Genomic DNA, 132,833 nt, shown 5'->3' with positions numbered 1-132,833 from the left:
TTTATTAAGATAGTAAGTAGGAAAGCTGAGAGGGAAGGTGTAGATGGAGCAATTTGTTACCCATTTTCCAAAATGGCTTTAAAAGTCAAGTGTATTATTGTTATTATTTCCATGGCCATCTCTGCACTTTTGTCTACTTTCTAATTGCTTAATAGCATCAAAATATGTTTAACCACCTTAAACCTATTTTATACACCAGCATACAACAATGGACAGCAGGCATCTTGATAAGAGTGCCTGTTGTGAATATGAACAGTGTGGATAATTCAATATCATGATGATGAGTGACTTGCAATTATATTCTGATTTGATTTTAGTAAAGAGGTGTCCAATGATAATGTAGTAGAATAAAATAAAATAAGCCTTGTTTTAAATGTATTGAAGTAAAAGTGAAAGTTGTGATGAGTAGGCTATAAACTCAAGTAAAGTATAGAAGTATACCTGTATACCACTGGTATTTCTGCATTAATTAAATCCTGGTGTCCTACCTATTCTGAAGAAAATCTGGAGACTGGCAAGTCAGCCACTGTATAATGGCTTTAATATTCTTATTTTTTAAATAGAAGATTTGCCGCGGACATGGACAAGTCTTGCCACGGACAAGTCTTGTGTTTCCGGTCCAAATCTGTATACCCTGCATGTGTTACCCAAATGTGTTGCAGAGTCAATGAAATGGAATCGGAATATGAACTGGAACAGGAAACGGGTATGCCACCATTGGAATACAGTTCAAAACACGCCTATTCAAAACACTACTGATGACCTACAAGGCAACCAAGTCCACCAGTCAGCATGGCACCCCCTATCTGCAGGATATGATCAAGTTCATGTCCAAAGGTTGTCTGTCTGTCTGTCTGTCTGTCTGTCTGTCTGTCATCCCTTCCATATGGCATCCCATGGTCAAATGCTCCAATTCTCTATTCTGGCTCCTAAGCTGTGGAATGACCCCTGTATTTAAGGAAAATATTTCGATCTCAGTATCCACATGAAAACGGTGTGCCGCCACCGTGGATCTCGGACTAGCCTGTGATGTCAGTCATCTATGTCATACTGTAGATGATTGATAGATTCTATTACATCCGATGTCTATGACATGTTACTATGACGTATGACTCCAAATAGGCAAGGTTTCTTGGACTTCCATTACTAAAGTAATGTGGTTATAATAATAATCTCAGCTGGTAAACTGATGAAGACGATGTTTTCAAGAAATTGAGTGGCTTAAATGATGAGCATGTTGACTCTGTTTGACCTACCTTTGACCTACTGTTTGGTACTGGCAACCAGTCTTTTGGTATAAAAACTATGTTAAAGCTTGTAGTGCAGGAGTTCAAGATGCCATGCAGGGTAGATGGTCCACAGACAGTGCACACAAACGAATGGTCCACTAATGGGTTCGCTAACGAACTAGAAACAGTTAATTAAAGTTTCACTCTCAGGCAGTCTGAGCCATATTGTGTGTGTGTGTGTGTGTGTGTGTGTGTGTGTGTGTGTGTGTGTGTGTGTGTGTGTGTGTGTGTGTGTGTGTGAGACTATGGTGTCTCCAAAAGGGTCCTTGTCCATTATTGATGATGTCATTAAAATATGCACAAGGACAAAACAGGGAAGGCAACAGGAGTGCATGCGTGCGTGTTGGTTTTGGATTCTATTCATTTATACGGAAAGATCTGGGATACATCTAGGAAATCTGTGTACCAGCTGCTCTCCTAACTATTAAATCTCTGTGCCACGGAAATGAAGACACAAACATCTTGATCACACTTGTTGACATTGAGGAATTGGTTCATGCATGAGCAATGGTTGATTATATGCATTTTCGTTAATGTTTACATCTTCCTCTCAACTCATGTGATTTCAGTCATTGCAATTTTATTATTAATTTTAATCAATGTATGTGTGTGTGTGTGTGTGTGTGTGTGTGTGTGTGTGTGTGTGTGTGTGTGTGTGTGTGTGTGTGTGTGCGTGCGTGCGTGCGTGCGTGCGTGCGTGCGTGCGTGCGTGCGTGCGTGCGTGTGTGTGTGTACATGGGGGTGTTTGTGTGTGTTGTGGTGCAGGCGCAGTGCACTGTGATCTAACATCAGCTGACAGGCAGGTTTGAGGCCTCTCTCCAGGGTCTTCTGTGTGTGTGTGTGTGTGTGTGTGTGTGTGTGTGTGTGTGTGTGTGTGTGTGTGTGTGTGTGTGTGTGTGTGTGTGTGTGTGTGTGTGTGTGTGTACACGTGGGCACACGTGCGCACACGTGGGCACGTGCATGTGTTTCTTGCTCTAGTGGTGTGTGCTAATTGGGAGCTCTGTGGGACATAGAGCAGGTCTTCTGTGTGGCTCTCTTCTCTCTCTCACACACACACACACACACACACACACACACACACACACACACACACACACACACACACACACACACACACACACACACACACACACACACACACACACGTCAGGTTAAGCTCAGCAGCTGTCTGATATCTGTTAGCCTTTCTACATTTAACATGAGTCCAGTCTGCTAGCCTCTTCACTAATTCATCCCTCCACCCCTATCTTCCTCTACCCCTCTCCTCCTCTTCCTCCTCTTCCTCCTCTACAGCCACCTCTCTCATGGTGCTAACCTGAAATGACAGCTGGTCTGCAGCCCAAGCAGCCCTTACATCTCACAGGACCTCCACAAACACATGTAGTCAAAACACACACACACACGCACGCACGCACGCACGCACGCACGCACGCACGCACGCACGCACGCACGCACGCACGCACGCACGCACGCACGCACACACACACACACACACACACACACACACACACACACACACACACACACACACACACACACACACACACACACACTTAATTCAAATCAGTTTTGTAGTTTCTTTTGCAACATTTGTCACACACATTACAACTCCCTTCTTACTGGCAACAACCTCGCCCCTTTTGTGTTCCCTTCACTGGCTTCTGTTTCATGCCTGCACCCAGTACAAATCACTGGTGATGGCCTACAAGGCAACCAAGGGCACCCAGGACATGATCCTGCTTAGATCTAAGTGGAAGGCTGTTCAAAAACCTTCCCTAAAACACCCTCAACGCTCCACCCATCCTAGACTCTTCTCCCTCCTGACTCCCAAGCTGTAGAATAAACTCCCCTTGCAGCCAGGACTGCAGACTCACTCCCTATCTTCCACCGCAGTCTAAAAACTCACCTCTTCAGACTACACCTCCTTGTATCCCTTCTTGGCAACTTAATGTTGGTTACTTGTTCACATGTACAAAGAAACAAAGAAAGAAAGAAAGAAAGGAACAAAGAAAGGAACAAAGAAACAAAGAAAAGAGAGGAAGAAGGAAAGAAAGTTGAAATAATAACCTTTCATGTAATATGTGTATGTAGTAATTAAGATGACTTGCCAAGAGTAGTTAGAGCTGTAGTTCAAACAGCAGTTCAGTTAGAAAAGTCATTCATGTTAAGAGAATATACAAATAAAGACTTTGAGTCTGTTTTCACATGGTGTGGAGAGAGAGAGAGAGAGAGAGAGAGAGAGAGAGAGAGAGAGAGAGAGAGAGAGAGAGAGAGAGAGAGAGAGAGAGAGAGAGAGAGAGTGTGTGTGTGTGTAGGGGGTTACAGGTCAGTTCCTTTACAATGTGGCTGACAGCCAGCATATGATCCTGAGGCAGCGTGACAGCTTCCTACACCCACACCCACACACACACACACACACACACACACACACACACACACACACACACACACACACACACACACACACACACACACACACACACACACACACACACACACACACACACACACACACACAGGCCCAGGGATGGATGATAGAGGGATGGAGGGATGGATGGATAGATGCAAGTAGAGAGGGAAAGAGACAATGACTTGAGGGTAGACAGGAGACAGATACAGGGGTCGACAATATGTCAAAGGACTGACAGATGGATGGACGGACGGATGGCAAGCAGGCAGGCAGGCAAAGGTCACAATGAAATATCAAGTAAGGGCAGAAACAGGGAGAAGGGAGTAAATTATTTCTTTTGTTAGCAAACTTGCACTTGCAAACCTGCACTCTCTTGAACTTGAAGGTCCAAGAGATAGAGATAGATTGGGATTTAGACAGACAGACAGACAGCTAGCCAGACAGCCAGCCAGACAGACAGACAGACAGACAGACAGACAGACAGACAGACAGACAGACAGACAGACAGACAGACAGACAGACAGACAGACAGACAGACAGACAGACAGACAGACAGACAGACAGACAGACAGACAGACAGACAGACATCTGCCATTGCAGGGACAACGAGCATGTCACTGCTTTAACCAGATCAGGAAAACAGACATGGAACCCCGTCGTATCACACAGCTGTAATGAGCTGCCATGACGGGAGAAGTCTATGTCATCTTCGCCTCTGAAACAAAGCTGCTTCCTTTCTGTCTTCATCAGCTCTTGAAATGCCTCATTTTCTCCCATCCTCTACCCTCTTTAAGCATTGCCCGGGGCCATGCTTTTCACAGAGCAACCCCCGACACACACACACACACACACACACACACACACACACACACACACACACACACACACACACACACACACACACACACACACACACACACTCAAACCCCGATGGGAGTATGTCAACCTTAACTGATAAGTGCCAGAGAGACTTGGGGTGGGGAGCTGGGAGGTTAGGGGGTGTGGGGGGAGTCCTCTGTTGTCCCAGCATCTTCATCGGAGCGCGATGGCATGCGGCTTTCCCTTCGCTGCTCTGTGATGTGACAAGACACGACTGACATTCCAAAACCGACACAAATCAAAAAGGAGGGAGAGACTTCACACATCGTGCATGCACATATGTGAATGTACACACACACGCGCACGCACGCACGCACACACGCACACGCACACACACACACACACACACACACACACACACACACACACACACACACACACACACACACACACACACACACACACACACACAGACACACACACACACACACACACACGCACACACACACACACACACATACGTACTACACAAATGCGTACAAACACTATCTGACTGCTGACAGGTTAAGACAAGGGAAGAGGGGAGTCTATAGAGTGGGTCTATATTTGTGTTCTGAGCTGAACTAGATTTCAGAAGTAGGATTTCTTTCTTCCATAACTCCGCTATGTATTATTTTGTTGATCCTGTCCTGAGTTGCAATTGGATCTCACGGTTGAGAGGTTGTGTGCATCCCCCGATGATGACACGTGTGTTGTTGACATCTGTGTGATGTTATTCATCTCTACACGCTTGTGTGTTTATAGTGTCTCACTGTCCTTCTCTGTTCACTCAGTCCCACCGAGCTGGCGCACTGACAATTTGTGGAAAATAGATTTGATCCGATTTGACTAAAGTGATGCTGGACAGCTGGGCGGTAGGCATATAATCAACAAGTATACAATGGACTCGCAAAAGATGGAATTTGCCACACTGAGGGGGAATAAATATGAAATATGGATTCATGAAAATTGGCCTTGTTCTAAGAAAAAACATATAAAAGAGCTAGGAAGGGGGATGGAGCTAGATGGCAGGAGTTCACAGTTAGGTCACATTTTGTGCTGAAAACATGTATTTACTTTTATTTTTACCGTGCAGGGTATTACATTGGTCCTGTGGTTTGTTCAGCAAGATCATTTTCATGAAATTTGAAAGTATCCAAATACATAACTAACTGTTGGGTAGAACTAGAAAAGGTCAATGGTCAATCTCACAGTCAAGATCAATGTCTGATTTACCCAAATAACTTGATCACCCAAATAACTTGGTGAGAATGATCAGTAGGCTGCCCAGAACAGATGATTCAGTGACAGTGACCAGTTGCAAAACACTGCAGGATCATTAAAAAACAACCGTTTGGCTCAGAGGGCACTACAGGAACACTCCAGTCAGTATATGTGAAACCTTGTGGCCTCAAAAACGTCTTTAATGATATGAGATGGCACGCATGAAACCATTTCGTTTTAAACTTTTTTTTAAAACTAGCCATTTTAAGATGTGATCTACACAAACACACAAGTACAGTATGTGTGCACGTGTGCGCGCGCTCGCACGCACGCACGCACGCACGCACGCACGCACGCACGCACGCACGCACGCACGCACGCACGCACGCACGCACGCACGCACACACACACACACACACACACACACACACACACACACACACACACACACACACACACACACACACACACACACACACACACACACACACACACACACACACACACACATGCTGTGCATGGAGCATGTTCACTGTGGGCCTTTATCCAAAGCAGAGGTGATGAGTTGTCAACATCACAGCCAGGACCGCAGCACTGTCAAACACAGTCACACACAACCTTTTACCACTAACACTTTTACTGCCAACACCAACACACTAGTAACACGTGTCTACACACAAAATGACACCTGCACCTCCATCCATTGTAACGGTACTTACTGCGTACAATCTGGGAACCCATCGTCAAATAAAAAGGAAAAGCCTTTTTCACTTTTGTATTTGACTTTTGGGGGAGTGATTAAATAAACCAACGATGACTGGAAACCGACGTTTGGTCTCTGCCCTCAGTCCTCCACTTCCGGTGGTGCGCCTATGTTTTCATTCCCACCAACAATATTTCTCCACGGAACACTAACACCATTTCTCCCAAAGAACATGGATCGTTTTGTTTATAAGCCCACTTGTTTCTATGATGAAAGAACAAGTAAAAATTTTACTAACTTTCCGTGGTTTTGTCGGCTCCGAGGGCGCTATTGTTAAATGAGTTTGGGTTTGTTCCCAGTGGGAAGCGAACGCACAGATGTAAATCCCGCCCACTACATTTGATTGGGTAAAGCGCGGCCTGCTTCCTGATCTGAAGGCACGCCCACTTGTACGCCAACGCTCACAAGTTCTGAACGGGGCTGCCGACAGATTCAGTAGCGCAGCTCTGAATCTGTTCTTGAGAGATTATACTGCGTATAACCATTCCACATTCAGATCAGAATAAATTCTTTTTTTAAACAGGCTTGACAGGCATAAACTATTAGGTTGGTTTAATGTGCTCAAAACAAATAATAATGACATGATTTTAATATAATCGACATAATCAAATGAAAGGCCGTTTCTCAGCAGGTTCAACTTAATTAAATCTCCCAAAATAAATAGTCAGCAGTCCTCTAATAGTATTGCTTTCCACATGTCTTCTTCACCAGGACCACAGGTGCAGCTTATGATGAAGTAGACGGACTGATGATATCTTTGCTCAACATGTCTTTAATCGCTCCTGCAGTATATTCCTGTTTCTCTAGTATAGTGACATTCTGTATGCAATTCACTTCAAGTGTTCTCATGGACCTGGGTCACAGTCTTGTCTTTCTACATCCTCCCGTAGACTGCTGGTGTGGAAACGTCCAGTGCTGGGAGGAGGTACTCCAAGGGGCACCCTGTAAACAATCAATGAAGTTTCAAGCTCTGGTGCTTGAGAGGAGGGTATTCAAGTTCGCCTCTTCTGGAAATGGCACTGTTGATCTTGCAATCAGCCAACATAAACAAATCATTATGGCATGTCTTTTAGTCCCTCACAGATCTGGTATCCAGAAGACCCACAACAGTGGTACAACTTCAGGAGCATAGGTAGTATTATAGGTTCTCTAGGTTTGCCTTGTACTTCAGCCAGCTGTGATTTCCTAGGCGTTTTCTTCCCCCCCATGTAAGGTGCTGAGCCCACAACGGTCTTATTCTGCTGCTCTGTTCTTTTAGCTTGTGACCAGTATGAGACTATAGCCTCTCTCAATGTGTGTCCCCACTCTGACCAGCTCATCAACCGTACGCATAGACTCTGACTAAACTTGCCAGCCTAGGGTTGCAATGGAAACATAGAACCCAGGGAACATAGGGATGACCCCCTGTCATCTCTCCCGAATCCACATCTCAGCCTCTGCTTCATAGCTTTCAGAGAAGGAGGTCTCTCAGTTTGCAGCAGTGTACCCGATAGAATAATTAACTACGTCCTCCTGAAAGAGCAGTTTAACAAGATTCAGCGGGTGAGACTTTTTCAACTCTGCCTGGTGAAAATGGCTCAAAGAAACGGACGGAACAACATCTATAGATGGATAGACGCACTGACAACTCACACAAACACGCGCACACATGACACACACATACCCACGCTCACACAGAGTGCATCATGCTTTGTTAAGTCCTTGCCACACCGATGCCAACAAGCACGCACACACACAGTGCATGAGATAGCCGACATGGCAGAGAGTCAGATATGTGAAACAGAGTGTTGGGGAGGGAATCCGTATAGGCGCTGGAGCATGAAAGGCTTTTCTACTATGGATATAATGATGTAAAAAATCTCCTTGAATGTGTCTGTTTTGTATGCGTGATTGTCTTGTGTGGGTGGATGTTTCTGCACGACGCATATGAAGGTAATTTGCAGTGACTCACATCTCACGAGACTGAGTTAAGATACTGTACAATGATAGATGCAAAGGGTAGCTAGATAGGTAGAAAGTGATAAACAGGAGGAGACAAGGCCAAACCCTGGACAGTGCTATGAGAGAAGTGATGTGGATAGTGAACTACAAACAGTGATTCAGGTTTTAAATTCACACTCTTGTTCAGTGGCCTCTATTGTGTGTGAGGTGAAAAGTCTATATGTACACAATCAAAGTGTTAATTGAACTCAAATTGATTTTATAAATGAATGCAACCACGGGTCCATTTGTACACTCTCTAAGTTACAAATGGATACATTAACATACTGTTTATAGACCCTGTGCCCTGACTGTAAGCTACTCAATAGAAGAAGCTGTGTGTGTGTGTGTGTGTGTGTGTGTGTGTGTGTGTGTGTGTGTGTGTGTGTGTGTGTGTGTGTGTGTGTGTGTGTGTGTGTGTGTGTGTGTGTGTGTGTGTGTGTGTGTGTGTGTGTGTGTGTGTGTGTGTGTGTGTGTATACATGTTTGTGCGTGTGAGCATGTATGTAGGCTGAAACAATGGCACTTTTTTTAAAGGTGATATGTTACATGTTAACAATTTCACGAACAGTATGCTCCATCAAATGTCTAGGGAGACAACTCTGGTGTGATATGCATATCACACCATGGTATCCCCAGCGTCACACACACACACACACACACACACACACACACACACACACACACACACACACACACACACACACACACACACACACACACACACACACACACACACACACACACACACACACACACACACACACACACACCACACACACACACACACACACACACACACACACACACACACACACAGGGCACATACCTGTCTCTTTCTCTCCTGTCATCATATTCTCACTTCCTGATTCAGGCAGACATACAGTCCTTTGGGACTTCGGTGCACTCTGTCTGTCTGTCTGTCTGTCTGTCTGTCTGTCTGTCTGTCTGTCTGTCTGTCTGTCTGTCTGTCTGTCTGTCTGTCTGTCTGTCTGTCTGTCTGTCTGTCTGTCTGTCTGTCTGTCTGTCTGTCTTTCTTCCTGTCTTTCTTCCTTTTTTTTTTCTTTCTTATTTTCTCTCTCTCTCGCGGCCAAATGAAGGGGGTGAGGGTTAGAGAGGAGAGGGGAAAGAGGATAGTGGTGTTGGTGAGAGACGTGTGATACAGCCTCAAGCTTGCCTCCTGTGGGAATGGTGTGATGGAGAATGAGAGAGAGAGAGAGAGAGATAGAGAGAGAGAGAGAGAGAGAGGGGGGGGGGGGGAGAGGTAGAGGGAGGTAGAGAAAAAGAGACCATGTCTTGCTTGGTGGAGATACCTGCCCAGAGAGATGGAAGAGCAAGTGAAAGAGACAGAGAGAGAGAGAGAGAGAGAGAGAGAGAGAGAGAGAGAGAGAGAGAGTTAACTCAAAGATCTACATGCTCACAGTGTGTTGCATAACGTGATGCATTGTGAGCTTGTAGATCTGCAATTTTCACTAAATGTTCGTCTAGCCTGCCCAGAATAGAGATGCTAGAGTTCATGTAGTTAAGCAATACTCGAAAATACTCCTTCCTGGACATTTTGGCTAATTATGTTTTATGTTTTCCTGTACAGACCTGGACTGGGCAGTTGGATCCTGGACGGGTGGTAATACAGACGCATTATACAGACAAACAGGAAAAGGGATTTGTTTATATGGATTGAGTGACCCTGCAACGGTTATCCGTTGGGAGATGAAGAGGATATGGAGAGAGAGAGAGAAAGAGAGAGAGAATCAGGAATGAGAATTTTTTTTTTTGTACAGAAGTGAATATACTGTATGGGTAAATAATAGATCCTGCTAATGAATTATTGATTATGGCTTGCATTGATGCATTCCCACCAGTTCATTCAGGAAAAACTAGGGTGGATGATGACTGGAAGGGAAAGAGAGAGATTGTTGTTGCCATGTTCAATTTCAGTTGCCACTCTTCCCTGTCTTTCTCCTCCTACACACACGCACGCACGCACGCACGCACGCACGCACGCACGCACGCACGCACGCACGCACGCACGCACGCACGCACGCACGCACGCACACACACACACACACACACACACACACACACACACACCAGAATTGGACTGAAATAGAGTAAGTGCTTCCTCTCTTACAGTACAGTAGGCCTACAGTATGTGCGCCAAGGTAAGGGCCTTTCTCAGTGTTGCCAGATTCTGTGACAGAAAATAAGCAGCTTGGTCTATGAAAACAAGCCAAAAAGAAGCAACTAGGCTATGAGCACTTTAAACCTACCGGTATATGCGTCGACTATTTGAAAATAGCAGATCTACAAGCTCACAACGCATCACACCGCGTTGTTAGCTTGTAGATCGTCTATTTAAAAAATAATCCGTGGACAAATACATTAATTTGAGGGGGTCCTTGACAACTACCAATATGTACAAGTAACTTTACAGAAGAACAAGCCCAAAGTCGCTTCCAGTACAGCTCCAGACCAGGTCTCACACAGACTTCATGTAATTATGAAACAAAAAGGCTGGTAAACGAGGTGACACACAGACAGACATGTCCAGTGACAAGGCAGGAATCAAACCTCCTCACGACCTCACCTCAGATTTTCCTTTGCACAAGAACAACACTATATCTTCACTATCTAATCAGGAACATCATTGTTGTGGCTGAAAATAGGCTAATTTGTTCTTTGTTGCACGCTCCTTTCAATTAATGTCACTTGATTTATTGAGCAACACTGTATAAATTAGCCTGGGGTGAAAATCATTTTGAACAAAAGGAACAAAGCGCATGCTTGTTCTTGCCAGTTTGTAAACAAGTAGATAAAAACGTCACTTTAGAAGCTGCTGTCCACGTTTGACCGTGGAGTTTCTCATTGACAGGCCTGGAGGTAATTTATTTCAGTAAAAGCTTGTGATGTGAATTCACTGCTCTGGTCATTTTTGGATCCATTGTGGGTTATGCATGTTATATTTTTAGAACAAGGTTTGTCTGTATATGTTGGTTGTGTCCCCACAACCAACATAGCAGCTCAATGGTAACATCAACTCAGATATTGTCGGTAAATGAACAGTCTTAATCTAAATTCAGGCACAATGAGAATTACATTAAAAATGTTTTAATATATTACAAAAAAAGGCTGTTTTGGCTAAACCATCAATTCAGCTGCTGATATACAGTGTATTAAAGTTTACTGCTCATACACACATTGCCCTATGTAATGCATGAGCCCACAAGCTGATAAGTGTCCTACATCACTACCTTTTAGCTTTAATGTCTTACCACGTGCTGTTTTACATTTCTGACAAATAAAGTCTTGGATTGTAGCTTTAAACCAACTTAATGTGGTGTAAAAAAAAAACTACAGTGGTGGGAATAGCATATTATACATATATCTGCAGTGGTTGTGTTGTATGTGGATACAGCATCTTATTTAGATAGGTTAGGATCTAGTATGTTACAGGGTATAGGAAGGAAAAGAAAGACTCTGGAAGACAGCATGCCGCCCAGGACCGCTGGCACATACCAGCCAGAGTCAGGACAGCATGGCACACGTCAACCTTGGCATGCCCTCCCCATAGTCCCCATGGTGCACAACATGAGACCAGCCCATGACCCAGTGAGGGGTGAGGCCTTCGTCTGACAGCCCCCCACCCGTATGACCTTTACCCTGCTTGACCTCCTGGAGGGGCCAATCACCTTCTGGCCAAACAGCCCTGCAGGAGATACAGAACCACACATGGAGCTGCACAAAACAGGCAGAAAATGACACAAATGGATATGGACATACTCATAAATGTACACATGGGGAGAGAGCAATAGAAATGGTAAATGGTGCATTTACCATTGGTCGTCTGTCTAACGGGAAAAAAGGTACTACCTCCTTTTTTGGCATCCTGAAAGGTGAATTTTCAGGGCTGTTTTAAATGAGCCCAGCGAACTGCATTTTTTGAGGGATACTAGTGAATGCATGTCTTCCGGTGAAAGTTCTCAATGCTGGGCAATGGGTGCCTATATATATATATATATATATATATATATATATATATATATATATATATATATATATATATATATATCTCAAGAGTGCACAAATGTAACCAAATGGTCCATTTCGTATACATTTGCACACATTTTTGGGGTTATTCTGGGCTCTCAGAGTTAAATGAAGACTGAGGATTTTACATTGCATAACCATTTGCTTGACATGCCTTTTGAGAGAAGGCCTTGACCTCACCATTTGTTTTCTGACCTCATATCACTGCACAGTTTTATTCACAAGGCTTTGAGGTCATGAAATCAGATTCCTGTTACGCCCTTTCCTGTTCCTGACAGATTGAGTGCTGCGGTCTGTCAGGCACATTATTCATTTGATTTCAGCTGTTGCATGAAATGCCTTTGATTGCTCTTCTCCACCTTGTTTTGTCTAAAATACCAGTCCCTGTGTGCTATGCCATTATGGTCTCTCTCAACTTTAATGAGAATGTTTGAATAGATGTCTCATCCATTTGACCTTCAATACACTTCATTTCATGTCATTGTATCTGGTCTTACATGACTCCCTCTCTTCTCCTTCTCTGAGGGACGTCACGTCTGACTCAATTATTGCAGGACAATGACCTCTCCAAGACCAACTCCAGCACCTCAACAGTCCAGACAGTCCCACTTGGAGCTTTGGCTCCCTCTCGCTTCACCATAGGCATAATAGAATATATCTTCATGATTACATACTGAACAAATGTATAACCGTATCTGGAGGTCAGTAGCGTGGATCACAATTTTGAATTCAAGTAAAGATTTTTTCCAATAACATTAAAATGCCAGCATGTCCAATGATTTTGCAGGGTTATATCAGTAGAAACTAGAAAAAGTGCTCCTCTGAGCACAGGTCTCCGCCAGGTCAGGTACGTTATTGTGGCCTCCTGGTGGCGCTATAATAGGCCAATGTGAAAAGGGTGGCATTTATTCTTAGGTCTTTCACGGCAATTAGACACTGCATTCATGATTTGAGGCATTTTGTTCCAAAAATGTGTTTTGCTAAATTAGACCTGCTGGTGGCGCTATAACAGGCCAATGTGAAAAGGGTGGCATTTCTTCCTCGGCCTAGTGGGAATGTGCGTGTGAAAATTCACGGAAATCGCAAGCTGCGTGCATAGTTTGAGGCTTTTTGTTCAAACGGACCAATCCTGCAAACTTTGGAAGCCAACCATAGGCAATGAGGATGGAATATGGGAAATCGGACAGATTTGTGTTGATCACATGACTATAGAGATACTGTGTACCGATTTGCATGACGTTTGGATAAAATCTGTCGGAGTAATGTTAAAAAAAAAGGGTTTTGCACAAATCGGCCTCCTGGTGGCGCTATAACAGGCTCATGTGAAAAAATTGGGGCAGAGGTTCTGAATTGGCATCCAGGGAGTGTGTGCACAGTTTCGGAGCGACCGGGCCAACGAGATTAGCTGTTCACACACAGACAGGACGGACGGACGGACAGGGGCGAAAACATACTCTCTCGCCATGCCTTTCGGCCTGGCGGAGACAATAAAAGTACTATTTAATTGTGTGTAGTTGAATAGTGTAGTTATGCAAAAAGTAGAATACAAAACTGGTTGATAGCTCTGTGCAATGTTGTCATTACTATAATTTTCAATTTGGTTACCTATGTTTGCTGATAAGGAAAAATGATGTAAAACATACCATTATTTCATATATTTTCTCTAATATACTTTATTATATTTTCTCTTCATGTGAGAAAATATAGATTTTCACGACAGCGAGCGAGACGTCATCAGACAGCGACAACACAACAGCGACGTACCACTTTACGGCAAAACAAACCAGGCACGTTCCTGATGCTCCATGTTTTGTGATGTACGCAGAACAACTTGGCTGAAGAAATACATGTTACATACATCGTGCTAAATCGCTATTACAAACTACTATCGGCGCCGTCGTGGTGGGTTTAAAGGTACATCTAACGCTTGTTTATGTACACAGATACAAGACAGCTAGTCTCATCTAAGACTAACGGAGCTCAGCTCATAGCGTGTATGTGGTGGAAGAACTATTCAGATTATTTACTTACACTACAGTAGCCAGTGGTGGAAAAAGTACTACAAATTTTTACTTGAGTAAAAGTATTAATACTGCAATGTAGAAATACTCTGTTAAGTCTGGAATTCTAAATTTACTTGAGTAAAAGTACAAAAGTATTGGTAATCAAAATGTACTTAAAGTACCAAAAATAGAAAGTACTCATTCTACAGAATATCACATTTCACAACTTTTAAAATGTATAAAAATCTATTGAAAATAGCAGATCTACAAGCTCACAATGTGTCGCATAGCGACGCATTGTGAGCTTGTAGATCGGCTATTTTCAAATGGCTGAAATGTATAAAGGGCTGAAGTGGTTATCTGCAAAGTAACTAAAGTATTAGAAGTAGAGCAAAAGTACTGAAAATTGGAAATACTCCAGTAAAGTAAAAACACCTCAAAATTGTACTTAAGAACAGTACTTGAGTAAATGTACTTTGTAAATGTACTTACTTTACACCATTGACAGTAGCAATACCACAATGTCCAAATACTCTGTTACAAGTAGAAGTCCTGAGTAAAAGTTCTAAAGCATTGGCATCACAATGTACTTACAATACCAGACGTAAAACTTATCATGCCAAATGGGATTGTGAAATGGTTCATTCTGAATGGCCCATTTCACAATGGTATAGATTGTAATTAGAATGTTAACATGTTCATCACTTAAAGTAATGTTGGGGTGGGGCTGATTTTAATTACTGCATGTGCTGCTGGGTAGCTTAACCTATTATAATACATCATAAATGTATCAATTAAAGTATGTTTTTTTAATAATCATTTGAATCTACAAAGTACTAACTAGTACCTAAAGTTGTCAAATAATTGTAATGCATATTTGTATTTTAAAGTGCAATATTTGCCTCTGAGTTGTAGTGGACTATAAGTATAAAGTATGGAAATACTTAAGTAAAGTAAAGTTCCTTAGTTACTTTTCGCCACTGGTCACAGCATTCTTTCTTATATTCTTTGTTTAGGTTGGTCTTAAACTTGAAGCTTCACATCTGCTACCCCGTTCTGCTCTAACGTCGTGCCTGACTGGGCCCATTTCTACCACCATGAATCCAATACGCAGACAGGGAATCCCTCTATCTGTGAGGCGTCTTTTAACAGACATTGCCCCAAAAGGCGATTACCTCTGCAGTGAATGGGATGAAACCGAACCCCAAAGTGTGACCACAGATGGAATTGTGCTGCCCTCCAGAGGAACCGCCGACCAGGAGGAATTCCTCACACCGGCCCAGACACCAGACGATGGAAAGGACCACAGACAGACCCTGGTCTGTGGACTGTGCCAGTCTAAAGCCTCCTGTTATACCTGTCCTCGGTGTAATGTGCCTTACTGTGGCTTGGCGTGTTATCGGAGTCCGGATCATTCTGTTTGCTCCGAGGAGTTCTACAAGGAATCGGTTGTACAGGAACTGAAAGACATGGGGCAGACGGAGGCTGAGGGCAGGAGGAAGATGCAGGATGTCCTTCTGGGTCTCAGGCGAAAGGCAGACAGCCTGGAGGGAGGGATGGAAAGTATTTTAAGAGAGGCGGGCTTTGACTCAGATAGCGATGAGGAGGGGGATGGAGAAGTGAAAAAGAGAGCCCAGATTTTGGAGCTTCTATCCCGGCTAGCTGAGCTTCAACAGTCTGGGGAAGGGAGTGCAACAGAGGTGGAGGGTATTTTGAGAAAACTTAAAGAGCTTGATGGAGAGGAGGGTGGAGACGGGGAGCTGCTGGCTACCACCGGTGAGGGAGAGGGAGACGCTGATGCATTTGAAGGTGGGGAAGAGGAGACAGACTTGGCTGATAGACTCTCAGGGCTAGATCTCGATATGCTTTCGGAGGAGTCACTCTGGGGACTCCTGAACGGTAAGGAGAAAGAGGGGTTTGTGAACCTGCTCAAAGGTGGGGCTCTGGGTGGGCTGGTTCCCCTCTGGAGGCCGTGGTGGGAAGTGCATGACGAGGGAGCTGAGGCACTGGTGAAGGTCCTGGAGGCGGAAGAGGAGAGACAACTGGAGGCAGAGGCAGGAGAAGGGGGAAGCGCTAGCCTTGTTAACACTCTTACTGGTAAACAAGTTAAGATACCGCCAGAAATGGCTCATAATCAGGCTGATTCGGGCAAAAGGTTGAGAGAGACCAAAGGACAAAACAAACAGGACGTGAACAAGGTCATGGCAACAAATTCAGTCTCGCCCAGTGTCCCTCCAATTTCCGTTAAAATTCCAAAGTTGAGTTCCTTGACAGCCAGTCCATCTCCTCTCTTATGCTACGGTTTGGTCAATGCACTCTTTGGCTACGCCTTCACCCTGCACCTTTACAACGGTGACATTGACTCACTGACTTTGGAGTTCTGTGACATGGTTCTGGCCGTGTCTGAAGCCTTGAGCTCAAGTAGGGTGTTCAGCTTCCTTCAAGAGGCCCTAGAGTGCGGAGAGGCAGCCGTCTTGACTGGCGGTTACTTTGACAAGGAGGACCCTGACGCACCAGCCAGGGCAGTGGAAGCAGTAGCTCACATCATGACCGGTAGGAGCAAGACAGACTCTGTTGGATACTGCTTATCAGCCCTGAGTCAGCTCCGCTCAGCTCTTTCCAGGGCCAGAGCAGCTTTGCCTAAAGGAGCTGAGGAAAGAGAAAAGAGACAGCAGCTCTTCCTGGCAGGGAAAAAGTGTGAATTCTTTCAGGCCTGGGTGTCTGACAACGCCTGTGAATTACGTAGACTGGCCATTGGGTTGTGGAACGAGCACAGTAAATGGAGCAGTAAGAGGATTACGTTGGAGAAAGAGAAGAGATCAGTCGAGGAGAGCTGGAAGAAAGGAAAGAGGATGGGGAATAGTGTGTTGATAGAAGAATTGAGACAATAAAGTAATATTGTAATAAAAGAAAATGGTAATATATTTTTTGTGATTTCTCAATGCAACACATGAATCAAAAAGGCATTTCTGTGTCAGATTGTTAAACACAGCATGTTTATATATATGTATTTTTATTTAACAGTTAATATTGTAATAAAAGAAAAATTGGAAGATATTTTTTGTGATTTCTCAATGCAACACATGAATACAAAAATACATATATATATATATGTGTGTGTGTGTGTGTGTGTGTGTGTGTGTGTGTGTGTGCGTGCGCACATTCACAGAGATGAACAGCAGAATAGGCACAGCAACATTTAACCTATAAACTAGCTCATACACTTGACAGGATGCAGGATAGGTGGGCACTAAGGACGTACATTTTTTTTTGTCCAAAATGTTAAAGAATAAAATATTTGAAAAAATGGTCTTAAGTAATGTTAAATGTACATGATATGAACATGCATGGTACATCAATATCAGACATAATTTTATCCTTCAACGTCTTGTTTATGCCTCAAAAATACTGGATATACAGGATTTGTAGCAATTGTAGAAATATTAGACTTTAATTGTTGAATGTTTAAGCATGTTCTAACCATGTATACTTTACTTTAAAAAAAAAATCCAAGTATTTAATTGTTTTACATTTTGGAAAAAATAGCAAATTTATCACCGTGGTGCCCACTCGTCCTTGGTGCCCACCTATCCTGTTACTCATCAAGCACAGTGGTCTCGTCATGTAGTCTTTGAGCGAGTGGTCACGTGGTACGGATGCCCTTCCATAGTGCTGCTGCGACGAAATCAAACATGGCGGCGCTCTTGAGATCAGCCCGGCTCCTCAAATTCTCTCCTTCGGGGCTGCTTCAGATCACCGGCACCAAGCGGAATGGACCGCCGCTCAGCCGGCTGTACGGCGGGGCCGTCGGCGGCAGAACCACCGGGCCGTGCAGCAGACAGGTCGCCTCCGGTGTGGAACATGCGCCCAGGTATTCACACAGGACAGCCCTGCTAGCTGTGGTCCATGCTGCGTGGATCACATAACATTCAGGGGATGTCATTGAGGGTCAATGAATGACAGTTAACCGTTCAGCACGTGCTGTGCAGACAACAATAAGATTATTTATTAATGAAGTGTGTCGTGAAGAGATGTATATTCATTGTGTCATTCAAACGTGTATATAAATAACAAATATGGCCTCCCCTTTTTTTACATAAGGCAACTTGGTCAGGGTTGTGTAACCTAGACTTGTTTTTTTTTAATTCAAAGCCATGAAACAATTAATGGCTTTTTATTTCTTATAAAACGTACCACTATTTTACTTTTTAACAGCATGGGTAACTGTCACTCATGTGATGTGTATAACGTTAGCCCTGTGTGTACAATAATCTCTGCCTCTAGGTTAGCCAGCCACTAGCAAACAGGCCTAAGCTCTCCATGCAGCTAGTCTGTCTACTGATCCCATGGCTCATGTTTTAATGACTTGGCTACAGTTTATTCTGGCTGGCACCCAGGAGCAATATAGTGACTTGTATATGGTCAAGGTCACGGCTCTTGGTAAATAAGCAAGAAGGTCATTTAGGGACAGTGATGCTTGTCGTCATTCAGTGGTTGTGGGTGCAATATACTACAGGACATCATTTTGTACTGCTCAGTGCTCAGGTGGACACTTTGTGTGTATTAACTGATAAAACTTTTATTGTTGATGTAATGTAATTTATTCTACCTCTGTCATTTCTGGCATTACATTATCTCTTACATCCGTGGGCAGCCATAGCTGAGTGGGTACTAGACTAGAGGTCCACGATTTGCCAGCAGTCTGCCCAGTGTAGACGTTTAACCCCTAATTTCTCCCAGAGCACTGCATTAATGGCATCCACTGCTCCTAAAAGTTAGACTGGGTAAATGCAGAGGACACATTTCACGTAACTTGCGAATGTACAGTGACGAAAAAATAACCAAAAGGAGCGTCGTTGGGACTAAATAATAATTGTTGTTATTACATCCCTCATGGCTTTCTCTTCCTCCTCTTTCCCTGAATCCACCGCCTCTCCATCATGCCTTATGCTGTCAGGCAAGTGTGGCCCTGTGCGTCAGGGACCATGCGAGGCTACGCTGTGGCTACAGAGCAGAGGGACGACGCCAGCCTGGGCGTGCGTTCCAAGCAGGCACAGACATTCGATTGGGCCCTGGCCAAGTTGGACAGCTCTGTGAGGAGGACGGGACGCATCACCAAGACCCAGTTGCTCCGCATCTTCCACGACATTTGCAGGACAGGTAGGTCAGGCAACAGGACCGGAGGGACAGTAGGGAGACAGACACCCGGGACGCTACTGTTTAGTGGAAAGTTATCTTTTAAAGGCTGGGCAGGACAGAGTGCAGAACGTTGTTTACCATTATTTCTTTAAAAAGCTGAGAGGACAGAAGAGGTGCAATCTGTCAAGATTAAGTTCTAGGCCAAGAGGAATATGTATGGCCTCTTGGCTGGGAAAATGTCCCATATTTATGCCTTTTAAGACAGGGGTTTTCAACTGATTTTGACCCAGGGACCACCATCCTGACTAATATCAACCTGGGGACCACCACTATTTTGCGTGGTGGGTCCATCATAGACCCACCCCACTTTTTCCCCCGATATCCGATATTCCGATATTGTCCAACTCCTAATTTCCGATACCGATATCAACCGATACCGATATATGCGGGCTTTTTCACCTAAAGTCAACTAATTGTCAGGAACATCACATATCTAATCAAATAAAATGGCTATAATATCAACATAATATCTAAAAAAATACAGTGGTTTTGTTTGTTTTCAATGAAGTGAGTCCTGTGACTCAATGGTGAATTCAATCTTTATTTCAGACCTAGGAAGATCCATATCACAAGAATACAACACCACACAATAAAAAAAAAAAATGCTAATAGCCCACATTGTTCAGTTTCTGACATACAGACATGTGCGCCAATGGTTCCACAGTCTAGAGGTGAACCTGACAGAACTGCATGTGGGGTCCGTGCTTGAGTCCCAGTCCCGCTAATCTTAGATTAGACGTTGGCCTATTTGACAGTGCAGAAGCATAATTGCTTTTATGCCTATAACATTAACGAGCGTCAACGAGTGTCAGCTGGACACAGACAAACACACCTGCCCTATGCAGTGCTCTAATTTGACTGGGGTCTGTCTCTTTTCTCAGCAAAAGCCCTTGAATGTGATGGAATATGATTAAGGATTACTATGATTATGGAAAGCCCACATTTCATATCACACACACCATACAGTGAGAACTCCTGAAACTTATTAAAAGCCAAAAAAATTATAATGATAATAATTATTATTTTTTAATTCTGAATGCATGGCCACTTTGGCCAGGGACCACCTGCAATGCCTCCCCTGCTTTAAGACATCATTTTAATTAAACTTAAAATACCCATGTTGCCTGAGCATCAACTAACCCAAAAACAGTATCAGGCAGGATCCCTGATGTAACTGTACAGAAACACATTTATTCTACAGTGAAAAAGGCAGTTGTCTTGGACAGGTGCAACAAAAAATAATAATTCAGGATGTCGTTTGATTTCTCTTGTTTACTTATTTAAATTAATTCAAATTCTTCCAAACTTATATTTCTCTCTCCCCATCCTTCCTCCCCTTATTTCTTTCGTTCCTCATATCTATATTCTTTCTTCCTATCTTTTTTATCTTCCTGTCTGTCTTGGTATAGGCTATCCTAGTGGTAACCAGGCTCTCCTGCTGTTGCGTAGCTGTGGCTCTCTGCTGCCAGAGATGCCCTTGGCTGAGCGCACAGAGCTCGCACACCGCATCTGGGACAAGCTACAGGAGTTGGGTATGAGAACACACCATAGGACGTTTGGGTGACAAAAAAACCCATCCGCGCATCTCTAACACCCACCCTTCTTTAATCGTCCTGTTATTTACATTGCTGTGTCACATTATGGTAGACCTGGGGAAGGTGTTCATGTTAAACTGTTATAGTGAAATAAATCAGTCGCTCTCCAATATTCTGAGTTAATTTGAATGCACTGCATCACAATGTAATGAAGGAACTATTTTGCTCAGGGATCACTTGGGCATAAAGTACAGAAAATCATATTTTCATCTACATGGAGACTATTTTAGGCAGTCGGCCCCTCGCCATGGCTTGGTTTCCTATTGTTATTACCACACAGTAAATTTTGTAGTGTTAATTTAACTCCCTAATAGTGTTGAAATTAAACAAATAGATGGAATTCCGAAGAGTACAGTTTTCCTGGTTCCGTTATCACTGAGGATGTTACGGTGTACTGTATTAGCATTTTCCCATCTCTTTGTCTAGGTGCATCATATGATGCCAGCCACTACAACGCCTTGCTGAAGGTTTACCTGCAGAATGAGTTCAAGTTCTCCCCCACTGAGTTCCTGGCCAAGATGGAAGCTGCTAATGTTACACCCAACAGAGTATGTATTGCAGGCTACTCACGGCTTTCTTTTGAATACTTTTTTTTGTTTTGTTTTGTTCATTTAATATGAAAGTCTACAGTGAACTGAAAAACATTTTTCTTGAGAGTCCTGGTGCAGAGAAAAACACAAATGTAAACAAATTATTGCAGACAATACAAGACAAAAAAGACCGGCATAGCAATCAGTTTCATTTTTATTTTGTTTTATTACTACTACTATTTTACCTTTCTATCCTATATATTCTTATTTTGTCATCCACACTGTTGAGGAAGTTTGAAGTACAAGAATGTCACTTAATATAATGCTGCTACCAACTGTATTGCATTTTTACGTGGCCATAAACGACTAACAATACAATGGTAAATGATGTATTGAAGAAGTAAGGTAGCTAATTATGTTACCTGTTGTAGGTCAATGTTAACAAATTCTGAGCTGATTTAGTTTTTCTTACACCCTTTTCAGAATACAACCTTTTCAGATTAATATTAATTAATTAATTGAAATGGCAATTTAGGAGCATATGTAGTACGACATGTCATTGTTTTGGGTCTGTACATCATCCATACAATACAACTACACCATGCACGTCATCATTACGATACCATACGATATTGCTTTATTATCAGCTCACACTGAAATGTGTCTTGCGACCCAGCAGCAATGTATGCAACACATAATACACAGATTTGACATAACACAGAAACAAAACAAAATGAATTGCATACATAAAAACATGAAGACGAGAGCGATCATCGTCATTACAATATCAACACATGGGAAGTCAGTCAGTAGACATAATGATACATGATTATGTGTGTGAATAATTTGTAAATAATAACTTTAAAGCAATGAATTATGTTTAAAATTGCATTATTTTGATTATGTAATATTTCATTACTAGCTACTTCTATTTGAACTACCCAGGTGACCTACCAGAGACTTATCGCAGCATTCTGCCAAACTGGAGACATCGAGGGTGCCAGGTAAGATAACAGTTTGTGTAACTGGCATTACCACAGACAAGAATGGACTGTGTAGTGAGACTGACGCTCATGAATGATTATGCACTTGATTGAGACATTAACAGAGCAGCATTTGACAGCATATTTCCTGAACTATTTTTTTTTGCCTACAGCACCATCCTAGGTTTCATGAAGAGCAAAGATCTGCCAATCACTGAAGCTGTGTTCAACTCCCTGTTAACGGGCCACGCCAAAGCGGGGTCAGTGATCTTTAATTACAAATATTTGAAACTGTCAATGGCGCCAATCTCGCATACCACATTATTTTATGTTGGGATGATTTTATTAAAGTGTTTGTGTGTTTTGTGCAGTGACATGGAAAGTGCTGTGAACATCCTTCCTGTGATGCGTGGAGCGGGTATCGAACCTGGTCCAGACACTTATGTGGCACTGCTCACTGCATACGCTGACAAGGGAGATATGGAAAATATTAAAAAGGTGTGTATCTGTTCAGTCAGTGTTCAGTTACAGTACGTATGTGGACAGTTCACAGCTGACTTGTCGATGTCTACTGTATATGTATTGTGCCTTTTGTTAAAGTAAATCTCTTACTTCCACTCCCCCTTGCCTCTCAATCCTCCCCTTTCTTTCTCTGTGTGCCTCTGTCTTTAATTCTCTCTCTCTTTGTCAGACAATGGAGACGGTGGAGGGTGCAGACAGCAGTCTGATGGACAGGGACCTTATGCAGGTGATCTTTGCTCTGGCCATGGCTGGACACGAGCAGCACATCCCAGAGCTGGTGGAGCGCATGAGGCATGAAAGGGGTTATGTACCAGGTACACGCACACACTCACACTCACACTCACGCACACAAATCCTCTCCTCAGACTCGCTCCTCATTTTACGCTGCAATCTGAAAACTCACCTTTTCAAACTCCACCTCTCCCTCTCCTCATTCCTTCACTTCTTGATGTCTATAGACTATTTCGATACATACTCGTTCACATAAGTTGCTATGCATGTCATTTAAATAGATATATAGGGTTTGCTTGTCCACAAATGCTAAGTACTGTACCGTATGCTAGCATGTGGTGCATGTTTAGACGGAGACTAGGATAAGATAAGACCTTTATTGATCCCGCCAGGGACGTTCAGTCGTCAAAGGCAGCGCAGCAGTTAAGATACAGCCACAGGGCAAGAAATGCACTGTAGATACAACAGGGTAAAAGACATCACACTCAAAAGAAACACCATCAATTGATGTTTACCTGGTACCCTAGTTCAGTGGTTCTCAACCTGTGGGTCAGGACCCCCAGGGGGGTCCCCACATGATTTTGGAGGGTTCCCCAGGTGACAGTAAAGTGACAATTTAAGGACTTTAAAGACATTTTTAGGACAAAAAAAAAGGAAACAAAGCATTACTGCATTAAAAGTAATCAACAAACTGTACTAACAAAACAATAATATAAGAAAGAGGCAAAAACTTTGAAAATAGCCGATCTACAAGCTCACAACACCTCGCATTGTGCGCTTGTAGATCTGCTATTTTCGGACCAAGTCAAAACAAAATGTTATGCGATTTAGCATGCAAGTGTGCAGAGGTGCTCACAGGCAGAGGGTAGCCATAGCCTTGTGGGTGCATGTAGTCTAAAGGCAAGAGAAAGGTAGGCGTGTGAATGGGATGCTATGGGTTTGAAACTCTGGACAGCATAAAGAAAATCAGGAATGGGGGAGGGTGAATGAGAAATGCTCTCAAATGCCTCAGCAACTACCATTGAGGTGCCCTTGAGCAAGGCTTGTCTGATGGAATAATGTAAAGCAGAATGTTCTCCTTTCAGTCACAATTCCTGGTTCGATAAAAGGCTAATCAAACAAAGACAAAAGGGAAACGGGTATGTGCGTGCTGTATGTGTATGGATGTGGCTTAAGGAAATGTCCTCTTGTTTCTGTAGATGCTATGAACCTGTGTTTGAGCCTGATCACGCAGGGCCAGGAGGACACAGCCTTCAAAATCCTCAAGACATTCCCCACCTTGCAGGCTGACAACCAGAACTCTGACAGCCCCAACCTGGGCAACTTCTTCCTCAGACACTGTGTCAACATGGAGAAGGTACACGCACGCACACACACACACACACACACACACACACACAATGCAACACGGCAGCTCTGAGCATAACGCTGTGAGCGTTCCGCATAGCGAGACCGCTCATTCATATTATCAGAGAATATTAAGATTTCTGTTCCTTTTTCAGACAAACCGAAAACATTTTGATGAAGCCTAGAATTTGTTTTTTGTATCTGTTTTGAAATACAAATACTGTACATTTGTTAACAAATAATACATGTGAATTGTCTATTCAGAATATATATTTTTAGTTCCACAGCTGTTTTAATGAAAGGCAAAAGTAAGACAACATGGAAACACCAAAAATTACATGTGAACGGTAACTTTGGCAGTAAAACGGTATTACACACTGTTGATCACGTTGTATGCCTATATGAATGGACATGATTTTAAAGCAATTTTGAATGTGTGTTTGTGCATGTGGACCTCAGCCTGTGGAGAAGATTGTGCGTTACTGTGAAGAACTCCAGGATGCCAATCTGCATGCATCACCACTGCTCTTCGCTCTGTCATGTGCTCTGGAGGCCAAGAAGACAGGTATACACACTTCATTCAGTCACTCGCACATCATAAAAAGTACTCACTCACTCACTCGCACAGACAGACACACATATAGACTGACACTATTCCTGTACAGATTGCCCTGCCATCACTATACAAATTCCTCATGGTCATGAAAAGCTGGAAGGAATTTCAGAATGGGGGGGGGGGGGCTTTCAAGATCTGGAACAGAAAGGGGTTTGGACAGGTCATGCCACTTACTGTAACTGGGAAAATGTCTGCTGTTTAGCTTGACCAATAGAGTTAACCAGTGAAGTTGCCACCATTGCACCAAACACTACTGAACTGATTATGATTTATTTTCAGAGTTTTCCTATGAACTGATGAAGGCAGTGAAGCAGCAGGGTCTACCCTTAAGGCCTCACTACTTTTGGCCCCTGCTTGTGCAGCATGTGAAGGACCGCAGCACTGCAGGTAAATACACACACACACATGCACGCCTGGGTGCTATGATACCTCATGCAGCCTCGCCTACTATCTGCTTGTGCTCTGCAATGTGAAACATTTTTTTTTTTCTGGACACAATATTAGGTAGTTGTGTGCTTTTTTCCCCCAAAAATTGTAATCCAACGATTTTTATAACCCATTTTTTTCACCCAGTGCCAATTGCCTAAGGCTAAGCTGTAATCCTGGGCGTTACTCTCCCTCTGCCAGCCTGGGGAGAGCCCCGAACTGAACTCGGGCAAGCACATTAGGTGTGTGCTTGCCCCAAGTTTGAGAGTGTTTAAAAAGTTTTTAAATACAGCTGTGAAAATTTTAATGCCCGCTGTTCGTTTTCACTCAGCTCCACTCTGCTTCACTCGGCTTCCACCTGATTGGCCAACGTGCGCTGTCAATCACAGAACAATGAGCGAGGACGCTGATTGGCTAGTCCATTTTGTGGATTCCGGAAACGCCCAGACAAGCTCTCAGGCCAGACTCATTCCTGAAATCAAATGATATTTCCGGAAGGGGGATGGTTTACCAGGCTACCTGGTGGTATCCTATATCCTATATGTTCAAATTATTTTTATAGAATATTGTTTAGACCAGGGGTCTTAAACATTTTTCAGCCCAAGGACCCCCAAGCTGAGAGACAAATGAAGCAGGGACCCCATACATATTGTATACAATTTTGGTGCAGATTAAACTATTTCATAGATAGTATTACTATTTTCAGATAGTTAACCTTTCAAACCGTAAATATTTAGTCAGCTTGACCATTGGCTCTGTACTTGGTCTGCTCTTTTATCCCTCTACGCCAAATCTCAGAAAATAGCCGATGCAAGAGCTTGTAGATTTTCGGCTAATGTTCCCCATCACACAAAGATTTGGCAGACCCCCTGTAGTAACTCTGAGGACCCCCTAGGGGTCCCGGACTCCCTGTTGAAGACTCCTGGTTTAGGCTGATGCTAGCTTCTTAGTTTACTCGTGATCCTAGTTTACTGAGGCACTACACTGTCTCTCTGCATTTGCTTATTGTAAGTCACTCTGGTTACGTGCGTCTGCTAAATGCCTAAATTGTACATGCTTTTATTTTTACGGTCTTTGAGGGTAATGACTTCATCAGGCCTCTGCCACAGAAAGGGCTTTTAGAAGAGAATTCTCCTCAAATATGAATGAGTGACCCCTCTGGGAGGGATTACACAAATTCAGGGCAGTCAAGGGCAAAGAAGCCTGATCCCTGCCTGAAAGTTAGAAGGCATAATGACACAAACAGAAGTGCGCACACTAGGGGTTTGCCGATATATCGTCCCGCTATATATATCGCGATACGTTTTTGTGACGATATGTATCGTTTTGGGGGGGGGGGAAATATCATTTTATTTTTTTTAGTTTTTTTTTAGTTTTTATAATAATGCAAAAACAGAAGTATTTGCTTGCATTAGCTTTTCCCCCCCAATATATTTTCATAAGCTTTTTTTCCCCCCCATATATTTTCATTAAAAATAAATGCCAAATATGGTATCGATATCGTGAGCCCAATATAGTGTATCGTATCGTGAAATTAGTGTAATTAGTGTATCGGCACACCCCTAGCGCGCGCGCGCACACACACACACACACACACACACACACACACACACACACACACACACACACTCTCTGTCTCTAGAGCGTTGGATTGTAAAGTTTAGAAGAGATTTTTACTTATCAGGTGATGTCAGCCATTCTCTGGACAGATTAAGCCTGCCCCCAAATGACACTGACTCACCCCATCTCCAAATGCTAGTTAATTTTAGCCCTCTAGCTACTGTCTCCTAGGATATGTTCTCGGTGATCAATCATGTATCTAGTCTCGCCCTCAGACTGGAAAAGTTTCCATAGTTCAAAGTTGTGCTCTAAAACATTAATCCTATAAGGAGAGTGGGCAGTACACTATGTTGTGGTGTAGGAGAGACAGACGGTAGGAAGCTGAAAGCGAAACAGCGTAGGAAAGACAGAATTTATTACACCACAAGAATTGAGAAAAGTTTTTGACATAAATGAATTATGACAACTTCACATTGAGTTTGACTAGTCGATAAAGGGGCACTGTGTGTGTGTGTGTGTGTGTGTGCGCGCGTTTGTTTGTGTGTGCGTGAGTGCATTGACTTGGTGTTGACTTGATGTCTTTGCTTCATGGCAGAAGCCTAGGGTTCCCCTAGGGACACTAGGGAGGTTCAGTAGCCCAAGGCATGTCGCATACCAGGGCGTGCACGCGCACCTACCCCTACGCATGCACAGACTAGAGGCGAAAGGGTCAAAGGTCATTTTGCTCCAGTGCCTGCCTGTCCCCAAGTTCTGGATCAAATCTGTGGGCTCTAGTCCCACCCCTCCCCTTGCTTTACCTTTAAATCCGTGTTTAGTATTTGATGAGCTTTGGGGGGAAATCATCTCGGTGACAGTTAAGCGGCGTTGTGAGACCCGACACTCCTGTCAGAATCCACAATGTCTTGCCCGGCGCTCGCTGTCAAACGTGCTCAGTCACAAGCCGGCTCTTAAAACGTCTTATTTATGCTGAGCTCTCACTGTCTCTTTGGGGTTCATTTTTGTTGGCCAGCCATTAATAAGTTATGTATTTTTCCCACTGTCAGCTAATTGACAGCATTTGATCTGGCATGGTACTAGGAGTCGGGATCGACTTGTATCGTATGTGCAGATTCCCTGCTTTGAGTGGAGACGCCTCAGTGCCAGGAGCCCAGTTGCAACACACACACACACACACACAACACACACACACAGTGCTGGTTCTCACCCTTTAACCAACCACGCGCTCTGAAATCCATGCAAACACGATGAGCCGAAACATCCATTTAGTTGTCATGGCACTTAGCGGAACTAAAGCAAGAAGGAAGGATAAGGGGATGACGGGAAATTTCTCTTTTGCTCACATGCACTCACTCGCTCCCAAGCATGTTGGCTTTAGCCCTCATGAATGATACAGCCACTTCTTGTCCTTTCTCTCATTGGCTGTAGAAAGTGTGTGTGTGTGCAGGTGACGTGACTGATGCGGAGTGACTTGATTTCATGTAAATGCGAGAGCTCTGAGGGAATTCACTTTGGATTACGCGCACCAGTGTGCACAGCCCATGAAATATTAAGCGTTGTGTCACTTTTTGTCCACAGGTGTCACTAGCAGGCAGAAGCTGGAGCCGAGTAACAGTAGGGAAGTGGTGGTGGGGGGTGTTTGCATTTTGATGAGGTGTGGATTTGGCGGGTTTAGCGGAAGCATATGCTAGGCCACGCTTCCACCTGCCGCCAGCAAAGCCAGTGCTTGTCAGTCCTCTCGACGTAACGTGCCTTTATTGCTTCTGACACAGTCGAAGGAAAGGAGGAAGCCAGGAGACTTGGGGAAAACATATGAAGGGGGGGGGGGGCGGCAGTGTTGTCAGGTCTTGGGTTTGAAATTCCGCGTGACAGGAGAGATGCAAAGGCCTTCATGTCTGGTCTGCCCCACTCCAAAACCCCATCACTATTTTTTTTGTGTGCCCTCCTCCTCAACCCGTCCACTCTTTTGTTTAGTGCAGCCCTCCCTTCATCTGTTTTAATGGCCACAGCACCGTGGCAGCGGTGGGTCATGCAGTCTTCCATTAACTATGCGCTAGCCTGGGTCATGTTAATTGCCGGGACGAGAGCAAGGGTGTCACCCTGATTAGAGAGGGTGAAAGGGCGGAATAAATGAGCTAGGAAAAAGAAAATGGGACAGATAGAAAAGAGCGCACTTGATGCAGATCAAAACCTCTTTAACCTACCTTCTGTGAAGAGGAATGCTGCTTGGAAATTATATTTTCAAACAACACAACATGTCTCATCGCTACCAAGGTTTACTTTAGGAGACAGACCAAGAAACTGACGTAGGAGAGAGGAAGGGGGGGAGAGAGAAGAGGAGATATGACAGGTACTCATGTCCAAAGATGGAAGAAGATGACAGGTAATGGTTCACTCCACATCCTCATCCTCTCCTCCACCTCTACTCTTGTTTGACAGTTAACCTGCAGACATGAATCTGATGATCATATCTTGTGACCACTGCCATGCAGATATGCTATAACAAAGTATACCAAGCCCTTTACTCACTGCCCACATAGTGCAGGTCTACGTGGTATATCAGGCTTCATCATAGGACAAGTCATGTAGGCCAATGCTGTAGCTTGCCTGGAGCATGCCAAGTGCAATGTATTTTTACCAGCTGCTGCAAAGCCGCTGGTCTATACACAGCCATACCTCAGAGTCATAGATGGTCTTTAAGCCAATGGGGAGACCCACCCTGCTGCCTCATTTGCATCGCGATCGAAGTTAAGCCAATGAGGAGACCCTGCTGCCTCATTTGCATCGAGATCGAAATTTGCATCGAGTTGGTCTTTAAGCCACACACACACACACACACACACACACACACACACAGACTGAACGCTTTGAGGACCCCTAAGGGTCTGTAGGACCCCCAAGGACCCCTAAGGGGGGGGGGGGGGGGGGGGGGCAGGGACCCCCTGGGTATTTTTTTTTTTTTTGTCTGTAGGTCCCCCTGCTCGAAATTTGCGCTGCCTGCTGTTACCCCCCCCCCCCCCCCCAAGGGGTCCAGGGACCCCCTGGGTTTTTTCTGTAGGTCTTCCGAAGGTCTCCAGGGACCCCTAAGGGGGGGGGTCCAGGGACCCCCTGGGTATTTTTTTTTGTATTTCTTTTTTTTGTCTGTAGGTCCCCCTGCTCGAACTTTCATCTGCCTGCTGTTACCCCCCCCCCCCCTCCCTCAAATGCAAAATACAGCATGCAGCTGGTATAATATGACTGTCAGTCATCATTTCTTGTTTTCCTCCTTTTTCCCCCAATTATTTAGACAGCCGGTCGCGATCCTCCATTCCAGAGCTATGGCCGTTGGAATGTGGCTTGTTTTCTGAAAAACAGTAGAAAAACAACAGAAAGCCAAGAAAAATTTACTTGTATAAATCCTTTTACATGAAAGGTGCCTAGCTTTTTTTTGTTGTGATCACGTGATTTCTGGGTGTACTCTTCTTCGGTGGTGCTTGGATTATTCACTGGCTGCGCAGCGCCCCGCGGGGCATACTGCTGACCGTACTGCTGCCCTCATGGGAAAAAGTTGTTTCAGCCCCAGTAGTGGTGGGGCTCTTTAAGGATGGCTGGTCAGTCCTTCCATTCAACATTTTGGTCTTGGAAACTACTGGCTGGATTGTCATGGAATTTGCTGTACAGTCATGCTTCTGAAAGATGAACCCTACTGTTTTGGTGACTCCATGGCCTTTCCTCTGGCGCCACCCTTTGGGGTTGTGTCAAAAAGCACTAAAAAGCGCTTTTTCCCCATCTGCAAATGCAAGGTGCTCTTCTAAAACGGTCATTCAAACAGCCAGACGTGAATGCGCGGAATAGACGCTCGGCTTCATGTACCTCCTCTTAGCAATCATCGAATAAGCATGCATGCCTTTTAAAAAGCTCTCTGACGCACTCTAAACACACACAGGCTTCTTGGTCGACCAAAAAGTGCTGATGATTGAGAAATCTCACGTGAGGCAGGAGAGACGGAATGGCCACATATACATTTATACTTGGATTCGTTCCGGTGTCGCGCACCGAAAATAGTTGATCTACAGGTTCACAAGGTGTGGTTGCGAGACATGTTGTGGGCTTGTAGATCAGCTATTTTCGGTGCGCAGCACTGGCACTCAACAAAGTATAACGGGGCTTTTTTACGTCCGCTTCCCCATTCACTTGTTCTGTATCCGTCTGGCTCACCACCAAATGCATCATGGATTATTCAGCAGGAAAACAGGTGCTCCCTCTCTCCCTTTCATAAAAACACGGCAGCTGACAGGGATGAGACTGGCAAGAATGGACAGAGCAGACGGAACTACGGATGCGTCCTCCATTGAGAAGAGAGGGGCAGATCGCCCGTTTACTTTTTCTTGAAAGTGGGCGGAAGACGGGATAGTGAGAGGGGATGAATGAATGAGTGATCTGGATGGATGGCGGGATGGCTAGATGAACGGGCCAGAGTGGTTCAGGTAGCCCTACCTGGGGTAATGGAGCCCCCGGCCGTGGGTTTTAATGGCGGATAAAAGCACTGGCCTCATCTTTTATTCAGCTAAAGAGAGAGACTGCCAGGTGAACACACGCCTCCCAAGAGGACACAGAAATACAGAGCCTGTGTGTGTGTGTCTCAGAACCTCAGAGTGGAGAGTAAACACCACACACACACACACACACACACACACACACACACACACACACACACACACACACACACCGAGGTGCACTGACCCTGGGAAGCACTTAGCAGTAGTTTGCTGAGGTCTGCATGGGAACAAGGTGTATTGGTCGGTTCTCAGCGGTCATATATAGCATATGGATGCCTTGATATTTATGTCATCACATACACATAGCAACACACTAAATATGGATACGTATGCATTTGAGCATGCGTATACACACACGCACACACATGTTTTGCAAGCTTTTGGGGACATTGCATTGACAGCCGTTCCATATCTCCTAACCCGATTAAACTTTTGTGAAATTCAATTGGGGACACCAATCATGTCCCCAATTTGACAACATTCAAATGGAGTGTGCGGCACACACACACACACACACACACACACACACACAAACGCACACCCACATTAATTTAGGCCCATGTCTTCTATGGGCAAACTCTCAAGCATATGCAAAGTGGCTCCTCAATATGCACACGTGCATGCACACACACACGAGCATTTCAGGGCATATTGAGTGTGAGTTGCTATTCCATATGCATGTGGCTGTTTTGGCCCATTTTCCTGGGGCAGGACCGCAGGGCTTTGCTAGAGAGCAGGGTGATGGGGCAAGAGTCCACTTCAGGCTGTGAGAGCGAAGAGAGTGACTGAATGAATGTGAGTGCATGTATCCACCAGTCCAGCCCAGGGCTGTGAGGAGCAGCCATTAGTATTCTGAGACCGAGTTTATGAATCTGTGCCCAACTCTTCGGGTGAGAGACTGTACGTGTTGGTTTATTTCTTGGACCCAGATTAAAGCACTGCTTCCACAGCTCCAGGCCTGAATATGAGATTGTGTATGTGGGGGAAATGTTAATGTCTGTCAAATGATTGCAACAGTTGCCATTTCTGGACACATTTCTACAGCTATTTGTTTCCAATATAACAAATACAGGAAAGAAAAAGCTGCCAGGAACCCTAGCAGTCTGAACACAAGTTTACCTAAATTGGTTTATTGGCTTATCAACAAAACACTAACCCCTTGAAATATACGTTTTCCATTTTTTAAATACATTTTACAGATGAGATGAGTTATTTATCTAGATAGGACAATGTTTTGTAGAGCGAGACAAGAAGCAATGGGCAAAGAGCATCTCTGGTTGGTTGTGGCAATTATGGTCAAGATTTAAAGCTGTCAGCAGACGGGTTTGAGTTTTAACATTTATTTAATTTTTCTTAATGTGTCCACGGACACTACAACAAAACAATCAAACACGGATAAAGAAAAAGACTGACACATTACATACATAAACAAACATACATAGTGGGAGATATAGTATCTGTCTCTCTACTCACACACTATTATAGATAAAATCAATCCACTCATTTATAGTCTGTACATTTCTTAAGCATTTTTTTAGTTTATGCCTTTTTGGATGCTACTAGTAATAAATACCCTTAATTGATATTTATCCTGCTTTGTACATTCAAGTTCTTCTAAATGAATTTCAACTCAAAAAACTGCTTCCAGGACACTGTGGATACATCTCCAAAATGGAGCCACAGAAGGGCAACCCCAGAAAATATGAAAATGGTTCGCATTACCTCTGCACATGATCTCCAGTCAGACTGATTCGAATACTTAAATTTTTCCAGCTGAATTCTCTCCATGTGGCGGAACTAGTCATTTTCCACTGATGATTGCTTATCCTCCTAACCTATTCTTCCATTGCGTTTTTACATTTTTTTTTGTATTAATCTACAGTATGCCTCTTCTAAAGGGGCATATTTAAGAGATTCACCATGTGTTTAATGGTCTGTAATGCTTGTTGTGTCTGAGAGCATGTCCATGTGTGCGTTGCAGGTGTGTTGGAGGTGTTGAAAGGCATGCAGGAGCTGGGTGTGGCCGCTGATGTGGAGACGTTCAACAACTACATCATCCCAGTCTTCCCCGACAACGACGCTGCACGCCAGACCCTGCAGGTGAGCGTGTGTGTAAAGAGACACCAGGTATTCTTGTGTCCTGTCCAACAGTCGTCCTAACATGCAGGTGTTTCTGTGTTCAGGAGATGGGCTACTCTGTGGACTTAGAAGGCTTTCATTCTTCAGAGATTCGCAAGGTCGCTGCTAGTGACCTAGCAGCACTCTACACCAAATGTAAGCGCACGCACACGCACGCACGCACGCACGCACGCGCGCGCGCGCACACACACACACACTTTCCAAAATAGCTCCAGTGCATCTTAAGACACTCACCATAATCGCCGCTGGTTCGCCTGCGGGCTAATTGAACCAGTGTCAACACACAGAGCCTCCCACCCACCCTCTCCTCAGCGCTCATCAGGCCTTTCAAGACATTAGTCTGTGTGAATGTACTGTATAACGAGATGCAGCAATGCCGCTGAATGGACAGAGCGACAGGATGGAGAAGGATGCTAAATAATGGATGCCTCTGTCTTTTTCTCGCTTTAGTCTCAACTACAGTATATTCCCTCACTCCCCAAGTCTCTTTGTTTCTTCGCCCTGCTAGCAACAAGGCTATAAAGGTGCAGATGTTGGTTGGCCGGTCCGTTGATCCATCCAACAGTTTAGTGTAAAACTACTGGCTGGATTTCTATGGGGTGGGCTTTGCACCTTCATACTCCCCAGATGATGAATCCCCACTGGCTTTGCTGACCGATGGCCTTTCCTGTAGCGCCATGCTGCCACCTCTTGGGCAAACATTCTGCTTGTTTTTAAAGGCACTTAAATATATTTTAGATTTTTTATTATCGTACATGCTACTTTATTTTATTTCACTATAAAGATAACTTTATTTGTTTGGCAAATAAAGTTATTAGATTTAGCTGTTGTGTACAATGTATGTTGTTCCTTCTCACTCCGTACTCTCTCTTTGTCCAGTGTCGGATCCCTCATTCCCTGAGATGGACCTCATTGGTTGGCGAGGCAGTCTCATCACTGGATTCAAAAAGTGAGTCCGTTTGTCCTGTCGCCCGCCTGTGTGTTTTCTTTATCATTTAACATTCCACGTTTCTTCGTGTTCGCCCTCATAATTTGTGACGGGTGTTTAAGGGAGGGCCCCTGGCCTTGTGGAGGTCATCACGGCATATGTTATTTAGATGACATGTGCAACATATCACACCATCTACAGTGTGCACTGCCAGCTGCAGGGAAAGACACGCTCTTCTTCCCACACACGTGCACACAAATACACACACCCCCTCAGATACAGACACAGGCATGCACACGCGTGAACAGACCAATACCTCATGCATATGGAGGCCTTCATCCCTCAGCACTCGGCCCAAAGCACCGTGGGAGATATGCAAATTAGCAGATGCCCGCCACAGCCCCACCACACCCAGAGCCATACTGATCTCACACACACACACACACACACACACACACACACACACACACACACACACACACACACACAGTGTTACCCTTATATGGGGACCTGACCTCTGGGCTTTTGCTGAGGGCACGTTTATGAATATTTACAGTTTAACGCCACATACACATACAGTCAAATGGTGTTCGCTTTGGGGTAAGGCCTGACCTCCGTTTTTTGTTTAGTGTATGAATATTCACACACACACACACACGCACGCACGCACGCACGCACTCGCACACACACGCAAGCGCAGCATCGTAGTTAATTCATACAATCAGATTTCCATTCGAATACTTGGAATTTTGTGTAAAACAACTCAGAATCTTTGGTGAATAATTAGGCTTATTAGCATGTATCAAATCATAAATGGAATAATAATTGGAGTTGGAGTGAAATGATGGCTAGTTGGATTGTGGGAAAACGACTCAAGATGGCTTAAGTTATGACATCATGGCTAACATACTGTAATATGCCTCCCATACTACATATTGTATTTGTTCTTTGTTGAACATCTCCGTTCAGGGGAAACACTTCATATAGAAGTCGACACTGGAATATCTCAATTGTACAAATTTTCTGTGTGGCTTCACTTGAGAGCGCTTGCTTCCTCTGTTATGTTTGAAGAACAGGGTCCTTCAATCGTACTGAATGTGTGAAGGACTCGACACAGACCTTCAGTTTTCTTTGCTGTTCAGTTAATCTGGTGTAAGCAGACATACAGGCATACAGCAAACCCACACAGCAATACATCAATGTATTATTCTTTTGGTATAGCTCAGTTTTTAAAATGAGTATTCTTTTTTTTGTCCGTGTGTGTGTGTGTGTGCTTTGCTCGATTTCATGAAAATCTGTCTGCTGGTTGAAAAGTCAAGCTTTTCTATCATGCAGGCACGTACACATGCATGTGCACACACTCGTACACACTCACACACAGTTCTGTCCGTGTTAGCTTGGATAACGGGGTCATAATTGGGCTTGTCACTTGGGGGAGGGAGTGGTTGTCACTAGGTGTGTGTGTGTGTGTGTGTGTGTGTGTGTGTGTCTGTGTGTGCGTGCGTGTGCACATGCACATGTCGGTGTGATGGGGGACCTGCCCCTGTCAAAGACGAGGTCAGGGGATAATTTAATCATTAAAGACCTCTTCTCCTCCTCTCCACACCATTCTCATCCCTGCCTCCCTCATGTCCCCCCGACAACTAGCTGACAATGCCACAAATGTCACACTATGTCATCATTTAGTTGCTGTGTGGGTGTCTGGGTGAACCTGTACTTGTGGATCCTGTCTTTTGAGCTTTTCTAGTCTTGTATGGTGTCTTGTGCACACCAGAGTGCATCTATCTGTGTTTCTATAGGCCAGTGTAGTGTGCGGTTCCATCATGGTGATGTGTAGAGACATGGCACTTTGTCACTAACCTTTCATGTCTCCAGTCTATATTGCATATCGTCTGGAAACCTTGCATGTCCAAAATCTATGGAGAAAAAAACCCTGTGTTCCAGTGGATACAATGTAGTTATTATTTAGTCTCAAGCTCTTGTTATACTTTTCATTTGTTAAATAATGTATAAAACCCACTCACTGACAGACTTACCCACTTCCAACCTAGTGTCCCTATTATTGCCATGTCGTCATATAGTTTCAAAGATTTTCAAAAAATAAGGAAAATAGCAGTTCTACAAGCTCCTATAAAATAGGCCATTGATTTATGAAAAAATACAAGTACATTTTCAAGGCATTAAATATATTAATTTCAACTACCATGGGGAGCATATTTATTGTTATGCAATAAGCACCCAATTATTTGCATTCATTTGACTCAAACTGCATTTTCATATGGTGAAAAAAACATGTTTTTTTTCTTGTTTGAAAATGAGTGACCAGTCACCAGCTTGATCATACATATATATATGTGTGTGTGTGTGTGTGTGTGTGTGACTAATATCTTGTCCTCTACTGCCCCCTGCAGGTCGGACAATGTGGATGACATGGTGAAGGTAAGAGAACGCTGTCCATGTTGTCTAGATGTTTTTTTCTTTCTTTTTTTCATCACTTGCATTTATTATGAAATGAATGAAAATTAAAACTTGATTCACAAGAAAATAAATCCCCAGATAATATATATACTATCTATTTTATATTACATAACAAAATAAAGTAACAGGTTGCCAGGTTTGCAAGAATATATTTCTGACACATCCTTACTTAACACAGTTCTCGGGGAGTTAAAGTAAAACATAATGTTTAAAATGCTAATTTGGTCACATATGGATACATATGTAACAAAAGTTAATGTCTTATTTTTAGGTTTATTGAAGAGTTGTGCTGAGCAAATCAGTAGCCATGTGTTTTTTGAAACTGTTACAATCACATGTGGCAAGAATCTAAAATATATGATGAACACCATCAGTCAGGCACATACATCTTTACAAGGCCTAATACTGGTACACCGTGTTAAATGAACACATTTGCAGTGTATTTGAAGCTCTACTCTGCCTGTTGAGTAAATACAGTAGCTGACAGTTCTATATTTCTGTCTGTGTGTCCTACAGATTGATTTATGATTATGAGTGTGTCGTATCTCAGAAGCATGTCATAAACGGATGGATGGATGCATACATGCACAGTTTATATCTGTGCATTTATGTCTAGCGACTCTAATCTGTGTCTAAAATTAAAATAATAATAATGTGTTTCAGATCACGGAGTTCCTCTACAACGATCCACGCTTCTGCAGGGAGAACTCCACTCCTATTGGTAAGAAAGCATTTATACACACACACACACACACACACACACTAGGGGTGTGCCGATATATCGTCCCGCGATATATCGCGATACGTTTTCGTGACGATATGTATCGTTTTGGGAGAAAAAAATATGGTTTTGATTTTTTTTTTACAATAATAATAATCAGGCATGCAAACAGCCCCGAGGTGAAAAGGGTGACAACATGTTTTTTTTTTTTCGGGTCAGGTGTCACACTATTGCCCTATTTGGATTCAAAACGGCTATTGTAGCTGAAAAGCTACAAGTTTGCATGTCTGAATAATGCAAAAACGGAATTATTTGTTTGCATTTGCTTTTTTTCTCCCTCATATATTTTCATAATAAAAAAGTGCGTATCGAAATCGTATCGAAGTTGTGAGCCCAATATCGTATCGTTTCGTGAAATTAGTGTATCGGCACACCCCTAACACACACACACACACACACACAAAGTGTCAGTAGCGGTAGACTGCTGACCACCTCTTTTGCCGTCATGAAGCTTGCGTGTCTGCCTTGTTTTAGCCCTGTGTGTGTGTGTGTGTCTGTTAGATCTGTGTGTTTGTGTGCGTTCCTGAGTGTGAGACCTGCTCTCTCTGTCAGAGGATATAGAGCCTGTCTGCTGAGGCAGCACTGAACAGCTAAAGTGTGTGTATGTGGGAGTGTCTGTGTCGCTCTGTATCAGTGTACGAGTCGCAGAGCGTGTGCGCGCACTTCCATGGCCAGCCATGCCGCTACTGGTGTGTGCGCTGGTGGGAGCGATGAGGTGGTTATATGTGTCACATCCCGTTAGCCTGTGTGGGCTGTGTTGGTGTGTGTGCGTGGCTGTCACTGCCAGCCGTGGCATATATCCACTCGCATTGCAAAAGAAGCTTTTGTCAGCAGAATGCACACACACACACACCCACACACACACACACACACACACACACACACACACACACACACACAGTCACTCATACTGCAGAGGTTTCAGAAAATACAAATTGTGTAAATGCATAAATGGATTTGGTGACTGACGCAGCAACAAAAGAAACGCATTCCCGAGACAATTGCTCTGTGTGTTTGTGTCTCCAGAGGCTGTAGCCTACTTTCTCTACTACCTGATCGATTCCATGGGGGAGGCGGTTTTACAGGAGCAGGAAGAGAAACTCAGGCAATACTTCCACAAGCTGAAGGCACACGTATGTACACACACACACACAAAAAATAGCAAAATCTACACATTGATGGATGGAACTTCGCACACACCCACTCACATAGGCACAAATGTAGTCAATAGGTTGACAAGCAAACATGGATACACCCTCTCATTCTCTGTCATGGGCACAGGTGAGGCACATAGACTATGAGATGGATTTGCAGACATATACACTCATACAGTGTGTCTAGTTCATTTCATAACTGTCCCGCTTCGGTATGGCGCACACACACACACACACACACACACACACACACACACACACAGACACAGACACAGACACAGACACGCACACTCATCTACTCTCTTCTCTCCAGAACATTGTCATCCCATACAACGTCTACAGAGGCATCAGGAACATCCTGGCCTCGGCCCATTCCTCAGAGCTCGTGAAGGTACTCAACGCACAAGTCACACACCCTATTGCATGAAGTACTTTATACACAGTCCTAGTGATTACATGTAGCGGTTTGATACCAGGCCTGTTTTGATTTCATCAAATATTCTTAAGCATCATGTGTTTGTACTTCAGGATGTGCTTATTCTGGTGGACCCTAACGACGCAGGAGCTCGTTCCTTTCCCAGAGTCACTGTGAGTCTTGCTATGTTTTTTTGTTTATTTTTTGTACAGTATATACACATGTGCATGCATCCGTCTCAGTGTGTTCTTGGATGACACATGTCTGTGTTTTGTTCAGGGTGTTGAGGGCAAGCTGTCGATGCTGGAGAAGAACCTGGCAGACCTGAAAGAGCAGGACAAACCTCTAGGAGCTGTTCTCAAACAACTCATACTGTTTCTCTGCGCTGAGGATGTAAGTTCTTTCTTTGAACGACCATTCAGCAAATGTCTATTCCCAGCTTTGGCCATGTATCGTACCACATACTGTATATACACACAAAGATACTGTGTACTGTAGATAGACCATTCTTCATTAATTACTTTATCTTTAAAGACCAGACCGCACCAATGCAACTCCTTGCAACTGCCATTGGGGATAATGTTTTCAAGTAGTTGCAATTAGTTACATGTTGCAAGGATTTGCATTGGTGTGGACTGGCCTTTAAATATGGCATTTGTTTACACTTTTTCCATAGTCATTAAAACTTTACTTGACTTGCACTGAATATTTGAGTCAGTGTTGGCTAAATCATTGCGGGGGTTAAAGGGATGGTTCACCCAAAACATTATTTTCTATCAATTACACACCCCATGAAGCCTTGAATTCATGGACATTCTTTAGTTTTTGTTGCATTCCTGATCCAATAATTTGATGACCGGCGGTGTCTCCGGAAGGAGACTTAATGGAGATTCCTTGAGTCGCCGCCGGTCATCAAATGTATATATGTGTATATATGATGCAACATTGACAAAGAATTAAGCTGTCTTACTGTGTTGGATTACCTATCTCAAGCAAGTTTCAAGTCTTTGCAAGTTGATTTTCATACCATACTGAAATGGAATCCAATGGCTTCCCTGAAAGCTAAATACAAACTATGGTATGTTTTTGAAAATGGTCGGTTATGTAAAGTTTACTGTAAGTCATTGTCATTGAGATAAACATCTCAGACACACCGGTATGGCCCTTTAATATCTCTTTGTCAACAATGTCAGGACTCTTTACAGAACCTGACATCTTTGTGTTGGGTCCAGTCAGAATTTGACTTGCTGTACTTGTGGTTTCATCCAATCAGAAACTAGAACGTGCCCTGGAGCTGAAACGGCAATATTACGACGAGATTGGTGCTGGCGGTTATGCTGGTGGATACGCCGCCCTCATCAACCTTTGCTGTCGCCACGACAATTTGGAAGAGGCCATGAACCTAAAGACAGAGCTGTGAGCACCCCCCCCGCCCACACACACACACACACACACACACACACACACCTACATGAATGCGCACAGACAAAACCCATTTCGATAAGATATGATTAGATAAGAGAAACCTTTATTGATCCCCGGAGAGTAATTAAAGTGTAATGGCAGCAACGAGAATTGTGGAATAAACATTAAAATAAACATAAAATAAGATACTGAGCTGTATCTCTGAATGAGACTGAATGACTGAACATAATGTCCAGTCTTTCCATGTACAGTGAAATCTTTTAACTACAGTGACGTCACACCCTAGTAAGCGCTATTAGGGGGGAAGGGAATCAATGTCATGTGAGTAGATATCGCTGTATTCGATGTAGTCACAAATGCAATATGATGCGTCTCAAAGACTTATGTGAATGAATATACTGTACAGTTATCGCTATACACCTATCACCAATGAATGCGAGTAAATATTTTTAGAGTCTCGACAATTAATATACGGTGGAAATGCATGTCTTCGAAAAGATCAGCAGCACTCATTTGGTCCTTTTTAGGATCTTTCTTATTTTGTAGCCCCAGCAGCAGATCACACACGGACGTTTCGGCCAACGGCCTTCCTCAGCGCGAATGATGCAATGATATGCATGTCTATATAACAGTCTGCCAACACTGAATATATGAATAAACAAACTGTATCTGTACAATCTATCAACACTTTAACAGTGAATGAGAATTAATATATTTACGTATCTACTGTATACATATATACTATATACAGTCTGTCGACAGTCCTACACTATTTAGATGAATGTACTGTATGTACACAAACAGTCTGTGTGTATATAAGTACAGTCTCTCGACAGTTATTGTTATCAGGCATCTGTCAAAGTTCAGTAAAGTACATCCTAATAGTCCGTGTGTCTGCTGTCACAAACGACTGTCCAAGTCACTTTCTGGTATGACCTCGTCCTCGCTAGCTCCTCATAGAGGGGACGAGAGAGCTTTACCAAGACACTGTAGCACCCAGCTTCCTCCTCATCCTCCTCCTCCGCAACCACCTCCAGACTCACCAGTTCAACTCCAACTATTGAACTAGTCTTCCTCACCAGCTTATTCAGTTTGGCATCCCATACACATACTGTACTGTATTGTACTCACACATGCACGTAAAATCATATTTACATGCATATACGCACAGACGCGCACACACAGAGTGGTGTTGTGGGTGGTAGCAAGCCATTAAAGATTAACATGAGTAATATTAGGGGAGACATTAATGCAGGGTCCAGTCCACTCTGTTGACTGGCAAAAAAAAAGGAAACCGGACAGGGAGGGTGATAATGTATCCCTGCAGGATGTCGGTGTCAGTGGGGAGTGTTGGGCGGGAGGAGTAGGACGAAGGCTCTAGGTCCTCAACAGCAGTGACAAGTTACAACACAAATGTCTGTGGGATGGAACTAATTGGCATTAGGGATGGGTCAGAATAATCGAATATTCGAATAATAGTTTTTAGGATAAAAACCGAATATTAAAAAAATATTATACTTTTTTCCCCCCTCTCTTTTCCTCTCCATATTTCTTTTCAGGAGTCGGAAGGATTCTTCGGTGGCGCTGGATGCCAATAAATACCTTGCCTTGGTCCAGCTTCTGACTAAGAATGACAGAATGGATGGTAAGTGAACACCTATCTGACTGTATACCCTGGATTAGTTTATTGGTTCCTAGGCTAGTTAGACCACTACACAGAAAAATCCCCCATTGTTAACAATACATTTGTAAACCTTCAGAGTTAAATGAACACTGAGGATTTTATTATGTACCTTCCATGTTTTTGCTCTGACTGTAGGTCTGGCCACAAGTTTTAACTTAAAGGCCTCAAAGTTGTGCGCTTTATAAATAGACCATTTACAATGTACCATACTCGCATAAGTACGCCACTCACTCACTCACTCACTCAAACAAACTCTCTCTTTCTCTGTCTTGTTCTCCATCCATCCACATTAGCAGGCAATTATAAGAATGCCACGGTGGGTTTCCTTCAGCCCATTGAAGACCAAATTACTATCAATGCTGCCGCTTGGCTTTGTGCACACAATGACACGCTAAATGTTTCCCTCGTCGCTCCTCTCCTTACCTCACCCTTCCTCTCCTCTCACCATCTCTCTCTCTCTCCCCTCTCTTCTGGAAGCGTGTCACTCTTTGTCGTCCACCCTAAACCTCCCCCGCACGATACACTCATCCGCGTCAGTGAGAAATGAGAGAGGAGAAAATTACAGGACTGTGTGTATTTTTCCAGAATTACTGAAATCCGCCCCGATGCTAATGGCAGATCATGTCCGCCAAAGTGCTTGAACATTATACACACGCGCACACACACAATTTGCATGTGAATTCAAGCAAATGGCATTTGGCGGAGATGGTGGTTAGTATATGTGTGTGTGTGTTGGGCTGTGTGTGTTGGGCTGTGTGTGTATAGGCGACGGTGGTGCATTGGCCATTAGCCAGAGTGTGGATATGGGGGGGACTTGTCATCCACATTAGCACACATGGCTAACCCTGACGTTAGCCTGCCCCCGCCCAGACGTTAGTCCGCCTCGGCTTCCACCACCATCGCTACTCCAGGCTTGCTTGAAGACCATGCCTCTTGGCATCCCTCTCGCTCTCCCTCTTTCTTTATTTCTCTCTCGAATGGCTTTTTTTTTCTTGCTTTGTTTTTCCCCCCCCTCACATCCCCTCCCACCTCTCACTCTCTTACTTTCCCTTCTTTATCAACCTCTCCAGTCTCCAGGCAACTTTATCCTTTTCTACGTTAGTCCAAGTTTCCTCTCCTGATATTTTATTTAATTGCAGATGGGTCTGATTTAACTTTTTTAGGGGGAGGACGGGGCTTCCAGTTATTGCAGCTGAGCAGGTTGCCCACTTAAGTTCAATTTCAGGGTTGACATCCACATCATTTTGCATGCTTCTACTCCAAATGCTCTTTATCGTCTATCGTCCTCTCCCTCTGTTATCCGACCATCCCCTTTGGTAAAAAAAACTTGTGTGGTGGTGGTGGGGGGTAGCTTGGCTAGCAGTCAATCTGTGGAACATTAGATGAACCAATGGGCTGTGTGATGTTTGTTTATGTGGCCTGCTTGCCCATCCGCATGTGTGCGTGCTTGCATGCATGCGTTTGTGCATGTGTGTCTTGTCTGGCTCTGTTGGCTGACTGCGATGGTTGGATGAGCTGATGGACATGCATACTGGCTAAACTGCGAGACGGAGAGAGTCCAAACAAGGGGGGGGGGGGAGGTGGCTTTGACGGATGGTATTGTAGCTCCATTTGGCCAGATCAACTCCAAGCCAGTGGTCCCAGTCTGATACTGGAGGGAGGTGTGGATGGGTGGATAAAGAGAGTGAGATGTAGTTGGAGAATCTTAGTCAGCGAGAGATCCCTCTTTACTCATAACGCCAGTCCATCAAGGCTACTTTCAGGCCATGTGCCTGATGCCATTTTAGATTGTTTTCACCCTGACCTTTAACCTCCAGAGTAATTAGAAAGTAAGTTCACCACTCATCCGTTGACTAAAAAACGTAAGATGAGCTGCTGGAGCTGAAGAAACACTGTGTAAAAGAGAGAGAACGGCAGAAGCACACAGAGTTTACTGCAAGCTTTCGGTGTGTGACCTTCAAGTAAAATCAATTTATTGACATACAAAAACTTTTTTAAATACAGGAAGGAGGTAGTCTTTGTCAAGGTGAGGAAGCTGCCAACCCTCTTTTTGTTTCTTTGCAATTCTGCCCCTTTCACCAACTCCCCCCTCAAATCTCTCCCTGTCTCCATCCATCACGTCATCTGCCCACCTCTCCTCGCCTGCCTCATTAATTCTGTGACGGCCTTTAGCCCCCGTCGGGTTAACCCGCCGACAGAAAGAGAGAGAAAGACATGAATGCCAAAGCACTCACCGGTGGCCTTGCCTCCCAGTCCTTGTGTGTTGTGGTCCATTCGAGAGTAACTCTGAGGCTCAACGACTGTAGTATTACTAAACTGTGACCGTGACACGTTGTGAGTTGTAGGTCTACTATTTTCACTATGTTTGAAATGGGGCTTAAGTGGTTAATTCATAATGTACTTTTCCCCTTCATATACTGTAAATGTAGTGGAGTACAATATTTGTCTAGTGGAGTGAGTTATAAGTATCCAAAAATAGAACTACTCGGTACTTAAAGGTTCTATGACATTCATTTTCACTTTTTTTTATTTTTTATGTTTTTTGGGGGGTTTTATGACCTCAATTACACCCCAAAAAACTGAACTTTGAACATTCAGTGGATTTTCTGTGGTCTGGGGTTTTCTGAATAATTAGGCTGAAAAGTAATCTGAGATTGGCCCTTGGATAGTGAAGTCACAGGCCATTAATCCCGCCCACTCTCCTCCTTGCCCCTCCCCTCCCCTATCCTTTCCTTTGGGGAGGGGGCGGAGCAGAGGTGATGATTGACAGGCAAAATCCCTCAACAGCGACACCCGCAGGCAAAGATTTCTGTTTTCATTGCAGTTGAAAAGGCTTTAGAAATGTGAGATAAAAACACCTGCAATGGCTCACTAGAGTGGAATTTTTTGTTAAAACTTTTTATACACGTTTGAAGGACTTTTAATGTGTTGTAAAACTGAATGTCATGAAACCTTTAAGAACAGTATGCAAGTAAATGTATTTCGTTATTGTCCACCACTGGATATCCGTCTGTGTTCTCTGCATCTCTCTTCAGCCTTTCTGTTGTTGATTAGTATCTGTGGTGGAGAGCGGCGATATCGCTGTCAGCCCATTAGCTGCCATCGAAACGGAGAGTAAACACATCTTAATAACCTGGGCTTGATACGCGGCAGCTGCATTCAGTCACGCGCACGCACGCACGCACGCACGCACGCACGCACGCACGCACGCACGCACGCACGCACGCACGCACGCACGCACGCACGCACGCACGCACGCACGCACGCACGCACGCACGCACACACACACACACACACACACACACACACACACACACACACACACACACACACACACACACACACACACACACACACACACACACACACACACACACACACACACACACACACACACACACACACACACACACACACACACAGTGTTCAGCGTTTATCCTACCATTGGCCAGATGGGCATGGGGGCTCAGCAAAAAACCTCCATTACCGGCCAGGCTCGACCGATCCAATCCACCCCCCAGCCCGCTTGCCGGGGTCTCACGGGGGCCATGGCGGGCGCTCCTCACCGCACACCTATAATTTAATCCCCCCGAGCTCTTTCAGCACGGCCATAGCAAAAAGCCAGCCTCCATTGTAGGGGTCCGGTAATTGTAGTCTCGTTTAGAAAGCTGCAAGTAGCAATTAGTGGCAAGTTGGCATTATACGGGGCTGGATTTGCATCCCCGCTGTGCACAAAATGCTGTTTTAATATGGGTTTGTTTTCCCCACATGGAATTAGCTAAAGGGGTCTTTTATCATATTCACACACCCTGTTCTCTCCCAGCCAGACCTGCATGCCTCTCTCCGTCTCTCCCCTTTCCCTGTCTCTCTCATCCACTGTCTGTCGTCCGTTCTTACTCTCCTGAATGGGATTTTTCTCTGTTCAACAAGACTCTCTTTTCGTTTAGTTTTTTCTGCCTCTCTCACTTCCGTCCCTCCTTGTCGCTATCACGTTATTCCCCAGACAAAGATCTCGTCATCAACGTTGCAGTTACAGTTCCCATCATCTCTGTCTCTCTGTGTTTTTAAAATTGTCTCTCTCTCCATCTGCCCCCCCCCACTCTCCTTCCCTTTCTCTTCTTTCTCCATCACAGAGGCAGTGGACATGCTGAAGGAGATGAAAGAGAAGGACGTGATGTTGAAAGAGAACCACATCATCACACTCTTCCACTTGCTCAACAGTTTGGGGCTCAAGGGTGACATCCAGGCCATCCGACGTCTCCAGGACACAGTGTTCACACTGGGACTGACCAGGCCCAGCGCCAACCTCTGCTCACCGCTCATCTCCGCTTACCTGCAGAAGTACGCACACATTTGATTTCACACACGTATATAACACCTCCCATACACGCTGCAATTGTCAAACAACCGATGCTCGATTCATCTTGACATTTCTGCGATTGATCGCTGTTGGCTTCATATCAATTTCTTGTGGGTTAGGGGTAAGTTACATGGGGGGGAAATACATTATATGGAGTTAAACAAAATAAGTGATATTTAAAGTCGCTATCACAAAGATTGCAGGTAACGTCTGTTTAGTCCGAAGAGCTGCCAGGAAGGATTTAATTGAATGTGTTCATTAAACAATCCCCCTTTTCTTCCCCATCCAGACAGCATTTCCCCGGCCTGCCTTTACTCCATTAGTTTACAAAACTATGGGAAGTAAGAAAGCCCAAAAGGATCAGCAGGTGCTTAGAGAGCCTGAAAGAGACGGAGGCAATTAATTGCGCTCAGAAATGTGTGATCCATTTTTTTATTGATCGCATGCGTTAAATGTGTTACGCATAACATAAAGGACACATGCACACACAAAGACGTTAAATCATATACACACTTTAAGCTATCCATTGTGTTGTGCTCTATAAAGTTGTAAAAAGTTCCCCAAACAAAAATACATTTCATTTTCAAAATGCCTCTTCATTTGCCAGCTGTGCGCGCGTGTGTGTATGTGTCGGTGTGATTCACTCATCTCCCCCATGATCATTGCTGGGGTTGGATTCTGGGTCAGTAATTCAGACAGGGAGCGGATGTGGAAATTGCCCCTTGTGTTTGGTGTGTGTGTGTGTGTGTGTCTGTGTGTGTCAGATGGTTGCGTTCCAGCCAGCCTTTGTTTATTTGTTGGAGGATCTGCCAGCTGCACCCCCCCCACCCCTTTCTGCCCATACAAGTACACCATGCATCGTGTGTGTTTGCACTTGCACGGTCAGAAATGGCCATCGATGCTGCCTTGCTAAAACGCCAATATGCAAATGAACTCCAGAGCATCGGCCCCTAGATCACTGGAACTGCCCCGCCCCTCCTCGTCTGCTCAGCTGTGTGTGTGTGTTTGTTCTATTTGTCAGAACGGCTTTAAGTAGATCAACTCATTAGCATGTTAATTATGCACAGAGCACTAATTGCTGGATTTGCCACAGCCGTGTGGTGTGTTGTTACAGCCCCTACACAGACACATGTCTCACACACACCCCCACATACACACACACACACACACACACACACACACACACACACACACACACACACACACACACACACACACACACTGTTTTCCCTCCCCTGTACATGTTGTGGGAGAGGGAAGCCAAGTCCACACCTTTGCACGTGAAGCTTGCTTGTACACACACACACACACACACACCAGAGCACCCCTGCTGCTGTTTGTTTTGCAGCAGTCAGGTCTCTGGCACAAACAGAGCTAGCAGGTTCACTCGCTAATCGCTGCCTTGGTGAGATTAGCAGGCTAATTTACTCCTGGGTTATCAACAGCAGCCACACACACACACTCACACTCACACTCACTCACACTCACAGTCACACACAGACACTCACACACACGCACACACGCACTTACACACATCTTATAGACTGGTGACAAATTAGGGAAAAGCCAACATAAACCTTCTCAGTGAGGTGTTGGGCCACCACCACAGTTTCAGTGCACCTTGGTATAGATTGCTGTACAATTTGTGCAAAAAGTTATATTTTATAGTCTCAATAATTTCATGAGCAGAGTTAATTTATTGCTCTGTTGTAATACATATTGCATCTACCTGTCCTGCAAACTGCTATGCACACTTTGGCACACCAATTAGATTGAGCATGTCTGTTAATAGCCACTTTAAACCTGGGGGCCCTATTTTGGGCATGTCAAAATGACTAAATTAGGTAGGTAGCTACTTTATCCATCCCCGAGGGGAAATTAAGGAGCTTGTAGATTGACTATTTTCTCACGACACAGTTGTACAACAAAGCATAAGAAGGGGCTTAAGTCGCTAAATTATTATGGAAACTAATATTAAAACAAATTAATAATAGCTAATAATATTATTGTTATTCAATATTGTTGCCCTATCCTCAAATAAGTTGGGCCACGACCACTGTCCCAGACCAAGGTTTAGTCGCCTCACCTTCTGTCTTCTCTTTCACCACCCGTTCATTCAGTCTGTCCTCCAACACAGCTTGGCTGACGGACGGGCGGGGAGTGGGGAAGGAGGATCGGGAAGACTGGAGGGAAGCAAAGGAAGGGAAGAGGACAAAGGCGCGTGTCACTCCCGGTGGCGGCTGTCTCATCGCCATGTCAGTGCTAATGACTTAATGAACACTTCTCTGGCAGATTAGCTCCTGACAGCCCGTCATGCGTGCTGCCTCCCTCCCCGCTTATCCTCCGAACCCTTCCGTTCGGCATAGTGCGGCCTAACATCGCTATGCTAGCCTCACAGCTAGCCAGTTCGCTGCGCCGTTATCTCTATAGGAGTGATTAGCGACACCAGACACTAATGACTCTGACAAAGGGGAAAGCTGGCAGATGATGATGAGAGCGTTGTGGAGGAGATGTACAATACGTCTCAACAATACAAGTGTCCCAGACAGATGAGAATACTCGATTCACTCACACTTTCATCCCATTCTTTGCAGTGAGATTATTCAGGGCCCAAGACGAGAGGGAGGAGACTCGAACAAAAGAATCTGTTTGTTTGACCGCTTACAGAGGAGATCAATTGAACGGGTAGGCGGAAGGATGGAGAGATAGAAAAGAGAGGAAAGTCAGGGGGCACAGAGTGCAAGAGAAGAGGGAACCATGGCCGAGGGGTTATCCTGATTTATACTTAATGAAATAGCAGACCTGCAAAAGAAATTGCAGCTCAGCGATCTACAAGCTCACAACACATCGTGCTGCGGCGCATTGTGAGCTTCTAGATTGGCTATTTTTGGTGTACGACACGGCAGACAACATAAAAGCAGGCAAGAGGAGTGAGTTGGCGAGAACACTGGTAGTTGCACGGTTAAAATGAGTGAGGAATTGAGCGAGAGATCCAGTTGTGCACTTGTTGTGTACACATACTCCTACAGGCACAGCAGAGGGCTTTGTCCGTATGTATATGTGTGTTCATGTACACACGTTGATTTGATGCTGTCATTCTTTCAACCTGAAACAGCAGGCTAGTGGTGTCATGATCACACAGGCACTTGCGTTTAGACACATACGCGCGCCACAGTCTCCCACCCGTCGCGTGAGGACAGTGGCTTGATAACAGGTCTGCCGACGTATTTGGAACAAAAGATCGGGAGAGAGGCAAAATGAGCTTCCTTGTCTAATCCTTCAGGGTTTTTTTTTCGTGCCATGCAAAGGCGCTCGTTATAGCTTTCTTTTTTCAGGGCTTAATTGGCTGGAAAGTGGCTGACATGCAAAGTTGGGGACATTAACAGGCACGCATGCTGCAGTAAATGGCAACGCAAAGTGACAGTTAAATTGTACCTAGGGGAAATTATCCATCCTTCAACATCCTCGTCTAGCTTTTTTTGGGTGGGGGGGAGGTAATTGCACCGCTAGAACCTTCTTTTTCGCCAGAAGTGACGGGGGAGTTCTTAAAAAGATGTCTCATTAGGAAGGAGGGATTGGAAGGAGGTGTAGTTGAAGTGCATGGACAGAGGAGAAGAGACGGTTGAAACGCGATGGACAGAACATAAGCAAGTGTTAACACTCGTCTAGCACTGCCAGGCGTCTCAGTCACAGTAGTGTGTGTGTGTGTGTGTGTTTGTGGGAATCAGTTTCACACAACACTTGAGGCGCTTGTGCAATTTAGCCAAATGAAATACTGAAATCCCATGCACGATTCCTCTCGTCCACATTACATTTTTGGAACCGAATGCATGGCTATTTTCTTTCCTTGGAACAAAAATGCATAGCCATTTCTCTCCGTCTCTCCCTCTGATTCTCTCTTCCTTTATCATTCCTCTCTTTTTCTCTCTCTCTCTCTCTCTCTCTCTCTCTCTCTCTCTCTCTCTGATCTCTTGTCGTTCAATCAGAGTGTTGAGCAGTTGAACAGCCTCTCGACTGCCGCCGCTGAATAATGTTGTCCCTCTTCATTTCAATTAGCGGGAGGCCCTTTACCTTCCACCCCCAATCACTTCATCCGTCCATCTCTCTTTCCCTCTTCCCTCCCACTGTACTTCTCCTCTCCTCCTCCCGCGTTCCGGCCAAGCCAAGGTCACCCTCCCACTCCCCTTTGGAAGTGTTGGTTTTTATGGGACAAGGGCAGCAGGCGTATTGCTCTCGTCCAGCAGTCTTAATCCATTAAGACCGGGAACGCATCTGTGTCATTTTAAGATTTATTTGGCTATTCAAAAATAGCAGATATACAAAAAAAAAATTTAAGATCTGTGCCCCTGGGGGTCCCTGGAACAACATATTTTGAGGTCCGCGGGCCAAATGCATATCATTTTGGGTGGTCCTTGACCATGGAAAAGTTGGAGCACCACTGATATAGCAACATACTGTTAGGATTTAGAAAACATTTTTAGATATGTATTTGGCCGTGGACCCCCCATCTCAAAATGTTTTGTTCCAGGGGACCCCCAGAAGCAAATATTTGAGTTACAAATGTTCGCTTAAAAAAATATATATATTCAAAGATTTGCACAAATATATTTGTGCAAATCTGTGCAGATCTACAAGTATGAGCTTGTATATCTGCTATTGGGTATTTGAACTGGCAAAGAAATCTAAAATGACACAGATGCGTTCCCGGATTGAATGGGTTAATTGATGAGGAGAGAAAACGCAAGATATTATATCTGAGTGAATGTGACTCTCATTCTCTTTCTCTCTCTCTCTCCTCTCTCTCTCCATCTCTTTGTTGGTCTGCTTCCCCCCTACCAGTGCCCACTCTGCTTTGACCTCTGTGTGATTGACATGGTAATCACCCAATCAGCAGATTGATGGCAGCGCCGTCACAATAGAGGGGGGGGGGGGGGGGGATTTCAAGTGGTCTCTCTCTCCATCCCAACTTTTTTTCTCTCTCCGCACCCCTCTTTTTTTTTTTCTCTCACACACACACACTCCATGTCTTTATTGCTCTCATCCTCCCCGCCTGCTCTTTGTTTGTTCATCCACGGGGCATGGAGAGAGAATGAGAGATGGGATGGAGTGAGATTTGATGGGATGGAGTGAGATTTGAGGACGAGTTGAGGGGGGCTCTAATTATGTTGCCATATTCCTGCTTAATAGTTTAGTTGGGGGGGCTGAGGTCATTGCAGGGAATTGGGGGGTGGGGGTGGGGGTGACATCACATCACACCACACACGGAAAAGAGGGTGAAGAGTTAAAGAGAGCCAAAGAGAGAGGGGATGAGCAGAGGCAAAAAAAGAAGAGAGGATTGCAGGAGGAGAGCAAAGGGGGCCGAGCTTCTGAAACGGGAAAATAATGAACTAGAGGAGGATAGAGGAAGAGTGGAGGTCAAGAGGGCGAGGCGACAGAGGGTAGAGATCAGACGAGACATTTTGTCTATTATCTTTCTCCAACTATAAAAGCCACCCCCCCCCCCCCCCATTAGCCCCTGGCGGACAGGTGTGTGTGTGTGGGGAATATTGAGGTCAGAGGTCAGATCTGCCACAGTAGTGCTGTCGTCGTGATGTGAAAGTCCTGTATTGTTGAGAGGTCAGAGTGCTTAGATAGGAAGTCTCAAGGTCAACCATCCGTGACATGCCGTCGTCTGTTCACTGCCCTCACAATCCCCATTACAGTAGTGGTTCTCAACCCTTTTCACATCAAGGTCCATTATCAATTCGGCATTTGAGCCACGGACCACCATTTGATGAGATTTTAGCCTCTCAGACACAAGACTTAGAATATTTTATTGTCGTTGGATGAGATTTTGTCCACAATTCCATGCTGTATTGATGTGGTACCACAGGAGAGATGACAGGCCCACGTTGATCAAAATAACAATTCTTTAATTAACTCATTCAGTGCCAGTGACGTCGCCGACGTCACGTTTTTCATAAGCCCAGGGCGCCAATGACGTCACCGACGTCATAAAAAATTAAAAAATTAAAACTTTTTTTTTATATTTAAAATGTTCAGAACCCAAGATATCATGATTTGAAGATTTGCTGCTCCATTCACTTCTTGTTTAACTTCTTACTGAAAAAGGCTCTCGGCTCTCGGCTCCTAAGCACTTTTTTTTAACCAGAAATAAGTATGGCACTGAATGAGTTTTAGTATTGCAGATGTATTGCAGATGTTTAACAATGATTTAACTCTTAATTTTCATTTTACGCTCTCAAGAGTTAAAGATCTATAAGGGTCCATTTGGTTACCGACTCCATCATTTAGCTGCGGACCACCTGGAACTCCCTCAAGGACCACTGGTGGTCCCCGGACCACTGGTTGAGAACCACTGCCATGCAGTGATAATTGGACATATCTGACTGACGCCCAACTCACTCCCTCCCTCTCTCTCTTTCTGTCCGTGTGTGTTTGTCTGCAGTAACGACATGTCCGGCGCTCTAGAAGCAGCCATGGAGATCCACAAGATGTACAAGCAGATGCCTCGTATCCATGACATCATCGTAGCCATGGTGGAAAAAGGAGACACTGATCTGCTGCAGAAAAGTAAGGCTGTCTATCTATTCAACCCATAGACAATAAAAAAGAATGAACAAAGCGACGCCATTGGTTTCTACAGACCGTAGTTCAGGAATTTCAAATCCGCCATCTTTCTATATCGCGTCATACGTGTCATAGCTAATGCAACCGGAAATGAATGCTATTGGTTGGGTAGCTTGTCATCAAGAGCGGGGGCGGGGAATGAGTGTAGTTTGTCAATCAAATCATCCCGCCCCTCCTAGAGCATACCCTACTTTATCGTCAATTTTAAAATAAATGGGACCATAATTTACCAAAACGCATATCATGATGATTGAAAGAAGACTTTAAACTAGCGACTGGAAGCATATAGTATTTATGAAAATGTTTATTAAGGTAAGAAAATCAAGTCTAAAAAACCCATCCGCTTGCATTGAGAAAAAATCTTTCTGACACCAGCAGGGGTAAAACAGCGAAACTACAGGCCATTCATATGAACTGTCACTTCCTATATAGACTCAATTTCAAAGGCCAATGCCGGGCCCTTGATTCAACCATTTTGTAATCAATTTAACCTCAGCTTTCTGTCTCCTCTAGCCTGTCTCTCTCTCAGATTTCCTACTATTACAATAAAGAAATACGCCCTATTAGTGGCCCCTAGAGGCCATGCTGCTCTGTGGACCCGTACGCATCTATTAGGTTACATTTGTACACTCTTCAGAGTTGCAAATGGATAAATTAACACCAAGACTTTTGCCGTGAAGAGCGCATAAGAGAGGCAGAGAGTGTGAGAGGTACGGGCCGAGAGGTCGCACGCTGAAGCACGACAGACGATCGCGTTTTGAACGGCTCCTATCACGGCGACGGCCCCAGCGGTGGAAGGGTTAAGTTTGACGTGCCTCAGAGGGCGAGTGGCTCTGGAGTGTGTGGGAGGTCGAAACCTCACCGCTGAGCACCTCTCCACCTCCTCCCCTTCTCCTCCCCGTCCTCCATTTCTCTTATCTTCCTCTCACTGCCCCCCTCCGCCGCAGTGTCGGCCACATAAAACAGGACATTAGTATTTATGAAGCAGTCCAAGCTGGTAAACTATTGGCTCATGCACTGAAATGAATTATTCTATTTAATTAACCCCTCTTCTGAAATGAGAGAGTGGTGACGTGCACCATAAGTTTTGAATAGTACTTGAGCATGTGTTGTTGTTGTGCACGCTTATTCACCCACATAGTCCATGAGCCAGAGCCCCAAAATTGAGCAAAAATTATCGAAAGAGTGGGCAAAACCAAACCTATATTAAATTGTTCATAGGGTCAATACGAGTAAATAAATATATGATAACCTTTCCACAGGAGCAGCTTTTTCATGGTTATCACACATTTTGTTATTTTCCCCATACGTACATGACAGGTGAAAAAATGACAAAATTTAAAAAAGAGTTATCATAATGAAACTTCCTGAGTTGATTACTTACATGAAGACAATGATTTATCGTATTACAAGTTTTCTGAAATTGTATATTTAAATATGCAAATTAGGCATAGGAAAATATGCCAAAATTTGCATAACTTTCCAGAATCAACATTGGACAAAGCCAGAGTCAACATACTTATTTCATTTTGTTAAGATGTTGGATTCAAAGGTTTTTAACGAGGGAATATTCAATATCTGCTCAATTTTGGGGCTCTGGCTCATGGACTAAATGCCTAATTTGCATATTTAAATATACAATTTCAGAAAACTTGTAATACGATAAATCATTGTCTTCATGTAAGTAATCAACTCAGGAAGTTTCATTATGATAACTCTTTTTTAAATTTTGTCATTTTTTCACCTGTCATGTACGTATGGGGAAAATAACAAAATGTGTGATAACCATGAAAAAGCTGCTCCTGTGGAGAGGTTATCATATATTTATTTACTCGTATTGACCCTATGAACAATTTAATATAGGTTTGGTTTTGCCCACTCTTTCGATATTTTTTGCTCAATTTTGGGGCTCTGGCTCATGGACTAACACATTCACCCACGCTTCTCATATTCGGCCATACAAACACCATGCCTGTTGGGTTCCTGATAGAATGCAGACTACAAACTACCATTACATTTGTCTCAGTTTTAATCATACCCACACAGTGAAATCTCATTGTTAATTTACCCATTTGTAACAGAGAATGTACAAATGTAACCAAATAAACCCTTCCGGGTCCATTTGAAATGTGTACTTTGTACTACTGAGTTCTTTTTTTTTATACAGAGGATTTTACAGCATGTTTTGTTAGTTAATTATTACGGTCAATCCCTTGTCACTTACTGGACACTTCAACAGAACATGTTGAGGGCAAAGTTGAGAACTGTTTACCTTTTTTTTTTTTTACCAGTAAATAAGTAAGTAAGTAGCCTTGCTGAGCCAAGTGGCCCATAGGTCAAGACTCTCTGTAGCGTGAGGCAACTTTTATGTACAAGTACCCCCCCCCCTGGACGCTAGTATGTCGCAGGGACTTACCCCCAATCCAACCCTTGATGTGTGTTAGATTTAGTGTGCCAATGTGAAAGTATTGACAGTAGTCGACAACAATACTTGCACATTGGCTCACCTAAATCTAACACACCCATTATAAATTGTATTACCTGCAGCTACATAATTATGCACTATAAGGCTGCAGCTACATCAGTATGCACTATAAGGTCAGCCTGTCATGTTCTTACCTTTTTATAATAGAAGGAAGGGGCTTGCACACCTGTAAAGACATAGCCAGATACTCCTTAATGGGGTTGACAGTCACTTCTGCTATACACGCACACACAGACAGACGCCACCTTCAGCCAAAGCTGGTCTTAATGATGTGATGGAGGTTACCTGCCAGCCATTGCTAACCATACGTGAAGCCTTCAGGGCTAAAAACACAACCTTGTTCTCAGCTTGGACTAACAATAAGAGGGAGAGTGAAGGCGATTCTATTTGTATCGGATGTTTGCTTTGACCTCGTCTGTGCACGCACACGTACGCGTGTGTCTCACAGCTTCTCACCTGTTTTGAGGCTGTTTGACTGAGATAGCATTGTACAGCCAAACTGCTGAGCAGAGTGCTTTAGCAAGTTTCCTGGAGGGCTTAGACTTTCGAGTGTGTGTGCGTGTGCGTGTGTGTGCACACCCACACATTTTTGTGTGTGTGGCGCTAAGCAGCCCTAAGCCTGCTTTGAGGTCTCTGAAATTTTGCAGACTATGACAATCAATGGGAAAAGAATAGAATGTGTTTGTGTGTGTGTGTGTGTCTCATCCATGTATTATTACCTGTTTATTTCTTAGGACCTCTCTCTTTCTCTCTGTCTCTGTCTCTGTTTAGCCATGGACTTTGTGAGTGAGGAGCGAGGAGAGATGACCATGCTGTATGACCTCTTCTTTGCCTTCATGCAGACAGGCCGGTACCGCGAGGCCCGCAAGATCATAGAGGTAAACACACACACACACACACACAAATATTAAGGGATAGGGGAATTAATAGTACAAATGTTTGTGTGAGAGACAGAGAGTGATGGTGATGGGGACAGCCAAGGCAGCGGTGTGTGTGTGTGTGGTGGGGGTCAGCCAGGCCATGGATGGATGAAAGGATGAGAGATTGACGGATAAACGGGTGGTGGGATGAGCTGGTCATCAACGACGGGGAAACAAGGCCATTTGATTGTCTGAAAAACATTGATCAAAAATACAACTCCCTCTCTTTCACTCTTTCTCTATCTTTCTCTCTCATGTCCTAGGGTACTATTAAAAGAAGGATTTAAACCTCTTGAGGATTGACAAAACCCTCTTAAATATTGACATGTTGCTATCAGAGCTGTTCATCCTACTCATGCTAGATAGTATGGCCGCTATCCCACTTATAGCAGAGAGACTAGGCTATGTGCCAGCTCTATGCTGTGTGAGATTAGAGCCGTCAATAGCCCTGTGGATAGATTGAAAATATGTACCCAGTGTCCTTGATGTCAATAGAATTATGTACTAGAGACTGGACAGACAAACGCTTAGCCATATCCCACATCTATTTGTGTTGTTAGTGTGAAAGTTTATCCACACTGGGAGTGTGATGGACCTTAGTTTAAAGGAAAATTCAAGTGAACGCAAGTGGGGGGAAAAGCATGTGACTGTTGCCGCAACAGATTTTAATAGCAAAAAAAAATTGACCATGAAAGGATTAGCAACAAATGTTATAGTACTGTACACAAAATGTTTCATCAGATGATGAAACTGCAGTAGTTTATCTAACTATCAAATTTTGAGTGGGTATCAGGTTTTCCTTTTTGGGCTACAGATGAATATGTTTGATAATTTGTTTTCTGGCTACTCAGCATTCAGGCCACATTCACATTTTCCCTTAACTTTTGAACCAAGCTAATTTCTTCCTGAAAATAGGGCATGGGTAAGTGTACTGTCGGAACGAGGTGCTATTATACACCAATAGAATAAGTTCATTCAATAAAATATGAAAAACTCACACATGGAACCTCTATGAAAACCTATGGCTGTTTGCAGCTTCTCGTGTCATGCTAGTGTAATGGAGAAGCCCTGCCAGATCATAAGCCCAATGTCTCCCCTGGTCAAGGGTGAATTCCCTTTGGATGAGAAGTAGATGTTTGATGTCCCATGTGGGAGACCCGGGTTCAAATTCTGGGTGTTATATTAGTTTCTACTGGGAGAATGTAGCTCCTCATTCCTACACTTATCTACTTTAGGCTTAGGCACAACCTCTTCTCAGGTTGTTTTTGCACAAAAACATATACAGGAAATATACAAATATATATCGTAATTTCGGTATCGGGACTTCAAGCCAGTCCACCTTTACATGGTTTCTCTTCTGTCTTTATATTATAGAAGTACTGGTTTATTAGGGTTAAGTCTTTCGAGACATAAAAAAAAAGGGTGTCTAGACCATTCACAAAGTCCTACTGTATATAGATACTGTACATTCTAAAAAAAAGGGGGAAATGGTCTAAAATAAAGTGTTACTTTAAATTATTATATATCGGTATTGGATATACACTAAAGTGTTACTTTATTTTTCACTTAAATATATATGAAAACAAATATCTTTCAAAAAAGCTTGTTAAAGATCTGCTATGTTCACTATTCATTGTACGACAAAGTATAGGGATCAAGTGGTTAACCCACAAAGACGGAGGTAAACTTGACCTAGGTTAGTGAGCAATTGTGGTCTACTGCTGACCTGTGTCATTAACTACACTTGCACAGAGGCTAGAGGAGTAGCTTTAGGGCAGTGTAACCACATTTGATACATCTACCCGTCTCACTCACACCTCCTCCCCCCCCCGACAGTGTCAAGTGCTCCCACAGAGTGGTGTCTCACTTTAGGCTATGTTTGGTATAATTGGCAGTGGATTAATCGCAGGTAATTAAATGTAATAATTGAGAGAGGTGGCCAATTTCGCACTAAATGCCCATAGTTAGATAGGGGATTGTGAGGTGGTCTGGGCTTATTGTGTGTGTGTGTGTGTGTACGTACTGTATGTGGGTGTAATGGTCAAGGTTAGGTAGTATTGCCAAAGAGTGGTATGCCATTAAGTCTTTTATGTGTTATAGAGAGAGGGTGTGTGTGTATGTCCACTTAGCAGGAAGGTGATTAGATGAATTAGAACATTAGAAATTGAGATGGAGAGGCAATCGCCTCTAATCCAAGTGTAGGTGGGAAGAAGAGGTTAAGGTTTGTCCTTTTGTAATATGCCTAAGTCTATTTGACCAGTTAGTGTATGTGAGATAGGGCTGGGGCGATGAAACTTCAGTATCACCATTATTTCAAACTTTTGCCTCGATTAAGATTCATGAATGATAGTAAAAAATAATAGTGAAAAAGCAGATCTACGAGCTCACAACGCTTCGTGATGCGATGCCTTGTAGGTCGGCTGTTTTTGCAATTCCTGTACTACTTAAGTCAATTATAAAAAGTCAATTAGAATTACTTTGTGCCGATTCGTTGATGTATAAGAAATTAAAAACAAATTATTCCCCCCAAAAATCTGCTTCTCAATTATTCGATTAACATACATGCGCAAGATTACGTTAGTGGTTACTGGTTCTAAATATCGGTTTTGATTTATTTTATTATGCGACAGATGTGAAGATACATGACAGATGTGAAGATGTTAAGCATGTACTCTCGTAGTACGCAGTACAATGAATGGCGTGCCGTGTACTGTATGTACATGGTACTGTATGTATTTTCTTTATAATCTGACCTAGTTGTCCATCTCACCATTTCTCTGTTCTGGAAGTGTTTGTGTGTCTGTTTGGTGGTTTATCTGTACGGCTGTGTTTTATGCATGTGCACCCATGTGCAGGACGCGTGCACGTGTGTGCGTGTGCCTTAGTCCCATGGATTTTCTTTTCTGCTCTGATAGGGAAGATTTGCCTCGAGGGGCTTATAGGCCTGTGTGTGTGTGTGTGTGTGTGTGTGTGTGTGTGGCAACTACACTGCAACATCCTGAGTATTAGTTTAACTCTGAAGGGTTCATTTTTACCCTCTTAAGACTTAAATGATCACTCAGGATTTAGCTGTGTAGACTTTCCAGGTCCTCTTTGAGCCTGGCAGATTTTTTTGCCAAGTAGGGGAATCAGAGGGAAAAAGACGGAGCCCAAACACCAGGCCTTATTCCCTAAGCAGATTAGACAGACCCAGAGAGAGCAACACATTTTAATTTTGTCCCTTTGGCTGGCGGGGTAAGAACATAATGCCATAGGCTGGGGTGGATGGAAAGATGGAGGGACCCGGGATAAGGGAGGTGTGTGTGAGAGAGGAAGTGAAAGTGAAAGACGGGCAGAGAGAGCAGGAGAAGGTTTTCGGGATGAACGAGGCAGAGAGAGGGGTGAGAGAGGAGAGGATATCGAAAGAGCAATGGAGGAAATGAATGCTGATGGTTGCCATCTGCCTCATGGTGTGACATGAGCACATCAAAGAGGCCGTCAGGGATTGAGCGCCCATGATCCCGCAGTTCAGATTAACTTCCTGCGAGATCGATCTCTCTCTCTCTCTCTCTCCGTCTCAGAGCCAGATTACTGGAGGGATAGCGATTCTCATTTCTAATCTTATTCAGATTGTAACAAAACGGGGGGATACCCTGGTGGCAGATGAAATCTCTGCCATTCCCTGACAATAATCACTTTATTCTTACTCTACTTTAATAGGCACTATCCCTACCAGTTGCCCTCCCCACCTACTACCCCCATATCAAGCTAAATCTTAGCTCCACAAGCATGAGGATCAATCTACAGTATGTCTATATTATTTGTCTGACTACACGCTCAATCTAACCACATACTGTACATAATTCCTTAAGTCTCCCAATACAATATTCAGTAGTATTACTAGTATTAAGGTCATGCAAACAAACTCCTTTAGCAGGACTTTTCATTAGGGTTGGATATTTGCAAGAATCTTGATGGAAGTGTAATACGTTAAACTATGAATTTGAAAACTGCCACATTCTGTAACCGTGTGTAATCTGATTTCATACATGTTTGAGAATCGATTCATTATCATGAAAAATGAAATTGCGATATTTAAGTGTAAAGATTTTCTCCGGTTTAACTCATATATAGTTGCGACAGTTTATACTATTTGATTTCTAGATGGGAAAGCAGATGATGTCCACTATGTGATGGATTTTTTTTTCATTTTTGTCAATGACACAATGAGTGCTTTGCATCTCCATAGCTATGATTTGATCGGTTCTATGCCGGCAATTTAAATCCCCTACCAGAAAAAGGTCATGGGGTACAACAACATTGTATGTATTGTCTTATATTAAAATGGCATAATTACAAGGATAATTACAATTGCCTTTTATCCCAGCCATGGGATAAAAGGCAAAAGGGTTAATGGGAACATAAGCCTTATATTGTTCCATACTAAACCAGCCCAGTCTAAACAAAGGACCTTCGTGTCAAAAAAACAACCATTAAGCTGCCCTAATCATAGCGTGTCTATTTGATAAACCATAGACCATTTTAAGCCTCTTTCACTCCACTCCCATTCATCTAGTACCTACCCCAAGTATTCACATGCCTTTTATCATGCATATGCCCCATAAGCACATGCCTAGTCCATACATATTTTTACTTATCTGAATATACGTCCATTCTGTCCACCAAACTGAACTGAAAGTTAAAGCTTAAGTTATTGACAACACAGCGCGGTGTCTTACTGGACTAATACCAATGCAATGCTACAGTAGATAACGCATAATACCTGATGCATTATTTGAATAGCCATTTAAAATGCCACGGATGCTTTCCAGGTTTTAATGGGTTAACACCCACACACACATGGACATTTCACCGCCAAATGCCATTCAGAACAGTAGTACAATATATACATGATTATAGTGATATATATTTTTCTGTCTTTTCTTAGACTCCCGGGCTGAGGGCCAGGCCTGGGCGCCTGCAGTGGTATGCAGAGAAATGCATTTCCAACAGCCAGGTAACACATACTGTATACAAACATGTGTACTGTATACAGTCAAAGTGTTCATTTATCCATTTTACCCTTAACAGGTACATTTGGTTACTTTCCTGCTCTCTCAGAGTTAAATTAACACTCGCATTTAAAGGAACGAGGTAAAGATGGTAAAGAGGTGGAGGTAAAGATTTACCAGTGCAACCATAAGAAAACAATACATGTTTATGTGTTGGATAGGTTGAATTTGTGCCTTAGCCAGTGACAGCTAACGGGCATACATTTTGTATTGGTTTCGAATATCAATCGATGTGTTTTTTTTTGTTTGTGCCTGTACCAGTTATTTTTCTCCTGTAAAATGAAATAAAAAGTTATAAAAAAAGAAGAAGAAGAAATGAATACAACTGTAACCCATATTGTTTGTGTACAGATGGAGCCCTTAGAGAACATGGTGGACGTGACAGCCAAGCTGTTTGAGTGTGACCGTGACGAGATGTACCACTACATCCTCCGTCTATGCAGTAAGGACCAAGCTTCCCTTCTTTCCGTCTTTGGTTTGTCCATCAGTCTCTGATGGACGGGCCAGGTCTTCTCCCAATAGACCAAAACAGCGACCAGCTACTTATTGAACAGCTCTGCTCTCCTGAATTGAATTTCCCATTTATTTATTCCATACACGATTAAGAAAGTCCTTAGATAAAGAGTTTTAAGCCTGGAACCAAACCAAATAACTATGAGATGATTCATGACCATAAAATATTTGATTTGTGTGAACAACAAAAATAGGAAGAAGAAAAAAAGGCACGGTACAAGTCTCTACTTAATTATAAGAAACTAAGCATCCCATGTGACAACAGAATTCTGTGTGAGTGTGTGTGTGCAGTACGTAAGTGAGAGTGAATGGAGTCAGCCAGTGCAGCAAACATGGTGTGATTGCAGTAAAGAGGGTTACCCCAATGATTGGAGTGTTGAAGCTGATTGTCAGCCCATTTTTTTCCTCATCCCACACACACACACACACACACACACACACACACACACACACACACACACACACACACACACACACACACACACACACACACACCGTCAATACACACTAGTTAACGTGTTTCCTAAATTACAGCGTAGCCAAGGGTCTCACACAGTTGAGCAGATTAGAGTGCTGATTGCTCTCTCTCAGCAGGAAGCACATGGTTGGAGTCCCTGTGTGTGTGTGTGTGTGGTGCACTGGTCCACATGTGCAATAGATTGAGACTGTTCAACCACAAGTACATACAGTGGTAGTTGTACGGAGCTCAAAAGCCACTCACAAGGCTGTTGGGTCAAGGCTTGATTTGTAACTGATGCATTACACACACCGGCTCAGTGCACATCAGCTGCCATCCCACACATGAAGGGGTCTTTCTTGGTATCCTTAGACAAGTTGAACTGGATTTGTCGCACAACAGAGTTGATCGAGTTCTTGGTCGGGTTCTACAAGCACACAACGTGTTGTAGCTTGAAACATCGTCTATTTTCATCAAGGGACTCCCAAGTATAAATCAGACTTTACACAGCATTAAATATAAAACAACACAAATTATTAACCAGTATACAGAACATGCATGCAGCAGCAGGGTGGTCAAAGGTATTTACATTATGCAAAAAGAGTTCAGCACAGTTACAAGTGATGGGAACACTTTGTTTTTCCTCACTGCTGCTCCTGTTTTTCCTGTCAATGTCAGAGGTGAAAAACGATTTCCGTAAAGCAGAGGCGGTTTGGACCAAGATGCAGGAAGAAAATGTGATTCCCAGGGAGAGGACCCTGCGCCTACTGGCTGACATTCTGAAGAGCAACGGTCAGGAGGTGCCCTTCGAGGAGCCTGAGGTAAAAAAGAAAAGAAAAAATAGATCATTTTAAAACATGTACGTAGCCTGGTAGAGAACATGTGGTCGGAGGCTACCCATTTAGGTAAAAAAGAAAATACCTTGCAGTGGTTCTCAACCTGTGGGTCGGGAGCTTATGCGTTATTTAAAAAAAATATTCAAAATGTGATTTGGGGGGGAGGGAATGGCAGATCTACAAGCTCAACGAGTTGCATCTCAGCGCATTGTGAGCTTGTAGATCGGCTATTTCAAATATGCGATCCATATAGGTTTAAAGTACTCATGTGGCCTATAGTCACTTTTTTTGGGCTTGTTCTTTTTTAGACCTGATTGCTTATTTCTCTCGCAAAATCTGGCAACACTTGCTCTGATCTAATGTGTAGTCAGTCAGATGGGCAGGCTGGTGAGAGGAATTATACAGGGATCTGTAATGCCAGACTAATTTGTCCTGTAGTTAAATGCCACCATATGGCTGCCTCTAGCATCCCTGTTCTGGGGCAAACATTCAAAATGGTAGATCTAAAAGCTCACAATGTGTTGTAATGCAATGCGTTGTGAGCTTTCATCACCTATTTTCAGCCAAGAAATTTGTTGTAGAGGGCAATACTAGTGGACCCAGTAGAGAGCCCTGGGGGACCCCGATCAATATATGGTTTAAGTGCTTAAGCCTAATTTATACGTTGTCACGATTATAAAAATTAGTTGATTTAAATTTTTTTTTTTAAGCGCTTCTATCAATTAATCCAAAAAATCTATAGAATAATTGCTAAGAGTATAATCAATAGTTGCAGCCCTAGTTGTTACTTTCTCTGCATTGGTTTTGCACCATCGTTGCTTCGAGAGTGTTTGTGTGTGTTCTCATAGCCTGAAGCATGATGGGAAAGGAAGTGATGACTGTTGCCTGGGGCAATGAACTCAGTGACTCCTGGGGCCATGGCGTTGTCACCCCCACTCCGACACACACACACACACACACACACACGCACTCCTCTGCCCCTGGGGTGCCAGTCCTAATTTGCCCCCAGCCAGTACAGCTTAACCCCCCTCCCCTTGTAGCTACATGGGTGACCGAGCATCAGGGAGCCATGCCCGCTCCAGCGTTATTGTAGTGTCTCACACACACACACACACACACACACACACACACACACACACACACACACACACACACACACACAACAATGTGGTGTACTTGTAAAATCTTAAATTAAAACAATAATAGACGGAGTTTTGTGTGTGTGTTCAACAGACTTGGTATGAAGACGTCTCCACCAAGGAGAAGGTCAAGGAGAAGGTCAAGGAGAAGGTCCAGGAGAACGTCAAGGAGATGGTCCAGGAGAACGTCCAGGAGGTGACGGAAGCCCCCAGTAGTAGAATGGCTGCCCCCGCCAGAGAAATAGACTACTCATCACGTATGGTGACCCTGTGTAAGAAGAAGAAGCCCAAAGGTGAGTAGGGGAATCATTAAAGGCTGGATAATATTAAAATAATGTGGAAAAAACTGCACTTATGTTATAATTTAGCCTTTTTCATAAACGATAAATAAACAATTTATTGCTACCAATAAATGTTGGGAAAGTGTGTCTGAACAGTTAAATCAACCTCACCCCAACATTTAGTTGAGTAGTTTTGTGATGTTATGAGTAGAAGAATATCCACCCTGGTAACCTCACCTAAACTCCCTATAAACATATAGAAGGATACTCTTGTCATCAACCTTTACAGTAAATATATCTGGTTTTGAATGCTAGACATTTACGATGTTCATTTATAGGCCAATATTTTACTTGGAATACTGCACATCTAGCAGCTTCCTCCACTCGTTATGTCATCACTGTTTAGTACCTTTCTGCTACTAGTAGGATAACCTTTCCAAAACTTCTCATTTTAAGTCATTTATTTTCCATATAAGTACGTGAAATAAGAAACTGATATTGTTGTTTAGATATGGACTCGTATTTAAAGTAGTCCCTTAATCCGTTGGCCTTTAAAGTATTATTGAGTCATTATGAATGGGTCAAGAAATCATTATGATGGTAGAGTTGTAATGCATTGAAAATATTTGAACTGTCTTAGGTGTAATTTTACTTGCCAAATACCTTAACACAATAGCTTTTTTCCCCTGCTCTTATTTGAATATATATTTTAGAAATATTTGGAACGTATCCAACTACATAATTCCACTGAATTCTTGTACCTTTTAAACTGAATTAGGTAGGAAATAGGTCCTAGTTTAATTTCATCATTATTGCTCTTTTTGAGTGTCTTTCCAATCTAATTTTGTCATTTTATACAAAGAAAATCTTATTTTTACTTGCATTTAAAAAAGTACTTAACTTTTTCTACAGAGGCTTATGGATTGCTGAAAGACTCTGAAAAGAAAGGGGTGTCTGTGAGTCCTGCCGCTTATGATGTTCTGATCCGCACGCTATTGGCTGAGGGGAGTCTGGAGGATGCCATGCAGGTGAAAGACATGTGAGTGACTCAGCAGCACCTGAGCTCTGTGCTCTTAACCTCATTGCTATGATGCCAACCAGTACCTTTATTCTTTCAGCGCCAATACCACTTGTCAGTGATTTTACTGACAATGCACATTCAAATCCACACATTTAACCAAATTGGTTACATTTGTTCACTCTCACAGTTACAAATGGATAAATAATTTACGGTGTTAGCCAGTGTGGAATCCAATGAGGGAACAGGCATGGCTTCAGTGTCTTTGGTGTCATCAGTAGAATAGAATAAAGGGATTGAACTTTTATGTTACTAGAGGTTCCGGCCACTATGCAGCCCTCACATCTAGAGTTCAGGCCGCTACTCAGCCCTCACATCTAGAGAGCCCTCACATCAAGAGTTCGGTCTGCTACGCAGCCCTCACACCTACGTTGCACCGCTGATCCGACCGATATGCCCATATATGGATATCTCGGTATCTGTCCGTCCTTGTCCCTTTTATGCCCATATATAGAGATCCCTGATGACATCAGTATACAGAATGCCCATACATGGCATGCCCCCTTTTGTGCCCATACCTGTATATGGAGCTCACTGATTTGTTTGCGCCTGATGCCATGACGACACATTGAGGTTAGACAACTCCATATTTGGGCGTAGCTGCATTGGGAACTCCTTATATGGTTATGGCTGAGTCATAGTGACATGAGCGTAATGACTTGGTCCCCCCGCCGCCCGGCCGGTCCTCCCATTAGCCAATTTGAATATAAATTATATAGGATAGATTGGTCTGTCATTGTTAATAGCATAACTTAAAGTTTCGGGTTCCCTGGACTAAAACTACATAAATAAGATACATTTTTATCTTCGTGGGTTGAGTCACTCCTATTTGATATGACATGAAAATATTACGATTATTCTCCAAAACCCATACCCTATTTTATCCGAATTTCTTTACATCATCCCAAGGCCTCTGATATCATTGCATCTGCACATGAATACTGTATGCCTCTACACAAAAGCACTCGGCAGTACTGCTCTCTATCTTTTCTTCATTTCAGATTATTAATCCCAACAGCATCCCAACAATATAGAAATAATGGGCCTCATTCACTAAGCTCGGGTCTGCACATAATTTGTATTTATGCGCATATCCGCAACTTTTCCATGAGTATGATTCATTGAATTATTTTTGTGCATGGATTTTGACAGACATACAGTACGCTGAATTTCACATCTGCTTGGGAGCAAACTTGTATACCTCAAACTTTGTGTATATGTTATTAGAATGCCTTATTCTTCATGCAAAATCAATTACAATAGTGCCAAACCCCAAATAAAATATTTATGTGCCCAACATTTGTCATAGAAAATAAAAAAGATGTCAACGATCTATTGCTTGGATGCATATTATTAAAAAAAAATATTTCAGAGGTTCCAGCGATTGCTGCATCAAGAGCCAACACAAACATTTCAAACAATTTACAGAACACAACAATTACAATTAGTAAATAAGGATTTAAATTTTTAGGCATCCTGTGCATTCTTTTCTTCAGTGACCATGCTTCTAAACATAACAGCATAGACCTTCGTAACTACTTTCCCCTGCTTTCCCCTCTGTTTCCGATGATGGCTCACTTCAGGCTAAGACTTGCAGCTCCTCAATGAGGATTACACACTGATTGTGTGTTGACCCAAACGGCCCCTGACCGTCCCCTGGATGTGAACAGCAGTCCTCACTAAGCCCCTACACACACACACACAGATTAATTTTGGTTTTCCGAGAAGCGGATGACTTTGTGCAAAAAAGTCAATCTTCCGCTGATTAGTAATGTATCGTGTGTGTTGTGTTGCTACCGCGGGACATATCAGGGCTTTAGCCGATGGACAAATGGACAGACAGAGGAATTAAAGATCTGAGCTTAGTGAGAAACCCCTGATCTTTTTAGGTAATCCCCTTTCTCTCCGTTTCTGTATGTCTGTCTCTCTTTCTTTTTCAATTATCTCCTTTGCCTCCACTTTCTACTCATCCCTGCCTCTTCTTTCCATCTCTCCCCTGGCAGTCCTTTGCAGAGCGTGCTCTCGTACAATTTGCAAATCTATCGTATTGATTTTCACTCCATGTTCCACTGACCCCCCCCCCCCCCACACACACACACACACACACACACACCCCTTGACTTTTTATTGTCTCCTATCTGAAAAGAAGCTTAGTTAATTTCTTTCCTGAATGAGAGGAGAGGCATGAGGGAGGTGAACGAAGAAGGGAGGATGAGATGGGGAGGAAGACCAACCTCATGCGTGAGTGAAGACGCATGAGGTTAATGAAGAAGATTTAAACATTAATTGTGTATTTTGGGGTAATCGGTACAGAATTGAGCAGCAGGTGATGCCAAGATTAAGAGATTTGCAGAGATCGATGATGATGATGATGATGAGAGAGAGCACAGGGAAGGTGATTGAGTTGAGACCATTGAAGGTACACTTGTGGGGCCAAAGAGAAAAAGAGTAGCGATGAGTGTGGAGAAGTGAGGCTTCCAACGGATTTTTCTCTGAAACTGAAAACTTAAACCCTCACTGCTAAAGTCTCCACTGGAATCCGTTGGCGACTGTATTACCGTGGCCAGCGGCTGCTACTCAGCCCCAGAGACACTGCGGCGATAAGGATTGGCGACAGCCCTGATGCTCAATTGAGCGGAAGGCTTAATCCGTGGTAGGGGCAGGACTGTATTAGAAAGGAAAGAAAAAAAAGAGGACTGCGTGATTGAGGTGAAAGGGAAGAGAAGGGTAGAAGGAAGAAGTGATGAGGAGAATGCTCCTTAGGCTTCAGCACCACAGCATTCACCTCGTCTGTCCCTGATAAAACAGACATATACAGGGACAGGACACAACAACACACACAACACACACTTCAAAAACGATTCAAGCTTTGATTTCAATAAGAGGCTCAACTAGATTTTCTCCTTTCGTTTGTCCTTTCCCCATCCCTTTCTATTTCCTCTCATCTGTTTATCCCATCTCTCTGCATATATCTTTGGGCGGTGTTGCCGCCCCTATAAGTGGGGTTGGGACACCTCATTAGTACACCCTTCGCTGTACTGTGATTGGCTCATAATTAGTACACCCCTAGCATTAGTACACCCCTAGCTGTACTGTGATTGGCTGACTCTATTGGCTGACTCTATTCAGCACTGTGATTGGCTAGCGAGACACATGATGAAATTGATAACCTATAAATAGGACTATGCACTTTAAAAAAAAAAGACTTTTTTTTAAAGTGAACTTCCATCACTGTGATGACCACACCGCCCACTTCACACTGGGTGTGATTTTTGGGCGGTGAAACCGCCCCTATATGTGAGGTTTGGACATCAACATTCGATTGCACCCCCCAACCCTGCGCTGTGATTGGCCACCAGTGTACCCCCCTAACCCTGCACCGTGATTGGCCAATCGGGCCAAATAGGACTATGCACTTAAAAAAAACACATTTATGTTTTTTTTTTTAAGTTAGGGGTGTACAATGGTTGGTCCACAATATTACTTTTCTTTAAGTGAACTTCCATCACTGTGATGACCACTGTGACCACACCGCCCACTTCACACTGGGTGTGATTTTTATTCTAAATACAACTACCGTTTTAGTGGACGAGGGCGTGGCGGGTTATTAAACCTAAATGCACAACAGAGATCTTCACATAAATATCTTGGTACAGCAGCAGCTCAAAAAATATATTCAGTCTGTCCTGGCACTAATGTTGCCTCAGCCTCTGTGGTGTACAGTATCCTGACATAGCATTTTGCTACTTTTGTGAAAAGAATGTGCTTGACTTTAGGATAAAGTGTTGGCAAACGCTTTAATTCTTTTCATTGGTATGGGTAGTGATTCTAATGACTGTGACATACTACCAGAAAGCAGCCTAACGGTCTACTTTTTCATTGCAATAAAGAGCTTGGTAGGGGATAAGATCTGAACAGTGAACACGCTCCTTAAAGATGATTGAACTGTGCTTTAACACCTTTACCGCCGGGCCCGTAGTTCTACGGGCCGTTAAATCCAACGGTTAACACATCCACCGCCAAGGGCTAATCTCATAATGTACTCACCAGTGCCAAGGTTTTATTGTTGTTTTTTGTTTTTTTCAGGTCGCCATAGGCCCCGTTAAAATCCTTTAGATTGCCCGATCCACTGTTTGTAAACAACGGGCACATGTCCTGGTGTCTACTCGTCGAGACCGCGTGTCAAACGGAGCCGCCATGTTTGAGTTCTGATCGTTTAAGTTAACATGGGAAATGCGAGGATGAAAAACTACATGTCCTGTACAGCTTTTACAGGGGTTTATGTGTACGACTTAGAATGGAGACAGACGGGAAACAAAAAACGTGATCGCACTTCCGGTCCGATCGGGTGGTGTTACACTGAAAATGGTCCCCCTAGAAAATTAAAAAAAAAAAAAAATTCGAAAAAAAGGAAAAAGCACCACAGCCCGTAGGCTACGGGATTGGCGCTTAACCGTTGGATTTAACGGCCCGTAGAACTACGGGCCCGGCGGTAAATGTGTTAAGCGCCGAGCCCGTAGTCCTACGGGCTGCGGTCTTTTCGCGCATGCGCGGTCCGGGTGCACTTTCGGAATTTTTTTGATCCACTTCCGTTTCCGGTTTGATGACAGGAAATAGAATTATTTGGGATCCGGTTTCGACGATCACGCCCGCTCCCATTCTACAGACGAAACTGAAACTCAATTCTCTTCCTGTAGTTTTTTCTCCTCGCATTTCACTGTTTAACGTAATCCGCTCTAACTCAAACATGGATGCCCCGTTTGACACGCGATCTTCACTGGGAGATACAGGGAGATCTCGCGGATGTAAACAGACCGTTCACGGCTCAATCTTAAGGATTTTAACAAGATCTATGGCGACATGAAAAAAACAAAAAAACACCTTGGCACTGGTGAGTACATTATGAGATTAACCTCTGGCGGTGGATGTGTTAATATCACTTTTGTAAACCAGTACAATACGTGATGGTATAATTGAAAATGACTTGAGTTCATTACACAGGTGGTGGACTCTACTATTAGTTTTCCATTGCAGACGACAACATGTTCAGTACCTCCGTTTGATCTTAGCATATGAGCTTAATCAACACTGTCTTTTGGCAAAGCTTACATCCGTAACAAGATTGTCCACCATGTGCAGTTGCAGTTTATTTAGACTTGAATTAGACTTGATGAAATGATTGAGTCATTCAGAAGTTTTAACCACTCCGCCTTATATATATTTCGGCATATCTACATTTTTGTGAGCTTACAGTTAGGCTATTTTCAAAAGATCTTTTATACATTTTGAACTTGTGAAATGGGACATTCTGCACAATGAGTACTTTTACTGTTATAATGTAAGTATATTTTGATGCCGATACCCATGTACTTTTACTCCAGTACATTTTGAATATGGAACTTCTACTTGTAACAGAGTATATCTACATTGCAGTATAGATACTTTTACTTAAGTAAAACATGTGAGTACTTCTTCCACCACTGCCCAAACAACATCTCTTTCTCTTCCTCCCTCCCTCAGGGCTGAGACTCGTGTCTCAGGTTTTCAGCTCAATGACAAGGCCAACAGCTTGCTCATTGTCACACTCAGCAAGAAAGGCCAAGGGAAAGGTAATAAACTCAATTATACTGTACTGTATATGCAAAACACACACACACACACACACACACACACACACACACACACACACACACACACACACACCAACAACAGTTAATTGAACTAATATTATTTTTTTTTTTTGATTTGGATGATTTGATGATATATATATTTTTTGGGGGGGTGGGTTTACATTTTTTTACCAAAAAATACAGAAAATAGCAGATCTACAAGCTCGTGGCTTGTGAGCTTGTTTTTAATTCATGACAACTTGAGAATTTTCTTTGGAAATTATTGGAAAAAAAAAATCTATCTGCCTATTGGTCCTCACGACCACTCCCTCCCTGTCTGCAAATGGATATACTTAAAACTACCTGCAATTATACGCTGGCAAAACAGAGATCCTAGTCATTGGTCCTGCTAGACTCAGAACTTTATTTGATACTCAAAACCTACATATCCTACTTATCTTGCACTTGCAGTACTATGAGCACCTGTCAGTGGTCTTGTTTTTTTTTAAATAATGATTAAAAACCAAATGTATGAAACCAAAAATAAAGGGAATATTTACCCAGTGTTTGGGAAACAATGCTAGCAAACAATTGGTTTCCTACATCTTGTTTTTAATTACCTTGTTTACTTGTTAATTACTTGTTTTTTTACAAAAAAGAAATGTATATATTAAATAAAAGTCCATTAATAAGATAAGAAAGGTTTTAAGGACTAGTGAAACACGGTGCATTGTTGTGAGCATGTAGATCAGCTGTTTTCAGCAGTTTCGGTCACGGGGGAGACGCATCAAATTTCTCTTTTTGGGTCTCGAGCTAAAATCTTTGGGGAACCACTGACCTAAACCTCTCCCTCTCCTCCAGACGCCCTTGCAACACTCAAGACCATGCTGCAGGCGATCCAGGTGCCCATGCCGATCGCCATCACCCGCCTGGTCCAGGCCCTGGGTGCTGAAGGTGATGTAGCCGGCGTCCAGGAGGTGGACTCCCTGACCAAAGCCCTGGGCTCTCCCCTCGCTGTGACCAGTATGCTGTTCCCCAACAACCTGGCCCTCGCACACATCAGGAGGTAAGACCACTAACGGCCGTCACCATTGTGACATTTTACTTGACGATTAATTGTCACTCAAATAAATTGCGATTAACGATTTAATTGCCTTTCTAACGTTGAACATTATTGGAACATCATCAATAAAGATTACATTTCTGTTTGGCTTTTAGGCTTCGTAAACAAAAGTTGCACAGGGCAGATGTGACAAATAACACATATTTAACTACTTTATACTTTAACCCATTGATACCTGAAGCCGATTCTACATGTCTCCTAAATCCCAACAGTTTTCTGAAAAACCTATGTTTCTATATCAGTGGTGCTCAATCTTTTTCATGTCAAGGACCCCCAAAATTATATGTATTTGGCCGCGGACCCCCATCAAAATATTTTGTTCCAGGGACCCCCAGAAGCAAAGATTTGAGTTAAAAATGTTCGCTTTAAAAATATATTATGTTCAAAGATTTGCACACATTTTCATGATTTTTCAAAAATAGCAGATATGCAAGCTCGTAGCGCGGCACTCGGTGCCGCGCTATGAGCTTGTATATCTGCTATTTTTGAATAGCCTAAAGTGTAAAATATGCTTTTTAGCTCAAATCTAAAAATGACACAGTTCCAGGTATCAATGGGTTAAAATAAACAAGAAAATATCATAGTGTGGTTACATTTGAGATGTATTGCCCTTTGTTATCTTTTAGATGGTTGGGGAAATTCTCAGGCACCACCCAATATTATAGTAGACCTAGATTGTGGAAGTACAGTATCTCTCTGTTGTGTTCTGAAGACCAAACTCTGTGATTGTGGAGATGACAGTAGTATGTCTAACTAGACTAGACAGTCCCTTTCCCCCTACTTGACTCATTGCTGATTGTTATATAAAAAACTAAACAAAAACTAAATTGTATTTGTGGACCACATTTCATGAGACAAAGCTACTCATTGTGTTCTACAAATCTGATAACTTCGATCTGGTAAGAGTAAACCTACTTTTGATTCAAGTCAAGTTTATTTGTATACTGTAGCTCTTAATCACAGTCTCAGGGTTTTACAGGCCCACATTGAACAAAAGAAGCAGAATTGCCCCATGTCCTTAGACCCCAAACAGGCAAGGCAATCATAACTTAATATATAGTCATAAATAAATACATCACAATGTGGGATATCAAAGGGTCAATAAAGTCTGTAAGGCAATTGCCATAAAACATGGTGCTGCCTAATGCAGATCAGTTGAGGACACAGAGTGTGAAGGTGAACTGCAGGACCGTCAGTCCTAGATCACATTATACTAACAAGACCACTGACAGGTGCTCATAGTACTGCAAGTGCAAGATAAGTAGGATATGTAGGTTTTGAGTATCAAATAAAGTTCTGAGTCTAGCAGGACCAATGACTAGGATCTCTGTTTTGCCAGCGTATAATTGCAGGTAGTTTTAAGTATATCCATTTGCAGACAGGGAGGGAGTGGTCGTGAGGACCAATAGGCAGATAGATTGGGTATAATCTAGTTAATTTATCATTTATAATGTCCCCAAGTGGGTTTTTTATGTAGTCACTTACTCACAGCAGTTTGAAAGGCAGAGGAAAGGGGTCGTCCGGGTATCATAGAGGAAAAGTTCCTGCCCACCACCACGGAGACTACAGGTTTGAATCCTCCGCCGTGCATCCAGCTTGGCTGGGTGCTCCAATCCTCCTATAATTCCACAAACCTCCGGTGAGACCCAAATTGTTCTGCCCGGTTCTCCTCAGTGGCTGAAGCTATTGATCTGAAATTGCACACAGCCATTGACCATTACCATGTACCCGGAACTGCGAAGCCCGTTTTTTTTTTGGGGGGGGGGGGGGGTGGCCCCGCGAGCTATGGGATGAATGGCTCCCGGGTTGCCAGATCATGTGCGCATATCCCCCCACGGATGCGTCGACCGGGTCATGGACTAGTATACATAATTGGCTGTGCTCGCTTGTGGGAAGTCGGCAGGCGAGGGTGATCCCTGTTGAGACTCCTACAGGTTGTTCAGGTGCCTGTTGAGGGAAAATCTGAAAATACAATACAAACTGGAGACTATTCATGGATATGATGACTATAAGGTTGGTAGACGATCCACTCATCTCATTTCTAATTAGTAAAATTTACAATTTACAATAATTTGTATGTAATTTAGGTGCTCACTTATTGGTGCTGTTTTGCAAGAGCTTTGTTACCGTGTCAAAACTACATTTTGAAGTATAAAGGATTGTACAGCTCTGTATTACGGACACGGTCCATATAGAAAATCACAGACAGACACCGCACTTAAGCTGAAACCCAACAGTCCGTATAACACATTACCAGGCGACGCGTTTGTGAGCAAGACCATCGTGACACACTACTGCATTATGCTGAAGGCAAATGAAAATGGCTAACACAAGCTTAATAGGATTATTCATAAATTCTCTCCTTAATGTGTTAAAACAACAAATGGCAAAATGCTCTCTTCTCTGCCGCCAATCCTCTGCATCGCCTTCATCGTCTTAAAAAGCAAGCGAACACATTTTTAAAGCGGGCAGCACATCAAACTTTCATCGCCCTACATTAGCCCCGATCAGCACTACCCGACATAGACTCAAAACGGACAGCAGAAAATAGAGACTGAGAAATAAAATAAAATAAAGGGAGGACGGCCTCACGCCCGATTGGCCACCGGCGGGTCGGGCGGGGAAATGAGCGCTTGTCATCTTGAACCCTAACCTCTGGGAGCGGTAGCCCTGAGCAGCTGTGACACGTGCGTCCCCGGCGCGCCTGAGTCGAGCTGACTGCTTAAGAGCCGGGGCGGAAAAAAAACACAAGCAGGGCCACCGGAAAACTGAGCGCCACATTTAGAGCCTCCCTCCCACCCTCGCTGAATTATTCAGACGTCCCCAGTCGCAACAATCAGCTGGATACGTCCCCAACACAGACGCACATAGACACACATACACTTACACTATTCGTTAAATATTCATAACGGCTGGTGGCATAGGAGGAGGAGGAGGTGGGGAGAGGGGGAGAAGAGGAAGAGGAGTGTTAAGTGTTATTAGCTAAGCCGGGTTGCCAGATTGAGTTGTTTGAGGTTTGCAGAGATTTTCCGCCCAGGTCCTGTTTGGTTGTGGCAGCGTCAGCAGAAAAGCATTGTGCGGTGTGTTGGTGTGTGTGTGTGTGTGTATGGGGGGTGCGCTTTAGACTGTTGCATGAGTGGAGAGGGGTTATAAAGGAAACATTAAGCCTAGATCGGCTATTTAGTGTAAGCTGACAGGCGGCTTAAGACATTGTCCACAAGGTGCGTTGTCCTATAACCCGATTCATACTTAGCTGCACAACGGTGTCGAAAATAGCCGACCCTACCGGTTTTCATAGACCACCACATTTGTCCCTGTGAAAGCAAAGAATTTGAGTCTTGGTAGCTGAACCTTATTTAATACTGAATGTCATTGAAACATAAGGAATGATGTATTATATTGTATATGAAATATCTGACGAATGCACGTTTCCTTTGCATGTCTCTTGGGTATTCAGTTGGTGAGTAGTTATTTTTTTTATATCAAATAACTGTAATTTTTTTTATTTTTTCCAGTGGTGACGTTGATTCTGCTATAGAGATTTTGGAGGCACTGTACACAGAGCCAGGGAGCTTATTCCCCAGCATGTCCTTCGTCTTCAGAAAGGTCCTGGAGGAGAACAACGACAAGGCCATGGACAAACGTAAGACAGACCGACACCGGATATTAAACAATGATAGACAAACCAGTGTTACAGTTTGTAGTCATGAAACCTGGAAGATTAGAAATGCTTTTTTAATAAGTCATAGACCTATCATTTATTTTGTAATATGGCCTTTTCTCCGGGGACTGTTTCCAAATTCAAATTAATCTGCGCTTTAAAATGCATTAAAACTCAATGATAATGAGGGGCACGGTGGCGCAGTCGGTAGCGCTGTCGCCTCACAGCTAGAAGGTCCTGGGTTCGATTCCCGCCGGGGACGCTGTGGGCACTGGGGGCGTGTCTTCTCCTCCGCGTCATCAGCGCCCATACCCTAGGTGGGGTTGGCGAAAGGGCCTACTCTGTGTGGAGTTTGCATGTTCTCCCCGTGTCTCCTAGGGTAGTTAATACCCTCACAAAAACATGTAGTAATCCTGGTCACTATACCGCCTCCCCCATGACAGCCGGGGCGCCTGATGGAGGGGAAGGGAACTGGTTGGAATAACGTGTTCCTTCCACGCGCTACGTCCAACCAGGGAAAACTCCCCCCTGTCAGGTGACAAGAAGGTCAGTTGGCTCTCATGCCTGAAGGAAGCATGAGCTCGGCCCTGGCCTCCCTACTGTGGGGTGACAGGTGTAATACTGGTGTAGGGCTGGTGTAGTGCCCAGGATCACTTAGGAAATTGGCACCGGGTGAAAAAAAAATGGGTTACAAAAATCGCGGGATAAAAATTTAGAAAAAAAAAAACTCAATGATAAAGTAACCTATTCATACTCATATTTTGTGTGTTGGATTACCTACAGTATCTCAAGCAAGTTTCAAGTCTATGCGATTTCATTTTCATACCATACTGAAATGAATGAAAGACAAAGAAAAACATGTCTTATATAAGCATGCCGCCATAATGGTCCTTTTAAGAGTGATCACAGTATTAATCATGAAACATCAATCCCTTTCACTGTTTAGCCAGTTGAGTTTTATCATACATGCAAGAGATAATCAATGGGGAGCAGGTCATTATTGAGGAATAAAGCCAGTGATTAGACCCTGATGCGAAGCGGAAGCAGTCTTTATCACCCTGAAGGGGTTTATTTGTTAAAATGACCTGCTTGCTCGCTTTGAAAAGGATTTCATTGATTTGAAAAGGATTTCATTGCTTACAGTAATGAAAATAGTCCATTAATTTATGGCAGGTGCATCCAGTGCAGCACGATCGGCCCGGAAAACAACGAGAAGTGTTGATTAAATATAATCAATATTCGGTTGCTGCATTGTCTATTTCTAGCTTCAAATGTTTTCAAAAACATTCTTGAGTGTACTGTTTAGCTGTAAATGACAATGTGTGTTTGTTTACATGGCTGCAAAAATCAGATTGATATGAGCCAGGTGCGTGAGTCTTTGATTAGACAGCAGTCTATTATTGAGTTCAGCGGTCATTAATCAAAAATAACAGACCGATGAATTCAGTGATTGACCAATCAGAATCAAGCATTCAACCAAGCCGTGTTATAAATTATAAATATCATGTTGGTGAAAATGATATACAGTATTTAACAGCCTTAGATTCAACTATATCATCACGTGTATCATAAAACTAATGATAGTTATTAATCTGTGTGTGTGTTACAGTGAGTGCTATGGCAGAGCGCCTAGCCAATCACTTCGCCTGCTACAGGCCAGCCACAGACCTCTTCCTGGAGCTACTAGAGATCGACAAAGTAGAGGATGCAAAGTTCATGCTAGCGGTAAGTGTGTGTCCATACTGTCCGTCTATATGCCTCAAGTTGGTGTGTATGTGTGTTGGGGGTGGGCTTGTGTATGTTAATCCTCTATAGCTGGAAGCCTCTGAATGAATTGATAACTAAAACCAGCTCACGGTTCCAGAAACTGCAGAACTGTAGTTTCAGAATTACAAGTCGTGCCATTTACTCAATAACCGTTACTAGGGAAAGATTGTTGGAAAAAAACCTATAAACAATCCCCACTTTATCTGGGATATAGTGTACCTGCATGCATTACTGCATTCCAAAGTGATAATGGAGTGCTGGTGGCCAAGTTTCCCTCTCAGAAAACAGAGAGACCACAAAGGTTTGTTCTCATCACACAGAAAGTGTTTAGCTTTCTGATGCTTCTGTTAATTCATCCATTGATAACTCGGAGATTTGTACACTGTCAGAGTTCAATTAACATTCAGATGCAACGGCAAGATAAGCCTCTGAAAAGCACTGGGAAAAAAACGTCTGTGTGTGTATAGCAACATCCATCTAGCATTCCTCTAGTTGACTTATTTATCCAGATGCATATCCCTCTCATTCATAGTAAAAGCGGAGGGGGAAACTTCCCTCCATCCCACCACACCACACTGGGTAGGCTGTGTGAAATTGGCCTGCTGCCACTTTACTTATGTGATCACGCTTCATCAAGTGCAGCTCCATGACTCTGCGTTCGGCTCTGGGGATGTGAATATGTACCAGCTTAGATGAGTCAGACAGGAAACAGAACACAAGATAGATGAGTGGAAGGCATCAGAGAGAGTGGGGGGAAACCAGGCGAGGACAGACGGAGGAGAGAGAGATGGCTTGCCTTCGGTCCACCTCAAGCCGTCCACCAGTAATCTCCTGGTTTATAGTCGCTCGCTCCGTCTATCAATCATTTAGCGGTGTTTCTGACTGGCGTGCATGCTAATGAGCGTGGATATGTTACTTAACTGCTGTTGCTGACCACCATTCATCACTATTTCAAAAGGAACTAAATGCACCCGTGTTTAGTAGGTCACAAGACGCTGTTCTCACTTTCTGTGTTATCTCTCTTTATGAAGATGGGGAAAGAAAGAGAAGTATTGTCAAATACCGGTACAAAAAAAATAAAAAAAATTAAATGGCAAGTGTTAACCACTTAAACTTAAACCCTATATACTTAGTTGACCAATGTCCTCCATGAGGTCTATAGTTGGTCCCCTCCTTTTCCCCCCTACACCGAATGTCTTTGGTGAAAATAGCCGATCTACAAGCTCACAACGAGCTTGCCGATCTGCTATTTTTGCCAAATGTTTGCCTATTATTATGACATGCCCAGAATAGGGACGCTAGGGTTCATGTGTTTACCTGGAGGTCACATACTGTAGACAAGACATTTGCTGTGATGTTCCTGCTCCCTCCCTGACCTCCAGAGTCATTATACAGTAGGTCTCAATCATTAAACAGGCCTGTCTGACTAGCATGCATGCTAATGAACATGTATACATGACTTGGCCCTGCTCTCATCTTCATCACTAATTAATTAAATGCCAACCGATAGACTCCATGTTTTTTTTCCAGGCTGTACTGTAGTCTGCTCTTTTCACATCTGTAGATCATATCTGTTGGTAATGGAAGAGAAACGTGTGCAGTACAAGAAAATGAAACAAAATGTTTCTCAACGTGAAGATGAAATGAATCATACAGTACGTAATTGGTCTGACGTGCTTTGAAAGTTCTCGGCGTTCTTATGTTACACATAAATTGTTTCAAGTGAAGTTAAATAGAAACGGTCCTCAAATGACTTTGCACACGTTGTTGTTCAGGATAAACCGGTGCCGACCAGCCTGGACCGGTAGGTTCCGGTTTGTAACTCGCCATGGTCCGCCACCTTACTCCCCCACCCCCAAAACCACTAGTCCAGGTCACTGCGGGTGACAACCCGGCTCCTTATTTCTGTCCCATTATAAATGAAGCGGGCAAAAAGGAACTCTGAAAAGCTTCTATCTAACTAGCTACACAGATGATGATAATGACAGGCAACCTGTCCAGTGGGAGGGTGGAATGAGTGCGAGAGCCATTCAGCCACTGAAATGTGACCAGAAAACATAGAATAGTAAAAAGCGGGAAGGCGGATACTCTGTGCCTTTGGGGAAAGGATGTAGCTCTTATGTAGTGGTGTGTGTGCGTGTGTGTGTAGCGGAGAAGGTAGCCCCTACCCGGCCTGGCCTTTTTGGAGTGTTCGGTCTAGCAGAGAGAAAGAGAGGAGAGAGATCGGGGGGGGGGGGGTGGATGTAAGAGCGAGGGGGGTTGAGTGAAGTCGCATAGTTTTAGTCTAATCTGCCTGATTGTACCAAAGCCATTCTGCCGCTGAGTGACTATGTCGAGAGCGGAGCTTGGTGTGTGTGCGTGCGTGTGTGAGTGAGACGGCTAAAAGCCTAGCAAGCCCCTTTTAATTCTGCAAGGAGAAGGAGTGAAACGCGTCAGTTCACGACTGGCTAGTAATATGACCTCATTGCATCTCAGCCCAGAGAAAAAGAAACACACACGGCCTCTCTCCGTTCTCACCCACTCACTGGCATAGCACACTGCAACTTTCATGCAACACACACGTACGCGCACTTGAAACGTGTGCTGCGTAGCCAGGCAGATCTGAGTTAAAATGTCTAGCAGGAAAGGCACACAGATCTGTGAATTATCGTATTTGACTATACTGTACATTATGTGGACTAAGTGCAGAGAAAATTGCTCCATTCTATGTTGGCATTTAAGTCAAATACTAAGCTTGTAACTCGTCTGTCTCTCTGTGTTTTTCTCTCTTTCCAACTATTTCTCACTCTCCCTCTCTTCTCGCTCTCTCTCCAACTTATCACTTGCTATCATTATCTCTCACTTCCTGGTTTGAGTTAATTGGGTAATGGCAGGAAGTGGTACAGGCCAAAATCACCCAATGAAAAGCTTGGGGTATATTTAGATTTCAACTAAGTGCTAGATTGGTGGCCCTTTATGCGACTAAGTGTAGATAATTATGCTTTTTGAAGTGAGTGGTGCTGTATATTAATTATATGTATTATAATTCCTAAAGAAACCAGGAGTTGTGTTTCTGACCCACTTATTAAGTCAGTAATTAACCTATGACCTGGATGTGTGTGTGCATGGGCTTGCTCGTGTGAGAGAGAGAGCGAGGGAGAGCTTATGAGTGAGCTTGTGTGTTTATATATGTCATTGACAAAGAGGTTGGAGGGTTCTTTGCTTTAAAAAATAACCCATTTGATCAATGTCAGGCCTCATTGTGACAGTGTCATGTCTTTTGTCCCCCCGTCTGCCATAGCGCTGTAACGCAGTGGCTGAACAGAAGGCTGTGCTATTGTCGTACCTAAGTCGACTGTCCCAGAAACCTGGACAGGTAAGACATTTGATTTCTTCTACATACAGTACATGAATACATCTTCAACATGTGCATGACACCAGCCTAATACTGTTGTAAAGTACCTCCCTTCGAACATCTTTACATGTGTTTCTCACATTTTGAATTGCTTTTCATTATATCGTCATGAGGATTATTGTGTGATAGTTCATAATTCAGTGATCTGCCATCCCCTTCCTAACATTTTGAGCTCTTTCTACAAGAAATGCAACTTTCTCTGAGCTTCCCTTTAACGTGGTTCTACGACATACTGCCTATTCTTTGAGCTCCACTGACGTGCATTGTGTCATATATGCACGAACACACACACACACACACACACACACACACACACACACACACACACACACACACACACACACACACACACACACAGACTTGTCTAAACTGTCTATGTATTTATTTTCCTTTGTATGTCTGTGTGTGTGTGTGTGTGTGTGTGTGTGTTTTGCTGTATATGGCATGCAGGTGGGCAAGGTCAAGAGCCTTATGACCCTGATTCCAGATTTCGCAGAGAAGGACGTCCAATACACATACATGATGAAATGTTATGGTAAGAAACACACACACACACACACACTCAAGAGGCCGGGCGAGATCTTGTGCAGTAGACAAAGTGGTGCAGTGATCGGCTCGCTGGCCTGTGGCTAACTTGTCATTAGCGACAGGATTAAAAATGCATCAGAGCAAGTGTGTGTGTGTGTGTGTGTCTGTGTCTTTGCAGCCGAACAGACAGGCATTCAGGGTTAAAAGAACACATGTCCTCTAATGAGTTGGCCGTCCTGGCTAGCCTAGCGTGCTAATCGCAACACGCTCCGCCACTCTGTTCTTCACCTCTCTCCCCTTTATGTCCCTCGCTTCCTGTCCTTCAGCCTACCTCCTCCTCCTCTCATCTCCCAATGCTTCTATTGTCTTCTTTCTCCTCATTCACCTCCGTCTACTCTGTTTCCTCATCCTCGCTGGTGTTCACCAACTCCTTCCTTCCCTCCTCTGTACAGAAAGTGAACATGACTATTTAATTAGTATTAGCTAACCGGCCGGTCAGCCCAGGGCCACGGCTAGATTAGCAATGCTCTGTTCTCCTCTGTACCGTTCCCCTCTTCTGTTTTTTTGTTACGTCTGCTTTTGTTCTTTAGTTTTCCCCCCCATCTCATCTTTATCTCTCACTCTTTACAAACTACACACTTGTGCTTTACTCTGTTTGACCTCACATTGCTGTTGCCTTGCTATATCAATTAACGCAACAATTTAACCACCCTAGCAATCCTATTTTGGGGGAACATTCGCCTTGTGAGCTTGTAGATTGGCTATTTTCTGAGATTTGTTGTAGAAGGAAAAAAGTGGAGATCAAGTACAGAGCCGACTCTGGTCAAGTTTACTAGGTAATAGAGGGTTTATGTGATTTATTCTTTATGTAGAGCCGTGGTTCAGACGGGAACACACAAAAGTTAAAAATATTTAGGTGTTACTGTTCCAGAAGAGAAGAACATTTTAATCACAGCTAAACATGAGAAAACATCCACCATTTGCTGTGGAGTTACATCCCACCCTGACTGCCAGCAAGTGAGCAATCTGGCTGCGAAATCGCACAACAAACTTTCCTTCATGAAGCTACAATGTGGCGCGCGCGCGCGCACACACACCCACACACACAGTCTCCGACAGATACTTCTTTCATACGCAATTACGCATGAATGCACAAACACAGTATGCATAGACAGATATCACAGTTCTCCCTTAAATAGGGGACCTAGTCCCTTCCTTGAGTAAAAACAACCACTAGATAAGGGTCTCACTATACTGTCTGACTGTTTGAATGATCCTGAAATACAAATATGAAATAACACTTTTTGAAATATGTATGGGGCTGAAACCGTTTCCAAATTTGGAGTCGTATGTCATAGATATGTCATTGACTCACAGGCTTGCCACATGAAGTCTGAGATCCACAACTGGAGACGCACTCTTCCCATGCGGATCCTGAAATACACATTACATGCACACAAGAAATAAATGAACACAAAATATGAAATAGTTCCTGTTAGATTTCCTGATTTGCTGACGGTCTGTCTTTGTGTCTTTTTCTGGCGTCTCTCAGCTCAGGATAACGACCTGGCATCAGCCAAAGATCTTCATGAACTGATGGTGAAGGAAGGCGTGCATTTGGACGACCTGTCACTAAAACGGTTGGCCGTGCTCTACCGCAACGCCGGGGAGGCCGTCCCCTACACAGAGCCCCCTGTGAGTCACACACACACACACACACACACACACACACACACACAAACACACTCGTACAGGGAGACACGCTACATTTTTTTTTAGCAAATGTTAAGTGGTGTAAGTGCCTTGTTCAAAATGGTGAGTGTTGTGAGAATGGTTTCTCTGGTACAACTCCCAATCTCAAACTGTGAACCTTGCAGCCCTCAAACCACACTGACATGGGGCCAATGCCAAGAATAGCCCCTTGGCAGGATTAGGATCCTGAAAGGTAAAGAATGAAAAGCTAGTGACTTTAAGGTTATTTTAGTGGCCAATAATGCTCATTTGCCAATACATCAGCACATGCCATCATATACCGACCAAGCCCTCATCTTCCGATATATACTGTAGACTACTGGTCATATAGTCTACTCTACAGTATTGTCTAGTATCAAAGGTTGTACAAAATGACACCATTCATCAATTCATTGCAATGAGCGAGTTGCTACAATCTGTAAAAGCCTCTGACTTTGGGACCGACGTGGATATAATTACCTACTGTACAGATAAGACATCTGACAATTTCAAAGGGCCTGCCATTGGTACTTCAGTGGAAAGTCCAAGCCTTGTCATGGAGAAAGGGGGGCATTTGCCAGGTGTGAAATGGTGTCATTTAACACCTGGGTGACAATTCAATGGTGCCAATCCAGTGGAGACAAAGAGGCAAATCAGGCGCGACAATGGGGGGAAAAACATTACTTTACTTTACAGGGAAAGATCAAGGAAGTGTGAAGAGGTCGGCTATCTTATCTGCACAAGCACAGTGACTCTCTCGGTCAATGACTTGGAAAGAGCGTTTTGGAGTGATGGAAGAACACAGGCAAGTGACTTTGTTGGCATCATGAAGCCGTTAACATGACCGTAGCAAAAAGAAAGCTTATTATGTACGTTACTAGCCTACCTACACAATCAACTGGCCATGCTTAAATAATTTATTTCAACCTTTAGTTGAACGAGGTTGAGATGCTTAGCCTGAAGCATTGCTCAGTCTAGTTGGTGTATTCTCTATAATGTTACAGCACACTATGCGGTGTAGCTTGTAGACATATCACTCGTTATTTTTGGCAAACAATACCCCTGCATGATCAATACAAGTAGATAAATGATGCTTTATGAAACTATGGACAAAAACACCGCAGAGGGCAGTGCATCAGTACGTGAAAGAAGCGCTGCGCTACACAGGTGTAGCAATCAGTTAGGTGGTGGCGGTGCACACGCACGTACTATCTAAACACGCATACAACGTGTATTAAATTTTGGCCGATTAATTTAACACCTGGCCGGAATAATATAATGTTGTCGGTCACAGAAAATGCCTAGCCGAAACCCAGCTCTACACACTCTGAATCTGAATAAAGCAACAACAGCAGCAGTGGAAAAAAACACACATACCAGCAAGTCCTAACGTGTGTGTGTGTGTGTGTGTGTGTGAAGCTGTGCCTGTACATGGATTGTGTAAGTGAGAGAGTGTCACAGCAATAGACTCCATCTATGTGTAGCTCCTATTGCTGTAGAGTTTTCAAGTGCATTGCACATTTTGTTAAGTCCATGCAAGGCTGTTATTAGTGGATGACTTGTGTGCGTGCACACATGCACAGCACACACGCACGCCCCACACACACTCTCACTGCCTCTGTATTATTCACAGTCGGAGAGGTAAAGTGAGGCCAGGTTTTATAAGCACAGGAGAATGTCCTTGGGGAATGGGAGACGTGCACATTGCAGTCACCTTTCCTCACCTCTTCTCATCTCTCTCCCTCTCTCTCGACAACCTCTTGTACCACCTTAAAACCGACCATAAAATGGTGATCCGCCTCTGCTGGCTACTGGTATTAAATAGAGATGGCCGTGAGACTTGCTTTTTATGGTCTGTATCTTTTGTAGTGGTGATGTGTAGCTTTTTCCTGTCTACAAGACAGACTGTGCCAGAACATTACGTGAATATACTCAAAATATAGAGGTGCCCCACTAAAGTTTGCGATTGTATCTGGAAAAAGTTTTCCACAAACCAAACTCGGGGTCAATACTCTGCCTGTCCATCACCCCCTCTCTCCTTTCCTCCTCCTCTCGTTCCCTCCGTTTGTCATAGTGGCTTCCAGGACAAAGTGTCTCAGGAGAGAGGAGATAAGAAAGGTGTTGAGCCCCCTCCAGCCCCTCTCTTTCTCAGTCAATCAATCCTTCTCTCACACAATCACTCTCGTCCTCTTTGTACGACGAACACAGCTACTTATTGACATTAAATCCTTGCGTTATTAAGGGACTGTACGACGTGGGGAACAACTGTAATCTGTGAAAAGCATTCACACCCCCACCTGCCCTAAACCCACACCTCAGAGTAAAAGAACACAACTCTTTGGATCAAAACGGTGATTAATTAGCAGAAGCCAGAGTGAGGAACGGAAAGAACAGTGAGTTGTATGGACGTATGTGTGCGTGTGTGTAGCGAGCCTGCTTACAAATCCCTTATTTGTATATTAATGGGAATTTCAAGATGAAAGGAAACAACCTCACCATGGTAAGTGGAGACTATTTAGCTGAGCCCAGAGGGGCCTCGGCAGTTGCTTACTTTTTGGAAAGTATTTCACACACACACACACACACACACACGCAAATACAAATGCACAAACGAAAAACAAAACACACACTCTGCCTATGAAACAATGGCTTTTGTTCCCCATACAAGTCGTTGGGAATAGTTTGTTCCTGTTTGATGCTAATTTGCTCTTTATCTCCTCTCTCTTTTGTCTATGCTTCCAGGAGTCCTTTAAGTTCTACGCAGAAAAGCTGAAGGAGGGAAAAGCCCAAGCAGCAGCAGAGGAGTAGACTCGTTCTCCCAGCCTCACCTCTTCCCTCCATCCCTCCATTCTTTGTCCTTAATTTAGTTTTTTACAAGTTCTTTGAGTTGGGGTAAAATAAATTGTGAAATACTGTGTTCATGCTGTCGTTATGTTAAAGTTTGTCCGCTGCACCGCTGAAAATGAAGATGATTATGTACAGAAGTATTTATGCTAATAAATAAAGCTAGGAATCAACATGGCGTCCTGTTTTCTCGTTGCTCAAAAGGTGTGTGGGTTTGTGTTTGAGTGTGTTTCAACTTGTCATTGGTCAACTGCTCTCTTTATCGAGGATTGCACTTTCAAAAGAACATCATAATTTGATTTACCTAAAAAATGCCAGATCCTGTGTTACTCTTACAGCTGTGATTTTCGCTGATGTCGGGCATGTCCTTATTTGTCCATAATCTGGGCACACAGACAAACAACCCCACAGACAAACTTGAACTTTATATAGATGATCTTGACATTGTGCTGCAAGTTGATGACCTTGGATTACAGTGTGAAATTTGGAGTCGTACATCATAGCTATGTCATAGATAAATGATGTCATAGATCAGTGGTTCTCAACCTGTGGGTCCCCCCATGATTTTGGGGGGGTCGCCAGATGACAGTAAATTGACTTAAGGACTTTTAAGACCCGTTTTAATACCTTAAATCTTTTTTTGAATAAAGGCCATTACGGCATCAAAAGTAATCAACAAACTATAAAAAAAACTGGTCAAACATTAGCCAAATTGTCAAATAATATAAGAAAGATCGGCTATTTTCACTATTTATCTGTGGAACCGAGTCAAACTAAATGTAATGCCTACAATTCCAAGTGTCATAGATGACATTGATGTCATTGATGTCACAGCTGGTCACATGAAGTCCGAAATCTACATTGGAGCCACACCATTTCTATGTGGATCCTGATATCCACGCAATTTGCTAGTTTAATAACGGCATAACAGCTGTCAATCAATTTTCCTAATCATCTTAATTTCTCTTGACATGATTAGATGCAGGGTTGAAGCTGTGTGTGTGTGTGTGTGAGTGCTAATTCCAAAGTAGTCATACTGTCTGACTATTCTTTGAGAATCCTACCGTTAAGGAAGAAAAACACCTTCAAGTGGAGCAACTTGATTTATTGTTCTACTAATATGGATCCAAAACATGTCGGCGATACATTTATCAGGCTTTTGCACCAGTGCAAAAAAGAAAACACAGTTTATATAATCTTCAATCTATGAGAACACAACAAAGCTCCGTTTCGGAGTGTGACTTACTACAAATTTCTCTTTGGCTTTTCTCCGCATTGCCTATACTGGCACACATGTTAAGCTTAATAACCTTACATATACAAAAAAGATTAAGCTGTAGAAAAAAAAAAGATTGAAAATGGAACAGGCAAAAGCTGCAGATGGATATCTGCTAAAGTGGCACTCTAATCATTTGCCAAGACAGAAAAAAGCAAATGAATGAAAAATTACATCATTGAAAACATGTAGAAACCAACTCTGAAGTGTTCTGCTGCCATCCAGTGGCAGACGGTGGCACGGCAATATGTACTTCTGCTAATTTGATCTAGTTTTGGACCAGTTACAGAGGGTCAAACTCTTATGGATTTTAAATAGAACTAGATTGGTCCCTCGACATTGCATGCCTGGAATTTGTGCAAGTCCTTGTCCACAAAATGTTCAACTATTGCTATCAAAATTCCAAAACATTTTAAACAAATGCTGCCTATAAGACAAACATATATGTATTCAGTCACTGTTTTCTCTAAATAATCAACTAGTTATGGCATTGTCAAGTATTCAAATAACAGTTTAGACACTAGCTGAGCCACTACAATGAAAAGTGGAAAAATATGGGCAGATTATCGAAACCAGTCGAATCTGAAACCAAAATTAGACCATTGATGGAAACCTGATGGAAACGACTCACACTCTTGCACATTGTAAAATCTTCAGTGTTAATTTATCCGTGTGTAACTCTGAGGGTGTACAATTTGCACATTCCGAGTTGTGTGTTCACCAGTCCTGGCTGGACTTCTGCTTGATGAATTTGAGTGACAGGTAGTAGAGCACCATAAAGGCTACAATCACAGCCAACATGACCAGAAAGCTGCAGTACAGAGGATACTGGTTCATTTTCATGGCCTCCACCACCTAGATATGCAGAGAAACAGAGAGAAACTACTTCAAATAACTGTATGATAGGGTGGATTTATGTCATTGTGTCAACTGAAAGACTTTTAGTATGAAAGATGTTCATCACAAAATCATCAGTATGGATTTGCGTTTGATGTAAGTTGTGTAGGAGTAGGCCTATTTAACTACAGAGCTGTGTTTATGTGACATGATTAGGAGTGCAACTGTTAATCAAACTAATTGATCACTTTTTTTTCCCAAGAGTTAGTAAATAAATCATTTAAGAAAAGAAGTTTTAAGACCAAGTAAAACAATACGACTTAAGTGGTTAATCATACCTATCGATTTAGCCGATAAAAAAAATAAAAATATGTTGCAGGTATTTTTATTTTATAGAGTTGTAGCCCTATACGTGATTGTGTGTGTTCAGTTTTAACTCACATAGATGCCATCGACCTCAAAGGTGAAATTCCCAATGGTGACTGGGTACATCAGTCCTCTGAACTGCACCTGCAACATGCCCTCAAACCCCCAACGCATGAAGGAGGCATGGGAGAACCATGACGCCACTGGTAAGTGCAACACACACACACACACACACACACACACACACACACACACACACACGATTAGCATGACATATAAACCAGCCCACAAATATAAAGTAACAGTTTGCCCAAACATGACAATACTGTCATTACAGTTGTCACATTGTCACACACTCGTCCTCATGCCAGTTGAAAGTTTCTTTGTCCACAATACATAACAGTAACACACAGGGAGGTTGCCTGCACAACTCCCATTGCATACTTCTCCAAAACCAGTCAAGTCTAAGGTGACCAGTTCTTGGCGGTCCAAAAATTACAATTACATTTCTCGACAGCTTGTGCAGCACATAAATAAAGGAAAAAGATTCTGAAACCAGACAATCGCACAGTGAGAGTAAAATACCTGTATTTACATCATTATTTAGTGCAAATGAATTGTGTTGTGGCTTGGATCAATGGAAATTACATTTACCTTAAGTTCCTATTCATCGGTATCACAATGAAAACAATTATTAAAAGTTTTAAGTTTTGAAATTGCTTTACAGTTTTTGTTAGTGTTTTACCAATTATATGGGGGCCCATTTGCAATATCCTCACGGCCCAGTGTCCCCGGCCCACAGGTTGAGAATCATGGCTTCAGATTGGATTATGCAGCACAAACTGTGAGTAATGGATATTTCCTTTGTTCCCACAGTTTAGAGTTAGGCTTGAGGACAGCGGCGTGAACATACCGCTCCCATTTCTTTGCCTTTTTGGAACTCTTAAGAAGTTGAGTTGTTTAGGAGAAGTCTGCTCTGTGTTATGTGGACAAAGATACTTCATCTGCGTTTCCGCTAGAACAGGAGTACTAGATAATGACAGTATTTTCATTGAATTATTCCTTTAAATCCTCAATTTCTTTATCCTCTCCTAGCCATGTGTTCCCAAGCTTATAAAAATACCACACTAGTTAGAAAGAAACAATACAATGTTTGTTTCCCAAACAGTGGGTCAGGACCCATATGTGGGTCGCAAGTAAATACCCCTAGTTTTTTATGATTATTTCAAAAGATAAAAAAAATAAAAATAATCACAAACATGTCAAATGTTTAAGAAGTTTAAAACAATTTAAGAAGTCACTAGTTTGTGTCCCGGGGAGACGAGATCAAATTTCTCTTTTGGGTCTCGAGCTAAAATGTTTGGGAACCACTGTTCTACAGTCTGTCTGTCTCTGTCGTCTGTCTGTCCCCTCACCTAACCACATGTTCTCCAGGCTGATGACGAAGCCTCCGGTCAGGTAGAAGACGGTGAACAGGGCGTTGCCCATGAAGGCCGAGGTCTGCAGCGTGGGCAGGGCGGCGGCCACAAACAGCGCCATGGACCGGCTGCAGTACACCATCAGCCACACCAGCAGGAAGTTGAGCAGGAAGCGATCCGGAGCCTCATTGAGCCCAGCCAGCCAATAGATGGGCAGGCCGTAGACCAGGGTGAACGCACAGTGCTCCGGTAACTCCCCAAGGATCTATGGATTGTGAGAGAACATACTTATGTGTGCAAAGAAAGATAAAGTCACACACATCACATGAACATGTACATACTGTATGCATATGCGTGTACACACACACACACACACACACACACACACACACACACACACACACACACACACACACACACACACACACACACACACACACACACACACACACACGTCATAACCACATCAGTAGGCCTACTGCAGGACAGCAGACAAGTATTTTTCACATAATTGTTTCTTCCACATGGAGCAAGACTGACCCCTACTGATATTAAAGGGGAACTGTCTTCTCAGGAATGGCTTACACCAGGGGTCCTCAAACCTGGTCCTGATATGGTCGATACCAGGACCCCAATTTATGGGGGAAATTCTTTGGCGACCCCACACTTGTTTTATAGTGCTATTTCAAAGTTGAAATAAAGCGTGATAAAAAAATAGGAATTTATGAATATTTATTAGAAAATATACTTACAAAGCTGTGATTCCTGCTGATTTTGTGTCTTATCAATGTAGTTTAAAAGTTAAGGAAAAGCATTTCTGTACACTTTTGTAAATAAGCATACAGTTGCAGTATGTAGCCTATATCTGTCTGCAGATATCACAGGCTATGCTTTTCAAAAACAAATAAAACTTAATGGGAAAGATACATTTTTATTTTTTTCAGTTGTCCAAGTCCGACCCCACCGGTAACTTCTCGTTACCCCACTTAGGGTCCTGACCCATAGTTTGAGAAAGTCCGGCTTATTTTATACTTCCAAGACATTCTCCAGAAGCTCCACACATCCAACCCCTCTGCCTACTTGACATTTATCAGTCACTCAGTCAAATAACCCAGTGGTTCTCAACCTGTGGGTCGGGACCCCCAGGGGTCTATCAGTTACACACCCCATGAAGCCTTGAATTTATGGAGATCAAAACAGTCCTACTGACCAGCCACGCCATCTTCAAATTATTGTCTAGATCTGCTATTTTGACAATATTTATCTGTGTAACCGAGTAAAAAAAAATGTCATGCCACAATTCCAAGTGCTTGTCAGGGTTCGGGGGGGGGGGGGGGTCAGTTCAAATATGATTATTTTGGGGGGTTGCTGTCTGAAAATTGCTTAAGGCTAAAACAGTGTTTTACCTTGGCGAAGAAGTAGGAAGTGACATTGTACATGCCGTCCTCCAGCTCATGGTACAGCATGGCCCTCTCTGAATGACCTGGAACAATGTGAAGAAATTGGTTAGAGGCTGAGATTGTAGCTCACAGATCGATCATTTTACCTTCTGTGCTGCCAGCAGCGTCCCTCAAACTTTTCTATTTTTTGCCCTATTAGTGGCTCTAAGAGTAGCAGTAGTGGCTCAGAGCCGCTGTCTAATGACCAAAAGCCTAATATCTCCCCCCGGCCAAGGGGGAATTCCCCTTTAGGCTAGTGGTTAAGATGTTGGCTTTCCACGCGGTAGACCCGGGTTCTGAACAATATGACACTCAACCAACTCGTATCACTCAGCAGAACTATTATTCATTATGACTCCAAGGAGTGTAACAAATGACATGAAAGTGGATCTACAACTATGAAATGCCTCATCATATTTATATCTGGAAAGAACAAGATATTTCTATATGCTTTTTCAGGCACCAAATCATTTTAGAACAGATGATAATCTTTTTTTTATATATTCTTGAATTTCCAGACACATACTAGTTCTACCTAGAACTACCTCTACCTCTATCAAAAAAAAAGGTTATTTATGGAAATTAAAACGGTTCTATGACACCTAAAAGTTCCATTAATACCATTACATTTTGGTTACATTTTATTGTATACAAATGTGTTAGAATCCATTTGGCTCATAATTTGACTTGGATTTGACATTAGGTGACCCAGACTTGTCCTTGGCTTTTGGTGGGACATTAATTCAGTTTGTAAACACAATGGTTTCATCATAACATTTTATTTATCTCATGTTATTAGGCAAGTTCATTATTTCACTTGCTGCTACGTAAGGCCATTCTGCATTTGACTAACTATCTTTCCTGACATGCCAATTCTATACAATTTTCACTAGGGCTGATCATTAGCACTTAAACTTTTATAAAACAGATCTACAAGCTCAAAACACATCGCGAGGCGACGCGCTGTGAGCTTGTGGATCAGCTATTTCTGTCATGCGACACCATCGTAGGGCAAAGTATAAAATAGGGCTTAAGTGGTTAATAGTTTGACAGCTGTCAATCACTCACATTTGGCTATGACGTCCAGCACCACAGCGAATGGAGTCAGAGCTCCGATCATGTAGAGGAGAGCCACTGTGTCCTGGATGGACAGACGCTCTTGTCCCGCCCCGTAGTAGAGAAAGCCAACCAGCAACGACATGAGGAGGGCCTCGAAGCCGTGGACCAATAGGGTGACCAGGTCTCTGAAGTCATTGTACATGTTACGCCTGGGGGGAGATGAGAAAGTTGAGGTGTGTGTGTGTGTGTGTGTGTGTGTGTGTGTGTGTGTGTGTGTGTGTGTGTGTGTGTGTGTGTGTGTGTTGCTTTCACCTGATGAGCGTGGTGAACTGGTGCAGTCTGCCAGGCAGTCTGTCCTTCTGTTTGGACACAGTGATCACCTCCTCTCCCTTCTCTCTGTTGAGCTGCTGAGCACTGGAAGAGAAGACGACAGACTCATGGAACACACAGCAACAACAGTTTAATGTGTTCATTCCACTGCACAGACCCTGCTTTATTACAATGACTGTTATCCAGTGACTGAGGACAGATTGGAGTAATATCATTCATAATCAGATAATTGACCAGATTTGTTGACTGGGCTTCTTGGGCGAAACGTTGTTTGTTAAATCATGGGAGAGTATTATACCGTGAGCGGACCTCTCCTTTAACAGAAGAATCCACACATGCACGCGCACACGCACGCCTGCCTGCCTGCACGCACGCACGACGCACGCGCACACACACACACACACACACACACACACACACACACACACACACACACACACACACACACACACACACACACACACAGAGAGAGAGAGAACTACAGCTACCTGTCAGTGTCTGTCAGTGCTGCACTGGATCCGTCTGGCTTCCACATATAGTCATCTGTATCCTGCACCTTGTCCACGAACTGCGCAGCCAGGATCCTCGCGCGCTCCAAACACTCCCTCTCCCTCTCTGGACTGCGCCTATCTATACTGATCAGATCCACTGGACACGCACGCATGTGCACACACACACACGCACGCACGCACGCACGCGCACACACACACACACACACACACACACACACACACACACACACACACACACACACACACACACACACACACACACACACACACAGACACAGACAGACAGAGGGTTGAAAGGTAAAGGGATAGGGCACATTATTAGTCAGCTGTGTATAATTGTCTAGTCCAATCTGTCATCACAATGTATGTTATGCATGTTATGTTACTCTCTAGTAAGAGTTCATTTAACTCTGAGTGTACAAATGCAATCAAATTTTGCACTTTGAGTTTGAATATATCTCTGGACCAGTACTAAAACAAATTTCATGTCAGTCTCCTCTCCCTCTCTCTCGCCATCCCTGCTCCACATTTCACCCACCGTAGAAGTCAGAAGGGTTGCAGTATCGGGGGCAGGGGTGTCCCAGGGCGGTGAAGTAGGGCACCATGTCCCGGGCAGGCCCGCAGTAGACGGCCGAGCCGGAGGACAGCAGCACCACCAGGTCGAACAGCTGGAATATGTCCGAGCGAGGCTGGTGGACCGACAGCAGCACCAGCCGGTTCCCTCGCGCCAGGCGGGACAGTGTGATCACCAGGTTGTGGGCCGTGAAGCTGTCCAGGCCTGACGTGGGCTCGTCTAGGATCAGGATGCCTTGGGGGCAATAGCGGATCAGGTTGAAGACCATCAAGTACAGGTATGGGACTTTATGTCTGTCTGTTTGTACTGTAATTGTGTGTGATTCTGCGTGGTTATTAAAGGAGTAGTTCACATTCCTAAGCCAATAATTTGATGACTGGTGGAGTCTCCGGTCTCCTACTGAATTCAAGGCCTCATAGGATGTGTAATTGATTGAAAATAAGTAATTTTTTTGGTGAACTACTCCTTTTAAAAAATATGTCTGTCTCTCTCTCTCACCAGGGTTCCAGAGCAGTTGGACAGCTATGCTGACTCTCCTCCTCTCTCCTCCAGACACGCCCCTCACGTACTCATTCCCCACCCTGGTGTTGGCGCACTGTCGCAGCCGCAGCTCGGCAATGACATCATCAACCTGCGACGGGAAAACGGTAGACGCGGTTAGGTATCCTTGCAGGACGTGCAGATGGACCAGCATTAAGGTATATACTGTAAAGTGATTAAGGGACAGACATTGCCATCATTAAACTATCTGTCTAGTTGGTGTTATTTGTCACTCAAATACAGTACAGGACTGATAAAGTATGTGTGTTGGACCCTGTATACATCTAAGCAGAAAGTATTTTGAAAGTTCATACAATGAAAGAAGAACTTGACCTTGGCTAGAACCTTGTGCTCTTTGGAAAGCATGGCAATGCTTAAAGAGAAATGTCAAGGCAGAGTTTAGAATTATTTGAATTAATTTACAAACACAACTAAAGCTAGGTCCAATGGAGATAATATCTCCACTCCATTTAGTTTTGCAGTCTCATGGCAAACCTTTACTACATACTGGATATTGTTTGGATCCTGTAATAGTCTTACCCTCTTGTCCTTTTGAGCCTGGGTGAAGTGTGTCGGGAGCCTGAGCTTGGCTACGAAGGCCAAGGTCTCTCGGACGCTGAGGTGTGGGAGCAGGCGGTCATCCTGCCGCACGTGGGCGATGTTCTTCCTGACCACACGCGGTGTGCTGGGCTTCCCGTTGATCAGAATCTGACCCGACTTGATCACGCCACTCTCATCACGGCACGTTATGATGTCCAGCAGAGAGGTTTTGCCGCAGCCTGGGGTTAGGTGGTTAGACGGGTAATTAACACTAGTCAGCGTCTGCTCACAAACCTTGGAAGACAGTCTGGCAGGCAATCTGGTGTGTGTGTGTTGGTCTGCGCAATACACTATGTTTTATGTTACCTGAGCTGCCTATGATGGCCAGCATCTGTCCACTGTGTACTCGGAGATTGAGCCTGTTGATGGCTGTCTGTTTGTCTCCCTTCATCTCCCAGGGCATCTTAAACTCTGACAGCCTCTCATACCAGGGGATCTGGGCTGCTGTGTCCACCTAGTGAGACACACAAACACGCACGTGCACAGGTTTTCCGAACTGTCAGGCACATTGCTTTGTCTTCATTCATTCATTCCATATAACCGATCTAACCCTAATCCTTACCCTAACATTACATCTAACACAGGTATGCCTAACATTAAAGGTAGGGTAAGTGATATTTCATTGTTAAAATAAGTGTTAAATATCTCTATATTCTGATAGTACTCATTGATATCGAGTGTTTGTTCAGTAACAGGAGTCTTCCTTTCTCTCCGGCTCTTTAGGAAACAGGGAATGCATGTCCAGGTTGGGATACAAATTTTATCCAATCAGGGTTGATGTGGTTAAGTGCGCTAGCTGTTCTCCGGAGAGGGTTTCTCTTGCCAAGAAATAAATCAAGAGAGACAGCCCTGTCCTGTTGTTACCTCATAGTGCAGGTCTTTGACCTCCAGCTCGTTGCATCCACCGCTGTAGGTGAAATACAGACTGCTGTCTTCCTCTGATGATGAGAACAACTCTATATCGCGACTCTGACATGGTAGAGAGAGAAAGAGAGAGGTAAATGAGTACCACACACACACACACACACACACACACACACACACACACACACACACACACACACACACACACACACACACACACACACACACTTGAGTAATTTGTTTAGGATGGTCAAAATATTTCCCCTCTAATGTGTGACAGAGTCATGCCATTTATTTTTGTTGAGTATCAAAGTCCTGATACGCAACAACTGCTCTTTGCTCCAGTTTGCTTTACAGAGATTCTTGGTGGTTCGATGGCATGCCAAGAATGATCCATGTACTGTACAGAAACATATTGACATCCCTGCATTATTAATGTGGCCATATATGTGGGTATGGTTATAAGGGGGTCATAATGTCATAATGTGGAATGTGAATGGTAATTATTCTCGTCTGAGAATCTCTGCACAGCAAAATTGTTAATTTATCCATTTGTAACTCAGAGTGTACACATGTAACCAAATGGACCTGTAATACTTACTACTTAAAATCAAACACTGAGGATTTTACAGTGTATGTGCCTCAGAATTGCCTTAGTTGTAGAAGTCATTAAAGGACATTGTCCTCCTTAACTTTAACAGCCATTTGCTATCTGCTGTACACATCATATTGTAGTCATTAAAATAGTCAGCACCATAGTCATTAATCAATAATCATACACCATACCATATGAATGGTCAGGTGTGTGTGTGTGTGTGTGTGTGTGTGTGTGTGTGTGTGTGTGTGTGTGTGTGTGTGTGTGTGTGTGTGTGTGTGTGTGTGTGTGTGTGTGTGTGTGTGTGTGTGTGTGTGTGTGTGTGTGTGTGTGTGTGTGTGTGTGTGTGTGTGTGTGTGTGTGTGTGTGTGTGCGTGCGCGCGTTTACACGTTTGTATGTGTAAACAATTGCTCCCTGAGTCCTTTTGTGGGTCCAGGGTCCATTTGAAACACGGCCTAATGTTATGGTTATGTACTCTTGTCATTCTCTCATCTAGATAAGTGCACAGATAAAATCTAAGACAGGCTGACGTTCTAATAGATAACAAGATATGGGTTAGAGGTGGCAGCTGTGTCTCCAATTATAGGTTACGCCTTATCTTGACCATGACTTTTAAATGAGTCCACTATCACTGAGCAGGAACCTTCACTTGCACTGGAATGATACCTCACTGTGTGTGTGTGGATTGAAGTGAATTTGGATGCGTGTAAGATTGCAGATTGCTTTTAATATTCACAAGCATCGTAGGGTGTACATGCATTCAGGTCCCCAGCTGAAATCAAACCGGGGACATTACTAAGTGTTTGATGCACTGGTCATTGGTCAACTATTACATTGACAACCACTACTTTTTACAAATACACAGAAAAACATGAGTGTTCATTTAACTGTGAGAGTGTACAAATGTAACCAGGTATCCTAATGGACCTGTAAGACCTTTTTGGTTACATTTGTACACTCTCAGAGTTACAAATTGATCAATTAAAACTGAGGATTTGACTGTGCACTAAGTAGCTTGATTAGCCACCGCAGCCTGTAGAAAGTTACTGGGAATGTTGTTGTCTCAGAGATTACTTTTTAACAAATCTCCATGTATTGTAAGTGTACTGTATGTAAAACATTTATGCGTTTCATGTCATTGTCTCTTTCTGCCCTCATTTTCCGTTCTCTAACCATCCTATGTAAATAAAGCTAAACAAAATGTTTTTAATATATGTTCTTTTAGTGCTGATGCAGCTGTTTAAACCGGCTAGGACCTCTGGCTACTGCCATTAGATCTGTGGTCTCCAGCTACTGGCATTAGATAGATCTGTGGTCTCCTGTACCCATTGACATCATGCCTGGAGTCCTGAATCTGTTAGAAATGCTTGCTTTTTCATTCTACCTGACAGTCAACTTACAGTAAGGACCTCAATGAGATTTGAGATATTAAAAAGAAAAATATTGAAAAAATAAAACTTCAACAAAATAATTGTATTTAGCGAATGCAAAGCCCTTGAGCCAAGCAGTTGGATGCTGTATGGAGGGTGACTAATCCTCCTTTTAGTTGTTGCAGAGGTAAAACTTCACTGATGTGTTTGAATAATTAATCATGCAAGACTTTAAATTAATTGTCATGGAGAGATGGAACAAATAATGTACTCAAAGCTACTCTACTGTAAATGCCACCACTACGGTATACACAGTATGCAATCAATCAATGCATGGTGCAATAGACCTTTATATCATGTTGTGTCCAGTTCAAGTCCTGCCATTAACATTTAAATGATTCCCATATTTGCAGAATGCAGACTGACCTTGTGTGTTGACCCGTCAGTGCGACCGGGGTTAGGGTCTAACTCTGTGTCCATGGTGATGCAAGTTGTTGGTTGTAGTTTGTAGGGTCAGGGGTCAATTCCCCCCTTTTTTCTTCTCTCCGTCCTCCAATATTACCACCTGTTTGTGCTCTGATCTATCTCTCACTCTTACTTTGTTGTAGGCTATCTCTCTTCTGATTCTTCTATTGCACTCTTCGTCTCCAGTCCAGCTGAAGAACTCCTCTGTGCTCCAGTTTGCTTCAGCACAGTTTACTGTAATGTTCACACACACTCATGTAGCTCCGGTGCCCTTAACCAAGTCAAATCAGCCTCCATAGTATGCACAACGTCCAACTGTCCAGATACATTCTCAGTCCTTCACTGTTGTGTGTGTGCTGTCAGTTCCACTGCCCTTGGTTATAGGCTACTGTGTAAAGAATGATTTGACACTGATATCTAGTCGTTTAACTGCAGCCTACGTCTTTTTTTTTTTTTACCACGCCAGACCAAAGGTCTCTGAGATAAGGCAACCACCACTCTTTGTGTGCATCTGAGAGAGGACACCTCCGGTCAGTCGTTTAGGGACTGCGGTCACGGAAATCGGACACACGTAGCCTATTTTTTTTGGCTTTGAGAGCTCTGCGTAGACTACCAACCTTAGCCCTATATGTGGTTTGGATTGGTTTTTAGACTAAGACGTTAGCTTGATTTCACAAGAACCTTGCAGGCACCCGTGGCCTATACACCACGTCACTTGGATGAGCAGATCGGAGCAGTCATGAACAGATCCTATTCCATGGAGGAGGCCCCGGGACCGGAGAGCGGGATGAGGTCCAGAGAGTCCTATAAGTTTGGGTCGGAGGACAAGCTGGACATGTGTAGACAGAACGGTGGAGAGGGGCAGCAGCCCTCCTGTTGCCTCAGCGTCAATAAGGTCTCCTACACAGTCAGGTATGAATGACTCACTAAATGTGGGTATACATGACATATACAGTTTGTGAACAAAACAGAGAGGAAGCCTCATTCAGATGTTATTAAAGACATGTTGTTAAAATGACTAGATGATATTAAGCCAAACAGATTTAGGCAGAAGCTGGCATTCCAACTTATAACCGGCAGAGAGTTTGGTTCAACTTCTCCTTTTCAATTCCCTCTCATATTGCATATGTGTAGGAAGTAAATTAGGATTCATTTAGCAGAATTTGTCGCTGTGTTAATGATCGCTGTGCGTGTGCATGAATATGTGTGTGTGTGGTGCAGTGAACATGTGGGTCCGTGGTGGGACTTGCCCTCGTGCAGAAAACGCTGGACCCGTCAGATCCTCAACGATGTTTCCTTCCACGTAGACAGCGGGCAGATCATGGGCATCCTGGGCAACTCAGGTTGGCATACATTACTCTGCTGGCATTAAAGCTCAGGGCCACTGAACACGTTGTTTTCAAATGTTAGAATATTTGGGTTATTTCGAAATATATGTGCCTTGGAATTGCTTTGGTTGCAGAAGACATTTAACGTAATGTTAGAGGCAGAGAACTGCTGGGGCTGCGGGTCCCAAGTGAAATCTGCCAAATTGCCCTGCCAAAGCCATAGAGTATATATTCTCTTGTTGGTCAATTGACACCTGAATGGCAGCTAACAAATGCACAGTTTACTGAACTACGTTGGCTGACCTGCAACGAATGGAATGCCATCCCACAGCAACGTGTGACGAGCATGAGGAGGAGGTGCCATGCTGTTGTGTCTGTGTGTGGTTCTTCCACCCGCGACTGTTTGTTCAATGAATACAGCATTGAATTGCCAATTGTGTGTGTGTGTGTGTGTGTGTGTGTGTGTGTGTGTGTGTGTGTGTGTGTGTGTGTGTGTGTGTGTGTGTGTGTGTGTGTGTGTGTGTGTGTGTGTGTGTGTGTGTCTGTGTGTCTGTGTGTGTGTGTGTGCGCCCCGTGGCATAATCAGCTTTATTGCAAATCAGCGTTATTACAAATGAAACATCATTGTGTGTGTATGTGTGCGTGCACACACTTGATTATTGACATTCGTGTGTGTGTGTGTATGTGTTATAGGCTCGGGGAAGACTACCCTTCTGGATGCAATCTCTGGGAGGATTGGAAACTCTGGCACACTGTTGGGAGAAATCTCCATTAACGGCAGGAATCTGAAAAGAGAACAGTACCAGGACTGTTTCTCCTATGTACTGCAGGTGTGTGTGTGTGTGTGTGTGTGTGTGCGTGTGCGTGCGTGCATGCTTGCGTGCACATACGTATGTACAGTATATGTATCCAGGGTTACCTGCGGTTACAACAATAACCATAAATACAAAAGGAGAGACTCTGAACATAGTATACAGACATACACTCACAGCAAAAAAACTAGGGAAAAGGTTGGCTTGGCCCCTGTATGAAATTAACTTGAGAACCTTGATAGCCTCCTCATACACCTAATCTCTCATTGAGAGGTGCTCATGTGTATCCAAAGCCTGAATTAAAAATCGTGGGCTTTAAAACCAAGCCTCGCTTCCCTTTCAAATGGTCTCTCTGTTCCAGCCGATAGCGGCCGCCCCGGCTCCTCTGCTCTCTAAGCCCTGTCATTAACTGCCTCTGCTAAGCTGCAGATATAGAGGTGATATGGGCTGCTGATAGAAGTCATTGGGAGGAGACGTATGGGACCACGAGGCACCACGTGTTAATTGAAGCAGGCAGCGAGTTCATTAGGTTCAAGATTTCCGTAAGTGTGCGTTTCTGTTTGAGTGTGTTCACGTATAGCTCCGCTACGCCGGAGGAACGTACTTGATATTATATATAGGTTGCTGTTGCACAATCTCAGCGATTACTTCAAGGATGTAGCACCAAGCAGAGCTTATACCCAATGTGAGTCAGATACTATTGTAGTACCCCTGCACAGCTACTAGAGAGAGTCACACAAAGAAAGTTTTCATGTGCTACCGTCTCACGTTGAGCACACTTGCACTCATCACACTCATCACACATTACTTTGGTTAATTGAGTACAAAGGACCTCAATGGAAACAAGCCATAGGCTTTCTTGGGTTTAAAATTCTCTCAGCAGACCTTGTATTGAAATGTACTTTCCTGTGCTTTTTTTTTGCAAACTGATTATAAAGTATTCAATCAATCAATCAAAGTTAGAGTAACCACAGAGCTGATATCTACGGGCATAGAATATTGTACTGCATTCCCCTCTTTACCATAAATCCATAATCCCCTTAGCTAATAGCCCATGCATATAAGAAATAATAGTGAGGAAGATAGATTGAATAGTGGTAGATTGAGATAGATTCTACTTTCTTTTGATTGAGAAGGTTTCCTGATTTGATACCTGCTGCTGCATCATGTCAAAGTGTCCTTATTAAGCAAGAAACTCTTTACTGGCCCAGATGAACAGATTCTCTCTCTCTCTCTCTCTCTCTCTCTCTCTCTCTCTCTCTCTCTCTCTCTCTCTCTCTCTCTCTCTCTCTCTCTCTCTGCCTCTCTCTCCCCATGCAGAGTGATAACTTGTTGAGCTACCTGACAGTGGAGGAGACTCTGACCTACATTGCTCAGCTCGCCCTGCGGAAACACTCGGCCAATGGCATCAAGAAGAAGGTGACCGCAGACCAGCATGTCTTCCTCTTGGCCAAACTAGCAAATAGAATACGTGCTAATAATAATTAAATACAGAAGCATCTCCCATAAAACCCTAATGGTCTCGTATATTTCAAACACAATAGTTTAAAGCCATCATGGTCAGTAACATGGTCGGTATCATGGTCAGTATCATGGTCAGTATCATGGTCGGTATCATGGCAGTATCATGGTCAGTATCATGGCAGTATCAGGTCAGTATCATGGTCAGTATCATGGTCAGTATCATGGCATTATCAGGTCAGTATCGTGGTCAGTATCATGGTCAGTATCATGGCAGTATCAGGTCAGTATCGTGGTCAGTATCATGTCAGTATTATGGTCAGTATCATGTCAGTATTATGGTCAGCATTATGGTCAGTATCATGATCAGTATCGTGGTCAGTATCGTGGTCAGTATCATGACGGTGTCATGTCAGTATCATGGTCAGTATCACGTCAGTATCATGGTCAGTATCATCTCAGTATCATGGTCAGTATCACGTCAGTATCATAGTATCATGGTCAGTATCATCTCAGTATCATGGTCAGTATCACGTCAGTATCATAGTATCATGGTCAGTATCATCTCAGTATCATGGTCAGTATCATGGTCAGTATCATGTCAGTATCATGGTCAGTATCATGGTCAGTACCATGTCAGTATCATGTCAGTATCATCTCAGTATCATGTCAGTATCATGTCAGTATCATGGTCAGTATCATGTCACATGATACAATGTGTCGCATTGTGAGCTTGTAGATATTCTATTTTCCAAATATTGTCATTCATTTTGAAAACTTGAAATGGGAGATTTGGCCATTTGGAATTGGAATACTGGACTTTTATTTCTACATTGTAGTATTGATACTTTTACTTTTACTTCTACTCCATCACCGATAATACGGCTGAATATAATCTACTGTAGCTGCCAGGCCAGCCATCATACTTAGTTAGTAGTTTATCTCTCAATAACTGACCTTTGACCTGCAGGTGTCAGCAGTGATGGCAGAACTGAGTCTGAGTCACGTGGCCCACAGTGTCATCGGAGGCCGCATCTTCCCAGGGATCTCTGGAGGAGAGAGGCGGAGGGTGTCCATCGCCAGCCAGCTGCTTCAGGACCCCAGTGAGTTGCTGAGGAGTTTTATTATATAGATGTACGAGATATTTGAACACAAATTGAAATCATGCCACAAACAGGTACAGGTTAGATCAGGGCTACTCAACTTAAGATGGCTCAGGGGCCACTCAGCAAAATACCAAAAGTCCAAGCTAAAAATGTCGGTCATATTTTGGATTTTTCGATTTTGTAACACACACTACACATTGTTATTGTTATAAGAAAATGTACATTTTGACATCATATTCTTTTCACTGTACCTGTTTATTTTGTGTGTATGTCCAGTGGCATCAGTTACAGCAAAAGCTAAGGTATGGCAAGGTTAGGGTTGCCAACTCCCAGAGATTGAAATAAGGGACACCTATCCTGGGCGCGCGGCAAAGCCGTGCAGCGTAAAAAAATTGGGGGTCAAACCCCCCCCACCAAAAACGAAATGCATAGAAAACTATGCATTATACCTGTAACAATTGACACACCTGTATGTATATCTGTCTGTTTGTTTTTGAAAAAAAAATAAGCAACCCATATAGTTGAAAAAAAAATAATAATAAAAAAATAATATATATATATATTTTTTTTTTACCATGAGGGGCCGCAGAGACGCTGCGTTGGGGCCGCATGCGGCCCACGGGACGCAGGTTGAGTAGCACTGGGTTAGATTAACCTCGAAGTCAGTATATGTACAGTACCACAACATTCCCCTATAAAAGTTATTCTCTACATCTAGCAACACATTTTGGGGGGTAGGAAGAGGAGGGAGGGTGAGGGAAAAGAAAAGGGGGGGGGGAGCCTATTTCACCCATACAATAATCCGGTCAATGCTGGGTAAGTAAGTGAGTAGCCTTGGGAGCCAACACTTCCCGAGCCATGTTTCTGCAGCGTGAGGGAGCTTGATGCACAAGTGCATCCCTCAGGCATTATGTACAAGTACACCCCCTGGACATGACGCTAGTGTGTTACTGGGTAACCCAACCTGAACACGCTGTCGGGGTTAATAACCCCTGCACTACTGGGCAAGATGATAATGTAGTGATTTGCGCCACATTGCCTGCTTGTCTTTAATAAACTCCGGATTGATTATGATCATTTGTGAAGTCCCCGTGATGCCATATTGGTATTCCTCACTGGTCTTCGTCTAAAATAATGATCTATTATAGATATTAACATTATTTAAACAAGCTGAATATACTTTAAATCTACAATATCTAGCCCTATCTAAATTAGAAGTAGTGTGTTATCCCGAGGAGAGAAGTTCTCCATAAGAAGACTGTCTATCCCAAAAGAGTTCTAAAAGTCCACACTGGAGAAAAGGAACTCATTAAGAACTGGACAAGGAATGGCAGAGAGAGGGATGGAAGGAAGTCACATGGGATGGAGGAATAGATGAAGGTAATGAAAGACCGGGTTATCACACCACTCTGAAGCAGAGACCCACCTGTGTGTGTGTGTGTGTGTGTGTGTGTGTGTGTGTGTGTGTGTGTGTGTGTGTGTGTGTGTGTGTGTGTGTGTGTGTGTGTGTGTGTGTGTGTGTGTGTGTGCACACGCACGCACATGCGTGCGTGCGTGTGCGCGCGCATCCCAGTTGTGGTTTATCAGGTCTGTCCCCCAGGGACGTGCAAAGGCCTTAGTCCTCATTCAGGATTAGACTGGACACACACACACACACACACACACACACACACACACACACAGTAATAAGAAGTTCCCATTCAGTGCCTCTCCAATCAACCAGGAAATGAATTAATCTCACAATTAATGCATCTGCTAATTCCACTCTGCTTTCATAATGCAAAGAGGCAATCTTTTAATTGTCCTAATTAGAGTAATTAACAAAAAAAGGACGTACTTATCTTAACACATTAATTTTGTCCCTTTGAGGGGCCTGTTCATGCCACTTAATAAAAGTCCATTAAACCTTTTAAAAGTTGAAAGAGAAAAAAAAAAAGAACACATGAACATTATTGTCTCTCTCACTATTCCCTGGATGTGTGGCTGACTCACCCAGTGGTGGAAAAAGTACTCAAATGTTTTACTTAAGTAAAAGTATCAATACTGCAATATAGAAATACTCTGTTACAAGTAAAAGCCCAGAATTCTAAATTAACTTGATTAAAAGTACAAAAGTATTGGCATCAAAATGTACTTAAAGTACCAAAAGTAAAAGTACTAAAATGTTTGAAAATTATTTTCAAATAGCCTACGTATAAAATAGGGCTGAAGTGGTTAATGTATGTTTCATAATATCATTTATATCTGAAAAGTAACTTGTAACTAAAGTTTTCAAATAATTGTAGTGGAGTAAAAGTACAATATTTGCCTCTGAGATGTAGTGGAGTAGAAGTACAAGTATAGAAAATGGAAATACTCCAATAAAGTAAAACATCCTCAAATTTGTACTTAAGTACAGTACTTGAGTAAATGTACTTAGTTACTTTCCACCACTGTGACTCACCCAGTGATGGTGTCATTACCATGATGTTTTGCAGAGGTGATCCTATTGGACGAGCCGACCACAGGCCTAGACAGCATGACGGCCAATCAGATCGTGGTGCTGCTTGCAGAACTGGCCAAGAGGGACCGCATCGTCATAGTGACCATCCACCAACCACGCTCCGAGCTCTTTAGGGTGGGTTAGACAGCCCTGGTTCTCAACGCGGGGTCCGGGGACCCGCAGGGGCCCTTGAGGGGGTTCCAGGGGGTCCCCGGCTCAATGGATGATAGTTGGGAGCCCAATGGACCCTCGTGTAGTTCAGGGAGTTAACACTAATGATTTTACAGTGTAGATTGGGGTCCCAGAGATTAAAAACAATCCCAAAAAATTATCAAATGGCAGAAATGGACAGAAAGATATTATTTGTAGAAAAAGAGTAGAGAGAAACAAATGGAGAGAAAGAGCAAAAAGACAGATGGCTTTGGGCTGATGACCTTAATGTGTGTGTGTGTGTGTGTGTGTGTGTGTGTGTGTGTGTGTGTGTGTGTGTGTGTGTGTGTGTGTGTGTGTGTGTGTGTGTGTGTGTGTGTGTGTGTTCCAGGTGTTCAGTCGGATAGCCATCATGAGTCGTGGTGAGCTGGTGTTCTGTGGGGAGCCTGGGGAGATGGTGGACTTTTTCAGCCAATGTGGATATGAATGTCCGGAGTACTGCAACCCCTTTGACATCTATGGTATGTAACTCTACAATGTGTTACTGGCCATGGTTAACTCCCATTTAAATGGCCTTTTTCCGAGGCGCTTTTCAATATGCATCCGCCATTCTCACACACACACACACACACACACACACACACACACACACACACACACACACACACACACACACACACACACACACACACACACACACACACACACACACACACACACTCCCACACCGATGGCAGAGGAAACCATGCAAGGTACCGACCTCATCGGGAGCAGTAAGTCTTAGTGTCAGTAATATTTTCTGTACCTGACCTGTCCCTCTTGTTTTTATATCTCACCTCTGACCTTTGACTGGTTTGTGTCTCTCTGGTGTGCCTGACAGTTGACTTCACCTCGGTGGATACACGTAACAGCGAGAGAGAGGCCGCCACTTTCAACCGCATGCATGAAATCACCTCGTCCTATCAGGCCTCTGCCATCTACTCGTGCATGCTGGGAAAGATGGAGCAGAGCCTGCAGCGGGTCGACAAGCTGGCCATCCCCTTCAAGAGCAAAGAGTCGCCCAGCGGTGCGGTCAAACTGGGAGTTCTCCTCAGGTCAGTGGTCAGGGTTAGGCCAGGTGCTATATGGCACAGGGCAAGGCAACCATGCCCATGTTCTTTCCCCCAAAAACTATATGAACTGTGATTCTGCTTTGATATCACTTAAAATTTTTCTGCTTTGATATGACTTTATTTTATGCCAAACTTATCCCACTGTCAAGACTATTACCTGGTCATTTGTTGTAGCCGGAGGTTACTTATCACATATATACCCATGGCCTTATTTATTCATGAATTTGATGTACAGTATGTGTGCTTTGTGTGCAGGCGGACAGCGCAGAACCTGTCGCGGGACAGGATGGGTGTTCTGATGCGTCTGTCCCAGAACCTTATCTATGGCCTCTTCGTCGCCTTTTTCGTCCAGCGTCTGGACTTGGACGTCGCCAAGGGAGCCGTGCAGGATCGCATTGGTATAATTTACCAGTCGGTGGGAGCCTCCCCCTACACAGGCATGCTCAACGCAGTGGCCCTCTGTAAGTTCAACCCCCTATATAATACAGGCATGCTTAATGCAGTGAGTGGCCTTCTACAATTACAATTGGCAATTTAGGAGTTTGACAGACACTCTTATCCAGAGCGACTTACAAAGTGCAATAAGTGGCATTAACCCTATCAACAAACGACAGGGTAAATGCTCACATAAATAGAGTGGCATTGTGAGCTTGTAGATGAGATGTTTTTGAGTATAGCCAAAGTATAAAATAGGGCTAAACTGGTTAATGACCAATAATTATAGTCCTATAGGGCATAGCAGTGGCGGCCATTTTCTGGTTCCTCTTCAAAATAGTCAATGCATTTTTCCCATTGACATTTCCAAAAATATTTATATCAATTCATTATACTAGACCATACCCGTAGGGGGATATGAGCACCCAAAGTGTGCAGTTTGGGTTATGCGGTGAGAACAGACAGTTTATCAGGGATCGAAAGTGAGTTTGTACTGTGTAGTGCAGTGGTTCTCAAACTTTTTCATGGCAAGGACCCCCAAATTGACACTTGTTAGCCCGCGGACCCCCATTTGAAAAGATATGCGAGGGACCCCCATAAGAGAAGATTTGTTTACGGCTGTAGCAGTGAATCTCAACCATTTTAATTTCAAGGTCCCCCAGTTTGACATGCATTAGGGCTACGGACCCCCATTTAATGGCATTTCTATCCCTTGGACCGCAGTTTATATGGTAAAATGTATGTTAATTTAACTGTGAGAGTGTACAAATGGAACCAAATGGACCTGTTAGAGTCCATTTGGTTCCATTTGTACACTGTCAGAGTTACAGACCCATAAGGGTCCATTTGGTGCCTAATCTATCATTTAGCTGGGGACCCCCTGGAACTCCCTCAAGGACCCCTGGGGGTCCCCGGACCCCACTTTGAGAACCAATGGTGTAGTGTGTACACGCACATCCCGTCGTGGAGGAACAGAACACCCACAAACACCCGCGCATATAAAGATCTAACAGGCGGAGCCGTTCCCCGTCGGCCGTTGCCAACACACACACGCGCGCGCGAGCCGTTGCGAGCGCGCACAAACAAACACACACACACACACACACAGGGCCGCTTCTCCCTACACGCACACTACGCAGGGCCCCTACCCACCGAAAAAAAAAAAAAAAAAAAAAAAAACTTTTTTTTTAAACGGACCCAATCCGCCCAGAACCGCGAAAAAAAACGAACCCAATCCGCCCAGAACCGCAAAAAAAACCGCGGACCCCCGTGAAACATCGCGGACCCCATCGGCTGTTTTTTTTTTCATGAAGAAATTTCCCTGGGGTCTCCAGGCCGTGACCTACAGACATGGCGAAGGAAAACTGTGAACACAGCCACGCATGCAAGATGTTGCACATGAACGCAGCAGCCGCACTGAGGCGCTCCAACACAAACACTCTGACATTAAGCTTCACACAACAAACATCAGCAGCAAACATTCACCACAATGACAAACAAATTACGTCCGCGCAAAAATAAGCGAGGGCTCGCTTATTTTGTCTTTCCCTCCCTCCCTCTCCCTCTCTCTCCCTCTCTGTCTCTCTGTCTGTGTCTGTCCGTCTATTCTCTCTCTCCCACCCTCCCTCTCTCTCCCTGTGTGTGTGCGTGTGCGTGTGCGTGTGCGTGTGTGTGTGTGTGTGTGTGTGTGTGGTGGGGGTGGGGCGGGGGGGACAGCCATGACGCAAGGGACTTTTGAGATCGCCATCCCCAAAATAGGTTGACTTATTGGGATACATGCGTGTGACTGGTCGCCCCTGCCGGTTCTCTGATTTTTTTTAAAAAAATAGGCTCTGTCATGATTAATTGACCACACATATGAAGTGAAACAACTAAATTCTATCCAAACGATATGTTATAAGTGAATTCCGTGCGTCAAAGAAGAAGTTTGAGAGCGTTTAGTAAGCGAAAATAAGAAGTCAAGGCACTCGTACCCTGACTCGCACATCAACAATGGCTGCCGTTCGTCTTTTTCAGGCTGCGAACTCGCCACCTGATTGGCCAACTTTTTCTGTCAATCACAGAACGATGAGCCACGTTGCCATGTCCAGGTTTTGTAAGCGTGAAGTGGGTGTGAATTGGTTAGAGAAATGCGCAGTGCGCGGCTTTGTGTTTTTTCATGAAGCTGGTTGCTTGTTGATCGCGCACGATCTAGCGCTGCGTTTGGCCTTCTTTTCATAGACCTTGTTGCTTGTAGGGTTCGTTTCGTTTGGCCTTGTTTTCATAGACCTTGCTGCTTGTTTCGCGCGCAAAACCTGGCAACGACACATGGATTGGACGCGACGCATGCGCAGTTTGATCTCCCAAGACACCACCCAAGACAGACAGACCGACAGAGTTTACTCAAATTATATGTAAGATATATCATATAATTAAATATAAAATTAAAATAAAAAAATGTTTAATGGTCATGATTCACCAGGACCCTGGATGGCTTGATTCTAGGCTTAAATGAATTGATATAAATATTTTTGGAAATGTCAATGGGAAAAATGCATTGACTATTTTGAAGTGGAACCAGAAAATGGCCGCCACTGCTATGCCCTATATCATGATATATACAATATCCATAGTGAGTACTTTTGCTTTTACTTTATTTTGATAATCATTTTGTACAGATTTTGAATGCAGGGCTCTTACTTGTAACAGAGTACCTCTAAATTGTAGATTTGATACTTTTGCTGTTTGTAAGCCAGGTATGAATGTAACCTTTTATTTTGAGTCATTTTTATATAGTAGATAGTTGGTGTTCAACAGCATGTTTAAAAATGTGTGTGTGTGTGTGTGTGTGTGTGTGTGTGTGTGTGTGTGTGTGTGTGTGTGTGTGTGTGTGTGTGTGTGTGTGTGTGTGGCTCTCTTATCTTGTTTTGCTTGACACTGGGTGAAAGGATTATCTTTTGTCTCGTTAAACAAAATGTGATATTTAGGTTAATTACTTAAAACTAAAGGGAGTATCAAACAAAGGCCACACATGTGATTGACTTTGTCAATCACATGTGTGTGGTGAGTGGAGGAAAATATAACCACTATAGACAGCCAGAGAACAAAAAACCCTATTTACAATATAATGTTTTCATTGTTTTATGTATTTTCCCTTTGATTATACACAGTTATTGACAGGTAGTTTAGTGTTCCACAAGTTGGAGGCAAGCAACGGCCAGAGAACTGTACCTACTCACAGGCAGCATGTCTTTTACCCACTGTCTTGTGTGTGTGTGTGTGTGTGTGTGTGTGTGTGTGTGTGTGTGTGTGTGTGTGTGTGTGTGTGTGTGTGTGTGTGTGTGTGTGTTAAAGTTCAGGCAGTTTATGAGTTGAACTATAGTGGTTGTTGGCATGTAACCCCTCGTAACCTATAAGGTGACAATTTAAACACTCTATAGGCACCCAAACAGCCACAGATAATGATTACAGTGATCATATCACTAGTCTAGAATGAAACTGATAAACAGGTGCAGTAATTGGCTTTTCTGCAGGAGCAGCAGTATAGTGGGGATGCAAAAACCTGCACTACTATTTTGTTTACTTATATTTTGCTTAAGCCCTACTTTATATATAATAATAGTAATAGTAATCCCGCTCAGTACGAGAGGAACCGCAGGTTCAGACATTTGGTGCATGTGCTTGGCTGAGGAGCCACTGGGGCAACGCTACCATCTGCGGGCTTATGACTGAACGCCTCTAAGTCAGAATCCCGCCTAGACGGAACGATACCCATAGAGTCAAATAATATTAAAAGTAATTATGATAGAGCAAAAGGGAGTTAATTGTTAATATGTGAATAGCAACCATATGCAATCTACAAGCTCACAACGAGACGCTTTGAGATGCGTTGTGCCGCTCCCTGCAGCTGGATTTCGATAATCAGTTTTTTTCACTACGTGGCATCTCGCTTCCCCCAACTCCTGTCTTTTCTTCGCAGCCAGAGCCAGAAAATTCCCTTTTCCGCTTCTTCCGAGAGATCCTTTAGGACCTTCTTGACCTTTACTGTCGTGAAGCCAATGTCCCTCAGGAAGCGGTTGGTTGAGAGGCCAACCGCAACAGCGGCAGCCAACTTCCACTGGATAGGTTGTTGCTCTCCAGTCTTTCTCTTGGCATTCTGCCACTAGATCAGCATACCGTGCCTTTTTCCTCTCGTACGCTTCCTGAATGTTCTGCTCCCATGGGACCGTCAGCTCGACTAATGACTCGCTTCTCGGTTGTCGACCACAAGACCATGTCGGGTCTCAGTGTGGTGATGGTGATGTCAATGGGGAAGCGTAACTGTTTGTCAAGGTCTGCTCTCATTGACCAGTCTTTGCCTGGAGCCAGGACCGATGTTCTGTCCGCTTTTGGGCAGTTTTTCTTGGCTTGTCCTGCTGTTACAAACTGAATCAGCTGCCTCTGTTGGAATCTTGACTTCTCATTGGCCAGGACTCTCATGCTTTCTGTGTGTTCTGCTAGCTTCCTTAGTACCTGGTCATGCCACCTGTAACGACCCTGGGCCAAGGCCATCCGGCAGCCACACAGGGTGTGGCGGATTTTTCCCTTGGCTGTTTCGCAAAGGCCACAGATGTCCTCGGAGCCATACCGTCGTGCCAGGTTTGTTGGACTTGGAAGGGTGTTATAAGTATCTCTGATAAGAAAACTTAACCTTGTCTGAGGCATCTTCCACAGGTCACTCCATCTCACTGACCTTGGAAGGAAGCCCTCCCACTTTTTCCACTGGCCTTGCTGGCATTGGCCAATAGACTTGGCAAAGAACCTGTCTTCCTCCATCCTTGTAACTTCTGTGACCACCAGATTCTTCCTTTCTTTCAAGGATGCTTTTGACCACAGCTTCTGTGGCTCTCCCCAGCCCAAGCATCAGAGAGGCATCTTGGAAGTCCAAGCCACTTACGGATGTAGTTGTTTGCCTTGGCATCCAGTTTTGTGACTGTTGTTGATGTTATTTCACACCTCTTTAGTGGCCACATCACACGCTGGTAGAGTGTGAATTGATAGCAGCAGATTTTGTATTTGCCAGGAAGGTAGCTCTGGTCAATCCTCTTTAAACCCTCTTTCAACCCTCTTTCAGTTGGTCTGTGACTGCAGCTGCCATGTGCCTGTCTGTGAGATCGGCTATATATTCTCTGCCTAGGCTTCTGAGTGGTTGTTCTGCAAGCACTGGAATTCTCTCTCCTGCCACTCGAAAAGAGACTGAGTCAATATGTCTACCCTTACGGATTGATAGGCTGCGAGACTTGGCAGATTTTATCCTCATCCTGGCCCAGGACAGCAACTCTTCAAACCTCTTGAGGAGCCGTGCTGTACATGCAGTTGTCTGCAGTAGGCTTGTGACATCATCCATGAAGCAGCGAAGAGGTGACAATCGTAGGCCTGCACTATTGTGCACTCCTCTGACCATTGTCCGCGCTCCAATCAGGATGACCTCAAAGGAGGCTGTGAAGAGGATGGGTGAGATGGCACATCCCATAGCTATTCCCCTGCCCAGTTGCTGCCAGTCAGTTGTATAATTATGCAGCGAAAATTAAGAGTGAGTGCAAGGTCATCGTCCAACTTACTCCAGATCTCAGAGTCATTTGCCTTCGGCCACATGATGTTCTTTTTCCTGCCTGGCTCTTTCTCCTTCCTTCTGTCATCGGTTGTTTGGGTCCTTTCTTCCGCTTGAGGGTTCACCAGGGAGTTGGTGTCAGGGGGTTCTGGTGTATTTTGACCATCTGCAACAGTGGGCTCAATAGCGCTGTGGTGCTCAACCTGGCTCTGTTCCCTGCCTGGGCAGTGCAAGGTTGCATTTGATCATCCCTGGGACACTTGTTGATCCCTTGGTGTATTCTCAAACCTCTGAAGGTTGTTTCCCTTGTCCATCCACAAGTGCATGTCCTGAGAATCTTTTCCTTTGTCTTGTCCGTTCCGATCGTTTCCGTTGTGTCTGTCCTTGTTGGTCCTTCTTGCATCCCACCTCTCGGAGGACCTTTGGGTTGTCTTTTCTTTCCTTTACTTGCAGTTTGCTTGGGTTAGCCTTACTTGGCTTGTGGGGAGGGTAACTAGCCCGCCCACCCCAGGTGCAGTCTTCCCCGCTGCCAGTCAGACTTTCCTGACAGTCCTGATGTGATAGCAATTTATATACTGTACACAGTGAGATGAGTAAGGATTTTCAAAAGAGTTCTTATTTATTCATTGCATTTTTTAGGCAGGTTTTGTTTTACAGTATGTATGACAGCAGAGAGACAGGAAATGGAGGTCAATGAGTTGGAAGGACAGGCAAGTCTTCAGCCAGAATCAAGCATGGGATGTTGCGATTATGTGATTGATGACCCTTTCAACTTGCCATTTCAAATATTTTTTGTCCTCATACTTGGAATCTCCAAACTCCTCATCTCTCCCATGCAAATGTTCACTATCTTCATATGATCTGTTTTCTCTGTCTGTCTGTCTGTGTTTTGTGAGTACAGTCCCAGCACTGCGGGCCATCAGTGACCAGGAGAGTCAGGATGGTTTGTACAGTAAATGGCAGATATTCCTGGCGTACATCTTCCACATACTGCCTTTCAGCATTATCAGTGTGTTCATCTTCACCTCCTTCCTTTACTGGTGAGTAGAGAGACTGTGTGTGTGTGTGTGTGTGTGTGTGTGTGTGTGTGTGTGTGTGTGGGGAGGTGTGTGTGTGTGTGTGTGTGTGTGTGTGTGTGTGTGTGTGTGTGGTCGGAGGGCATGGGGCTGCCCATTGAGTTGCTTTCACTGAACTCTAGCATGGCTCAAATATTCAGTGCCTGCTGCCTCGACCCCACCAAACTGTGCATCCCTCCACCTGTTCTCCTCCCTGACTCTCCTCCTTCTGTCTTTTCTCCTGCTCTATGTCCCTTCCTCAGGACGGTGGGAATGCACCCAGACCCCTTACGCTTCCTCTGTTTCTCTGCCGTTGTCCTCGTACCTCACATCATAGGTGAGACAAAACAATGACACTTGATTGCATTGAATAAACACGTTTTTTTCTCCCCTGACCTATGGCAGCACCATTTCTCCTTTTTTTTGTAAGGTAGAAGCATAACTTGCGGCTCTAAACTTCCAGGGCATCAGACATGCAGGGGGCTGTAAACGGCATACAACTAACATCAGCTGCTGAGCTACAGTATGTTTGATACGTAGCACTACAAAGCTATCTCCAATATTTAGCATTAGTTGTGGTGGCACAAAATATGACTTTTTGAATTACATAGCATGGAATGACTTTTTTATTTTATAAGATTTTTAGAATGCCTTTTTTTTTTAACATTATTGGATTACATAAAACGAAATGTTTTCCTCTTGTTTGATATTGCGGCTTTTTTGTTTTTTGTATTATATAACTGTTTGCCATTTAATAATATGGCAATTTGTTATGACATATAGTATCATGATCAGTATCATGGCCATTATCATGTCAGTATCATGGTCAGTATCATGTCAGTGTCATTATCATCATGTCAGTATCATGGTCAGTATCATGTCAGTATCATGTCAGTATCATTAGCATCATCTCAATATCATGTCAGTATCATGTCAGTAGTTGTAGCATATTTTCTCTTCTTTAGAGTAGCCCTATTAGTATGGCTTATTTGAGTACAGCAAATCAAAAACAACAAAAAACCAACATAGAAAGAACTTTATCAAATCAATTTGTTACAATTATCAGATGAAATCACCAAATTGCGAAATTGACAAAAGTTGGTGTTTTTTTCTTGTACCCAGGTGAGCTGCTGACTGTGGTGTTACTGGGGGTAGTCCAGAACCCTAACATGGTCAACAGTGGAGTGGCACTACTTAATATAGCTGGCATCATGCTGGGCTCTGGCTTCCTCAGGTGAGACACCACGGGGTCCTTTTGTTATTTTTGTTATCCTCATTACAGCTTTAACTTTTTATTGAGATATTTGCTTGCCATTTTGGTTCATTATTGCAGCTTCTGTTGTAGCTCAAGACATTCCAAAGGTTTAGTTAACATGCAAGACATTCACCACCAATAGCACACATTTGTCTCATTCTTTTTTTTTTCTCCACAGGAGTACCCAGCAGATGCCAGAGGTTTTCAAGTTGCTCAGTTATCTGACCTTCCAGAAGTACAGCTCTGAGCTGCTCATTGTCACAGAGTTTCATGGTCTCAACTTCACATGCAGTAGGTTATCATGATCGTCCTTTGCAATAGGGCATAGAAAGTGGTGGCCATTTTCTGTCTCCACAGATAGAAAGTCCATTCATTTTCCCCATAGAGATTTCCAAAAATATTTATGTTAATTGTCTTAAGCCTGGAACCAAGCCATCCAGGCTCCTGAATCATGACCATATTTTTTTAATTCTGTGTCTGTCAAAAGATATTTGAAAAATGCAAAAAAGGGTATTTATTAAATATAGTATATAACATAATTAAATATTACATTTTTGTTTTACACAGAATCCTGGATGGCTTGGTTCCAGGCTTAAAATAATTTATATAAATATTTTCAGAAATCTCAATGTGAATAAAATAATGGGTTTTCCATCTGTGGCACCACAAAATTGACACCCCTGCTATGCCGTATATACTTGCCCTGCTTCCAGTGGAAACTGTATATGACCACATCAAACTAAACGAGGTCACAGCTGTTAATTTTTAAACCCTCTTTTAACCTCGGAGATTTACACAACAAATGCAATGACATTTTATTGATTTATATTTATAATGGCGACGTTATTAAAATGTTTTTAATTGTTGGTGGGCAATTATTAACACTTCTAATCTCTCCATGTTTTGTTGTCCTGTGCCAGGTGACACTAGTCTACTGCCAACGGCCTGTCAAATCACCCATGGTGATCAGATCATTGACCAGGGCTACCCCGGTGCCCTTAACCGATACACACTAGACTTTCTGCTTCTCTACTCCTTCCTGCCTGTCCTTCTTCTGCTGGGCGTGGTCAGTTATAAGATCAGAGACCACCTTGTACGTCACTAAAACCATCGGGAGAGTCTGTCTGTCGTCTACTGCAGTGGTTCTCAACCTGTGGGTCGGGACCCCCAGGGGGGTCTCCAGATGACAGTAAAGTGACAATTTAATACCTAAAAAGAAAAAAATAATAAATGAAATGAAAAAAGACCATTACTGCATCAGCAGTAATCAACATACTATACTATAAAAACTGGTCAAACATTGGCCAAATTGTCACATAATATAAGAAAGACGCAAACGTTTTGAAAATAGCCGATCTACAAGCTCGCAACGCAGGGCGATGAGAGCTTGTAGATCGGCTGTTATCACAATCTGTGGAACCGAGTCAAACTAAATGTAATGCCTCAACTCTTGTGTTCAAATATGGTGTTCAAATATGATTGTTTTGAGGGTCCCCAATTCGCGGCCTGAAAAGTTTGAGAACCACTGGTCTACTGGCCTAAAAGAGCCTGTGAAGGGCTCTATGTACAGTAATGACTTAGAACTTTTCATCAAAAAAAAGTACTGTAACTTCTACTTGACGAGCATGTTTGCACTCAACCCTTACCTTTATAGGGGATACTTTCATCAGATCAAGTGTATTGATAAACTGACTTCGTAATTTGTACTGTAAATATTTTGTGCAAATTTCAGTAAGAATGGGATGAGTATGTGATACATAATATCTGTACAGCCGTTTATGTTTAAAAAAAAAAAAATTGAAACCAGGATCTCTGTACATTACAGACAGCACAAATGTGAAATAATGTATTTTTCTAGAGAACAATTTACAATCTGTAAACAAATTACTTGTTTTGTATATTGTATGTTCATCAATATATTGAATATATTTTGTATATGTTATAAGAATTGCCTACTATGGGATACAAAAAGCTCTGCAAATGACATAATAGTGAATAAATAAAGTGTGTATGCAGCTACTCTAATTCTGTACATTAAGATGTAGTGTAAATGTCAGCAACAATAAAGCAGATTTTAGTTTTAGCTCTCGAGTTCCAGTCCTTTCCATGACTTCCATGGCTGCATCCCTCTTATCAGAAATGGGCAGTATTTTAAATATATGTACCGGTACTTGAAATACGTATTTCAAAATACTTTTTTGGGGTAATTTGGCTGGGACAGGAAAAATGTTATGTAATTTGTATCAAGATACTTTTAGATCTTGTATTTTCTGTTTTTTAAATACAGAAAAGTTATTATGTCATTCTATTCTGAAATTGACATATTTTAAACATTTACATGTCAGTATCGCGGTGTCAGTAACTATCAGCACAGCTGAGTATGTGGGTTGTACCCTTGAAAGATGTCCAGAACTGTTACTTGGTTTGTAAGCACAAGTTTTGGGGTTCAAGACCACCATTAGGCACATATTCACTCTCCATCCAAATTCTACAAGGTTAAGTATTTCGTTCTCACTTGCATCTTCCATGCCAGCGTGGCACAATAAATAATGTCAGGGGTTTATAAACCGAAGGTTCCAGGTTCCTTCCTATTCCTTTTTTGCTGCCCTATCCACCATCACATTCTCTTCCACACCCACGTGGGCTGGTGGTACCCAGAGAAAACCTACTTCCCTTCCTGCCTTCTTAAACTACTATTCTAAATAAACACCACAATATACTCAAAATGTAATGGTTTGTTCCAGTGACATCAACAATGGCACCAATCCTATATAAGGGGATATATATGGCTACAACACTTCAAAAGCACTATAAGACGACCATTTAGTGTGAAAGTATGTTAGTACAGAGGTCTGTGATAATATGTCGGTGGGCAATTATTAACCCCATCTGTCAACATTGTGTTGTGCTGTGCCAGGTAACAGCTGTCAGCTGATCATGGTAATATAATCAGATCATTGACCAGGGACCTACACACGGTTAAACATAATTATGACCAAAGACCAAAAATAAATATTCACCGGGACCAAGATTCAAACCCATAACCTTTTCGGTATGAAACCTCAGCTTTTCTCTTGCACCACCAGACATTTCTAATCTTTAGATGTTTGAATTTAACACCTCTCACCTTGACAGGTTGACTGAATCTCCAAATACATCCACTAACTAATTTCTTAGTTTTATGACCAAAACTATAGCTACTATTTGTAATCAACCAGAACTATACTAGTTTTTTGTAATCAAGTACAGTGGCTGTTATTGTCACTTTGGAAACATTTGGTGGCTATTGAGTTTTCAACTAGTTTCTCAAACAGTGTTGTATTTAAATAGTTTAGAAACATTTTAAAAACACAAATCTTGTATGGGGGTCCACATCCACGGCCAAATACATTAATTCGGGGGTCCTTGACATAAAACAATGCATAGATTTTTTTCAGCCAGCAAGTGTCGTGGCAACATGAGACCACTTACTGAGGTCTGACCTGGACGTTGTGTAGACGTCGTAGGCACGGCGTATCGGCGTTGTATAAGATGTCTGGTTGTTTTTGTTTTTTTTTGGTCGTTACTGAGGTCTGACCTGGACGTCGTATAGACGTCGTATGAACGGCGTGTCAGCGTTACTGTATGGATGTCTTTTTGATGGTTACAGTGGAACGTCATATCGACGTCGTCTGACTTGGACGACGGACGTCATGTGAACTTTTTACTTTGACCAAAAATAAATATTCACCGGGACCAAGATTCAAACCCACAATCTCGTCGTTGAGGAACCTCAGCTTTTCTCTTGCACCACCAAGCATTTCTGATAATATAGATGTTTGAAGTTAATACCTCTCACCTTGACAGAATGATTGAATCTGAAATGAATAATTTATTAAATAATATAAAGGTAATGTCAAATACATAGTAAACTAGAAAATGTGCTCCTCGGAGCACAAGTCTCCGCCAGCAGACTATAGCAATTATATTATCATAGCAATAACTAATGAGATACAGTAGAGTAAAAGATATATACTGTAGTTAAATAAAAAGGTGTATGTTAAAGAAATATTTATTTAAAAAAAAATGATTTAAAAATCATATTTTGTCTTCTAATGTTTAAAAATATGTTTAAAAATATGTTTAAAAAAATGTTTAAAAAAATGTTTAAAAAAATGTTTAAAAAAATGTTTAAAAAAATGTTTAAAAAAAGATAGGATGAAAAAAAGAGAAATTATTTATTTATGTATTTCTTACAAAAATGTATATACTATGACGCATCTGATATATATCAATTATATTATAATAGCAATAACTAATGAGATGCAGTAGGGTAAAATATATATCTTTTAGTTAAACAAAAAGTTCTAATACTCGTCTTCCAATGTTAAAAATAAAATAAGATGAAAAAAGAGATTAAAAAAAGATTAATATATTTACGTAATATTTACGTATTCCTTAAAATAGAACAGACAATAATATTAATTGTCAGAAATGTATTACTATATTACAAAAATATATATATACTATGACGCATCTTCTGAATGGTTTTCTGGTAATATCTTAATAACAGTCGTCTGTTCATTATTGTAATTGTTCGGTCCGACTTTATTATAAAAAATGTGTGTTGTAGACGTTAACTTCTGAAATATGTCTTTGAATGCAGACAGATCTTTGTATCATAGAATCCGCGTCGTAACCTAATAATCTTTCAGCTGTGTCATTGAAACAGATGACCCACTGCTTGTCTGTATAATCAGTAATTAAGACCTTCAAAAGAAATCGATAAATATAGTTTTTAACCTCTTTGCATTTCTTACAATAAAAATCCTGTGTTTCAGTTATTTTTGTGTTACAATTCGGACACGATTTATAAAAACAGCCATCTGATTGAATGTCAAGAATTGTACTCACCACGCTGTAATAATTACTCCATTTTATATTTTCTTCTTGTGGAAATTTCATTTCTTTCAATGTTCGCGTTTTGAAAAATATATCAGACGATGCTTTAGTTAAATTCTCTATGTCCAGGACTTTACTTCTGGTGTCATACCATGTCTTCAACAAGTATGCCTCTTTTATATTTGGGTCGACGATAATGATAGAGTTGGACGATACAGATAAAGATATCTCGTTAAAATACGAGATATAAGCTGACTTCACCGCTACAATGGATTCATAACTGCCAATAAAGTTCATTGCTTGTTTACCCCATAACGTCACTGTGATCTGTTTACAACTCTGGTCTATTAGACTGATATTCCGCTTGTACGTTTTGCCTGATTTAACTATCATTTCTGTTCCTTCTTCAATATTCAGACAAACTCCAATTACATCGGTAAAGGTCTTCTCCTTCCTGTGTTGTAGTTCATTTATGGGTATGAATTCAAATGGGATTTTAGGATTAATTATAATTCCGTCACATGGTAGAACCCTGCTGTTCTTATTCAAAATAATTTCATAAACATTTACCGTGTGATACTTCGAGTTAGCAATCTTTAGCGTTGCATTGGAAATACGATATACATTATGTTCCTTCACTTTTAAGGAGAAGTCCTCTGCATCTTTGCCAAATGCTATAATTCGAATTGTTCCGCTTTCATCGCTAAAGTTAAAATTAAACAATTGGCCCTGTCCACTCTTATATGTTCGAAGTTCAGATGTATCAAGTACAATCCCTTGAATTTCCCATATCATCGATAATCTCAGTTCCGTAATAGGAGTTATTGAGCATTTGTCTGGTCTAATTTTATTGTCGCATATTTCGGTCTTGGTTAATTGTAATGGACTATTTAATCTTGCATCTACTCTTGCACTCTTAGAGCCTGGCGAGTGTATTTGGCATCTTAACATCTGGATTTCAGATTTACTGATGGCGTTTTCATCCTTAGAAGCGGTCAGTTGTTCGGTTAGCAGTCGTATTTGAAGGGCATGGTCATCCAATTCCTTTTTGTAGGAATTTCTCAACTGGTCGATGTCTTCTTTGTGAGATAATTCGGGGCTCACCGGTAAAGTCGGAAGTTGGATATCTTCGTATTTTGTCTCAGAGAATTCGTCTTTAACTTCATTAAACGATGTAATTTCATCTTTAATTTTTCTTTTCTTGGTGAGATCTTTCTTGAGATTCATTTAACTTAGTTCGATTATGGAAATTGTAGGTGAAACCGGTCCCTCGTCTTTGATAACTTTCAAGTTTTTCAGAAGAAGTTTTTAACTATCCTAAGGGAAACTCAATGTAGTTACTAGCTGTAATTGCTTGATGCAAAATAATTACTTAATTGGAAAATGAATAATAAAATAGAATTAATCAATACTTCTGGTCATTCATATAATTTTAAGCTCTGTGTTTTACAATATATATAGCATTCGTCTTTGTATTCATGACATAATGGTGCTGTCATGAATAGACTTCTATGCCTATTTATTCATGCCAATGTCCGAGCGTAATCTGAATGGTTGAACTTCTCTTGAACTTCTCTTAAAACTGTATCGACTATATATATCGTATTTGTTTACACACACATGGTGTAGCAGTGAGTTGTGGTGGATTAAATCTAGTTAGGATAAATCCAATGTTATATTTATAAAATCATGGTCTGAATAATAGGTGTCTAGAACATGTGTGAAGACCTTCTGGTGTCTGTTAACATAAACATGGTCTAGGAGTGAGCCATCATCTGTAGTTGCTGAAGTGACAAATTGATAAAAGCCATACTTTAGCATGATGTGTAGAATATCGTGTTGTGGGTCAGTGATGAGGTTATAGTTGAAGTCACCTACAATTACTGTCAAGGTATTTTTTTCCAGTGATTCTAGGAATGCACAAATATTCTCAATGAATCTTGAGGACTTGGATTTCGGTGGTTTATATAATGTAATCAGGTTGATTCTAGTTGCACATTTGGAGAGTGTTAGTGCTATGTGTTCCACGTTGTTAAGTGACTTATGTAATCGTGTTGGAAAAAGGTGATTGATACTATTGTCATGATCCCGCCTCCTTTTTCTGTTTCTCTGTCAGTTCTGAAGCACGTGGAGTTTGGTAGGATGAGGTCATCTGCATCTAAGCTGTGCCGTGATTTTAGAAATGTTTCCACGAAACATAATACATGAAATTCTGTCAGTGTTGGGTCATTTTTGAGGTCAGGTAAATGTTGCAAGTATGATCTGATATTCAGCATGGCGATAGTTAGGGTGGAGTCATTTGGAGCAAGTCGGATCTGTTGGGATACTTGTAGTTGTGTCTTGCGTAGTCGAGTCATTTCTTCGAGTACAGCAGGGTGAGTTTTGATTTGTTTGTCATGAAAGTCGAGGAGGTACAGTCCTTGTAGTGATGTTACTCTGCTGAGTGCAACATAGACCTGACCCGGGTTAAAGATGCCCTTTTCCTCTACGGTGACTACGATCTTGTCTAATATTCTTCCTTGGACTTTATGAATTGTGCATGCCCATGCCAGAGTAAGTGGGAATTGTACTCGTATTGCTTCTACAGTGTTTTTGGTACCTGTGTAGAATTGCGCAGTGTGCCTTTGAATGGGTACTGCTTCAGGAAAGTGTTCTTTGTACTGACTGGCTGTTTTGGCTGCTTTTCCTACACGATCACTATCAAAGTTGACCAGGATGGTTTCGACTGTTGTGTTTATTTGATGGATGTGAACAACTGTCCCGCATACTCCATTGGACAGTCCGTCAGATACATTGATGTTGGTTGTCAACATGACTCTGGCCCCAACTGCTACAGAAACGACTTTCCTTAAGCCTCCTGTTTGTGATGGGTTGCTTGATAGTGTAACATTAACTATTTCTGTTTTACAATCTTTTTGTGAATCAATTGCGGTGATGTTGGATATTGTTGTTGGTAACTTTATTAGCTTTTCACCATTGTGTGAATCTGTGGCTGCATTTGTTTTGAAGACATGCAATGCGTCACTTGGGTATGAGGGATCTGTTTTAGAGATGATTCTGGTGTGTAACAGTTCAATGTCTTCTGCACAGCATGTGTTTGTACGAACTCTCATAAGCAGTTCTGCAAAGGGTTGGTCATCTTTCTGGCGCATCGTTTCTGTTAGTTCAAATAGTTGGAAGTTTTCTTTCCACAATGAACCATGTAGTCTGACATAGGCATCAGAAGGGGTATCGAATACTTGTTTTGCCATGACTGGTGGTAGTTGGTATAGGTCACCGACTGCAAGGATACTGACATTGCCAAAACGGGACTCTGATCTGTGTATGCCTGTGATGTCTTGAAGGCGTTTGTGAATGTGATGTAGAAGATCTGCACCCACCATGGAAACTTCGTCAATGATTAGCAGTTTTAGCTTCCCCAGCCGTGAGCGCAATGTATTTAATGCGTCCTGTTTTGGAGGTTGGTATCCTTTTGATTTATTCATAGGTGGTAAGTTGAGGGCAGAATGAAGTGTAATGCCGTCGATCGCAAACGCCGCTGTTCCGGTGAATGCTGTCAAAAGTACAACAAGCTCGTCTGGCTGAAAATGATGAGACAGTCGGTGGAGTAGGTGCATGGTTTCATAGTGAATCAGTTTAATGATATGACTTTTACCAACTCCTCCTGGTCCGCTCAGAAAGATTTGGTAGCTTGGATGTGATTGATGATTTTTAAGTGCAATGATTGTTTTTTTGCACCATTTTCTATGAAAGGTCACCATTTCCCTCTGTTTCTGATTCAGTGATCTCATCATGCTTAAGTAATCTTCTCGCGTCATCATACCTTTGTCTTGCTCCGCAGTAAAACGTGCATGAAGTTCTGATCGGACATGTGGCTGATTGGGCTGGATATCAAGATTCGATCTGTCTGCATCCTCTTGTATGTTTCTTTCTATGATATTGCCTTCATTTTCCTGTATGGATATTTCATGTTCAGTGTTGGCTGCAAGCAAATCCCATGCATGCTGTGGTGGTCTCATTTTTTCAAGGTCTTCTATTGCTTGGTCAAGCTCGTTTGTATTTATACTAAACTTTTTTTCGTTGTGGTGGATTGTTTGCAGAACACGATGATAGTGGTCTTTGAAAGTTGGGTGATTTGCTAGCAGGTCTGTGTCCTCTATGCGCCAAGGTAAGTACAACATTAGAATGTTTCTATATTTTTCTTCTCCCTCAGATCTTTCCTTGTGGAAACGAATGATACATTGACGCTTGCGGGCTCGCATTTGTCCAAGGTGATTATTCAGGGTGATGTCATTGTTACTGTTTTCCAGATCGTCATCCTCGTCAAAGTTGTTTGGTATGTGGTCAATGGAATCAGACGTTTTTTCTTTGTATAATGCGACGTAGGTTGCAGCAAATTCTGCCAAACACATACTTTCTAGGGAGTTTGGGCGTGCTTCATATCTGTCGAGAAGTGAGGTGCAGAATATGTTTTCATCATCGTCAGCCATATCTTTCAACATACTCACTGGTTTAACAAGCGAAACTCTTTTGTGTCTAGGTGCTGTGTTGACAAAGACCACTTTTCTGCTTGTCCTTTTCAATGGTAGGGATAGTAATCTGTACGCTGCTTCTTGTGCACTTACTTCTCTGTTGTTTAGGAATGCAGAGCCAACCTTTTTTAGTTGCGTGGTGATATCCTCTCCTCTGTTCTCATCAGCAACTTTCTTCAAGAGCTCATAGCTCTTTCAGATTTTAACATGTAGCTGGTTATATACATAACACAGGAGTATGCGTCCAGTACAAATTGAATGTCCATATTTGCTTGCCAGGTTTCCAGGATTCTTTTATTGTAATAATTTATCCACCGTTCTGCTGGCTGACGTTTTAGTATGATCTTCTTGCCAGACTTCATGACTGATAGTGCCCATTGGTAATCCTGTTCATTGACACATGCATCTTGCAGCAAATATTTCAATGAGATATCATCAGGATTGTCCTTGTTAGACATGGAGCTAACCACTTTGTTCAGAAACGTGTGGCTTGCTTCAAGGAGTTTTTCTGTAGTGTTTTGGTCTTCTTCGTCCGGTTCTGTGGCTATTAAGGTTTCAGTACTTGGAAGGTGTGGAAAGTTGAATCTGCAGGAGCCTTTTTTTCTGCATGTTGTAGAATGTTTGTGTTTTTGTAATGATAGGACTAATTCTTTGAGTACACCATCGTCTTCTGGGATTGCACATGTTATATGTCTGTCAATAAAGGCAACAACTTCAGCATTTGTGCTCACACCAACTTTTGGGGCATTCTTTATCCACAATAATACGTGCGCATGTGGCGAACCCCTCTGTTGAAATTCAATACGTAAGAAGAAATCTACAAGCTCACCAAGTGGATTGGACGTGCCACCAATGAAGTCTTTGAAATATGCTTGTAGTCGATAGTGAAATTGACGTGCAGCCGTTACTGGGTTGCTGCGCAGCCATTTGCATTTTTCGTCATAGCCCATGTTTTTGACATCATCTACTGTTAAGATCTTCCCATACTGACGTGCAATACTTTGAATAACTTCTGGCCATCCCATGTCTGCGGCACTCAGCGTTACGAAAAAGGTTGGTATTCCTAATTGTCTAACTATTGCTAGTAAGTCTAAAAGCACATTTTGCCAATAGGCTGGTGAACCTCTTGTGTTTTTTAGGGATTTGAAGGCTACGTCTGTGAACAACATTGTTTGTACTTTTTGTTGTGATTTGAATATGCCAGCATTAACCCTTTGATTTTGGAATGTCTGACCGCGGCTTTGTCGTAGGGATATCTGAATTTGATCTTTGACCTGTTGTGCTTCCACCATGTATTGAGCTGCCAGAAGATAGTCTATGTCTTTAGCAAAACGGCCATCATAATGCAAAAGGCGTTGGTTAAAATATTTTCTCTGTGTGATATCTTTTTCTCTTTCTGTTTTTAAACCACCACGGCCATAAGGGTACTTTGATGGGTTTGCCAATTCTTCAAAGTTGTCGTCTAGATAGAATGCGCGTGGGTTTTGGTGTTCTGCAGGGGCGACTGAATATGTAGTGTCTGCATCTAAAAAATGTTCTTCTTGAAGCAATGTATCATATGGGAGTCCTCGTAATTGACTGGTTTGTTCAAATGCTTGTCTGTCTTCTTCATCTTCATTGTCTTGAACAGTTTCAGCAGTTGATTGGTGTGTTTGATCTATGTCAATTTTCTCTAATGCTACATAGTGTATTTGATCAAGGTGGCCAATTGTTACAGTATTAGGACTTCTGCCTTGTTTTGGGGTCAATTCAACTCTATAGTCATTTTCTGTGTTGCTATTGTAGATGAGTATGTTGATATTCAGCATGTTTACCACAGCATTTATCGCAATGTTGTCGGCCCAATCGTTTTTGCGTATCTTTTCAATGATCAATTTCATTTCTTGCTGCTGTTGGAATATGATCTCAGGTGAATCAATTGGATATTCTTCAGCATTAGGCAATACGAGAAATTGCATATAGTCTTTCTGGATCACTGGGTTTTCTAGAAAGGTAACCAATTGTGTGCGCATGTCAGCACCTGTGATAGTTTGTATACCTGCTATCTCAAGGGTGGTTGCTACAGCATGATAAAAACAATTGCCATCTTTAGGTACATCAAGGATGGTCAGTTCATTGTACTTAACATAATCTTCTAATTTCTTGTATAAATGTTCTATATAGGTTATAGATGAAGTTGTAGAGGTGGTTTCATTCTTGTTTGGGTAAGGTTCTTGTGGTATGGTTGTCATCGCTTCCCACAATTCACTATTTTCTTCGATCCAGCGGACCTCCCAGTCATTGCAGATGTCAATGTCGTTGTATAGAGGATTGTTTTTCTTTAGCCAGTTTAGGGCGTCAAGCACCTTTTTTGGCCGCACATATTCATGTATATAGTGTCCCTTGTAAGCCAATTTTCGTTTTAGTTTTAAGGGAACAACCTCCGCAGTTTCAGGAAGTCTTGGCAATAATTTGATAATAGTGTCTAGGTTAGATGGCACATTGACTGCATTACCATGGATTGCCTTTTGTCTGCCTCTTGGCAAGCCAACAAGTTTCATGAAGGCAATACATTGACTTATCAACCTTTCTTCTAACGGGTGCAAGTCCTGCAGTTCTCGGGGTATTGGGTCGAGTAATAAGTTGTTAGCCCAAGCCTGTGTAGGGAGTTTCCCAAGTTTAATGGCCCGATGACACGTGTGGCACATCCAAGTGTTGTTTTGCTTGATTGCAGTTGGGTTTTTGCCTAGGAGACTTACAATATCTATCGTTCCTGTATAATTTCCAGGTTTAAACTCTGCCACTGATTCTCTGTAGAGCATTCGTTCACAGGAACCACAGACATAATTGGGTCCACTTTCGGACATCTTCTTTAAGAATGCGAGAGCAGCTTCATTAACTTCTAATTCTTGTGATCTGTATCGTTTCTTCTTACTCGTGTTATGTGCTTGTTGATGTTGTCTTTCATTATTTAAATACTCTGACCAGTTCCTTTTTTTCCTTTCGATGTTCTCTTCAGACTCTTCTACTTTTTCTTCCAGAGATTGTAGCAATCTTTGCTGTGTCATATTGTAAGCATTCATGGCTAGTCTTCGTCTTTTGTCATTTAGCGATTTTTTGTCTCTGATTAATTTCATTCTTTCTTTATGATTCTTAGCTCTGTTTAATTGAAGCAATGCTTTGTTTACATTGAAGCAATCTATCATATGGGAGTCGTCATAATTGACTGGTTTGTTCAAATACTTGTCTGTCTTCTTCATCTTCATTGTCTTGAACAGTTTCAGCAGTTGATTGGTGTGTTTGATCAGCTTTGGCCTTCTGCGCCTTTGTTTGACCAATGTTAGGTGTTCTCAGAGGGACACACACACGCACGGACGGGTGATTTGGACTAGAAGATACTGTTCCAATCAAGACTGATTGATCCTGTCTTACCTCGCTTCAAAAACGTAAACGTTTTTTTGAAGTGACACACCTATTTATAGAATTGTATTTCGTCATGCATTCCTCTAGCCAATCAAAGGCATTGGTGTCAACATATTAATACGTATTAAGATTTCGGTCTTGTTGTGGGATCATTTCAACTCTAGTCCTCTTCTACGTTACAATTGTAGATGAGTATGCTTTCTTAGCTTTGGCCTTCTGCGCCTTTGCTTGACCAATGTTAGGTGTTCTCAGAGGGAAACACACACGCACAGACGGGTGACTTGGACTTACTGAAGGTACTGTTCCAATCAAGTCTGATTGATCCTGTTTTACCTCACTTCAAAAAGTAGAGGCTTTTTGAAGTGACACACCTATTTATAGAATTTTATTTCGTCACGCGTCCCTCTAGCCAATCAGAGGCATTGGTGTCAACAAATTGACACGTGTCACGTGGAGCTTGCCCAATGTTAGCTTGGCTAACAATGTTTGCTCACACAAAGCGAAAGGCTTTGGCCTTCTGCGCCTTTGCTTGACCAATGTCAGGTGTTCTCAAAGGGACACACACACGCACGGACGGGTGATTTGGACTAGAAGATACTGTTCCAATCAAGACTGATTGATCCTGTCTTACCTCGCTTCAAAAACGTAAACGGCTTTTTGAAGTGACACACCTTTTTATTATAGGATTGTATTTCGTCATGCGTCCCTCTAGCCAATCAGAGACATTGATGTCAACATATTGACACGTATTAAGAGTTCGGCTTTGTTGTGGGATCATTTCAACTCTAGTCCTCTTCTACGTTACAATTGTAGATGAGTATGCTTTCTTAGCTTTGGCCTTCTGCGCCTTTGCTTGACCAATGTTAGGTGTTCTCAGAGGGAAACACACACGCACAGACGGGTGACTTGGACTTACTGAAGGTACTGTTCCAATCAAGTCTGATTGATCCTGTTTTACCTCACTTCAAAAAGTAAAAGCTTTTTGAAGTGACACACCTATTTATAGAATTTTATTTCGTCACGCGTCCCTCTAGCCAATCAGAGGCATTGGTGTCAACAGATTGACACGTGTCACGTGGAGCTTGCCCAATGTTAGCTTGGCTAACAATGTTTGCTCACACAAAGCGAAAACATATTCTCCACCTTCGGCGGAGACAAAAATCACACCCAGTGTGAAGTGGGCGGTGTGGTCACAGTGATCATCACAGTGATGGAAGTTCACTTAAAAGAAAACATAAGTGTTTTTTTAAGTGCATAGTCCTATTTATAGGGCTATGCACATGTGTCATGTTTCACTAGCCAATCACAGTCCTGAATAGACTGTGATTGGCCAATCACAGTGCAGGGTTAGGGGGGTACACTGGTGGCCAATCACAGCGCAGGGTTGGGGGGTGCAAATGTCCAAACCTCACATATAGGGGCGGTTTCACCGCCCAAAAATGAGAGACATGACGTTTTATTAGCAAGACAGTCTTTTATTATATTATTCCTCATTTTGCTGGTTTCCCCTGAAACCCCTTTACTGTTACAGAGTACAACTGCCTTAGAATCTCTGCTGATCATGTGGCCATAGCTGAATGGTTAGAGAGCCTGCCTGGCAAACCATAAATCACAGGCTCGATCCCAGGCCTCAACAAAGTGTCCCTGAACAAGACACTTAAAAGAATAGTTCACCCAAAAAATACTTATTTTCTATCAATTACACACTCCATGAAGCCTTGAAATCATGGAGATGTTTTTGTTTTTGACACATGCCTGAGCACAGACTCAGACATATTGGTTGGATGCATAATAGGCTATCGCATTGTAGATTAGGTAGGTGATAATTCCAATATTCACTATACACTCCTCATGTTTAAGCCTAACTGAATTATATATTTATGGACTTGTATATAAATTGTATATATTTTTGGACGACTTGTGCATTTAATTTGTCGGCAAAACTTTGCCACGCTTTCTCCCTGGATCCATTTATTGCGGCCGTGTTTCCTTTCTTGCTTATTATACATTTTACTTCCTCGTATGATTCCGGGGAGACATCAAATTTCTCTTTTGGGTCTTGAGTCCCAAGACTCAAGACCCAAAAGAGAAATTTGATGTCTTGAGTCCCAAGACTCAAGACCCAAAAGAGAAATTTGATGTCTGGCAGCTAATCACTGGCAGCTAATCACCACCGTATCCATTCAGCAGAGCGACCCTCGCCTATATAGTGATGCAAATGTGGCCTTTGTCTTCATGGGGTACCAGGAGTGCCAGGGGTGGGGGTCTGGGCCATCACCTGTACTCACCCTGTTCCTCAAAAGGTGAATTAGAGCTAAAGCCTGGCTTTTCCACCTATCCTGGCTTAATTTAGCCAGGATTAGAGCTGAGTCGGTTCCTCAAAAGGTGAATTATCTTGAAGATTAGTTTAGCCAGTTCACCCTGGCTAAGTTTAGCCTTATCCGATTCCTCAAAAGAGAATTGAAGCAAGCCTAGCTTAGTTACCATGGCAATTTAGCTGTGAAGTTAGCCTGGTCAGGAGCAGGCTAACAGCCAAGCTTACTTAATCTAGTGCCTTGTTCTTCAAGTTTTTCCACAGTTAATTCAAAACATGTGTTTGTATATGGACTCATTTTAATGACCCTGCATTCAAATAAAATGAAATAAATACAGATATAATCAAATTAATTACTGAAATAGTGTGTGACCATGAATCATAATCATAATTGTTTCACAATGACTCATGTGATATGTAATTGTCACTCTGTTATAGTTAACACTATAGTTCATCTTGTTGTTAGAAGTTTGACTTTTTTTTAAATATATTATAAAAAATGTCTGACACATACATACACACACATATACCCGTAACTAATCATATATATATATATATATATATATATATATATATATATATATATATATATATATATATATATATATATATATATATATATATATAAATTATTAGTTATGGGTTTAAAGGAGCCTCTTTGTAAGTCAATGAGGAGCATATTTTAAATTATCAATTTCTAGTCAATGGAGAAATTATTTTTTATTTCTTGTCCACCTTTGGAGTTACATCATGATGGCAAGGTAACTACACAACACAAACCTCTACCAAAGTGGTCTTGCAAATGTGGGGTTATTTATTGCGTGTCTCGTCCCGTCCCGCCCGCTCATCCCGTCACGGCCCCCTGTCGCGGTCAACCCCCGTCCCCCCCCCCGTCCCCCGTCCGTCCCGTTGCCCGTCCGTCTCAAACACAAACACACACACACACACACACACACACACACACACACACACACACACACACACACACAGTGTGTGCTTGCAATACTTTGCCATGCTTTCTCCCTGGATCTATTTATTGCGGTCGCGTTTCCTTTCTTGCTTAAATACATTTTACTTCCGTGTATGATTTCATGAGCTGCTTTCATTATCCTGGCTGGACACAGCCTGGCTTGACATAGCCTAGCTCGACAAAGTTGCTCCTTTT

The 132,833-nt window shown here is 42.9% G+C and overlaps 4 protein-coding genes across 5 annotated transcripts; 3 read left to right on the top strand and 1 right to left on the bottom strand.

The window, feature by feature from the left end:
- Nucleotides 1–14,355: 14,355 nt before the first annotated feature.
- Nucleotides 14,356–17,560, top strand: znhit2 (zinc finger, HIT-type containing 2). Of its 2 annotated transcripts, none has more exons than XM_080450504.1 (2): nt 14,356–14,484; nt 15,590–17,560. In XM_080450504.1, exon 2 carries the CDS (start codon nt 15,671–15,673, stop codon nt 17,462–17,464), a length of 1,794 nt encoding a protein of 597 aa, XP_080306630.1. In that variant the 5' UTR covers nt 14,356–14,484; nt 15,590–15,670; the 3' UTR covers nt 17,465–17,560. The 2 variants fall into 2 exon arrangements, with proteins under 2 accessions (XP_080306630.1, XP_080306631.1); XM_080450505.1 differs by having other exon boundaries at nt 14,358–14,472.
- Nucleotides 17,561–18,229: 669 nt separating this feature from the next.
- lrpprc (leucine-rich pentatricopeptide repeat containing) lies at nt 18,230–87,695 on the top strand (the record flags this gene model as incomplete). Its single annotated transcript, XM_080450418.1, has 38 exons — nt 18,230–18,444; nt 19,531–19,733; nt 21,182–21,304; nt 21,794–21,915; nt 22,843–22,901; nt 23,054–23,140; nt 23,252–23,378; nt 23,572–23,716; nt 24,833–24,990; nt 25,440–25,545; nt 25,876–25,983; nt 34,099–34,217; nt 34,301–34,391; nt 35,136–35,205; nt 37,596–37,623; nt 38,326–38,383; nt 39,470–39,576; nt 39,911–39,988; nt 40,126–40,185; nt 40,292–40,405; nt 41,286–41,428; nt 42,997–43,082; nt 47,255–47,462; nt 53,930–54,054; nt 57,368–57,474; nt 62,444–62,512; nt 62,919–63,009; nt 64,216–64,358; nt 65,607–65,805; nt 66,706–66,832; nt 72,392–72,480; nt 73,342–73,546; nt 77,119–77,246; nt 78,874–78,989; nt 82,312–82,386; nt 82,876–82,960; nt 84,506–84,648; nt 87,427–87,695. 38 exons carry the CDS (start codon nt 18,230–18,232, stop codon nt 87,490–87,492), a joined length of 4,383 nt encoding a protein of 1,460 aa, XP_080306544.1. The 3' UTR covers nt 87,493–87,695.
- Nucleotides 87,696–89,521: 1,826 nt separating this feature from the next.
- abcg8 (ATP-binding cassette, sub-family G (WHITE), member 8) lies at nt 89,522–99,789 on the bottom strand (the record flags this gene model as incomplete). The annotated part of the gene is made up of 13 exons (XM_080449651.1): nt 89,522–89,659; nt 90,083–90,210; nt 91,423–91,690; nt 92,832–92,908; nt 93,933–94,132; nt 94,236–94,337; nt 94,742–94,901; nt 95,304–95,573; nt 95,838–95,970; nt 96,420–96,658; nt 96,786–96,933; nt 97,344–97,448; nt 99,736–99,789. 13 exons carry the CDS (start codon nt 99,787–99,789, stop codon nt 89,522–89,524), a joined length of 2,022 nt encoding a protein of 673 aa, XP_080305777.1.
- A 724-nt stretch (nt 99,790–100,513) lies between these two features.
- On the top strand, nt 100,514–117,644 carry abcg5 (ATP-binding cassette, sub-family G (WHITE), member 5; the record flags this gene model as incomplete). The annotated part of the gene is made up of 14 exons (XM_080449649.1): nt 100,514–100,686; nt 100,996–101,117; nt 101,796–101,932; nt 103,235–103,333; nt 104,346–104,478; nt 106,959–107,098; nt 107,505–107,634; nt 107,994–108,207; nt 108,481–108,686; nt 115,131–115,269; nt 115,548–115,621; nt 116,407–116,518; nt 116,718–116,830; nt 117,460–117,644. 14 exons carry the CDS (start codon nt 100,514–100,516, stop codon nt 117,642–117,644), a joined length of 1,977 nt encoding a protein of 658 aa, XP_080305775.1.
- Between the last annotated feature and the right edge of the window lie 15,189 nt (nt 117,645–132,833).

The sequence above is a fragment of the Gymnoscopelus braueri genome (genome assembly GCF_963280865.1).
Source record: "Gymnoscopelus braueri genome assembly, chromosome: 14".
Taxonomy (NCBI): domain Eukaryota; kingdom Metazoa; phylum Chordata; class Actinopteri; order Myctophiformes; family Myctophidae; genus Gymnoscopelus; species Gymnoscopelus braueri.
This window is presented reverse-complemented; position numbering and strand designations above follow the sequence as displayed.

What these genes read in the sequence shown, in the direction of transcription:
- znhit2 (XM_080450504.1), top strand. Translation starts at nt 15,671, where the DNA reads ATGAATCCAATACGCAGACAGGGAATCCCTCTATCTGTGAGGCGTCTT.